The following is a 132,624-nucleotide window of genomic DNA, read 5'->3' on the forward strand; positions in this document are numbered from 1 at the left end:
TGAGTGCGTGTGGTCTCTCTCAGTGTGTGCGGTTTGGTCTCTCTCTGAGTGCGGTTTGGTCTCTCTCAGTGAGTGCGGTGTTGTCTCTCAGTGAGTGCGGTGTTGTCTCTCAGTGAGTGCGGTGTTGTCTCTCAGGGAGTGCAGTGTTGTCTCTCAGTGAGTGCAGGTTGTCTCTCAGTGAGTGCGGTGTTGTCTCTCTGTGCAGGTGGTGATGTCCATCAGTGAGTGCGGTGCTGTCTCTTAGTGAGTGCGGTGCTCTCGCCCAGTGAGTGCGGTGCTGTCTCTCAGTGAGTGCGGTGCTGTCTCTCAGTGAGTGAGGTGTTGTCTCTCAGTGAGTGCGATTCTGTCTCTCAGTGAGTGCGATGATGTCTCTTAGTGAGTGCGGTGCTTTCTCTCAGTGAGTGCCTTGATGTCCCTCAGTGAGTGCTGTGTTGCCTCTCTGTGAATGAGGTGCTATCTCTCAATGAGTGCGGTGTTGTCTATCTCAGTGAGTGCGGTGTTTTGTCTCAGTGAGTGCGTGTGGTCTCTCTCAGTGTGTGCGGTTTGGTCTCTCTCTGAGTGCGATGTTGTCTCTCAGTGAGTGCGGTGTTGTCTCTCAGTGAGTGCGGTGTTGTCTCAGTGAGTGCGGTGTTGTCTCTCAGGGAGTGCAGTGTTGTCTCTCAGTGAGTGCAGGTTGTCTCTCAGTGAGTGCGGTGTTGTCTCTCTGTGCAGGTGGTGATGTCCATCAGTGAGTGCGGTGCTGTCTCTTAGTGAGTGCGGTGCTCTCGCCCAGTGAGTGCGGTGCTGTCTCTCAGTGAGTGCGGTGCTGTCTCTCAGTGAGTGCGGTGCTGTCTCTCAGTGAGTGAGGTGTTGTCTCTCAGTGAGTGCGATTCTGTCTCTCAGTGAGTGCGATGATGTCTCTTAGTGAGTGCGGTGCTTTCTCTCAGTGAGTGCCTTGATGTCCCTCAGTGAGTGCTGTGTTGCCTCTCTGTGAATGAGGTGCTGTCTCTCAATGAGTGCGGTGTTGTCTATCTCAGTGAGTGCGGTGTTTTGTCTCAGTGATTGCGTGTGTTCTCTCTCAGTGTGTGCGGTTTGGTCTCTCTCAGTGAGTGCAGTGTCGTCTCTCAGTGAGTGCGGTGTTGTCTCTCAGTGAGTGCGGTGTTGTCTCTCAGTGAGTGTGGTGTGGTCTCACTCAGTGAGTGCGGTGTTGTCTCTCAGTGAGAGCGGTGTTGTCTCTCTCAGTGAGTGCGGTGTTGTCTCTCTGTGAGTGCGGTGTTTTCTCTCAGTGAGTGCGGTGTTGTCCCCCAGTCAGTGCAGTGTTGTTCTTCTCAGTGAGTGCAATCTTAACTATCAGTGTGCGCGTTGCTGTCTCTGAGTGAGTGCGGTGTTGTCTCTCTCAGTGAGTCCGGTGCTGTCTCTCACGGGGTGCGGAGTTGTCTTTCTCAGTGAGTGCGGTGTTGTCTCTCTCAGTGAGTGCCCTGTTGTCGCTCTCAGTGAGTGCGGTGTAGTCTTTCTCAGTGAGTGAGGTGTTGTCTCTCAGTGAGTGCGGTGTTGTCTTTCACAGTGAGTGAGGTGTTGTCTTTCACAGTGAGTGAGGTGTTGTCTCTCTCAGCGAGTGCGATGTTGTCTCTCAGTGAGTGCGCTGTTGTCTCTCTCAGTGTGTGCGGTGTTGTGTCTCAGTGAGTGCGGTGTTGTGTCTCAGTGAGTACGGTGTTGTGTCTCAGTGAGTACGGTGTTGTCTCTCAGTGACTGCGGTGTTGTCTCTCTCAGTGAGTGCGGTGTTGTGTCTCAGTGAGTACGGTGTTGTCTCTCCGTGAGTGCGGTGTTGTCTCTCAGTGAGTGCGGTGTTGACTCTCAGTGAGTGCGGTGTTGTCTCTCAGTGAGTGCGGTGTTGTCTCTCTCAGTGAGTGCGGTGTTGTCTGTCAGTGAGTGCAGTGTTGCTTCTATCAGTGAGTGCGGTGTTGTCTCTCTCAGTGAGTGTGGTTTGGTCTCTCTCAGTGAGTGCGATGTTTTCTCTCTCAGTAATTGCGGTGTTGTCTCTCAGTGAGTGCGGTGTTTTCTCTAAGTGAGTGCGGTTTTGTCTCTCAGTGAGTGCGCTGTTGTCTCTCACAGTGAGTGCGCTGCTGTCTCTCAGTGAGTGCGGTGTTGTCTCCCTCAGTGAACGCGGTACAGTCTCTCAGTGAGTGCAGTGTTGTCTCTCTCAGTGAGTGCGGTGTTTTCTCTCTCAGTGAGTGCAGTGTTGTTTCTCTCAGTGAGTGCAGTGTTTACTCTCAGTGAGTGCGCAGTTGTCTCTCTCAGTGTGTGCGGTGCTGTCTCTGAGTGAGTGCGGTGTTGTCTCTCTCAGTGAGTGCGGTGTTGTCTCTCCGTGAGTGCGGTGTTGTCTCTCAGTGAGTGCGCTGATGTCTCTCAGTGTGTGCAGTGATGTCCTTAAGTGAGTGCGGTGCTGCCTCTCAGTGAGTGCTGTGTTGTCTCTCAGTGAGTGTGGTCATGTCTCTCAGTGAGTTCGGTTTTGTCTCTCAGTGTGTGCAGTGTTGTCTGTCAGTGAGTGCAGTGTTCTCTCTCAGTGAGTGCAGTGTTGTCTCTCAGTGAATGCCGTGATGTCCCTCAGTGCGTGTGGTTTTGTGACTCGCCCCGAGTGCGGTGTTGTCTCTCTCACCGAGTGCGGTGTTTTCTCTCAGTGAATGCGGTTCAGTCTCGCAGTGAGTGCCGTGTTCTCTCTCATTGAGTGCGGTGCTATCTCCCAGTGAGTGCAGTGCTATCTCTCAGAGTGCAGTGTTGTCCTTAAGTGAGTGTGGTGCTGTCTCTCATTGAGTGCGATGTTGTCTCTCAGTGAATACGGTGTTGTCTCTCAGTGAGTTCGGTGATGTCTCTCAGTTTGTGCGTTGTTGACTTTCAGTGATTGCGGTGCTGTCTCTCAGAGAGTGTGGTGTTGTCTCTCAGTGAGTGCGGTGCTGTCTCTCAGTGAGTGCGGTGCTGTCTCTCAGTGAGTGCGGTGCTGTCTCTCAGTGAGTACGGTGCTGTCTCTCAGTGAGTGCGGTGTTGTCTCTCAGTGAGTGCGGTGTTGTCTCTCTCAGTGAGTGCGGTGTTGTCTCTCTCAGTGAGTGCGGTGTTTTCTCTCAGTGAGTGCGGTGTTGTCCCCCAGTGAGTGCGGTGTTGTCTCTCTCAGTGAGTGTGGAGTTGTCTCTCATTGAGGGCGTTGTTGTGTCTCAGTGAGTGCAGTGTTGTTTCTCTCAGTGAGTGCAGTCTTAACTATCAGTGTGCGCGGTGCTGTCTCTGAGTGAGTGCGGTGTTGTCTCTCTCAGTGAGTCCGGTGCTGTCTCTCATGGGGTGCGGAGTTGTCTTTCTCAGTGAGTGCGGTGTTGTCTCTCTCAGTGAGTGCCCTGTTGTCGCTCTCAGTGAGTGCGGTGTAGTCTTTCTCAGTGAGTGAGGTGTTGTCTCTCAGTGAGTGCGGTGTTGTCTTTCACAGTGAGTGAGGTGTTGTCTTTCACAGTGAGTGAGGTGTTGTCTCTCTCAGCGAGTGCGATGTTGTCTCTCAGTGAGTGCGCTGTTGTCTCTCTCAGTGAGTGCGGTGTTGTGTCTCAGTGAGTGCGGTGTTGTGTCTCAGTGAGTACGGTGTTGTCTCTCAGTGACTGCGGTGTTGTCTCTCTCAGTGAGTGCGGTGTTGTGTCTCAGTGAGTACGGTGTTGTGTCTCAGTGAGTACGGTGTTGTCTCTCAGTGAGTGCGGTGTTGTCTCTCAGTGAGTGCGGTGTTGTCTCTCAGTGAGTGCGGTGTTGTCTCTCTCAGTGAGTGCGGTGTTGTCTGTCAGTGAGTGCAGTGTTGCTTCTATCAGTGAGTGCGGTGTTGTCTCTCTCAGTGAGTGTGGTTTGGTCTCTCTCAATGAGTGCGATGTTTTCTCTCTCAGTAATTGCGGTGTTGTCTCTCAGTGAGTGCGGTGTTTTCTCTAAGTGAGTGCGGTTTTGTCTCTCAGTGAGTGCGCTGTTGTCTCTCACAGTGAGTGCGCTGCTGTCTCTCAGTGAGTGCGGTGTTGTCTCCCTCAGTGAACGCGGTACTGTCTCTCAGTGAGTGCAGTGTTGTCTCTCAGTGAGGGCGTTGTTGTCTCTCAGTGAGTGCAGTGTTGTTTCTCTCAGTGAGTGCAGTGTTAACTCTCAGTGAGTGCGCAGTTGTCTCTCTCAGTGTGTGCGGTGCTGTCTCTGAGTGAGTGCGGTGTTGTCTCTCCGTGAGTGCGGTGTTGTCTCTCAGTGAGTGCGCTGATGTCTCTCAGTGTGTGCAGTGATGTCCTTAAGTGAGTGCGGTGCTGCCTCTCAGTGAGTGCTGTGTTGTCTCTCAGTGAGTGTGGTCATGTCTCTCAGTGAGTTCGGTTTTGTCTCTCAGTGTGTGCAGTGTTGTCTGTCAGTGAGTGCAGTGTTCTCTCTCAGTGAGTGCAGTGTTGTCTCTCAGTGAATGCCGTGATGTCCCTCAGTGCGTGTGGTTTTGTGACTCGCCCCGAGTGCGGTGTTGTCTCTCTCACCGAGTGCGGTGTTTTCTCTCAGTGAATGCGGTTCAGTCTCGCAGTGAGTGCCGTGTTCTCTCTCATTGAGTGCGGTGCTATCTCCCAGTGAGTGCAGTGCTATCTCTCAGAGTGCAGTGTTGTCCTTAAGTGAGTGTGGTGCTGTCTCTCATTGAGTGCGATGTTGTCTCTCAGTGAATACGGTGTTGTCTCTCAGTGAGTTCGGTGATGTCTCTCAGTTTGTGCGTTGTTGACTTTCAGTGATTGCGGTGCTGTCTCTCAGAGAGTGTGGTGTTGTCTCTCAGTGAGTGCGGTGCTGTCTCTCAGTGAGTGCGGTGCTGTCTCTCAGTGAGTGCGGTGCTGTCTCTCAGTGAGTACGGTGCTGTCTCTCAGTGAGTGCGGTGTTGTCTCTCAGTGAGTGCGGTGTTGTCTCTCTCAGTGAGTGCGGTGTTGTCTCTCTCAGTGAGTGCGGTGTTTTCTCTCAGTGAGTGCGGTGTTGTCCCCCAGTGAGTGCGGTGTTGTCTCTCTCAGTGAGTGTGGAGTTGTCTCTCATTGAGGGCGTTGTTGTGTCTCAGTGAGTGCAGTGTTGTTTCTCTCAGTGAGTGCAGTCTTAACTATCAGTGTGCGCGGTGCTGTCTCTGAGTGAGTGCGGTGTTGTCTCTCTCAGTGAGTCCGGTGCTGTCTCTCATGGGGTGCGGAGTTGTCTTTCTCAGTGAGTGCGGTGTTGTCTCTCTCAGTGAGTGCCCTGTTGTCGCTCTCAGTGAGTGCGGTGTAGTCTTTCTCAGTGAGTGAGGTGTTGTCTCTCAGTGAGTGCGGTGTTGTCTTTCACAGTGAGTGAGGTGTTGTCTTTCACAGTGAGTGAGGTGTTGTCTCTCTCAGCGAGTGCGATGTTGTCTCTCAGTGAGTGCGCTGTTGTCTCTCTCAGTGAGTGCGGTGTTGTGTCTCAGTGAGTGCGGTGTTGTGTCTCAGTGAGTACGGTGTTGTCTCTCAGTGACTGCGGTGTTGTCTCTCTCAGTGAGTGCGGTGTTGTGTCTCAGTGAGTACGGTGTTGTGTCTCAGTGAGTACGGTGTTGTCTCTCAGTGAGTGCGGTGTTGTCTCTCAGTGAGTGCGGTGTTGTCTCTCAGTGAGTGCGGTGTTGTCTCTCTCAGTGAGTGCGGTGTTGTCTGTCAGTGAGTGCAGTGTTGCTTCTATCAGTGAGTGCGGTGTTGTCTCTCTCAGTGAGTGTGGTTTGGTCTCTCTCAATGAGTGCGATGTTTTCTCTCTCAGTAATTGCGGTGTTGTCTCTCAGTGAGTGCGGTGTTTTCTCTAAGTGAGTGCGGTTTTGTCTCTCAGTGAGTGCGCTGTTGTCTCTCACAGTGAGTGCGCTGCTGTCTCTCAGTGAGTGCGGTGTTGTCTCCCTCAGTGAACGCGGTACTGTCTCTCAGTGAGTGCAGTGTTGTCTCTCAGTGAGGGCGTTGTTGTCTCTCAGTGAGTGCAGTGTTGTTTCTCTCAGTGAGTGCAGTGTTAACTCTCAGTGAGTGCGCAGTTGTCTCTCTCAGTGTGTGCGGTGCTGTCTCTGAGTGAGTGCGGTGTTGTCTCTCCGTGAGTGCGGTGTTGTCTCTCAGTGAGTGCGCTGATGTCTCTCAGTGTGTGCAGTGATGTCCTTAAGTGAGTGCGGTGCTGCCTCTCACTGAGTGCTGTGTTGTCTCTCAGTGAGTGTGGTCATGTCTCTCAGTGAGTTCGGTTTTGTCTCTCAGTGTGTGCAGTGTTGTCTGTCAGTGAGTGCAGTGTTCTCTCTCAGTGAGTGCAGTGTTGTCTCTCAGTGAATGCCGTGATGTCCCTCAGTGCGTGTGGTTTTGTGACTCGCCCCGAGTGCGGTGTTGTCTCTCTCACCGAGTGCGGTGTTTTCTCTCAGTGAATGCGGTTCAGTCTCGCAGTGAGTGCCGTGTTCTCTCTCATTGAGTGCGATGTTGTCTCTCAGTGAATACGGTGTTGTCTCTCAGTGAGTTCGGTGATGTCTCTCAGTTTGTGCGTTGTTGACTTTCAGTGATTGCGGTGCTGTCTCTCAGTGAGTGTGGTGTTGTCTCTCAGTGATTGCGGTGCTGTCTCTCAGTGAGTGCGGTGTTGTCTCTCAGTGAGTGCGGTGCTGTCTCTCAGTGAGTGCGGTGCTGTCTCTCAGTGAGTGCGGTGCTGTCTCTCAGTGATTGCGGTGCTGTCTCTCAGTGAGTGCTATGATGTCTCTCAGTTTGTGCTGTGTTGAATCTCAGTGAGTGCGTTGTTGTCTCTCTCAGTGAGTGCGGTGTTGTCTCTCTCAGTGAGTGAGGTGTTGTCTCTCAGTGAGAGCGGTTCTGTCTCTCAGTGAGTGCGATGATGTCTCTTAGTTTGTGCGGTGTTGTCTCTCTCAGTGAGTGAGGTGTTGTCTCTCTCAGTGAGTGAGGTGTTGTCTCTCAGTGAGTGCGGTTCTGTCTCTCAGTGAGTGCGATGATGTCTCTTAGTGTGTCCGGTGCTTTCTCTCAGTGAATGCCTTGATGTCCCTCAGTGAGTGCTGTGTTGTCTCTCTCAGTGAGTGCTGTGTTGTCTCTTAGTTAATGAGGTGCTGTCTCTCAATCAGTGCGGTGTTGTCTATCTCAGTGAGTGCGGTGCTTTCTCTCAGTGAGTGCCTTGACGTCCCTCTGTGAGTGCTGTGTTGTCTCTCCCAGTGAGTGTGTTGCTATCTCCCAGTGAGTGCGTTGCTATCTCCCAGTGAGTGCGGTGCTATCCTTCAGTGAGTGCTGTGTTGTCTCTCTGTTAATGAGGTGCTGTCTCTCAATGAGTGCGGTGTTGTCTATCTCAGTGAGTGCGGTGTTTTGTCTCAGTGAGTGCGTGTGGTCTCTCTCAGTGTGTGCGGTTTGGTCTCTCTCAGTGAGTGCGGTATTGTCTCTCAGTGAGTGCGGTGTTGTCTCTCAGTGAGTCCGGTGTTGTCTCTCAGTGAGTGTGGTGTGGTCTCTCTCAGTGAGTGCGGTGTTGTCTCTCAGTGAGTGCGGTGTTTTTGTCTCTCAGTGAGTTCGGTGTTGTCTCGCAGTGAGTGCGGTGTTTTCTCTCAGTGAGTGCGGTGTTGTCTCCCAGTGAGTGCAGTGTTGTCTCTCTCAGTGAGTGTGGTGTTGTCTCTCAGTGAGGGCGTTGTTGTGCCTCAGTGAGTGCAGTGTTGTTTCTCTCAGTGAGTAGAGTCTTAACTATCAGTGTGCGCGGTGCTGTCTCTGAGTGATTGCGGTGTTGTCTCTCTCTCTGAGTGCGGTGCTGTCTCTCACGGAATGCGGAATTGTCTTTCTCAGTGAGTGCGGTGTTGTCGCTCTCAGTGAGTGCGGTGCAGTTTTTCTTAGTGAGTGAGGTGTTGTCTCTCAGTGAGTGCGGTGTTGTCTCTCTCAGTGAGTGCGGTGTTGTCTGTCAGTGTGTGCAGTGTTGCTTCTATCAGTGAGTGCGTTGTTGTCTCTCTCAGTTTTTGTGGTTTGGTCTCTCTCAATGAGTGCGATGCTTTCTCTCTCAGTAATTGCGGTGTTGTCTCTCAGTGAGTGCGGTGTTTTCTCTAAGTGAGTGCGGTTTTGTCTCTCAGTGAGTGCGCTGTTGTCTCTCACAGTGAGTGCGCTGCTGTCTCTCAGTGAGTGCGGTGTTGTCTCCCTCAGTGAATGCGGTACTGTCTCTCAGTGAGTGAAGTGTTGACTCTCTCAGTGAGTGCGGTGTTGTCTCGCTCAGTGAGTGCAGTGTTTTCTCTCTCAGTGAGTGCGGTGTTGTCTCTCAGTGAGGGCGTTGTTGTCTCTCAGTGAGTGCAGTGTTGTTTCTCTCAGTGAGTGCAGTGTTAACTCTCAGTGAGTGCGCAGTTGTCTCTCTCAGTGTGTGCGGTGCTGTCTCTGAGTGAGTGCGGTGTTGTCTCTCTCAGTGAGTGCGGTGCTGTCTCTCACGGAGTGCGGTGTTGTCTCTCAGTGATTGCGGTGTGGTCTCTCAGTGAGTGTGGTGTGGTCTCTCTCAGTGAGTGTGGTGTGGTCTCTCTCAGTGAGTGCGGTGTTGTCTCTCAGTGAGTGCTGTGTTTTCTCTCTCAGTGAGTGCGGTGTTGTCTCTCAGTGAGTGCGGTGTTTTCTCTCAGTGAATGCAGTGTTGTCTCCCAGTGAGTGCAGTGTTGTCTCTCTCAGTGAGTGTGGTGTTGTCTCTCAGTGAGGGCGTTGTTGTGTCTCAGTGAGTGCAGTGTTGTTTCTCTCAGTGAGTGCATTCTTAACTATCAGTGTGCGCGGTGCTGTCTCTGAGTGAGTGCCCTGCTGTCTCTCTCAGTGAGTGCGGTGCTGTCTCTCATGGAGGTGCGGAGTTGTCTTTCTCAGTGAGTGCGGTGTTGTCTCTCTCAGTGAGTGCCCTGTTGTCGCTCTCAGTGAGTGCGGTGTAGTCTTTCTCAGTGAGTGAGTTGTTGTCGCTCAGTGAGTGCGGTGTAGTCTTTCACAGTGAGTGCGGAGTTGTTTCTCACAGTGAGTGAGTTGTTGTCTCTCTCAGCGAGTGCGAAGTTGTCTCTCAGTGAGTGCGTTGCTATCTCCCAGTGAGTGCGGTGCTATCCCTCAGTGAGTGCTGTGTTGTCTCTCTGTTAATGAGGTGCTGTCTCTCAATGAGTGCGGTGTTGTCTATCTCAGTGAGTGCGGTGTTTTGTCTCAGTGAGTGCGTGTGGTCTCTCTCAGTGTGTGCGGTTTTGTCTCTCTCAGTGAGTGCGGTATTGTCTCTCAGTGAGTGCGGTGTTGTCTCTCAGTGAGTCCGGTGTTGTCTCTCAGTGAGTGTGGTGTGGTCTCTCTCAGTGAGTGCGGTGTTGTCTCTCAGTGAGTGCGGTGTTTTTGTCTCTCAGTGAGTGCGGTGTTGTCTCGCAGTGAGTGCGGTGTTTTCTCTCAGTGAGTGCGGTGTTGTCTCCCAGTGAGTGCAGTGTTGTCTCTCTCAGTGAGTGTGGTGTTGTCTCTCAGTGAGGGCGTTGTTGTGCCTCAGTGAGTGCAGTGTTGTTTCTCTCAGTGAGTAGACTCTTAACTATCAGTGTGCGCGGTGCTGTCTCTGAGTGATTGCGGTGTTGTCTCTCTCTCTGAGTGCGGTGCTGTCTCTCACGGAATGCGGAATTGTCTTTCTCAGTGAGTGCGGTGTTGTCGCTCTCAGTGAGTGCGGTGTAGTTTTTCTTAGTGAGTGAGGTGTTGTCTCTCAGTGAGTGCGGTGTTGTCTCACTCAGTGAGTGCGGTGTTGTCTGTCAGTGTGTGCAATGTTGCTTCTATCAGTGAGTGCGTTGTTGTCTCTCTCAGTTTTTGTGGTTTGGTCTCTCTCAATGAGTGCGATGCTTTCTCTCTCAGTAATTGCGGTGTTGTCTCTCAGTGAGTGCGCTGTTGTCTCTCACAGTGAGTGCGCTGCTGTCTCTCAGTGAGTGCGGTGTTGTCTCCCTCAGTGAATGCGGTACTGTCTCTCAGTGAGTGAAGTGTTGACTCTCTCAGTGAGTGCGGTGTTGTCTCTCTCAGTGAGTGCGGTGTTGTCTCGCTCAGTGAGTGCGGTGTTTTCTCTCTCAGTGAGTGCGGTGTTGTCTCTCAGTGAGGGCGTTGTTGTCTCTCAGTGAGTGCTGTGTTGTTTCTCTCAGTGAGTGCAGTGTTAACTCTCAGTGAGTGCGCAGTTGTCTCTCTCAGTGTGTGCGGTGCTGTCTCTGAGTGAGTGCGGTGTTGTCTCTCTCAGTGAGTGCGGTGCTGTCTCTCACGGAGTGCGGTGTTGTCTCTCAGTGATTGCGGTGTGGTCTCTCAGTGAGTGTGGTGTGGTCTCTCTCAGTGAGTGTGGTGTGGTCTCTCTCAGTGAGTGCGGTGTTGTCTCTCAGTGAGTGCTGTGTTTTCTCTCTCAGTGAGTGCGGTGTTGTCTCTCAGTGAGTGCGGTGTTTTCTCTCAGTGAATGCAGTGTTGTCTCCCAGTGAGTGCAGTGTTGTCTCTCTCAGTGAGTGTGGTGTTGTCTCTCAGTGAGGGCGTTGTTGTGTCTCAGTGAGTGCAGTGTTGTTTCTCTCAGTGAGTGCATTCTTAACTATCAGTGTGCGCGGTGCTGTCTCTGAGTGAGTGCCCTGCTGTCTCTCTCAGTGAGTGCGGTGCTGTCTCTCATGGAGGTGCGGAGTTGTCTTTCTCAGTGAGTGCGGTGTTGTCTCTCTCAGTGAGTGCCCTGTTGTCGCTCTCAGTGAGTGCGGTGTAGTCTTTCTCAGTGAGTGAGGTGTTTTTGCTCAGTGAGTGCGGTGTAGTCTTTCACAGTGAGTGCGGAGTTGTTTCTCACAGTGAGTGAGTTGTTGTCTCTCTCAGCGAGTGCGAAGTTGTCTCTCAGTGAGTGCGCTGTTGTCTCTCTCAGTGAGTGCGGTGTTGTGTCTCAGTGAGTACGGTGTTGGCTCTCAGTGACTGCGGTGTTGTCTCTGTCAGTGAGTGCGGTGTTGTGTCTCAGTGAGTACGGTGTTGTCTCTCAGTGACTGCGGTGTTGTCTCTCAGTGAGTGCGGTGTTGTCTCTCAGTGAGTGCGGTGTTGTCTCTCTCAGTGAGTGCGGTTTTGTCTGTCAGTGTGTGCAGTGTTGCTTCTATCAGTGAGTGCGGTGTTGTCTCTCTCAGTGAGTGTGGTTTGGTCTCTCTCAGTGAGTGCGATGTTTTCTCTCTCAGTAATTGCGGTGTTGTCTCTCAGTGAGTGCGGTGTTTTCTCTAAGTGAGTGCGGTTTTGTCTCTCAGTGAGTGCGCTGTTGTCTCTCAAAGTGAGTGCGCTGCTGTCTCTCAGTGAGTGCGATGTTGTCTCCCTCAGTGAATGCGGTACTGTCTCTCAGTGAGTGAAGTGTTGACTCTCTCAGTGAGTGCGGTGTTGTCTCTCTCAGTGAGTGCGGTGTTGTCTCGCTCAGTGAGTGCGGTGTTTTCTCTCTCAGTGAGTGCGGTGTTGTCTCTCAGTGAGGGCGTTGTTGTCTCTCAGTGAGTGCAGTGTTGTTTCTCTCAGTGAGTGCAGTGTTAACTCTCAGTGAGTGCGCAGTTGTCTCTCTCAGTGTGTGCGGTGCTGTCTCTGAGTGAGTGCGGTGTTGTCTCTCTCAGTGAGTGCGGTGCTGTCTCTCACGGAGTGCGGTGTTGTCTCTCAGTGATTGCGGTGTGGTCTCTCAGTGAGTGTGGTGTGGTCTCTCTCAGTGAGTGTGGTGTGGTCTCTCTCAGTGAGTGTGGTGTGGTCTCTCTCAGTGAGTGTGGTGTTGTCTCTCAGTGAGTGCTGTGTTGTCTCTCTCAGTGAGTGCGGTGTTGTCTCTCAGTGAGTGCGGTGTTTTCTCTCAGTGAATGCAGTGTTGTCTCCCAGTGAGTGCAGTGTTGTCTCTCTCAGTGAGTGTGGTGTTGTCTCTCAGTGAGGGCGTTGTTGTGTCTCAGTGAGTGCAGTGTTGTTTCTCTCAGTGAGTGCATTCTTAACTATCAGTGTGCGCGGTGCTGTCTCTGAGTGAGTGCCCTGCTGTCTCTCTCAGTGAGTGCGGTGCTGTCTCTCATGGAGGTGCGGAGTTGTCTTTCTCAGTGAGTGCGGTGTTGTCTCTCTCAGTGAGTGCCCTGTTGTCGCTCTCAGTGAGTGCGGTGTAGTCTTTCTCAGTGAGTGAGGTGTTGTCGCTCAGTGAGTGCGGTGTAGTCTTTCACAGTGAGTGCGGAGTTGTTTCTCACAGTGAGTGAGTTGTTGTCTCTCTCAGCGAGTGCGAAGTTGTCTCTCAGTGAGTGCGCTGTTGTCTCTCTCAGTGAGTGCGGTGTTGTGTCTCAGTGAGTACGGTGTTGGCTCTCAGTGACTGCGGTGTTGTCTCTGTCAGTGAGTGCGGTGTTGTGTCTCAGTGAGTACGGTGTTGTCTCTCAGTTACTGCGGTGTTGTCTCTCAGTGAGTGCGGTGTTGTCTCTCAGTGAGTGCGGTGTTGTCTCTCTCAGTGAGTGCGGTTTTGTCTGTCAGTGTGTGCAGTGTTGCTTCTATCAGTGAGTGCGGTGTTGTCTCTCTCAGTGAGTGTGGTTTGGTCTCTCTCAGTGAGTGCGATGTTTTCTCTCTCAGTAATTGCGGTGTTGTCTCTCAGTGAGTGCGGTGTTTTCTCTAAGTGAGTGCGGTTTTGTCTCTCAGTGAGTGCGCTGTTGTCTCTCACAGTGAGTGCGCTGCTGTCTCTCAGTGAGTGCGGTGTTGTCTCCCTCAGTGAATGCGGTACTGTCTCTCAGTGAGTGCAGTGTTGACTCTCTCAGTGAGTGCGGTGTTGTCTCTCTCAGTGAGTGCGGTGTTTTCTCTTTCAGTGAGTGCGGTGTTGTCTCGCTCAGTGAGTGCGGTGTGTTCTCTCTCAGTGAGTGCGGTGTTGTCTCTCAGTGAGTGCGGTGTTGTCCCTCAGTGAGGGCGTTGTTGTCTCTCAGTGAGTGCAGTGTTGTTTCTCTCAGTGAGTGCAGTGTTAACTCTCAGTGAGTGCGCAGTTGTCTCAGTGTGTGCGGTGCTGTCTCTGAGTGAGTGCGGTGTTGTCTCTCTCAGTGAGTGCGGTGCTGTCTCTCACGGAGTGCGGTGTTGTCTCTCAGTGATTGCGGTGTGGTCTCTCTCAGTGAGTGCGGTGTTGTCTCTCTCAGTGAGTGCGGTTTGTTCTCTCTCAGTGAGTGCGGTGTTGTCTCTCTCTGTAAGTGCGGTGTTGTCTCTATTAGTGAGTGCGGTGTTGTCTCTCAGTTAGTGCGGTGTTGTCTCTCTCAGTGAGTGCGGTGTTGTCTCTCAGTGAGTGCGGTGTTTTCACTCAGAGAGTGCAGTGTTGTCTCTCATTGAGTTCGGTGTTGTCTCCCTCATTGAATGCGGTACTGTCTCTCAGTGAGTGCAATGTTGTCTCTCTCAGTGAGTGCTTGTTGTCTCTCTCAGTGAGTGCGGTGTTGTCTCTCAGTGAGGGCGGTGATGTCTCTCAGTGAGTGCAGTGTTGTTTCTCTCAGTGAGTGCAGTGTTAACTGTCAGTGTGTGCGATGCTGTCTCTGAGTGAGTGCATTGTTGTCTCTCTGAGTGAGTGCGGTGCTGTCTCTCACGGAGTGCGGTGTTGTCTCTCATTGAGTGCATTGTTGTCTTCCAGTGAGTGCAGTGCTGTCTCTCAGTGAGTGCGGTGCTGTCTCTCAGTTAGTGCGGTGTTGTCTCTCAGTGAGTGCGGTGATGTCTCTCTGTGAGTGCGGTGTTGTCTCTCTGTGAGTGCGGTGTTGTCTCTCTCACTGATTGCGGTGTTGTCTCTCTCACTGAGTGCGGTGCTGTCTCTCAGTGAGTGCGGTGCTGTCTCTCAGTGAGTGCGGTGCTGTCTCTCAGTGAGTGCAGTGCTGTCTCTCAGTGAGTGCGGTTTTGTCACTCAGTGAGGGCAGTGTTCTCTCTCAGTGAGTGAGGTGTCTCTCTCAGTGAATGCGTTGCTGAATCTCAGTGAGGGCGGTGTTGTCTCTCAGTGAGTGTGGTGTGGTCTCTCTCAGTGAGTGCATTGTTGTCTCTCCCAGTGAGTGCGGTGCTGTCTCTCAGTGAGTGCGGTGCTGTCTCTCAGTGAGTGCATTGTTGTCTCCCAGTGAGTGCGGTGCTGTCTCTCAGTGAGTGCGGTGCTGTCTCTCTGTGAGTGCGGTGTTGTCTCTCTCACTGAGTGCGGTGTTGTCTCTCAGTGAGTGCGGTGCTGTCTCTCAGTGAGTGCGGTGCTGTCTCTCAGTGAGTGAGGTGCTGTCTCTCAGTGAGTGCGGTGCTGTCTCTCAGTGAGTGCGGTTTTGTTACTCTGTGAGGGCTGTGTTCTCTCTCAGTGAGTGAGGTGTCTCTCTCAGTGAGTGCGTTGCTGAATCTCAGTGACTGCGGTGTTGTCTCTCAGTGAGTGCGGTGTTGTCTCTCAGTGAGTGCGGTGTTGTCTCTCAGTGAGTGCGGTGTTGTCTCTCTCAGTGAGTGCGGTGTTGTCTGTCAGTGAGTGCAGTGTTGCTTCTATCAGTGAGTGCGGTGTTGTCTCTCTCAGTGAGTGCGGTGTTTTCTCTAAGTGAGTGCGGTTTTGTCTCTCAGTGAGTGCGGTGTTTTCTATAAGTGAGTGCGGTTTTGTCTCTCAGTGAGTGCACTGTTGTCTCTCACAGTGAGTGTGCTTCTGTCTCTCAGTGAGTGCGGTGTTGTCTCCCTCAGTGAATGCGGTACTGTCTCTCAGTGAGTGCAGTGTTGACTCTCTCAGTGAGTGCAGTGTTGTCTCTCTCAGTGAGTGCGGTGTTGTCTCTCTCAGTGAGTGCGGTGTTTTCTCTCTCAGTGAGTGCGGTGTTGTCTTTCTCAGTGAGTGCGGTGTTGTCTCACTCAGTGTGTGCGGTTTTGTCTCTCATTGAGTGCGGTGTTGTCTCTCAGTGAGTGCGGTGACGTCTCTCAGTGAGTGCGGTGTTGTCTCAGTGAGTGCGGTTTTGCCTTTCTCAGTGAGTGCGGTGTTGTCTCACTCAGTGTGTGCGGTTTTGTCTCTCATTGAGTACGGTGTTGTCTCTCAGTGACTGCGGTGTTGTCTCTCTCAGTGAATGCGGTGTTGTGTCTCAGTGAGTGCGTGTGGTCTCGCTCAGTGTGTGCGGCTTGTTCTCTCTCAGTGAGTGCGTTGTTTTCTCTCAGTGAGTGTGGTGTGGTGTCTCTCAGTGAGTGCGGTGTTGTCTCTCATTGAGTGCGGTGTTTTCTCTCAGTGAGTGCGGTGTTGTCTCCCAGTGAGTGCAGTGTTGTCTCTCTCAGTGAGTGTGATGTTGTCTCTCAGTGAGGGCGTTGTTGTGTCTCAGTGAGTGCAGTGTTGTTTCTCTCAGTGAGTGCAGTCTTAACTATCAGGGTGTGCGGTGCTGTCTCTGTGTGAGTGCGGTGTTGTCTCTCTCAGTGAGTGCGGTGCTGTCTCTCACGGAGTGCGGTGTTGTCTCTCTCAGTGAGTGCCCTGTTGTCCCTCTCAGTGAGTGCGGTGTAGTCTTTCTCAGTGAGTGAGGTGTTGTCTCTCAGTGAGTGCGGTGTAGTCTTTCTCAGTGAGTGCGGTGTTGTCTCTCACAGTGAGTGAGGTGTTGTCTCTCTCAGCGAGTGCGATGTTGTCTCCTAGTGAGTGCGCTGTTGTCTCTCTCAGTGAGTGCGGTGTTGTGTCTCAGTGACTGCGGTGTTGTCTCTCAGTGAGTGCGGTGTTGTCTCTCAGTGAGTGCGGTGTTGTCTCTCAGTGAGTGCAGTGTTGTGTCTCAGTGAGTGCAGTGTTGTGTCTCTCAGTGAGTGCGGTGTTTTCTCTCTCAGTGAGTGCGGTGTTGTCTTTCTCAATGAGTGCAGTGTTGTGTCTCTCAGTGAGTGCGGTGTTTTCTCTCTCAGTGAGTGCGGTGTTGTCTTTCTCAGTGAGTGCGGTGTTGTCTCACTCAGTGTGTGCGGTTTTGTCTCTCATTGAGTGCGGTGTTGTCTCTCAGTGAGTGCGGTGACGTCTCTCAGTGAGTGCGGTGTTGTCTCAGTGAGTGCGGTTTTGCCTTTCTCAGTGAGTGCGGTGTTGTCTCACTCAGTGTGTGCGGTTTTGTCTCTCATTGAGTACGGTGTTGTCTCTCAGTGACTGCGGTGTTGTCTCTCTCAGTGAATGCGGTGTTGTGTCTCAGTGAGTGCGTGTGGTCTCGCTCAGTGTGTGCGGCTTGGTCTCTCTCAGTGAGTGCGGTGTTTTCTCTCAGTGAGTGCAGTGTTGTCTCTCTCAATGAGTGCGGTGTTGTCTCTCTCATTGAGTGTGGTGTTGTCTCTCAGTGAGGGCGTTGTTGTGCCTCAGTGAGTGCAGTGTTGTTTCTCTCAGTGAGTAGAGTCTTAACTATCAGTGTGCGCGGTGCTGTGTCTGAGTGATTGCGGTGTTGTCTCTCTCTCTGAGTGCGGTGCTGTCTCTCACGGAATGCGGAATTGTCTTTCTCAGTGAGTGCGGTGTTGCCGCTCTCAGTGAGTGCGGTGTAGTTTTTCTTAGTGAGTGAGGTGTTGTCTCTCAGTGAGTGCGGTGTTGTCTCTCTCAGTGAGTGCGGTGTTGTCTGTCAGTGTGTGCAGTGTTGCTTCTATCAGTGAGTGCGTTGTTGTCTCTCTCAGTTTTTGTGGTTTGGTCTCTCTCAATGAGTGCGATGCTTTCTCTCTCAGTAATTGCGGTGTTGTCTCTCAGTGAGTGCGTTGTTTTCTCTAAGTGAGTGCGGTTTTGTCTCTCAGTGAGTGCGCTGTTGTCTCTCACAGTGAGTGCGCTGCTGTCTCTCAGTGAGTGCGGTGTTGTCTCCCTCAGTGAATGCGGTACTGTCTCTCAGTGAGTGAAGTGTTGACTCTCTCAGTGAGTGCGGTGTTGTCTCTCTCAGTGAGTGCGGTGTTGTCTCGCTCAGTGAGTGCGGTGTTTTCTCTCTCAGTGAGTGCGGTGTTGTCTCTCAGTGAGGGCGTTGTTGTCTCTCAGTGAGTGCAGTGTTGTTTCTCTCAGTGAGTGCAGTGTTAACTCTCAGTGAGTGCGCAGTTGTCTCTCTCAGTGTGTGCGGTGCTGTCTCTGAGTGAGTGCGGTGTTGTCTCTCTCAGTGAGTGCGGTGCTGTCTCTCACGGAGTGCGGTGTTGTCTCTCAGTGATTGCGGTGTGGTCTCTCAGTGAGTGTGGTGTGGTCTCTCTCAGTGAGTGTGGTGTGGTCTCTCTCAGTGAGTGTGGTGTGGTCTCTCTCAGTGAGTGTGGTGTTGTCTCTCAGTGAGTGCTGTGTTGTCTCTCTCAGTGAGTGCGGTGTTGTCTCTCAGTGAGTGCGGTGTTTTCTCTCAGTGAATGCAGTGTTGTCTCCCAGTGAGTGCAGTGTTGTCTCTCTCAGTGAGTGTGGTGTTGTCTCTCAGTGAGGGCGTTGTTGTGTCTCAGTGAGTGCAGTGTTGTTTCTCTCAGTGAGTGCATTCTTAACTATCAGTGTGCGCGGTGCTGTCTCTGAGTGAGTGCCCTGCTGTCTCTCTCAGTGAGTGCGGTGCTGTCTCTCATGGAGGTGCGGAGTTGTCTTTCTCAGTGAGTGCGGTGTTGTCTCTCTCAGTGAGTGCCCTGTTGTCGCTCTCAGTGAGTGCGGTGTAGTCTTTCTCAGTGAGTGAGGTGTTGTCGCTCAGTGAGTGCGGTGTAGTCTTTCACAGTGAGTGCGGAGTTGTTTCTCACAGTGAGTGAGTTGTTGTCTCTCTCAGCGAGTGCGAAGTTGTCTCTCAGTGAGTGCGCTGTTGTCTCTCTCAGTGAGTGCGGTGTTGTGTCTCAGTGAGTACGGTGTTGGCTCTCAGTGACTGCGGTGTTGTCTCTGTCAGTGAGTGCGGTGTTGTGTCTCAGTGAGTACGGTGTTGTCTCTCAGTTACTGCGGTGTTGTCTCTCAGTGAGTGCGGTGTTGTCTCTCAGTGAGTGCGGTGTTGTCTCTCTCAGTGAGTGCGGTTTTGTCTGTCAGTGTGTGCAGTGTTGCTTCTATCAGTGAGTGCGGTGTTGTCTCTCTCAGTGAGTGTGGTTTGGTCTCTCTCAGTGAGTGCGATGTTTTCTCTCTCAGTAATTGCGGTGTTGTCTCTCAGTGAGTGCGGTGTTTTCTCTAAGTGAGTGCGGTTTTGTCTCTCAGTGAGTGCGCTGTTGTCTCTCAAAGTGAGTGCGCTGCTGTCTCTCAGTGGGTGCGGTGTTGTCTCCCTCAGTGAATGCGGTACTGTCTCTCAGTGAGTGCAGTGTTGACTCTCTCAGTGAGTGCGGTGTTGTCTCTCTCAGTGAGTGCGGTGTTTTCTCTTTCAGTGAGTGCGGTGTTGTCTCGCTCAGTGAGTGCGGTGTGTTCTCTCTCAGTGAGTGCGGTGTTGTCTCTCAGTGAGTGCGGTGTTGTCCCTCAGTGAGGGCGTTGTTGTCTCTCAGTGAGTGCAGTGTTAACTCTCAGTGAGTGCGCAGTTGTCTCAGTGTGTGCGGTGCTGTCTCTGAGTGAGTGCGGTGTTGTCTCTCTCAGTGAGTGCGGTGCTGTCTCTCACGGAGTGCGGTGTTGTCTCTCAGTGATTGCGGTGTGGTCTCTCTCAGTGAGTGCGGTGTTGTCTCTCTCAGTGAGTGCGGTTTGTTCTCTCTCAGTGAGTGCGGTGTTGTCTCTCTCTGTAAGTGCGGTGTTGTCTCTATTAGTGAGTGCGGTGTTGTCTCTCAGTTAGTGCGGTGTTGTCTCTCTCAGTGAGTGCGGTGTTGTCTCTCAGTGAGTGCGGTGTTTTCACTCAGAGAGTGCAGTGTTGTCTCTCATTGAGTTCGGTGTTGTCTCCCTCATTGAATGCGGTACTGTCTCTCAGTGAGTGCAATGTTGTCTCTCTCAGTGAGTGCTTGTTGTCTCTCTCAGTGAGTGCGGTGTTGTCTCTCAGTGAGGGCGTTGATGTCTCTCAGTGAGTGCAGTGTTGTTTCTCTCAGTGAGTGCAGTGTTAACTGTCAGTGTGTGCGATGCTGTCTCTGAGTGAGTGCATTGTTGTCTCTCTGAGTGAGTGCGGTGCTGTCTCTCACGGAGTGCGGTGTTGTCTCTCATTGAGTGCATTGTTGTCTTCCAGTGAGTGCAGTGCTGTCTCTCAGTGAGTGCGGTGCTGTCTCTCAGTTAGTGCGGTGTTGTCTCTCAGTGAGTGCGGTGATGTCTCTCTGTGAGTGCGGTGTTGTCTCTCTGTGAGTGCGGTGTTGTCTCTCTCACTGAGTGCGGTGTTGTCTCTCTCACTGAGTGCGGTGCTGTCTCTCAGTGAGTGCGGTGCTGTCTCTCAGTGAGTGCGGTGCTGTCTCTCAGTGAGTGCAGTGCTGTCTCTCAGTGAGTGCGGTTTTGTCACTCAGTGAGGGCAGTGTTCTCTCTCAGTGAGTGAGGTGTCTCTCTCAGTGAATGCGTTGCTGAATCTCAGTGAGGGCGGTGTTGTCTCTCAGTGAGTGTGGTGTGGTCTCTCTCAGTGAGTGCATTGTTGTCTCTCCCAGTGAGTGCGGTGCTGTCTCTCAGTGAGTGCGGTGCTGTCTCTCAGTGAGTGCGGTGCTGTCTCTCAGTGAGTGCATTGTTGTCTCCCAGTGAGTGCGGTGCTGTCTCTCAGTGAGTGCGGTGCTGTCTCTCAGTGAGTGCGGTGCTGTCTCTCTGTGAGTGCGGTGTTGTCTCTCTCACTGAGTGCGGTGTTGTCTCTCAGTGAGTGCGGTGCTGTCTCTCAGTGAGTGCGGTGCTGTCTCTCAGTGAGTGAGGTGCTGTCTCTCAGTGAGTGCGGTGCTGTCTCTCAGTGAGTGCGGTTTTGTTACTCTGTGAGGGCTGTGTTCTCTCTCAGTGAGTGAGGTGTCTCTCTCAGTGAGTGCGTTGCTGAATCTCAGTGACTGCGGTGTTGTCTCTCAGTGAGTGCGGTGTTGTCTCTCAGTGAGTGCGGTGTTGTCTCTCAGTGAGTGCGGTGTTGTCTCTCAGTGAGTGCGGTGTTGTCTCTCTCAGTGAGTGCGGTGTTGTCTGTCAGTGAGTGCAGTGTTGCTTCTATCAGTGAGTGCGGTGTTGTCTCTCTCAGTGAGTGCGGTGTTTTCTCTAAGTGAGTGCGGTTTTGTCTCTCAGTGAGTGCGGTGTTTTCTATAAGTGAGTGCGGTTTTGTCTCTCAGTGAGTGCACTGTTGTCTCTCACAGTGAGTGTGCTTCTGTCTCTCAGTGAGTGCGGTGTTGTCTCCCTCAGTGAATGCGGTACTGTCTCTCAGTGAGTGCAGTGTTGACTCTCTCAGTGAGTGCAGTGTTGTCTCTCTCAGTGAGTGCGGTGTTGTCTCTCTCAGTGAGTGCGGTGTTTTCTCTCTCAGTGAGTGCGGTGTTGTCTTTCTCAGTGAGTGCGGTGTTGTCTCACTCAGTGTGTGCGGTTTTGTCTCTCATTGAGTGCGGTGTTGTCTCTCAGTGAGTGCGGTGACGTCTCTCAGTGAGTGCGGTGTTGTCTCAGTGAGTGCGGTTTTGCCTTTCTCAGTGAGTGCGGTGTTGTCTCACTCAGTGTGTGCGGTTTTGTCTCTCATTGAGTACGGTGTTGTCTCTCAGTGACTGCGGTGTTGTCTCTCTCAGTGAATGCGGTGTTGTGTCTCAGTGAGTGCGTGTGGTCTCGCTCAGTGTGTGCGGCTTGTTCTCTCTCAGTGAGTGCGTTGTTTTCTCTCAGTGAGTGTGGTGTGGTGTCTCTCAGTGAGTGCGGTGTTGTCTCTCATTGAGTGCGGTGTTTTCTCTCAGTGAGTGCGGTGTTGTCTCCCAGTGAGTGCAGTGTTGTCTCTCTCAGTGAGTGTGATGTTGTCTCTCAGTGAGGGCGTTGTTGTGTCTCAGTGAGTGCAGTGTTGTTTCTCTCAGTGAGTGCAGTCTTAACTATCAGGGTGTGCGGTGCTGTCTCTGTGTGAGTGCGGTGTTGTCTCTCTCAGTGAGTGCGGTGCTGTCTCTCACGGAGTGCGGTGTTGTCTCTCTCAGTGAGTGCCCTGTTGTCCCTCTCAGTGAGTGCGGTGTAGTCTTTCTCAGTGAGTGAGGTGTTGTCTCTCAGTGAGTGCGGTGTAGTCTTTCTCAGTGAGTGCGGTGTTGTCTCTCACAGTGAGTGAGGTGTTGTCTCTCTCAGCGAGTGCGATGTTGTCTCCTAGTGAGTGCGCTGTTGTCTCTCTCAGTGAGTGCGGTGTTGTGTCTCAGTGACTGCGGTGTTGTCTCTCAGTGAGTGCGGTGTTGTCTCTCAGTGAGTGCGGTGTTGTCTCTCAGTGAGTGCAGTGTTGTGTCTCAGTGAGTGCAGTGTTGTGTCTCTCAGTGAGTGCGGTGTTTTCTCTCACAGTGAGTGCGGTGTTGTCTTTCTCAATGAGTGCAGTGTTGTGTCTCTCAGTGAGTGCGGTGTTTTCTCTCTCAGTGAGTGCGGTGTTGTCTTTCTCAGTGAGTGCGGTGTTGTCTCACTCAGTGTGTGCGGTTTTGTCTCTCATTGAGTGCGGTGTTGTCTCTCAGTGAGTGCGGTGACGTCTCTCAGTGAGTGCGGTGTTGTCTCAGTGAGTGCGGTTTTGCCTTTCTCAGTGAGTGCGGTGTTGTCTCACTCAGTGTGTGCGGTTTTGTCTCTCATTGAGTACGGTGTTGTCTCTCAGTGACTGCGGTGTTGTCTCTCTCAGTGAATGCGGTGTTGTGTCTCAGTGAGTGCGTGTGGTCTCGCTCAGTGTGTGCGGCTTGGTCTCTCTCAGTGAGTGCGGTGTTTTCTCTCAGTGAGTGCAGTGTTGTCTCTCTCAATGAGTGCGGTGTTGTCTCTCTCATTGAGTGTGGTGTTGTCTCTCAGTGAGGGCGTTGTTGTGCCTCAGTGAGTGCAGTGTTGTTTCTCTCAGTGAGTAGAGTCTTAACTATCAGTGTGCGCGGTGCTGTGTCTGAGTGATTGCGGTGTTGTCTCTCTCTCTGAGTGCGGTGCTGTCTCTCACGGAATGCGGAATTGTCTTTCTCAGTGAGTGCGGTGTTGCCGCTCTCAGTGAGTGCGGTGTAGTTTTTCTTAGTGAGTGAGGTGTTGTCTCTCAGTGAGTGCGGTGTTGTCTCTCTCAGTGAGTGCGGTGTTGTCTGTCAGTGTGTGCAGTGTTGCTTCTATCAGTGAGTGCGTTGTTGTCTCTCTCAGTTTTTGTGGTTTGGTCTCTCTCAATGAGTGCGATGCTTTCTCTCTCAGTAATTGCGGTGTTGTCTCTCAGTGAGTGCGTTGTTTTCTCTAAGTGAGTGCGGTTTTGTCTCTCAGTGAGTGCGCTGTTGTCTCTCACAGTGAGTGCGCTGCTGTCTCTCAGTGAGTGCGGTGTTGTCTCCCTCAGTGAATGCGGTACTGTCTCTCAGTGAGTGAAGTGTTGACTCTCTCAGTGAGTGCGGTGTTGTCTCTCTCAGTGAGTGCGGTGTTGTCTCGCTCAGTGAGTGCGGTGTTTTCTCTCTCAGTGAGTGCGGTGTTGTCTCTCAGTGAGGGCGTTGTTGTCTCTCAGTGAGTGCAGTGTTGTTTCTCTCAGTGAGTGCAGTGTTAACTCTCAGTGAGTGCGCAGTTGTCTCTCTCAGTGTGTGCGGTGCTGTCTCTGAGTGAGTGCGGTGTTGTCTCTCTCAGTGAGTGCGGTGCTGTCTCTCACGGAGTGCGGTGTTGTCTCTCAGTGATTGCGGTGTGGTCTCTCAGTGAGTGTGGTGTGGTCTCTCTCAGTGAGTGTGGTGTGGTCTCTCTCAGTGAGTGTGGTGTTGTCTCTCAGTGAGTGCTGTGTTGTCTCTCTCAGTGAGTGCGGTGTTGTCTCTCAGTGAGTGCGGTGTTTTCTCTCAGTGAATGCAGTGTTGTCTCCCAGTGAGTGCAGTGTTGTCTCTCTCAGTGAGTGTGGTGTTGTCTCTCAGTGAGGGCGTTGTTGTGTCTCAGTGAGTGCAGTGTTGTTTCTCTCAGTGAGTGCATTCTTAACTATCAGTGTGCGCGGTGCTGTCTCTGAGTGAGTGCCCTGCTGTCTCTCTCAGTGAGTGCGGTGCTGTCTCTCATGGAGGTGCGGAGTTGTCTTTCTCAGTGAGTGCGGTGTTGTCTCTCTCAGTGAGTGCCCTGTTGTCGCTCTCAGTGAGTGCGGTGTAGTCTTTCTCAGTGAGTGAGGTGTTGTCGCTCAGTGAGTGCGGTGTAGTCTGTCACAGTGAGTGCGGAGTTGTTTCTCACAGTGAGTGAGTTGTTGTCTCTCTCAGCGAGTGCGAAGTTGTCTCTCAGTGAGTGCGCTGTTGTCTCTCTCAGTGAGTGCGGTGTTGTGTCTCAGTGAGTACGGTGTTGGCTCTCAGTGACTGCGGTGTTGTCTCTGTCAGTGAGTGCGGTGTTGTGTCTCAGTGAGTACGGTGTTGTCTCTCAGTGACTGCGGTGTTGTCTCTCAGTGAGTGCGGTGTTGTCTCTCAGTGAGTGCGGTGTTGTCTCTCTCAGTGAGTGCGGTTTTGTCTGTCAGTGTGTGCAGTGTTGCTTCTATCAGTGAGTGCGGTGTTGTCTCTCTCAGTGAGTGTGGTTTGGTCTCTCTCAGTGAGTGCGATGTTTTCTCTCTCAGTAATTGTGGTGTTGTCTCTCAGTGAGAGCGGTGTTTTCTCTAAGTGAGTGCGGTTTTGTCTCTCAGTGAGTGCGCTGTTGTCTCTCACAGTGAGTGCGCTGCTGTCTCTCAGTGAGTGCGGTGTTGTCTCCCTCAGTGAATGCGGTACTGTCTCTCAGTGAGTGCAGTGTTGACTCTCTCAGTGAGTGCGGTGTTGTCTCTCTCAGTGAGTGCGGTGTTTTCTCTCTCAGTGAGTGCGGTGTTGTCTCGCTCAGTGAGTGCGGTGTGTTCTCTCTCAGTGAGTGCGGTGTTGTCTCTCAGTGAGTGCGGTGTTGTCCCTCAGTGAGGGCGTTGTTGTCTCTCAGTGAGTGCAGTGTTGTTTCTCTCAGTGAGTGCAGTGTTAACTCTCAGTGAGTGCGCAGTTGTCTCAGTGTGTGCGGTGCTGTCTCTGAGTGAGTGCGGTGTTGTCTCTCTCAGTGAGTGCGGTGCTGTCTCTCACGGAGTGCGGTGTTGTCTCTCAGTGATTGCGGTGTGGTCTCTCTCAGTGAGTGCGGTGTTGTCTCTCTCAGTGAGTGCGGTTTGTTCTCTCTCAGTGAGTGCGGTGTTGTCTCTCTCTGTAAGTGCGGTGTTGTCTCTATTAGTGAGTGCGGTGTTGTCTCTCAGTTAGTGCGGTGTTGTCTCTCTCAGTGAGTGCGGTGTTGTCTCTCAGTGAGTGCGGTGTTTTCACTCAGAGAGTGCAGTGTTGTCTCTCATTGAGTTCGGTGTTGTCTCCCTCATTGAATGCGGTACTGTCTCTCAGTGAGTGCAATGTTGTCTCTCTCAGTGAGTGCTTGTTGTCTCTCTCAGTGAGTGCGGTGTTGTCTCTCAGTGAGGGCGTTGATGTCTCTCAGTGAGTGCAGTGTTGTTTCTCTCAGTGAGTGCAGTGTTAACTGTCAGTGTGTGCGATGCTGTCTCTGAGTGAGTGCATTGTTGTCTCTCTGAGTGAGTGCGGTGCTGTCTCTCACGGAGTGCGGTGTTGTCTCTCATTGAGTGCGGTGTTGTCTTCCAGTGAGTGCAGTGCTGTCTCTCAGTGAGTGCGGTGCTGTCTCTCAGTTAGTGCGGTGTTGTCTCTCAGTGAGTGCGGTGATGTCTCTCTGTGAGTGCGGTGTTGTCTCTCTGTGAGTGCGGTGTTGTCTCTCTCACTGAGTGCGGTGTTGTCTCTCTCACTGAGTGCGGTGTTGTCTCTCTCACTGAGTGCGGTGCTGTCTCTCAGTGAGTGCGGTGCTGTCTCTCAGTGAGTGCGGTGCTGTCTCTCAGTGAGTGCAGTGCTGTCTCTCAGTGAGTGCGGTTTTGTCACTCAGTGAGGGCAGTGTTCTCTCTCAGTGAGTGAGGTGTCTCTCTCAGTGAATGCGTTGCTGAATCTCAGTGAGGGCGGTGTTGTCTCTCAGTGAGTGTGGTGTGGTCTCTCTCAGTGAGTGCATTGTTGTCTCTCCCAGTGAGTGCGGTGCTGTCTCTCAGTGAGTGCGGTGCTGTCTCTCAGTGAGTGCGGTGCTGTCTCTCAGTGAGTGCATTGTTGTCTCCCAGTGAGTGCAGTTTAGTCTCTCTCAGTGAGTGCAGTGTTGTCTCTCAGTGAGTGCGGTGTTGTTTCTCAGTGAGTGCGGTGTTGTCTCTCAGGGAGTGCGGTGTTGTTTCTCAGTGAGTGCGGTGTTGTCTCTCAGGGAGTGCGGTGTTGTCTCTCAGTGAGTGCAGGTTGTCTCTCAGTGAGTACGGTGTTGTCTCTCTCAGTGAGTGCGGTGTTGTCTCTCAATGAGTGCGGTGCTGTCTCTCAGTGAGTATGGTGCTGTCTGTCAGTGAGTGCGGTGATGTCCCACATTGAGTGCGATGTTTTCTCTCTCAGTGAGTGCGATGTTGTCTCTCAGTGAGTCGGGTGCCGTCTCTCAGTGAGTGCGTTTTTGTCTCTCAGTGAGTGCGGTGTTGTCTCTCAGTGAGTGCGGTGTTGTCTCTCAGGGAGTGCAGAGTTGTCTCTCAGTTAGTGCGGTGTTGTCTCTCTGTGCAGGTGGTGATGTCCATCAGTGAGTGCGGTGCTGTCTCTTAGTGAGTGCGGTGTTGTCGCCCAGTGAGTGCGGTGCTGTCTCTCAGTGAGTGCGGTGATGTCTCTCAGTGAGTGCGGTGCTGTCTCTCAGTGAGTGCGGTGCTGTCTCTCAGTGAGTGCGGTGCTGTCTCTCAGTGAGTGTGGTGTTGTCTCTCTCAGTGATTGTGGTGCTGTTTCTCACTGTGTGCGGTGTTGTCTCTCAGTGAGTGCAGGTTGTCCCTCAGTAAGTGCGGTGTTCTCACCCAGTGAGTGCGATGCAGTCTCTCAGTGAGTGCGGTGCTGTCTCTCAGTGAGTGCGGTGCTGTCTCTCAGTGAGTGCGGTGTTTTCTCTCAGTGAGTGTGGTGTTGTCTCTCTCAAAGATTGTGGTGCTGTTTCTCACTGTGTGTGGTGTTGTCTGTCTCAGTGAGTGCGGTACTGTCTCTCAGTGAGTACGGTGTTCTCTCTCTCAGTGAGTGCGGTGTTGTCTCTCTCAGTGAGTGCTGTGTTGTCTCTCAGTGAGAGCGTGTTGTCTTACAGTGAGTGCGGTGTTGTCGTTCTCAATGAGTGCGATATTTGTCTCACTGAGTGCGGTGTTGTCTCTCAGTGAGTGCGATGTTGTCTCTCAGTGAGTGCGATGTTGTCTCTCTCAGTGAGCGCGGTGTTTCTCTCTCAGTGAGTGCGGTGTTGTCTCTCAGTGAGTGCTGTGTTGTCTCTCAGTGAGTGCTGTGTTGTCTCTCAGTGAGTGCTGTGTTGTCTCTCAGTGAGTGCTTTGTTATGTCTCAGAGAATGCGGTGTTGTCCTTCAGTAAATGCGATGCTGTCTCTCAGTGAGTGCGGTGCTGTCTCTCAGTGTGTGCGGTGATTTCTCTCAGTGAGTGCGGTGTTTTCTCTCAGTGAGTGCGGTGCTGTCTCTCAGTGAGTGCGGTGTTGTCTCTCAGTGAGTGCGGTGCTGTCTCTCAGTGAGTGCGGTGCTGTCTCTCAGTGAGTGCGGTGCTGTCTCTCAGTGAGTGCGGTGCTGTCTCTCAGTGAGTGCGGTGCTGTCTCTCAGTGAGTGCGGTGCTGTCTCTCAGTGAGTGCGGTGCTGTCTCTCAGTGAGTGTGGTGTTGTCTCTCTCAGTGATTGTGGTGTTGTTTCTCACTGTGTGCGGTGTTGTCTCTCAGTGAGTGCAGGTTGTCCCTCAGTAAGTGCGGTGTTCTCGCCCAGTGAGTGCGATGCAGTCTCTCAGTGAGTGCGGTGCTGTCTCTCAGTGAGTGCGGTGTTTTCTCTCAGTGAGTGTGGTGTTGTCTCTCTCACTGAGTGCGGTGTTGTCTTTCAGTGAGTCGTGTGCGGTCTCTCAGTGAGTGCGGTTTTGTCTCTCAGTGAGTGCGGTGTTGTCTTTCAGTGAGTGCGGTGTTGTCTCTCAGTGAGTGCAGTGTTGCCTCTCAGTGAGTACAGATTGCCTCTCAGTGATTGCGGAGTTGTCTCTCATTGCAGGCAGTTATGTCCCTCAGTGAGTGCGGTGCTGTCTCTCAGTGAGTGCGGTGTTGTCTCTCTCAGTGAGTGCAGTGCTGTCTCTCAGTGAGTATGGTGCCATCTGTCAGTGAGTGCGTTTTTGTCTCTCAGTGAGTGCGGTGTTGTCTCTCAGTTAGTGCAGTGTTGTCTCTCAGTGAGTGCAGGTTGTCTCTCAGTGAGTGCAGCGCTGTCTCTCAGTGAGTGCAGTGTTGTCCCTCACTGAGTGCGGTGCTGTCTCTCAGTGAGTACGGTGTTGTCTCTCAGTGAGTGTGGTGATGTCTCTCAGTGAATGCCGTGTTGTCCTTCAGTGAGTGTGGTGCTATCTCTCAGTGAGTGCGGTGCTGTCTCTCAGTGAGTGCGTTGTTCTTTCTCAGTGAATGCCGTGTTGTACTTCAGTGAGTGCGGTGCTGTCTCTCAGTGAAGGCGGTGTTGTCTCTCAGTGAATGCGGTGTCATCTCTCTCAGTGAGTGCGGTGTGGTCTCTCAAAGAGTGGAGTGTGGTCTCTCAGTGAGTGCGGTGTTGTCTCTCAGTGAGAGCGGTTTTATCTCTCAGTGAGTGCGGTGTTGTCTCTCAGTGAGTGCGGTGCTGTCTGTCACTGATTGCGCTGTTTTCTTTCTCAGAGAGTGCGATGTTGTCTCTCTCAGTGAGTGCGGTGTTGTCTCTCAGTGAGTGCGGTGTTGTCTTTCTCAGCGCGTGCGGAGTTGTCTCTCTCGGTGAGTGCTGTGCTGTCTCTCAGTGAGTACGGTGTTTTCTCTCTCAGTGAGTGCGGTGCTGTCTCTCACTGAGTGTGGAGTTGTCTCTCTCAGTGAGTGCGGTGCTGTGTCTCACTGAGTGCGCTGTTGCCTCTCTCAGTGAGTGCGCTGTTGTCTCTCAATGAGTGCGGTGCTGTCTCTCAGTGAGTATGGTTCTGTCTGTCAGTGAGTGCGGTGAAGTCCCACATTGAGTGCGATGTTGTCTCTCTCAGTGAGTGCAGTTTAGTCTCTCTCAGTGAGTGCGGTGTTGTCCCTCAGTGAGTGCGGTACTGTCTCTCAGTGAGTACGGTGTTTTCTCTCTCAGTGAGTGTGGTGCTGTCTCTCACTGAGTGCGGAGTTGTCTCTCTCAGTGAGTGCGGTGCTGTCTCTCACTGAGTGCGCTGTTGCCTCTCTCAGTGAGTGCGCTGTTGTCTCTCAGTGAGTGCGGTTTTGTCTCTCAGTGAGTGCAGTGTTGTCTCTCTCAGTGAGTGCGGTGTTGTCTCTCAATGAGTGCGCTGCTGTCTCTCAGTGAGTATGGTGCTGTCTGTCAGTGAGTGCGGTGATGTCACACATTGAGTGCGGTGTTTTCTCTCTCAGTGAGTGCGATGTTGTCTCTCAGTGAGTCGGGTGCCGTCTCTCAGTGAGTGCGTTTTTGTCTCTCAGTGAGTGCGGTGTTGTCTCTCATTGAGTGCGGTGTTGTCTCTCAGGGAGTGCAGAGTTGTCTCTCAGTGAGTGCAGGTTGTCTCTCAGTGAGTGTGCTGTTGTCTCTCTCAGTGAGTGTGCTGTTGTCTCTCTCAGTGAGTGTGGTGTTGTCTCTCAGTGAGTGCGGCGTTGTCTTACAGTTAGAGCGGTTTTTGTCTTTCTCAGTGAGTGCGATGTTGTCTCTCTCAGTGAGCGCGATGTTTCTCTCTCAGTGAGTGGGGTGTTGTCTCTCAGTGAGTGGGGTGTTGTCTCTCAGTGAGTGCGGTGTTGTCTCTCAGTGAGTGCTGTGTTGTCTCTCAGTGAGTGCTGTGTTGTCTCTCAGTGAGTGCGTTGTTATGTCTCAGTGAATGCGGTGTTGTCCTTCAGTGAATGCGGTGCTGTCTCTCAGTGAGTGCGGTGTTGTCTCTCAGTGAGTGCGGTGTTGTCTCTCAGTGAGTGCGGAGTTGTCTCTCAGTGAGTGCAGGTTGTCTCTCAGTGAGTGCGGTGTTGTCTCTCTGTGCAGGCGGTGTTGTCCCTCAGTGAGTGCGGTGTTGTCGCCCAGTGAGTGCGATGTTGTCTCTCAGTGAGTCGGGTGCCGTCTCTCAGTGAGTGCGTTTTTGTCTCTCAGTGAGTGCAGGTTGTCTCTCAGTGAGTGCGGTGTTGTCTCTCTGTGCAGGTGGTCATGTCCATCAGTGAGTGCGGTGCTGTCTCTTAGTGAGTGCGGTGTTGTCACCCAGTGAGTGCGGTGCTGTCTCTCAGTGAGTGCGGTGATGTCTCTCAGTGAGTGCGGTGCTATCTCTCAGTGAGTGCGGTGCTGTCTCTCAGTGAGTGCGGTGCTGTCTCTCATTGAGTGCGGTGCTGTCTCTCAGTGAGTGCGGTGCTGTCTCTCAGTGAGTGCGGTGCTTTCTCTCAGTGAGTGCGGTGCTGTCTCTCAGTGAGTGCGGTGCTGTCTCTCAGTGAGTGCGGTGTTTTCTCTCAGTGAGTGTGGTGTTGTCTCTCTCAAAGATTGTGGTCCTGTTTCTCACTGTGTGCGGTGTTGTCTCTCTCAGTGAGTTCGGAACTGTTTCTCAGTGAGTGCGATGATGTCTCTCAGTGAGTGCGATGATGTCTCTCAGTTTGTGCGGTGTTGTCTCTCAGTGAGTGCAGTTTAGTCTCTCTCAGTGAGTGCGGTGTTGTCCCTCAGTGAGTGCGGTACTGTCTCTCAGTGAGTGCGGTGTTCTCACTCTCAGTGAGTGCGGTGTTGTCTCTCTCAGTGAGCGCGGTGTTGTCTCTCAGTGAGAGCGTGTTGTCTTACAGTAAGTGCGGTGTTGTCGTTCTCAGTGAGTGCGATATTTGTCTCACTGAGTGCGGTGTTGTCTCTCAGTGAGTGTGCTGTTGTCTCTCTCAGTGCGTGTGGTGTTGTCTCTCAGTGAGTGCGGTGTTGTCTTACAGTTAGAGCGGTTTTTGTCTTTCTCAGTGAGTGCGATGTTGTCTCTCTCAGTGAGCGCGGTGTTTCTCTCTCAGTGAGTGCGGTGTTGTCTCTCAGTGAGTGCGGTGTTGTCTCTCAGTGAGTGCTGTGTTGTCTCTCAGTGAGTGCTGTGTTGTCTCTCAGTGAGTGCTTTGTTATGTCTCAGAGAATGCGGTGTTGTCCTTCAGTGAATGCGATGCTGTCTCTCAGTGATTGCGGTGCTGTCTCTCAGTGTGTGCGGTGTTTTCTCTCAGTGAGTGCGGTGTTTTCTCTCAGTGAGTGCGGTGTTTTCTCTCAGTGAGTGCGGTGCTGTCTCTCAGTGAGTGCGGTGCTGTCTCTCAGTGAGTGCGGTGATGTCTCTCAGTGAGTGCGGTGCTGTCTCTCAGTGAGTGCGGTGCTGTCTCTCAGTGAGTGCGGTGCTGTCTCTCAGTGAGTGTGGTGTTGTCTCTCTCAGTGATTGTGGTGCTGTTTCTCACTGTGTGCGGTGTTGTCTCTCAGTGAGTGCAGGTTGTCCCTCAGTAAGTGCGGTGTTCTCGCCCAGTGAGTGCGATGCAGTCTCTCAGTGAGTGCGGTGCTGTCTCTCAGTGAGTGCGGTGTTTTCTCTCAGTGAGTGTGGTGTTGTCTCTCTCACTGAGTGCGGTGTTGTCTTTCAGTGAGTCGTGTGCGGTCTCTCAGTGAGTGCGGTTTTGTCTCTCAGTGAGTGCGGTGTTGTCTTTCAGTGAGTGCGGTGTTGTCTCTCAGTGAGTGCAGTGTTGCCTCTCAGTGAGTACAGATTGCCTCTCAGTGATTGCGGAGTTGTCTCTCATTGCAGGCAGTTATGTCCCTCAGTGAGTGCGGTGCTGTCTCTCAGTGAGTGCGGTGTTGTCTCTCTCAGTGAGTGCAGTGCTGTCTCTCAGTGAGTATGGTGCCATCTGTCAGTGAGTGCGTTTTTGTCTCTCAGTGAGTGCGGTGTTGTCTCTCTAGTGAGTGCAGTGTTGTCTCTCAGTGAGTGCAGGTTGTCTCTCAGTGAGTGCAGCGCTGTCTCTCAGTGAGTGCAGTGTTGTCCCTCACTGAGTGCGGTGCTGTCTCTCAGTGAGTACGGTGTTGTCTCTCAGTGAGTGTGGTGATGTCTCTCAGTGAATGCCGTGTTGTCCTTCAGTGAGTGTGGTGCTATCTCTCAGTGAGTGCGGTGCTGTCTCTCAGTGAGTGCGGTGTTCTTTCTCAGTGAATGCCGTGTTGTCCATCAGTGAGTGCGGTGCTGTCTCTCAGTGAAGGCGGTGTTGTCTTTCAGTGAATGCGGTGTCATCTCTCTCAGTGAGTGCGGTGTGGTCTCTCAAAGAGTGGAATGTGGTCTCTCAGTGAGTGCGGTGTTGTCTCTCAGTGAGAGCGGTTTTATCTCTCAGTGAGTGCGGTGTTGTCTCTCAGTGAGTGCGGTGCTGTCTGTCACTGATTGCGCTGTTTTCTTTCTCAGAGAGTGCGATGTTGTCTCTCTCAGTGAGTGCGGTGTTGTCTCTCAGTGAGTGCGGTGTTGTCTTACATTGAGTGCGGTGTTGTCTTTCTCAGTGCGTGCGGAGTTGTCTCTCTCGGTGAGTGCTGTGCTGTCTCTCAGTGAGTACGGTGTTTTCTCTCTCAGTGAGTGCGGTGCTGTCTCTCACTGAGTGTGGAGTTGTCTCTCTCAGTGAGTGCGGTGCTGTGTCTCACTGAGTGCGCTGTTGCCTCTCTCAGTGAGTGCGCTGTTGTCTCTCAATGAGTGTGGTGCTGTCTCTCAGTGAGTATGGTTCTGTCTGTCAGTGAGTGCGGTGAAGTCCCACAATGAGTGCGATGTTGTCTCTCTCAGTGAATGCGGTGTTGTCTCTCAGTGAGTGCAGTGTTGTCTCTCTCAGTGAGTGCGGTGCTGTCTCTCACTGAGTGCGCTGTTGCCTCTCTCAGTGAGTGCGCTGTTGTCTCTCAATGAGTGCGGTGCTGTCTCTCAGTGAGTGCGGTGTTGTCTCTCTCAGTGAGTGCGGTGTTGTCTCTCAATGAGTGCGGTGCTGTCTCTCAGTGAGTATGGTGCTGTCTGTCAGTGAGTGCGGTGATGTCCCACATTGAGTGCGGTGTTGTCTCTCTTAGTGAGTGCGGTGTTGTCTCTCAGTGAGTGCAGTGTTGTCTCTCTCACTGAGTGCGGTGTTGTCTCTCAGTGAGTCGGGTGCCGTCTCTCAGTGAGTGCTTTTTTGTCTCTCAGTGAGTGCGGTGTTGTCTCTTAGTGAGTGCAGGTTGTCTCTCAGTGAGTGCGGTGTTGTCTCTCTGTGCAGGCGGTGATGTCCCTCAGTGAGTGCGGTGCTGTCTCTCAGTGAGTGCGGTGCTGTCTCTCAGTGAGTGCGGTGTTGTCACCCAGTGAGTGCTGTTCTGTCTCTCAGTGAGTGCGGTGCTGTCTCTCAGTGAGTGCGGTGCTGTCTCTCAGTGAGTGCGGTGCTGTCTCTCAGTGAGTGCAGTGCTGTCTCTCAGTGAGTGCGGTGCTGTCTCTCAGTGAGTATGGTGTTGTCTCTCTCAGTTTGTGTGGTGCTGTTTCTCACTGTGTGCGGTGTTGTCTCTCTCAGTGAGTGCCGTACTGTCTCTCAGTGAGTGCGATGATGTCTCTCAGTGAGTGCGATGATGTCTCTCAGTTTGTGCGGTGTTGTCTCTCAGTGAGTGCAGTTTAGTCTCTCTCAGTGAGTGCGGTGTTGTCCCTCAGTGAGTGCGGTACTGTCTCTCAGTGAGTACGGTGTTTTCTCTCTCAGTGAGTGTGGTGCTGTCTCTCACTGAGTGCGGAGTTGTCTCTCTCAGTGAGTGCGGTGCTGTCTCTCACTGAGTGCGCTGTTGCCTCTCTCAGTGAGTGCGCTGTTGTCTCTCAGTGAGTGCGGTGTTGTCTCTCAGTGAGTGCAGTGTTGTCTCTCTCAGTGAGTGCGGTGTTGTCTCTCAATGAGTGCGCTGCTGTCACTCAGTGAGTATGGTGCTGTCTGTCAGTGAGTGCGGTGATGTCCCACATTGAGTGCGGTGTTTTCTCTCTCAGTGAGTGCGATGTTGTCTCTCAGTGAGTCGGGTGCCGTCTCTAAGTGAGTGCGTTTTTGTCTCTCAGTGAGTGCGGTGTTGTCTCTCATTGAGTGCGGTGTTGTCTCTCAGGGAGTGCAGAGTTGTCTCTCAGTGAGTGCAGGTTGTCTCTCAGTGAGTGTGCTGTTGTCTCTCTCAGTGAGTGTGCTGTTGTCTCTCTCAGTGAGTGTGGTGTTGTCTCTCAGTGAGTGCGGCGTTGTCTTACAGTTAGAGCGGTTTTTGTCTTTCTCAGTGAGTGCGATGTTGTCTCTCTCAGTGAGCGCGATGTTTCTCTCTCAGTGAGTGGGGTGTTGTCTCTCAGTGAGTGGGGTGTTGTCTCTCAGTGAGTGCGGTGCTGTCTCTCAGTGAGTGCGGTGATGTCTCTCAGTGAGTGCGGTGCTGTCTCTCAGTGAGTGCGGTGCTGTCTCTCAGTGAGTGCGGTGCTGTCTCTCAGTGAGTGTGGTGTTGTCTCTCTCAGTGATTGTGGTGCTGTTTCTCACTGTGTGCGGTGTTGTCTCTCAGTGAGTGCAGGTTGTCCCTCAGTAAGTGCGGTGTTCTCGCCCAGTGAGTGCGATGCAGTCTCTCAGTGAGTGCGGTGCTGTCTCTCAGTGAGTGCGGTGTTTTCTCTCAGTGAGTGTGGTGTTGTCTCTCTCACTGAGTGCGGTGTTGTCTTTCAGTGAGTCGTGTGCGGTCTCTCAGTGAGTGCGGTTTTGTCTCTCAGTGAGTGCGGTTTTGTCTCTCAGTGAGTGCGGTGTTGTCTTTCAGTGAGTGCGGTGTTGTCTCTCAGTGAGTGCAGTGTTGCCTCTCAGTGAGTACAGATTGCCTCTCAGTGATTGCGGAGTTGTCTCTCATTGCAGGCAGTTATGTCCCTCAGTGAGTGCGGTGCTGTCTCTCAGTGAGTGCGGTGTTGTCTCTCTCAGTGAGTGCAGTGCTGTCTCTCAGTGAGTATGGTGCCATCTGTCAGTGAGTGCGTTTTTGTCTCTCAGTGAGTGCGGTGTTGTCTCTCTAGTGAGTGCAGTGTTGTCTCTCAGTGAGTGCAGGTTGTCTCTCAGTGAGTGCAGCGCTGTCTCTCAGTGAGTGCAGTGTTGTCCCTCACTGAGTGCGGTGCTGTCTCTCAGTGAGTACGGTGTTGTCTCTCAGTGAGTGTGGTGATGTCTCTCAGTGAATGCCGTGTTGTCCTTCAGTGAGTGTGGTGCTATCTCTCAGTGAGTGCGGTGCTGTCTCTCAGTGAGTGCGGTGTTCTTTCTCAGTGAATGCCGTGTTGTCCATCAGTGAGTGCGGTGCTGTCTCTCAGTGAAGGCGGTGTTGTCTTTCAGTGAATGCGGTGTCATCTCTCTCAGTGAGTGCGGTGTGGTCTCTCAAAGAGTGGAATGTGGTCTCTCAGTGAGTGCGGTGTTGTCTCTCAGTGAGAGCGGTTTTATCTCTCAGTGAGTGCGGTGTTGTCTCTCAGTGAGTGCGGTGCTGTCTGTCACTGATTGCGCTGTTTTCTTTCTCAGAGAGTGCGATGTTGTCTCTCTCAGTGAGTGCGGTGTTGTCTCTCAGTGAGTGCGGTGTTGTCTTACATTGAGTGCGGTGTTGTCTTTCTCAGTGCGTGCGGAGTTGTCTCTCTCGGTGAGTGCTGTGCTGTCTCTCAGTGAGTACGGTGTTTTCTCTCTCAGTGAGTGCGGTGCTGTCTCTCACTGAGTGTGGAGTTGTCTCTCTCAGTGAGTGCGGTGCTGTGTCTCACTGAGTGCGCTGTTGCCTCTCTCAGTGAGTGCGCTGTTGTCTCTCAATGAGTGTGGTGCTGTCTCTCAGTGAGTATGGTTCTGTCTGTCAGTGAGTGCGGTGAAGTCCCACATTGAGTGCGATGTTGTCTCTCTCAGTGAATGCGGTGTTGTCTCTCAGTGAGTGCAGTGTTGTCTCTCTCAGTGAGTGCGGTGCTGTCTCTCACTGAGTGCGCTGTTGCCTCTCTCAGTGAGTGCGCTGTTGTCTCTCAATGAGTGCGGTGCTGTCTCTCAGTGAGTGCGGTGTTGTCTCTCTCAGTGAGTGCGGTGTTGTCTCTCAATGAGTGCGGTGCTGTCTCTCAGTGAGTATGGTGCTGTCTGTCAGTGAGTGCGGTGATGTCCCACATTGAGTGCGGTGTTGTCTCTCTTAGTGAGTGCGGTGTTGTCTCTCAGTGAGTGCAGTGTTGTCTCTCTCACTGAGTGCGGTGTTGTCTCTCAGTGAGTCGGGTGCCGTCTCTCAGTGAGTGCTTTTTTGTCTCTCAGTGAGTGCGGTGTTGTCTCTTAGTGAGTGCAGGTTGTCTCTCAGTGAGTGCGGTGTTGTCTCTCTGTGCAGGCGGTGATGTCCCTCAGTGAGTGCGGTGCTGTCTCTCAGTGAGTGCGGTGCTGTCTCTCAGTGAGTGCGGTGTTGTCACCCAGTGAGTGCTGTTCTGTCTCTCAGTGAGTGCGGTGCTGTCTCTCAGTGAGTGCAGTGCTGTCTCTCAGTGAGTGCGGTGCTGTCTCTCAGTGAGTATGGTGTTGTCTCTCTCAGTTTGTGTGGTGCTGTTTCTCACTGTGTGCGGTGTTGTCTCTCTCAGTGAGTGCCGTACTGTCTCTCAGTGAGTGCGATGATGTCTCTCAGTGAGTGCGATGATGTCTCTCAGTTTGTGCGGTGTTGTCTCTCAGTGAGTGCAGTTTAGTCTCTCTCAGTGAGTGCGGTGTTGTCCCTCAGTGAGTGCGGTACTGTCTCTCAGTGAGTACGGTGTTTTCTCTCTCAGTGAGTGTGGTGCTGTCTCTCACTGAGTGCGCTGTTTTCTCTCTCAGTGAGTGCGATGTTGTCTCTCAGTGAGTCGGGTGCCGTCTCTAAGTGAGTGCGTTTTTGTCTCTCAGTGAGTGCGGTGTTGTCTCTCATTGAGTGCGGTGTTGTCTCTCAGGGAGTGCAGAGTTGTCTCTCAGTGAGTGCAGGTTGTCTCTCAGTGAGTGTGCTGTTGTCTCTCTCAGTGAGTGTGCTGTTGTCTCTCTCAGTGAGTGTGGTGTTGTCTCTCAGTGAGTGCGGCGTTGTCTTACAGTTAGAGCGGTTTTTGTCTTTCTCAGTGAGTGCGATGTTGTCTCTCTCAGTGAGCGCGATGTTTCTCTCTCAGTGAGTGGGGTGTTGTCTCTCAGTGAGTGGGGTGTTGTCTCTCAGTGAGTGCGGTGTTGTCTCTCAGTGAGTGCTGTGTTGTCTCTCAGTGAGTGCTGTGTTGTCTCTCAGTGAGTGCGTTGTTATGTCTCAGTGAATGCGGTGTTGTCCTTCAGTGAATGCGGTGCTGTCTCTCAGTGAGTGCGGTGTTGTCTCTCAGTGAGTGCGGTGTTGTCTCTCAGTGAGTGCGGAGTTGTCTCTCAGTGAGTGCAGGTTGTCTCTCAGTGAGTGCGGTGTTGTCTCTCAGTGAGTGCAGGTTGTCTCTCAGTGAGTGCGGTGCTGTCTCTCACTGAGTGCGGAGTTGTCTCTCTCAGTGAGTGCGGTGCTGTCTCTCACTGAGTTCGCTGTTGCCTCTCTCAGTGAGTGCGCTGTTGTCTCTCAGTGAGTGCGGTGTTGTCTCTCAGTGAGTGCGGTGTTGTCTTTCTCAGTGAGTGCTATGTTTGTCTCATTGAGTGCGGTGTTTTCTCTCAGTGAGTGTGCTGTTGTCTCTCTCAGTGAGTGTGCTGTTGTCTGTCTCAGTGAGTGCGGTGCTGTCTCTCAGAGAGTGCGGTGCTGTCTCTCAGAGAGTGCGGTGTTGTCTCTCAGTGAGTGCGGTGTTGTCTCTCAGTGAGTGCAGGTTGTCTCTCAGTGAGTGCGGTGCTGTCTCTCACTGAGTGCGGAGTTGTCTCTCTCAGTGAGTGCGGTGCTGTCTCTCACTGAGTTCGCTGTTGCCTCTCTCAGTGAGTGCGCTGTTGTCTCTCAGTGAGTGCGGTGTTGTCTCTCAGTGAGTGCGGTGTTGTCTCTCTCAGTGAGTGCGGTTTTGTCTCTCAATGAGTGCGCTGCTGTCTCTTAGTGAGTATGGTGCTGTCTGTCAGTGAGTGTGGTGATGTCCCACATTGAGTGCGGTGTTTTCTCTCTCAGTGAGTGCGATGTTGTATCTCAGTGAGTCGGGTGCCGTCTCTCAGTGAGTGCGTTTTTGTCTCTCAGTGAGTGCGGTGTTGTCTCTCAGTGAGTGCGGTGTTGTCCCTCACTGAGTGCGGTGCTGTCTCTCAGTGAGTACGGTGTTGTCTCTCAGTGAGTGTGGTGATGTCTCTCAGTGAATGCCGTGTTGTCCTTCAGTGAGTGTGGTGCTATCTCTCAGTGAGTGCGGTGCTGTCTCTCAGTGAGAGCGTTGTTCTTTCTCAGTGAATGCCGTGTTGTCCTTCAGTGAGTGCGGTGCTGTCTCTCAGTGAAGGCGGTGTTGTCTTTCAGTGAATGCGGTGTCATCTCTCTCAGTGAGTGCGGTGTGGTCTCTCAAAGAGTGGAGTGTGGTCTCTCAGTGAGTGCGGTGTTGTCTCTCAGTGAGAGCGGTTTTATCTCTCAGTGAGTGCGGTGTTGTCTCTCAGTGAGTGCGGTGCTGTCTGTCACTGATTGCGCTGTTTTCTTTCTCAGAGAGTGCGATGTTGTCTCTCTCAGTGAGTGCGGTGTTGACTCTCAGTGAGTGCGGTGTTGTCTTACATTGAGTGCGGTGTTGTCTTTCTCAGTGCGTGCGGAGTTGTCTCTCTCGGTGAGTGCTGTGCTGTCTCTCAGTGAGTACGGTGTTTTCTCTCTCAGTGAGTGCGGTGCTGTCTCTCACTGAGTGTGGAGTTGTCTCTCTCAGTGAGTGCGGTGCTGTGTCTCACTGAGTGCGCTGTTGCCTCTCTCAGTGAGTGCGGTGTTGTCTCTCAGTGAGTATGGTTCTGTCTGTCAGTGAGTGCGGTGAAGTCCCACATTGAGTGCGATGTTGTCTCTCTCAGTGAATGCGGTGTTGTCTCTCAGTGAGTGCAGTGTTGTCTCTCTCAGTGAGTGCGGTGCTGTCTCTCACTGAGTGCGCTGTTGCCTCTCTCAGTGAGTGCGCTGTTGTCTCTCAATGAGTGCGGTGCTGTCTCTCAGTGAGTGCGGTGTTGTCTCTCTCAGTGAGTGCGGTGTTGTCTCTCAATGAGTGCGGTGCTGTCTCTCAGTGAGTATGGTGCTGTCTGTCAGTGAGTGCGGTGATGTCCCACATTGAGTGCGGTGTTGTCTCTCTTAGTGAGTGCGGTGTTGTCTCTCAGTGAGTGCAGTGTTGTCTCTCTCACTGAGTGCGGTGTTGTCTCTCAGTGAGTCGGGTGCCGTCTCTCAGTGAGTGCGTTTTTGTCTCTCAGTGAGTGCGGTGTTGTCTCTTAGTGAGTGCAGGTTGTCTCTCAGTGAGTGCGGTGTTGTCTCTCTGTGCAGGCGGTGATGTCCCTCAGTGAGTGCGGTGCTGTCTCTCAGTGAGTGCGGTGCTGTCTCTCAGTGAGTGCGGTGTTGTCACCCAGTGAGTGCTGTGCTGTCTCTCAGTGAGTGCGGTGCTGTCTCTCAGTGAGTGCGGTGCTGTCTCTCAGTGAGTGCGGTGCTGTCTCTCAGTGAGTGCAGTGCTGTCTCTCAGTGAGTGCGGTGCTGTCTCTCAGTGAGTATGGTGTTGTCTCTCTCAGTTTGTGTGGTGCTGTTTCTCACTGTGTGCGGTGTTGTCTCTCTCAGTGAGTGCCGTACTGTCTCTCAGTGAGTGCGATGATGTCTCTCAGTGAGTGCGATGATGTCTCTCAGTTTGTGCGGTGTTGTCTCTCAGTGAGTGCAGTTTAGTCTCTCTCAGTGAGTGCGGTGTTGTCCCTCAGTGAGTGCGGTACTATCTCTCAGTGAGTACGGTGTTTTCTCTCTCAGTGAGTGTGGTGCTGTCTCTCACTGAGTGCGGAGTTGTCTCTCTCAGTGAGTGCGGTGCTGTCTCTCACTGAGTGCGCTGTTGCCTCTCTCAGTGAGTGCGCTGTTGTCTCTCAGTGAGTGCGGTGTTGTCTCTCAGTGAGTGCAGTGTTGTCTCTCTCAGTGAGTGCGGTGTTGTCTCTCAATGAGTGCGCTGCTGTCTCTCAGTGAGTATGGTGCTGTCTGTCAGTGAGTGCGGTGATGTCCCACATTGAGTGCGGTGTTTTCTCTCTCAGTGAGTGCGATGTTGTCTCTCAGTGAGTCGGGTGCCGTCTCTCATTGAGTGCGTTTTTGTCTCTCAGTGAGTGCGGTGTTGTCTCTCAGGGAGTGCAGAGTTGTCTCTCAGTGAGTGCAGTTTGTCTCTCAGTGAGTGTGCTGTTGTCTCTCTCAGTGAGTGTGCTGTTGTCTCTCTCAGTGAGTGTGGTGTTGTCTCTCAGTGAGTGCGGCGTTGTCTTACAGTTAGAGCGGTTTTTGTCTTTCTCAGTGAGTGCGATGTTGTCTCTCTCAGTGAGCGCGATGTTTCTCTCTCAGTGAGTGGGGTGTTGTCTCTCAGTGAGTGGGGTGTTGTCTCTCAGTGAGTGCGGTGTTGTCTCTCAGTGAGTGCTGTGTTGTCTCTCAGTGAGTGCTGTGTTGTCTCTCAGTGAGTGCGTTGTTATGTCTCAGTGAATGCGGTGTTGTCCTTCAGTGAATGCGGTGCTGTCTCTCAGTGAGTGCGGTGTTGTCTCTCAGTGAGTGCGGTGTTGTCTCTCAGTGAGTGCGGAGTTGTCTCTCAGTGAGTGCAGGTTGTCTCTCAGTGAGTGCGGTGTTGTCTCTCTGTGCAGGCGGTGTTGTCCCTCAGTGAGTGCGGTGTTGTCGCCCAGTGAGTGCGATGCTGTCTCTCAGTGAGTGCGGTGCTGTCTCTCAGTGGGTGCGGTGCTGTCTCCCAGTGAGTGCGGTGTTGTCCCTCAGTGAGTGCGGTACTGTCTCTCAGTGAGTACGGTGTTTTCTCTCTCAGTGAGTGCGTTGTTGTCTCTCTCATTGAGTGCGGTGTTGTCTCTCAGTGAGTGCGGTGTTGTCTTTCTCAGTGAGTGCTATGTTTGTCTCATTGAGTGCGGTGTTGTCTCTCAGTGAGGGTGCTGTTGTCTCTCTCAGTGAGTGTGCTGTTGTCTCTCTCAGTGAGTGCGGTGCTGTCTCTCAGTGAGTGCGGAGTTGTCTCTCTCAGTGAGTGCGGTGCAGTCTCTCTCAGTGAGTGCGGTGTCTCTCAGTGAGTGCGGTGTTGTCTCTCAGTGAGTGCGGAGTTGTCTCTCAGTGAGTGCAGGTTGTCTCTCAGTGAGTGCGGTGTTGTCTCTCTGTGCAGGCGGTGATGTCCCTCAGTGAGTGCGGTGCTGTCTCTCAGTGAGTGCAGTGCTGTCTCTCCGTGAGTGCGGTGCTGTCTCTCAGTGAGTATGGTGTTGTCTCTCTCAGTTTGTGTGGTGCTGTTTCTCACTGTGTGCGGTGTTGTCTCTCTCAGTGAGTGCCGTACTGTCTCTCAGTGAGTGCGATGATGTCTCTCAGTGAGTGCGATGATGTCTCTCAGTTTGTGCGGTGTTGTCTCTCAGTGAGTGCAGTTTAGTCTCTCTCAGTGAGTGCGGTGTTGTCCCTCAGTGACTGCGGTACTATCTCTCAGTGAGTACGGTGTTTTCTCTCTCAGTGAGTGTGGTGCTGTCTCTCACTGAGTGCGGAGTTGTCTCTCTCAGTGAGTGCGGTGCTGTCTCTCACTGAGTGCGCTGTTGCCTCTCTCAGTGAGTGCGCTGTTGTCTCTCAGTGAGTGCGGTGTTGTCTCTCAGTGAGTGCAGTGTTGTCTCTCTCAGTGAGTGCGGTGTTGTCTCTCAATGAGTGCGCTGCTGTCTCTCAGTGAGTATGGTGCTGTCTGTCAGTGAGTGCGGTGATGTCCCACATTGAGTGCGGTGTTTTCTCTCTCAGTGAGTGCGATGTTGTCTCTCAGTGAGTCGGGTGCCGTCTCTCATTGAGTGCGTTTTTGTCTCTCAGTGAGTGCGGTGTTGTCTCTCAGGGAGTGCAGAGTTGTCTCTCAGTGAGTGCAGTTTGTCTCTCAGTGAGTGTGCTGTTGTCTCTCTCAGTGAGTGTGCTGTTGTCTCTCTCAGTGAGTGTGGTGTTGTCTCTCAGTGAGTGCGGCGTTGTCTTACAGTTAGAGCGGTTTTTGTCTTTCTCAGTGAGTGCGATGTTGTCTCTCTCAGTGAGCGCGATGTTTCTCTCTCAGTGAGTGGGGTGTTGTCTCTCAGTGAGTGGGGTGTTGTCTCTCAGTGAGTGCGGTGTTGTCTCTCAGTGAGTGCTGTGTTGTCTCTCAGTGAGTGCTGTGTTGTCTCTCAGTGAGTGCGTTGTTATGTCTCAGTGAATGCGGTGTTGTCCTTCAGTGAATGCGGTGCTGTCTCTCAGTGAGTGCGGTGTTGTCTCTCAGTGAGTGCGGTGTTGTCTCTCAGTGAGTGCGGAGTTGTCTCTCAGTGAGTGCAGGTTGTCTCTCAGTGAGTGCGGTGTTGTCTCTCTGTGCAGGCAGTGTTGTCCCTCAGTGAGTGCGGTGTTGTCGCCCAGTGAGTGCGATGCTGTCTCTCAGTGAGTGCGGTGCTGTCTCTCAGTGGGTGCGGTGCTGTCTCCCAGTGAGTGCGGTGTTGTCCCTCAGTGAGTGCGGTACTGTCTCTCAGTGAGTACGGTGTTTTCTCTCTCAGTGAGTGCGTTGTTGTCTCTCTCATTGAGTGCGGTGTTGTCTCTCAGTGAGTGCGGTGTTGTCTTTCTCAGTGAGTGCTATGTTTGTCTCATTGAGTGCGGTGTTGTCTCTCAGTGAGGGTGCTGTTGTCTCTCTCAGTGAGTGTGCTGTTGTCTCTCTCAGTGAGTGCGGTGCTGTCTCTCAGTGAGTGCGGAGTTGTCTCTCTCAGTGAGTGCGGTGCAGTCTCTCTCAGTGAGTGCGGTGTCTCTCAGTGAGTGCGGTGTTGTCTCTCAGTGAGTGCGGAGTTGTCTCTCAGTGAGTGCAGGTTGTCTCTCAGTGAGTGCGGTGTTGTCTCTCTGTGCAGGCGGTGATGTCCCTCAGTGAGTGCGGTGTTGTCGCCCAGTGAGTGCGATGCTGTCTCTCAGTGAGTGCTGTGCTGTCTCTCAGTGAGTGCGGTGTTTTCTCTCAGTGAGTGCGGTTTTTTCTCTCAGTGAGTGTGGTGTTGTCTCTCTCAGTGATTGTGGTGCTGTTTCTCACTGCGTGCGGTGTTGTCTCTCTCAGTGAGTGCGGAACTGTCTTTCAGTGAGAGCGATGATGTCTCTCAGTGAGTGCGATGATGTCTCTCAGTGAGTGCGATGATGTCTCTCAGTGAGTGCGATGATGTCTCTCAGTTTGTGCGGTGTTGTCTCTCATTGAGTGCTTTTTAGACTCTCTCAGTGAGTGCGGTGTTGTCCCTCAGTGAGTGCGGTACTGTCTCTCAGTGAGTACGGTGTTTTCTCTCTCAGTGAGTGCGGTGTTGTCTCTCTCATTGAGTGCGGTGTTGTCTCTCAGTGAGTGCGGTGTTGTCTTTCTCAGTGAGTGCTATGTTTGTCTCATTGAGTGCGGTGTTGTCTCTCAGTGAGTGTGCTGTTGTCTCTCTCAGTGAGTGTGCTGTTGTCTGTCTCAGTGAGTGCGGTGCTGTCTCTCAGAGAGTGCGGAGTTGTCTCTCAGTGAGTGCGGTGTTGTCTCTCAGTGAGTGCGGTGTTGCCTCTCAGTGAGTGCAGGTTGTCTCTCAGTGAGTGCGGTGCTGTCTCTCACTGAGTGCGGAGTTGTCTCTCTCAGTGAGTGCGGTGCTGTCTCTCACTGAGTTCGCTGTTGCCTCTCTCAGTGAGTGCGCTGTTGTCTCTCAGTGAGTGCGGTGTTGTCTCTCAGTGAGTGCGGTGTTGTCTCTCTCAGTGAGTGCGGTTTTGTCTCTCAATGAGTGCGCTGCTGTCTCTTAGTGAGTATGGTGCTGTCTGTCAGTGAGTGTGGTGATGTCCCACATTGAGTGCGGTGTTTTCTCTCTCAGTGAGTGCGATGTTGTATCTCAGTGAGTCGGGAGCCGTCTCTCAGTGAGTGCGTTTTTGTCTCTCAGTGAGTGCGGTGTTGTCTCTCAGTGAGTGCGGTGTTGTCTCTCAGGGTGTGCAGTGTTGTCTCTCAGTGAGTGCAGGTTGTCTCTCAGTGAGTGCGGTGTTGTCTCTCTGTGCAGGTGGTAATGTCCATCAGTGAGTGCGGTGCTGTCTCTTAGTGAGTGCGGTGTTGTCGCCCAGTGAGTGCGGTGCTGTCTCTCAGTGAGTGCGGTGCTGTCTCTCAGTGAGTGCGGTGCTGTCTCTCAGTGAGTGCGGTGCTGTCTCTCAGTGAGTGCGGAGCTGTCTCTCACTGAGTGCGGTGCTGTCTCTCAGTGAGTGCGGTGCTGTCTCTCAGTGAGTGCGGTGCTGTCTCTCAGTGAGTGCGGTGCTGTCTCTCAGTGAGTGCGGTGTTTTCTCTCAGTGAGTGTGGTGTTGTCTCTCTCAGTGATTGTGGTGCTATTTCTCACTGTGTGCGGTGTTGTCTCTCAGTAAGTGCAGGTTGTCCCTCAGTGAGTGCGGTGTTCTCGCCCAGTGAGTGCGATGCAATCTCTCAGTGAGTGCGGTGCTGTCTCTCAGTGAGTGCGGTGTTTTCTCTCAGTGAATGTGGTGTTGTCTTTCTCAGCGCGTGCGGAGTTGTCTCTCTCGGTGAGTGCTGTGCTGTCTCTCAGTGAGTACGGTGTTTTCTCTCTCAGTGAGTGCGGTGCTGTCTCTCACTGAGTGTGGAGTTGTCTCTCTCAGTGAGTGCGGTGCTGTGTCTCACTGAGTGCGCTGTTGCCTCTCTCAGTGAGTGCGCTGTTGTCTCTCAATGAGTGCGGTGCTGTCTCTCAGTGAGTATGGTTCTGTCTGTCAGTGAGTGCGGTGAAGTCCCACATTGAGTGCGATGTTGTCTCTCTCAGTGAATGCGGTGTTGTCTCTCAGTGAGTGCAGTGTTGTCTCTCTCAGTGAGTGCGGTGCTGTCTCTCACTGAGTGCGCTGTTGCCTCTCTCAGTGAGTGCGCTGTTGTCTCTCAATGAGTGCGGTGCTGTCTCTCAGTGAGTGCGGTGTTGTCTCTCTCAGTGAGTGCGGTGTTGTCTCTCTTAGTGAGTGCGGTGTTGTCTCTCAGTGAGTGCAGTGTTGTCTCTCTCACTGAGTGCGGTGTTGTCTCTCAGTGAGTCGGGTGCCGTCTCTCAGTGAGTGCGTCTTTGTCTCTCAGTGAGTGCGGTGTTGTCTCTTAGTGAGTGCAGGTTGTCTCTCAGTGAGTGCGGTGTTGTCTCTCTGTGCAGGCGGTGATGTCCCTCAGTGAGTGCGGTGCTGTCTCTCAGTGAGTGCGGTGCTGTCTCTCAGTGAGTGCGGTGTTGTCACCCAGTGAGTGCTGTGCTGTCTCTCAGTGAGTGCGGTGCTGTCTCTCAGTGAGTGCGGTGCTGTCTCTCAGTGAGTGCGGTGCTGTCTCTCAGTGAGTGCAGTGCTGTCTCTCAGTGAGTGCGGTGCTGTCTCTCAGTGAGTATGGTGTTGTCTCTCTCAGTTTGTGTGGTGCTGTTTCTCACTGTGTGCGGTGTTGTCTCTCTCAGTGAGTGCCGTACTGTCTCTCAGTGAGTGCGATGATGTCTCTCAGTGAGTGCGATGATGTCTCTCAGTTTGTGCGGTGTTGTCTCTCAGTGAGTGCAGTTTAGTCTCTCTCAGTGAGTGCGGTGTTGTCCCTCAGTGAGTGCGGTACTGTCTCTCAGTGAGTACGGTGTTTTCTCTCTCAGTGAGTGTGGTGCTGTCTCTCACTGAGTGCGGAGTTGTCTCTCTCAGTGAGTGCGGTGCTGTCTCTCACTGAGTGCGCTGTTGCCTCTCTCAGTGAGTGCGCTGTTGTCTCTCAGTGAGTGCGGTGTTGTCTCTCAGTGAGTGCGATGATGTCTCTCAGTTTGTGCGGTGTTGTCTCTCAGTGAGTGCAGTTTAGTCTCTCTCAGTGAGTGCAGTGTTGTCCCTCAGTGAGTGCGGTACTGTCTCTCAGTGAGTGCGGTGTTGTCTCTCTCAGTGAGTGCGGTGTTGTCTCTCAGTGAGAGCGTGTTGTCTTACAGTGAGTGCGGTGTTGTCGTTCTCAGTGAGTGCGATATTTGTCTCACTGAGAGCGGTGTTGTCTCTCAGTGAGTGTGCTGTTGTCTCTCTCAGTGAGTGTGGTGTTGTCTCTCAGTGAGTGCGGTGTTGTCTTACAGTTAGAGCGGTTTTTGTCTTTCTCAGTGAGTGCGATGTTGTCTCTCTCAGTGAGCGCGATGTTTCTCTCTCAGTGAGTGGGGTGTTGTCTCTCAGTGAGTGGGGTGTTGTCTCTCAGTGAGTGGGGTGTTGTCTCTCAGTGAGTGCGGTGTTGTCTCTCAGTGAGTGCTGTGTTGTCTCTCAGTGAGTGCTGTGTTGTCTCTCAGTGAGTGCGTTGTTATGTCTCAGTGAATGCGGTGTTGTCCTTCAGTGAATGCGGTGCTGTCTCTCAGTGAGTGCGGTGTTGTCTCTCAGTGAGTGCGGTGTTGTCTCTCAGTGAGTGCGGAGTTGTCTCTCAGTGAGTGCAGGTTGTCTCTCAGTGAGTGCGGTGTTGTCTCTCTGTGCAGGCGGTGATGTCCCTCAGTGAGTGCGGTGTTGTCGCCCAGTGAGTGCGATGCTGTCTCTCAGTGAGTGCGGTGCTGTCTCTCAGTGAGTGCGGTGCTGTCTCTCAGTGAGTGCGGTGTTGTCTCTCAGTGAGTGCGGAACTGTCTCTCAGTGAGTGCGGAACTGTCTCTCAGTGACTGCGATGACGTCTCTCAGTGAGTGCGATGATGTCTCTCAGTGAGTGCGATGATGTCTCTCAGTTTGTGCGGTGTTGTCTCTCAGTGAGTGCAGTTTAGACTCTCTCAGTGAGTGCGGTGTTGTCCCTCAGTGAGTGCGGTACTGTCTCTCAGTGAGTACGGTGTTTTCTCTCTCAGTGAGTACGGTGTTTTCTCTCTCAGTGAGTGCGGTGTTGTCTCTCTCATTGAGTGCTGTGTTGTCTCTCAGTGAGTGCGGTGTTGTCTTTCTCAGTGAGTGCTATGTTTGTCTCATTGAGTGCGGTGTTGTCTCTCAGTGAGTGTGCTGTTGTCTCTCTCAGTGAGTGTGCTGTTGTCTGTCTCAGTGAGTGCGGTGCTGTCTCTCAGAGAGTGCGGAGTTGTCTCTCAGTGAGTGCGGTGTTGTCTCTCAGTGAGTGCGGTGTTGTCTCTCAGTGAGTGCAGGTTGTCTCTCAGTGAGTGCGGTGCTGTCTCTCACTGAGTGCGGAGTTGTCTCTCTCAGTGAGTGCGGTGCTGTCTCTCACTGAGTTCGCTGTTGCCTCTCTCAGTGAGTGCGCTGTTGTCTCTCAGTGAGTGCGGTGTTGTCTCTCAGTGAGTGCGGTGTTGTCTCTCTCAGTGAGTGCGGTTTTGTCTCTCAATGAGTGCGCTGCTGTCTCTTAGTGAGTATGGTGCTGTCTGTCAGTGAGTGTGGTGATGTCCCACATTGAGTGCGGTGTTTTCTCTCTCAGTGAGTGCGATGTTGTATCTCAGTGAGTCGGGTGCCGTCTCTCAGTGAGTGCGTTTTTGTCTCTCAGTGAGTGCGGTGTTGTCTCTCAGTGAGTGCGGTGTTGTCTCTCAGGGTGTGCAGTGTTGTCTCTCAGTGAGTGCAGGTTGTCTCTCAGTGAGTGCGGTGTTGTCTCTCTGTGCAGGTGGTAATGTCCATCAGTGAGTGCGGTGCTGTCTCTTAGTGAGTGCGGTGTTTTCGCCCAGTGAGTGCGGTGCTGTCTCTCAGTGAGTGCGGTGCTGTCTCTCAGTGAGTGCGGTGCTGTCTCTCAGTGAGTGCGGTGCTGTCTCTCAGTGAGTGCGGTGCTGTCTCTCAGTGAGTGCGGAGCTGTCTCTCACTGAGTGCGGTGCTGTCTCTCAGTGAGTGCGGTGCTGTCTCTCAGTGAGTGCGGTGCTGTCTCTCAGTGAGTGCGGTGTTTTCTCTCAGTGAGTGTGGTGTTGTCTCTCTCAGTGATTGTGGTGCTGTTTCTCACTGTGTGCGGTGTTGTCTCTCAGTGAGTGCAGGTTTTCCCTCAGTGAGTGCGGTGTTCTCGCCCAGTGAGTGCGTGCAATCTCTCAGTGAGTGCGGTGCTGTCTCTCAGTGAGTGCGGTGTTTTCTCTCAGTGAGTGTGGTGTTGTCTCTCTCAGTGATTGTGGTGCTGTTTCTCACTGTGTGCGGTGTTGTCTCTCTCAGTGAGTTCGGAACTGTCTCTCTCAGTGAGTGCGATGATGTCTCTCAGTGAGTGCGATGATGTCTCTCAGTTTGTGCGGTGTTGTCTCTCAGTGAGTGCAGTTTAGTCTCTCTCAGTGAGTGCAGTGTTGTCCCTCAGTGAGTGCGGTACTGTCTCTCAGTGAGTGCGGTGTTGTCTCTCTCAGTGAGTGCGGTGTTGTCTCTCAGTGAGAGCGTGTTGTCTTACAGTGAGTGCGGTGTTGTCGTTCTCAGTGAGTGCGATATTTGTCTCACTGAGAGTGGTGTTGTCTCTCAGTGAGTGTGCTGTTGTCTCTCTCAGTGAGTGTGGTGTTGTCTCTCAGTGAGTGCGGTGTTGTCTTACAGTTAGAGCAGTTTTTGTCTTTCTCAGTGAGTGCGATGTTGTCTCTCTCAGTGAGCGCGATGTTTCTCTCTCAGTGAGTGGGGTGTTGTCTCTCAGTGAGTGGGGTGTTGTCTCTCAGTGAGTGGGGTGTTGTCTCTCAGTGAGTGCGGTGTTGTCTCTCAGTGAGTGCTGTGTTGTCTCTCAGTGAGTGCGTTGTTATGTCTCAGTGAATGCGGTGTTGTCCTTCAGTGAATGCGGTGCTGTCTCTCAGTGAGTGCGGTGTTGTCTCTCAGTGAGTGCGGTGTTGTCTCTCAGTGAGTGCGGTGTTGTCTCTCAGTGAGTGCGGAGTTGTCTCTCAGTGAGTGCAGGTTGTCTCTCAGTGAGTGCGGTGTTGTCTCTCTGTGCAGGCGGTGATGTCCCACAGTGAGTGCGGTGTTGTCGCCCAGTGAGTGCGATGCTGTCTCCCAGTGTGCGGTGCTGTCTCTCAGTGAGTGCGGTGCTGTCTCCCAGTGAGTGCGGTGTTGTCTCTCAGTGAGTGCTTTTTAGACTCTCTCAGTGAGTGCGGTGTTGTCCCTCAGTGAGTGCGGTACTGTCTCTCAGTGAGTACGGTGTTTTCTCTCTCAGTGAGTGCGTTGTTGTCTCTCTCATTGAGTGCGGTGTTGTCTCTCAGTGAGTGCGGTGTTGTCTTTCTCAGTGAGTGCTATGTTTGTCTCATTGAGTGCGGTGTTGTCTCTCAGTGAGTGTGCTGTTGTCTCTCTCAGTGAGTGTGCTGTTGTCTCTCTCATTGAGTGCGGTGCTGTCTCTCAGTTTGTTCGGTGTTGTCTCTCAGTGAGTGCAGTTTAGTCTCTTTCAGTGAGTGCGGTGTTGTCCCTCAGTGAGTGCGGTACTGTCTCTCAGTGAGTACGGTGTTTTCTCTCTCAGTGAGTGCGGTGTTGTCTCTCTCTTTGAGTGCGGTGTTGTCTCTCAGTGAGTGCGGTGTTGTCTTACAGTGAGTGCGGTGTTGTGTTTCTCAGTGTGTGCTATGTTTGTCTCATTGAGTGCGGTGTTGTCTCTCAGTGAGTGTGCTGTTGTCTCTCTCAGTTAGTGCGGTGTTGTCTCTCAGTGAGTGCGGTTTTGTCTCTCAGTGAATACGGTGTCATCTTTCTCAGTGAATGTGGTGCTTTCTCTCAGTGAGTGCGGAGTTGTCCTCTCAGTGAGTGCGGTTCAGTCTCTCTCAGTGAGCGTGGTGTCTCTCAGTGAGTGCGGTACTTTCTCTCAGTGAGTACGATGATTTCTCTCTCAGAGAGAGCGGTGTTGTCTCTCTCAGTGAGTGCGGTGTTGTCTCTCAGTGAGTGCGGTGTTGTCTTACATTGAGTGCGGTGTTGTCTTTCTCAGTGCGTGCAGAGTTGTCTCTCTCAGTGAGTGCTGTGCTGTCTCTCAGTGAGTACGGTGTTTTCTCTCTCAGTGAGTGTGGTGCTGTCTCTCACTGAGTGCGCTGTTGCCTCTCTCAGCGAGTGCGCTGTTGTCTCTCAGTGAGTGCGGAGCTGTCTCTCAGTGAGTGCGGTGTTGTCGCCCAGTGAGTGCTGTGCTGTGTCTCAGTGAGTGCGGTGCTGTCTCTCAGTGAGTGCGGTGCTGTCTCTCAGTGAGTGCGGTGCTGTCTCTCAGTGAGTGCGGTGTTTTCTCTTAGTGAGTATGGTGTTGTCTCTCCCAGTTTGTGTGGTGCTGTTCCTCGCTGTGTGCGGTGTTGTCTCTCTCAGTGAGTGCCGTACTGTCTCTCAGTGAGTGCGATGATGTCTCTCAGTGAGTGCGATGATGTCTCTCAGTTTGTGCGGTGTTGTCTGTCAGTGAGTGCAGTTTAGTCTCTCTCAGTGAGTGCGGTGTTGTCCCTCAGTGAGTGCGGTACTGTCTCTCAGTGAGTACGGTGTTTTCTCTCTCAGTGAGTGTGGTGCTGTCTCTCACTGAGTGCGGAGTTGTCTGTATCAGTGAGTGCGGTGCTGTCTCTCACTGAGTGCGCTGTTGCCTCTCTCAGTGAGTGCGTTGTTGTCTCTCAGTGAGTGCGGTGATGTCCCACATTGAGTGCGGTGTTTTCTCTCTCAGTGAGTGCGATGTTGTCTCTCAGTGAGTCGGGTGCCGTCTCTCAGTGAGTGCGTTTATGTCTCTCAGTGAGTGCGGTGTTGTCTCTCAGTGAGTGCGGTGTTGTCTCTCAGGGAGTGCAGAGTTGTCTCTCAGTGAGTGCAGGTTGTCTCTCAGTGAATGCGGTGTTGTCCTTCAGTGAATGCGGTGCTGTCTCTCAGTGAGTGCGGTGTTGTCTCTCAGTGAGTGCGGTGTTGTCTCTCAGTGAGTGCGGTGTTGTCTCTCAGTGAGTGCGGAGTTGTCTCTCAGTGAGTGCAGGTTGTCTCTCAGTGAGTGCGGTGTTGTCTCTCTGTGCAGGCGGTGATGTCCCACAGTGAGTGCGGTGTTGTCGCCCAGTGAGTGCGATGCTGTCTCCCAGTGTGCGGTGCTGTCTCTCAGTGAGTGCGGTGCTGTCTCCCAGTGAGTGCGGTGTTGTCTCTCAGTGAGTGCTTTTTAGACTCTCTCAGTGAGTGCGGTGTTGTCCCTCAGTGAGTGCGGTACTGTCTCTCAGTGAGTACGGTGTTTTCTCTCTCAGTGAGTGCGTTGTTGTCTCTCTCATTGAGTGCGGTGTTGTCTCTCAGTGAGTGCGGTGTTGTCTTTCTCAGTGAGTGCTATGTTTGTCTCATTGAGTGCGGTGTTGTCTCTCAGTGAGTGTGCTGTTGTCTCTCTCAGTGAGTGTGCTGTTGTCTCTCTCATTGAGTGCGGTGCTGTCTCTCAGTTTGTTCGGTGTTGTCTCTCAGTGAGTGCAGTTTAGTCTCTTTCAGTGAGTGCGGTGTTGTCCCTCAGTGAGTGCGGTACTGTCTCTCAGTGAGTACGGTGTTTTCTCTCTCAGTGAGTGCGGTGTTGTCTCTCTCTTTGAGTGCGGTGTTGTCTCTCAGTGAGTGCGGTGTTGTCTTACAGTGAGTGCGGTGTTGTGTTTCTCAGTGTGTGCTATGTTTGTCTCATTGAGTGCGGTGTTGTCTCTCAGTGAGTGTGCTGTTGTCTCTCTCAGTTAGTGCGGTGTTGTCTCTCAGTGAGTGCGGTTTTGTCTCTCAGTGAATACGGTGTCATCTTTCTCAGTGAATGTGGTGCTTTCTCTCAGTGAGTGCGGAGTTGTCCTCTCAGTGAGTGCGGTTCAGTCTCTCTCAGTGAGCGTGGTGTCTCTCAGTGAGTGCGGTACTTTCTCTCAGTGAGTACGATGATTTCTCTCTCAGAGAGAGCGGTGTTGTCTCTCTCAGTGAGTGCGGTGTTGTCTCTCAGTGAGTGCGGTGTTGTCTTACATTGAGTGCGGTGTTGTCTTTCTCAGTGCGTGCAGAGTTGTCTCTCTCAGTGAGTGCTGTGCTGTCTCTCAGTGAGTACGGTGTTTTCTCTCTCAGTGAGTGTGGTGCTGTCTCTCACTGAGTGCGCTGTTGCCTCTCTCAGCGAGTGCGCTGTTGTCTCTCAGTGAGTGCGGAGCTGTCTCTCAGTGAGTGCGGTGTTGTCGCCCAGTGAGTGCTGTGCTGTGTCTCAGTGAGTGCGGTGCTGTCTCTCAGTGAGTGCGGTGCTGTCTCTCAGTGAGTGCGGTGCTGTCTCTCAGTGAGTGCGGTGTTTTCTCTTAGTGAGTATGGTGTTGTCTCTCCCAGTTTGTGTGGTGCTGTTCCTCGCTGTGTGCGGTGTTGTCTCTCTCAGTGAGTGCCGTACTGTCTCTCAGTGAGTGCGATGATGTCTCTCAGTGAGTGCGATGATGTCTCTCAGTTTGTGCGGTGTTGTCTGTCAGTGAGTGCAGTTTAGTCTCTCTCAGTGAGTGCGGTGTTGTCCCTCAGTGAGTGCGGTACTGTCTCTCAGTGAGTACGGTGTTTTCTCTCTCAGTGAGTGTGGTGCTGTCTCTCACTGAGTGCGGAGTTGTCTGTATCAGTGAGTGCGGTGCTGTCTCTCACTGAGTGCGCTGTTGCCTCTCTCAGTGAGTGCGTTGTTGTCTCTCAGTGAGTGCGGTGTTGTCTCTCAGTGAGTGCAGTGTTGTCTCTCTCAGTGAGTGCGGTGTTGTCTCTCAATGATTTCGCTGCTGTCTCTCAGTGAGTATGGTGCTGTCTGTCAGTGAGTGCGGTGATGTCCCACATTGAGTGCGGTGTTTTCTCTCTCAGTGAGTGCGATGTTGTCTCTCAGTGAGTCGGGTGCCGTCTCTCAGTGAGTGCGTTTATGTCTCTCAGTGAGTGCGGTGTTGTCTCTCAGTGAGTGCGGTGTTGTCTCTCAGGGAGTGCAGAGTTGTCTCTCAGTGAGTGCAGGTTGTCTCTCAGTGAGTGCGGTGTTGTCTCCTGTGCAGGTGGCGATGTCCATCAGTGAGTGCGGTGCTGTCTCTTAGTGAGTGCGGTGTTGTTGCCCAGTGAGTGCGGTGCTGTCTCTCAGTGAGTGCGGTGATGTCTCTCAGTGAGTGCGGTGCTGTCTCTCAGTGAGTGCGGTGCTGTCTCTCAGTGAGTGCACGTTGTCCCTCAGTAAGTGCGGTGTTCTCGCCCAGTGAGTGCGATGCAGTCTCTCAGTGAGTGCGGTGCTGTCTCTCAGTGAGTGCGGTGTTTTCTCTCAGTGAGTGTGGTGTTGTCTCTCTCAAAGATTGTAGTGCTGTTTCTCACTGTGTGCGGTGTTGTCTCTCTCAGTGAGTTCGGAACTGTTTCTCAGTGAGTGCGATGATGTCTCTCAGTGAGTGCGATGATCTCTCTCAGTTTGTGCGGTGTTGTTTCTCAGTGAGTGCAGTTTAGTCTCTCTCAGTGAGTGCGGTGTTGTCCCTCAGTGAGTGCGGTACTGTCTCTCAGTGAGTGCGGTGTTCTCTCTCTCAGTGAGTGCGGTGTTGTCTCTCTCAGTGAGCGCGGTGTTGCCTCTCAGTGAGAGCGTGTTGTCTTACAGTGAGTGCGGTGTTGTCGTTCTCAGTGAGTGCGATATTTGTCTCACTGAGTGCGGTGTTGTCTCTCAGTGAGTGTGCTGTTGTCTCTCTCAGTGAGTGGGGTGTTGTCTCTCAGTGAGTGCGGTGTTGTCTCTCAGGGAGTGCAGAGTTGTCTCTCAGTGAGTGCAGGTTGTCTCTCAGTGAGTGCGGTGTTGTCTCCTGTGCAGGTGGTGATGTCCATCAGTGAGTGCGGTGCTGTCTCTTAGTGAGTGCGGTGTTGTTGCCCAGTGAGTGCGGTGCTGTCTCTCAGTGAGTGCGGTGATGTCTCTCAGTGAGTGCGGTGCTGTCTCTCAGTGAGTGCGGTGCTGTCTCTCAGTGAGTGCACGTTGTCCCTCAGTAAGTGCGGTGTTCTCGCCCAGTGAGTGCGATGCAGTCTCTCAGTGAGTGCGGTGCTGTCTCTCAGTGAGTGCGGTGTTTTCTCTCAGTGAGTGTGGTGTTGTCTCTCTCAAAGATTGTAGTGCTGTTTCTCACTGTGTGCGGTGTTGTCTCTCTCAGTGAGTTCGGAACTGTTTCTCAGTGAGTGCGATGATGTCTCTCAGTGAGTGCGATGATCTCTCTCAGTTTGTGCGGTGTTGTTTCTCAGTGAGTGCAGTTTAGTCTCTCTCAGTGAGTGCGGTGTTGTCCCTCAGTGAGTGCGGTACTGTCTCTCAGTGAGTGCGGTGTTCTCTCTCTCAGTGAGTGCGGTGTTGTCTCTCTCCGTGAGCGCGGTGTTGCCTCTCAGTGAGAGCGTGTTGTCTTACAGTGAGTGCGGTGTTGTCGTTCTCAGTGAGTGCGATATTTGTCTCACTGAGTGCGGTGTTGTCTCTCAGTGAGTGTGCTGTTGTCTCTCTCAGTGAGTGGGGTGTTGTCTCTCAGTGAGTGCGGTGTTGTCTCTCTCACTGAGTGCGGTGTTGTCTTTCAGTGAGTCGTGTGCGGTCTCTCAGTGAGTGCGGTTTTGTCTCTCAGTGAGTGCGGTGTTGTCTTTCAGTGAGTGCGGTGTTGTCTCTCAGTGAGTGCAGTGTTGCCTCTCAGTGAGTACAGATTGCCTCTCAGTGATTGCGGAGCTGTCTCTCATTGCAGGCAGTTATGTCCCTCAGTGAGTGCGGTGCTGTCTCTCAGTGAGTGCGGTGTTGTCTCTCTCAATGAGTGCGGTGTTGTCTCACAGTGAGTCGGGTGCCATCTGTCAGTGAGTGCGTTTTTGTCTCTCAGTGAGTGCGGTGTTGTCTCTCAGTGAGTGCAGTGTTGTCTCTCAGTGAGTGCAGGTTGTCTCTCAGTGAGTGCAGCGCTGTCTCTCAGTGACTGCAGTGTTGTCCCTCACTGAGTGCGGTGCTGTCTCTCAGTGAGTACGGTGTTGTCTCTCAGTGAGTGTGGTGATGTCTCTCAGTGAATGCCGTGTTGTCCTTCATTGAGTGTGGTGCTATCTCTCAGTGAGTGCGGTGCTGTCTCTCAGTGAGTGCGTTGTTCTTTCTCAGTGAATGCAGTGTTGTCCTTCAGTGAGTGCGGTGCTGTCTCTCAGTGAAGGCGGTGTTGTCTCTCAGTGAATGCGGTGTCATCACTCTCAATGAGTGGAGTTTGGTCTCTCAATGAGTGGAATGTGGTCTCTCAGTGAGTGCGGTGTTGTCTCTCAGTGAGAGCGGTTTTATCTCTCAGTGAGTGCGGTGTTGTCTCTCAGTGAGTGCGGTGCTGTCTGTCACTGATTGCGCTGTTTTCTTTCTCAGAGAGTGCGATGTTGTCTCTCTCAGTGAGTGCGATGTTGTCTCTCTCAGTGAGTGCGGTGTTGTCTCTCAGTGAGTGCGGTGTTGTCTTACATTGAGTGCGGTGTTGTCTTTCTCAGTGCGTGCGGAGTTGTCTCTCTCGGTGAGTGCTGTGCTGTCTCTCAGTGAGTACGGTGTTTTCTCTCTCAGTGAGTGCGGTGCTGTCTCTCACTGAGTGTGGAGTTGTCTCTCTCAGTGAGTGCGGTGCTGTGTCTCACTGAGTGCGCCGTTGCCTCTCTCAGTGAGTGCGCTGTTGTCTCTCAATGAGTGCGGTGCTGTCTCTCAGTGATTATGGTTCGGTCTGTCAGTGAGTGCGGTGAAGTCCCACGTTGAGTGCGATGTTGTATCTCTCAGTGAATGCGGTGTTGTCTCTCAGTGAGTGCAGTGTTGTCTCTCTCAGTGAGTGCGGTGCTGTCTCTCACTGAGTGCGCTGTTGCCTCTCTCAGTGAGTGCGCTGTTGCCTCTCTCAGTGAGTGCGCTGTTGTCTCTCAATGAGTGCGGTGCTGTCTCTCAGTGAGTGCGGTGTTGTCTCTCTCAGTGAGTGCGGTGTTGTCTCTCAGTGAGTATGGTGCTGTCTGTCAGTGAGTGCGGTGATGTCCCACATTGAGTGCGGTGTTGTCTCTCTTAGTGAGTGCGGTGTTGTCTCTCAGTGAGTGCAGTGTTGTCTCTCTCACTGAGTGCGGTGTTGTCTCTCAGTGAGTCGGGTGCCGTCTCTCAGTGAGTGCGTTTTTGTCTCTCAGTGAGTGCGGTGTTGTCTCTCAGTGAGTGCAGGTTGTCTCTCAGTGAGTGCGGTGTTGTCTCTCTGTGCAGGCGGTGATGTCCCTCAGTGAGTGCGGTGCTGTCTCTCAGTGAGTGCGGTGTTGTCACCCAGTGAGAGCTGTGCTGTCTCTCAGTGAGTGCGGTGCTGTCTCTCAGTGAGTGCGGTGCTGTCTCTCAGTGAGTGCGGTGCTGTCTCTCAGTGAGTGCGTTGCTGTCTCTCAGTGAGTGCGGTGCTGTCTCTCAGTGAGTGCGGTGCTGTCTCTCAGTGAGTATGGTGTTGTCTCTCTCAGTTTGTGTGGTGCTGTTTCTCACTGTGTGCGGTGTTGTCTCTCTCAGTGAGTGCCGTACTGTCTCTCAGTGAGTGCGATGATGTCTCTCAGTGAGTGCGATGATGTCTCTCAGTTTGTGCGGTGTTGTCTGTCAGTGAGTGCAGTTTAGTCTCTCTCAGTGAGTGCGGTGTTGTCCCTCAGTGAGTGCGGTACTGTCACTCAGTGAGTACGGTGTTTTCTCTCTCAGTGAGTGTGGTGCTGTCTCTCACTGAGTGCGGAGTTGTCTCTCTCAGTGAGTGCGGTGCTGTCTCTCACTGAGTGCGCTGTTGCCTCTCTCAGTGAGTGCGCTGTTGTCTCTCAGTGAGTGCGGTGTTGTCTCTCAGTGAATGCAGTGTTGTCTCTCTCAGTGAGTGCGGTGATGTCCCACATTGAGTGCGGTGTTTTCTCTCTCAGTGAGTGCGATGTTGTCTCTCAGTGAGTCGGGTGCCGTCTCTCAGTGAGTGCGTTTTTGTCTCTCAGTGAGTGCGGAGTTGTCTCTCAGTGAGTGCGGTGTTGTCTCTCAGGGAGTGCAGTGTTGTCTCTCAGTGAGTGCAGGTTGTCTCTCAGTGAGTGCGGTGTTGTCTCTCTGTGCAGGTGGTGATGTCCATCAGTGAGTGCGGTGCTGTCTCTTAGTGAGTGCGGTGTTGTCGCCCAGTGAGTGCCGTGCTGTCTCTCAGTGAGTGCGGTGCTGTCTCTCAGTGAGTGCGGTGCTGTCTCTCAGTGAGTGCGGTGCTGTCTCTCAGTGAGTGCGGTGCTATCTCTAAGTGAGTGCGGTGCTGTCTCTCAGTGAGTGCGGTGCTGTCTCTCACTGAGTGCGGTGCTGTCTCTCAGTGAGTGCGGTGTTTTCTCTCAGTGAGTGTGGTGTTGTCTCTCTCAGTGATTGTGGTGCTGTTTCTCACTGTGTGCGGTGTTGTCTCTCAGTGAGTGCAGGTTGTCCCCTAGTAAGTGCGGTGTTCTCGCCCAGTGAGTGCGATGCAGTCTCTCAGTGAGTGCGATGCAGTCTCTCAGTGAGTGCGGTGCTGTCTCTCAGTGAGTGCGGTGCTGTCTCTCAGTGAGTGCGGTGTTTTCTCTCAGTGAGTGTGGTGTTGTCTCTCTCAAAGATTGTGGTGCTGTTTCTCACTGTGTGCGGTGTTGTCTCTCTCAGTGAGTTCGGAACTGTTTCTCAGTGAGTGCGATGATGTCTCTCAGTGAGTGCGATGATGTCTCTCAGTTTGTGCGGTGTTGTCTCTCAGTGAGTGCAGTTTAGTCTCTCTCAGTGAGTGCGGTGTTGTCCCTCAGTGAGTGCGGTACTGTCTCTCAGTGAGTGCGGTGTTGTCTCTCTCAGTGAGTGCGGTGTTGTCTCTCAGTGAGAGCGTGTTGTCTTACAGTGAGTGCGGTGTTGTCGTTCTCAGTGAGTGCGATATTTGTCTCACTGAGTGCGGTGTTGTCTCTCAGTGAGTGTGCTGTTGTCTCTCTCAGTGCGTGTGGTGTTGTCTCTCAGTGAGTGCGGTGTTGTCTTACAGTTAGAGCGGTTTTTGTCTTTCTCAGTGAGTGCGATGTTGTCTCTCTCAGTGAGCACGGTGTTTCTCTCTCAGTGAGTGGGGTGTTGTCTCTCAGTGAGTGCGGTGTTGTCTCTCAGTGAGTGCTGTGTTGTCTCTCAGTGAGTGCTGTGTTGTCTCTCAGTGAGTGCGTTGTTATGTCTCAGAGAATGCGGTGTTGTCCTTCAGTGAATGCGATGCTGTCTCTCAGTGAGTGCGGTGCTGTCTCTCAGTGAGTATGGTGTTTTCTCTATCAGTGAGTGCGGTGTTGTCTCTCTCATTGAGTGCGGTGTTGTCTCAAAGTGAGTGCGGTGTTGTCTTTCTCAATGAGTGCTATGTTTGTCTCATTGAGTGCGGTGTTGTCTCTCAGTGAGTGTGCTGTTGTCTCTCTCAGTGAGTGCGGTGCTGTCTCTCAGTGAGTGCGGTGTTGTCTCTCAGTGAGTGCGGTGTTGTCTCTCAGTGAGTGCGGTGTTGTCTCTCAGTGAGTGCAGGTTGTCTCTCAGTGAGTGCGGTGTTGTCTCTCTGTGCAGGCGGTGATGTCCCTCAGTGAGTGCGGTGTTCTCGCCCAGTGAGTGCGATGCAGTCTCTCAGTGAGTGCGGTGCTGTCTCTCAGTGAGTGCGGTGTTTTCTCTCAGTGAGTGTGGTGTTGTCTCTCTCAAAGATTGTGGTGCTGTTTCTCACTGTGTGCGGTGTTGTCTCTCTCAGTGAGTTCGGAACTGTTTCTCAGTGAGTGCGATGATGTCTCTCAGTGAGTGCGATGATGTCTATCATTTTGTGCGGTGTTGTCTCTCAGTGAGTGCAGTTTAGTCTCTCTCAGTGAGTGCGGTGTTGTCCCTCAGTGAGTGCGGTACTGTCTCTCAGTGAGTGCGGTGTTCTCTCTCTCAGTGAGTGCGGTGTTGTCTCTCTCAGTGAGCGCGGTGTTGTCTCTCAGTGAGAGCGTGTTGTCTTACAGTGAGTGCGGTGTTGTCATTCTCAGTGAGTGCGATATTTGTCTCACTGAGTGCGGTGTTGTCTTTCAGTGAGTGTGCTGTTGTCTCTCTCAGTGCGTGTGGTGTTGTCTCTCAGTGAGTGCGGTGTTGTCTTACAGTTAGAGCGGATTTGTCTTTCTCAGTGAGTGCGATGTTGTCTCTCTCAGTGAGCACGGTGTTTCTCTCTCAGTGAGTGGGGTGTTGTCTCTCAGTGAGTGCGGTGTTGTCTCTCAGTGAGTGCGGTGTTGTCTCTCAGTGAGTGCGGTGTTGTCTCTCAGTGAGTGCTGTGTTGTCTCACAGTGAGTGCTGTGTTGTCTCTCAGTGAGTGCGTTGTTATGTCTCAGAGAATGCGGTGTTGTCCTTCAGTGAATGCGATGCTGTCTGTCAGTGAGTGCGGTGCCGTCTCTCAGTGAGTGCGGTGTTTTCTCTCAGTGAGTGTGGTGTTGTCTCTCTCATTGATTGTGGTGCTGTTTCTCACTGTGTGCGGTGTTGTCTGTCTCAGTGAGTGCGGAACTGTCTCTCAGTGAGTGCGATGATGTCTCTCAGTGAGTGCGATGATGTCTCTCAGTGAGTGCGATGATGTCTCTCAGTTTGTGCGGTGTTGTCTCTCAGTGAGTGCAGTTTAGACTCTCTCAGTGAGTGCGGTACTGTCTCTCAGTGAGTACGGTGTTTTCTCTATCAGTGAGTGCGGTGTTGTCTCTCTCATTGAGTGCGGTGTTGTCTCAAAGTGAGTGCGGTGCTGTCTTTCTCAATGAGTGCTATGTTTGTCTCTTTGAGTGCGGTGTTGTCTCTCAGTGAGTGTGCTGTTGTCTCTCTCAGTGAGTGCGGTGCTGTCTCTCAGTGAGTGCGGTGTTGTCTCTCAGTGAGTGCGGTGTTGTCTCTCAGTGAGTGCGGTGTTGTCTCTCAGTGAGTGCGGTGTTGTCTCTCAGTGAGTGCAGGTTGTCTCTCAGTGAGTGCGGTGCTGTCTCTCAGTGAGTGCGGTGCTATCTCTAAGTGAGTGCGGTGCTGTCTCTCAGTGAGTGCGGTGCTGTCTCTCAGTGAGTGCGGTGCTGTCTCTCAGTGAGTGCGGTGCTGTCTCTCAGTGAGTGCGGTGTTTTCTCTCAGTGAGTGTGGTGTTGTCTCTCTCAGTGATTGTGGTGCTGTTTCTCACTGTGTGCGGGGTTGTCTCTCAGTGAGTGCAGGTTGTCCCCCAGTAAGTGCGGTGTTCTCGCCCAGTGAGTGCGATGCAGTCTCTCAGTGAGTGCGGTGCTGTCTCTCAGTGAGTGCGGTGTTTTCTCTCAGTGAGTGTGGTGTTGTCTCTCTCAAAGATTGTGGTGCTGTTTCTCACTGTGTGCGGTGTTGTCTCTCTCAGTGAGTTCGGAACTGTTTCTCAGTGAGTGCGATGATGTCTCTCAGTGAGTGCGATGATGTCTCTCAGTTTGTGCGGTGTTGTCTCTCAGTGAGTGCAGTTTAGTCTCTCTCAGTGAGTGCGGTGTTGTCCCTCAGTGAGTGCGGTACTGTCTCTCAGTGAGTGCGGTGTTGTCTCTCTCAGTGAGTGCGGTGTTGTCTCTCTCAGTGAGCGCGGTGTTGTCTCTCAGGGAGAGCGTGTTGTCTTACAGTGAGTGCGGTGTTGTCGTTCTCAGTGAGTGCGATATTTGTCTCACTGAGTGCGGTGTTGTCTCTCAGTGAGTGTGCTGTTGTCTCTCTCAGTGCGTGTGGTGTTGTCTCTGTGAGTGCGGTGTTGTCTTACAGTTAGAGCGGTTTTTGTCTTTCTCAGTGAGTGCGATGTTGTCTCTCTCAGTGAGCACGGTGTTTCTCTCTCAGTGAGTGGGGTGTTGTCTCTCAGTGAGTGCGGTGTTGTCTCTCAGTGAGTGCTGTGTTGTCTCTCAGTGAGTGCTGTGTTGTCTCTCAGTGAGTGCGTTGTTATGTCTCAGAGAATGCGGTGTTGTCCTTCAGTGAATGCGATGCTGTCTCTCAGTGAGTGCGGTGCTGTCTCTCAGTGAGTGCGGTGTTTTCTCTCAGTGAGTGTGGTGTTGTCTCTCTCATTGATTGTGGTGATGTTTCTCACTATGTGCGGTGTTGTCTGTCTCAGTGAGTGCGGAACTGTCTCTCAGTGAGTGCGATGATGTCTCTCAGTGAGTGCGATGATGTCTCTCAGTGAGTGCGATGATGTCTCTCAGTTTGTGCGGTGTTGTCTCTCAGTGAGTGCAGTTTAGACTCTCTCAGTGAGTGCGGTGTTGTCCCTCAGTGAGTGCGGTACTGTCTCTCAGTGAGTACGGTGTTTTCTCTATCAGTGAGTGCGGTGTTGTCTCTCTCATTGAGTGCGGTGTTGTCTCAAAGTGAGTGCGGTGTTGTCTTTCTCAATGAGTGCTATGTTTGTCTCATTGAGTGCGGTGTTGTCTCTCAGTGAGTGTGCTGTTGTCTCTCTCAGTGAGTGCGGTGCTGTCTCTCAGTGAGTGCGGTGTTGTCTCTCAGTGAGTGCGGTGTTGTCTCTCAGTGAGTGCGGTGTTGTCTCTCAGTGAGTGCAGGTTGTCTCTCAGTGAGTGCGGTGTTGTCTCTCTGTGCAGGCGGTGATGTCCCTCAGTGAGTGCGGTGTTCTCGCCCAGTGAGTGCGATGCAGTCTCTCAGTGAGTGCGGTGCTGTCTCTCAGTGAGTGCGGTGTTTTCTCTCAGTGAGTGTGGTGTTGTCTCTCTCAAAGATTGTGGTGCTGTTTCTCACTGTGTGCGGTGTTGTCTCTCTCAGTGAGTTCGGAACTGTTTCTCAGTGAGTGCGATGATGTCTCTCAGTGAGTGCGATGATGTCTCTCAGTTTGTGCGGTGTTGTCTCTCAGTGAGTGCAGTTTAGACTCTCTCAGTGAGTGCGGTACTGTCTCTCAGTGAGTACGGTGTTTTCTCTATCAGTGAGTGCGGTGCTGTCTCTCTCATTGAGTGCGGTGTTGTCTCAAAGTGAGTGCGGTGTTGTCTTTCTCAATGAGTGCTATGTTTGTCTCATTGAGTGCGGTGTTGTCTCTCAGTGAGTGTGCTGTTGTCTCTCTCAGTGAGTGCGGTGCTGTCTCTCAGTGAGTGCGGTGTTGTCTCTCAGTGAGTGCGGTGTTGTCTCTCAGTGAGTGCGGTGTTGTCTCTCAGTGAGTGCGGTGTTGTCTCTCAGTGAGTGCAGGTTGTCTCTCAGTGAGTGCGGTGCTGTCTCTCAGTGAGTGCGGTGCTATCTCTAAGTGAGTGCGGTGCTGTCTCTCAGTGAGTGCGGTGCTGTCTCTCAGTGAGTGCGGTGCTGTCTCTCAGTGAGTGCGGTGTTTTCTCTCAGTGAGTGTGGTGTTGTCTCTCTCAGTGATTGTGGTGCTGTTTCTCACTGTGTGCGGTGTTGTCTCTCAGTGAGTGCAGGTTGTCCCCCAGTAAGTGCGGTGTTCTCGCCCAGTGAGTGCGATGCAGTCTCTCAGTGAGTGCGGTGCTCTCTCTCAGTGAGTGCGGTGTTTTCTCTCAGTGAGTGTGGTGTTGTCTCTCTCAAAGATTGTGGTGCTGTTTCTCACTGTGTGCGGTGTTGTCTCTCTCAGTGAGTTCGGAACTGTTTCTCAGTGAGTGCGATGATGTCTCTCAGTGAGTGCGATGATGTCTCTCAGTTTGTGCGGTGTTGTCTCTCAGTGAGTGCAGTTTAGACTCTCTCAGTGAGTGCGGTACTGTCTCTCAGTGAGTACGGTGTTTTCTCTATCAGTGAGTGCGGTGCTGTCTCTCTCATTGAGTGCGGTGTTGTCTCAAAGTGAGTGCGGTGTTGTCTTTCTCAATGAGTGCTATGTTTGTCTCATTGAGTGCGGTGTTGTCTCTCAGTGAGTGTGCTGTTGTCTCTCTCAGTGAGTGCGGTGCTGTCTCTCAGTGAGTGCGGTGTTGTCTCTCAGTGAGTGCGGTGTTGTCTCTCAGTGAGTGCGGTGTTGTCTCTCAGTGAGTGCGGTGTTGTCTCTCAGTGAGTGCAGGTTGTCTCTCAGTGAGTGCGGTGCTGTCTCTCAGTGAGTGCGGTGCTATCTCTAAGTGAGTGCGGTGCTGTCTCTCAGTGAGTGCGGTGCTGTCTCTCAGTGAGTGCGGTGCTGTCTCTCAGTGAGTGCGGTGCTGTCTCTCAGTGAGTGCGGTGTTTTCTCTCAGTGAGTGTGGTGTTGTCTCTCTCAGTGATTGTGGTGCTGTTTCTCACTGTGTGCGGTGTTGTCTCTCAGTGAGTGCAGGTTGTCCCCCAGTAAGTGCGGTGTTCTCGCCCAGTGAGTGCGATGCAGTCTCTCAGTGAGTGCGGTGCTGTCTCTCAGTGAGTGCGGTGTTTTCTCTCAGTGAGTGTGGTGTTGTCTCTCTCAAAGATTGTGGTGCTGTTTCTCACTGTGTGCGGAGTTGTCTCTCTCAGTGAGTTCGGAACTGTTTCTCAGTGAGTGCGATGATGTCTCTCAGTGAGTGCGATGATGTCTCTCAGTTTGTGCGGTGTTGTCTCTCAGTGAGTGCAGTTTAGTCTCTCTCAGTGAGTGCGGTGTTGTCCCTCAGTGAGAGCGGTACTGTCTCTCAGTGAGTGCGGTGTTGTCTCTCTCAGTGAGCGCGGTGTTGTCTCTCAGTGAGAGCGTGTTGTCTTACAGTGAGTGCGGTGTTGTCGTTCTCAGTGAGTGCGATATTTGTCTCACTGAGTGCGGTGTTGTCTCTCAGTGAGTGTGCTGTTGTCTCTCTCAGTGCGTGTGGTGTTGTCTCTCAGTGAGTGCGGTGTTGTCTTACAGTTAGAGCGGTTTTTGTCTTTCTCAGTGAGTGCGATGTTGTCTCTCTCAGTGAGCACGGTGTTTCTCTCTCAGTGAGTGGGGTGTTGTCTCTCAGTGAGTGCGGTGTTGTCTCTCAGTGAGTGCTGTGTTGTCTCTCAGTGAGTGCTGTGTTGTCTCTCAGTGAGTGCGTTGTTATGTCTCAGAGAATGCGGTGTTGTCCTTTAGTGAATGCGATGCTGTCTCTCAGTGAGTGCGGTGCTGTCTCTCAGTGAGTGCGGTGTTTTCTCTCAGTGAGTGTGGTGTTGTCTCTCTCATTGATTGTGGTGCTGTTTCTCACTGTGTGCGGTGTTGTCTGTCTCAGTGAGTGCGGAACTGTCTCTCAGTGAGTGCGATGATGTCTCTCAGTGAGTGCGATGATGTCTCTCAGTGAGTGCGATGATGTCTCTCAGTGAGTGCGATGATGTCTCTCAGTTTGTGCGGTGTTGTCTCTCAGTGAGTGCAGTTTAGACTCTCTCAGTGAGTGCGGTGTTGTCCCTCAGTGAGTGCGGTACTGTCTCTCAGTGAGTACGGTGTTTTCTCTATCAGTGAGTGCGGTGTTGTCTCTCTCATTGAGTGCGGTGTTGTCTCAAAGTGAGTGCGGTGTTGTCTTTCTCAATGAGTGCTATGTTTGTCTCATTGAGTGCGGTGTTGTCTCTCAGTGAGTGTGCTGTTGTCTCTCTCAGTGAGTGCGGTGCTGTCTCTCAGTGAGTGCGGTGTTGTCTCTCAGTGAGTGCGGTGTTGTCTCTCAGTGAGTGCGGTGTTGTCTCTCAGTGAGTGCAGGTTGTCTCTCAGTGAGTGCGGTGTTGTCTCTCTGTGCAGGCGGTGATGTCCCTCAGTGAGTGCGGTGTTCTCGCCCAGTGAGTGCGATGCAGTCTCTCAGTGAGTGCGGTGCTGTCTCTCAGTGAGTGCGGTGTTTTCTCTCAGTGAGTGTGGTGTTGTCTCTCTCAAAGATTGTGGTGCTGTTTCTCACTGTGTGCGGTGTTGTCTCTCTCAGTGAGTTCGGAACTGTTTCTCAGTGAGTGCGATGATGTCTCTCAGTGAGTGCGATGATGTCTCTCAGTTTGTGCGGTGTTGTCTCTCAGTGAGTGCAGTTTAGACTCTCTCAGTGAGTGCGGTACTGTCTCTCAGTGAGTACGGTGTTTTCTCTATCAGTGAGTGCGGTGCTGTCTCTCTCATTGAGTGCGGTGTTGTCTCAAAGTGAGTGCGGTGTTGTCTTTCTCAATGAGTGCTATGTTTGTCTCATTGAGTGCGGTGTTGTCTCTCAGTGAGTGTGCTGTTGTCTCTCTCAGTGAGTGCGGTGCTGTCTCTCAGTGAGTGCGGTGTTGTCTCTCAGTGAGTGCGGTGTTGTCTCTCAGTGAGTGCGGTGTTGTCTCTCAGTGAGTGCGGTGTTGTCTCTCAGTGAGTGCAGGTTGTCTCTCAGTGAGTGCGGTGCTGTCTCTCAGTGAGTGCGGTGCTATCTCTAAGTGAGTGCGGTGCTGTCTCTCAGTGTGTGCAGTGCTGTCTCTCAGTGAGTGCGGTGCTGTCTCTCAGTGAGTGCGGTGTTTTCTCTCAGTGAGTGTGGTGTTGTCTCTCTCAGTGATTGTGGTGCTGTTTCTCACTGTGTGCGGTGTTGTCTCTCAGTGAGTGCAGGTTGTCCCCCAGTAAGTGCGGTGTTCTCGCCCAGTGAGTGCGATGCAGTCTCTCAGTGAGTGCCTTGCTGTCTCTCAGTGAGTGCGGTGTTTTCTCTCAGTGAGTGTGGTGTTGTCTCTCTCAAAGATTGTGGTGCTGTTTCTCACTGTGTGCGGTGTTGTCTCTCTCAGTGAGTTCGGAACTGTTTCTCAGTGAGTGCGATGATGTCTCTCAGTGAGTGCGATGATGTCTCTCAGTTTGTGCGGTGTTGTCTCTCAGTGAGTGCAGTTTAGTCTCTCTCAGTGAGTGCGGTGTTGTCCCTCAGTGAGAGCGGTACTGTCTCTCAGTGAGTGCGGTGTTGTCTCTCTCAGTGAGTGCGGTGTTGTCTCTCTCAGTGAGCGCGGTGTTGTCTCTCAGTGAGAGCGTGTTGTCTTACAGTGAGTGCGGTGTTGTCGTTCTCAGTGAGTGCGATATTTGTCTCACTGAGTGCGGTGTTGTCTCTCAGTGAGTGTGCTGTTGTCTCTCTCAGTGCGTGTGGTGTTGTCTCTCAGTGAGTGCGGTGTTGTCTTACAGTTAGAGCGGTTTTTGTCTTTCTCAGTGAGTGCGATGTTGTCTCTCTCAGTGAGCACGGTGTTTCTCTCTCAGTGAGTGGGGTGTTGTCTCTCAGTGAGTGCGGTGTTGTCTCTCAGTGAGTGCTGTGTTGTCTCTCAGTGAGTGCTGTGTTGTCTCTCAGTGAGTGCGTTGTTATGTCTCAGAGAATGCGGTGTTGTCCTTTAGTGAATGCGATGCTGTCTCTCAGTGAGTGCGGTGCTGTCTCTCAGTGAGTGCGGTGTTGTCTCTCAGTGAGTGTGGTGTTGTCTCTCTCATTGATTGTGGTGCTGTTTCTCACTGTGTGCGGTGTTGTCTGTCTCAGTGAGTGCGGAACTGTCTCTCAGTGAGTGCGATGATGTCTCTCAGTGAGTGCGATGATGTCTCTCAGTGAGTGCGATGATGTCTCTCAGTGAGTGCGATGATGTCTCTCAGTGAGTGCGATGATGTCTCTCAGTTTGTGCGGTGTTGTCTCTCAGTGAGTGCAGTTTAGACTCTCTCAGTGAGTGCGGTGTTGTCCCTCAGTGAGTGCGGTACTGTCTCTCAGTGAGTACGGTGTTTTCTCTATCAGTGAGTGCGGTGTTGTCTCTCTCATTGAGTGCGGTGTTGTCTCAAAGTGAGTGCGGTGTTGTCTTTCTCAATGAGTGCTATGTTTGTCTCATTGAGTGCGGTGTTGTCTCTCAGTGAGTGTGCTGTTGTCTCTCTCAGTGAGTGCGGTGCTGTCTCTCAGTGAGTGCGGTGTTGTCTCTCAGTGAGTGCGGTGTTGTCTCTCAGTGAGTGCGGTGTTGTCTCTCAGTGAGTGCAGGTTGTCTCTCAGTGAGTGCGGTGTTGTCTCTCTGTGCAGGCGGTGATGTCCCTCAGTGAGTGCGGTGTTCTCGCCCAGTGAGTGCGATGCAGTCTCTCAGTGAGTGCGGTGCTGTCTCTCAGTGAGTGCGGTGTTTTCTCTCAGTGAGTGTGGTGTTGTCTCTCTCAAAGATTGTGGTGCTGTTTCTCACTGTGTGCGGTGTTGTCTCTCTCAGTGAGTTCGGAACTGTTTCTCAGTGAGTGCGATGATGTCTCTCAGTGAGTGCGATGATGTCTCTCAGTTTGTGCGGTGTTGTCTCTCAGTGAGTGCAGTTTAGTCTCTCTCAGTGAGTGCGGTGTTGTCCCTCAGTGAGTGCGGTACTGTCTCTCAGTGAGTGCGGTGATCTCTCTCTCAGTGAGTGCGGTGTTGTCTCTCTCAGTGAGCGCGGTGTTGTCTCTCAGTGAGAGCGTGTTGTCTCACAGTGAGTGCTGTGTTGTCTCTCAGTGAGTGCGTTGTTATGTCTCAGAGAATGCGGTGTTGTCCTTCAGTGAATGCGATGCTGTCTGTCAGTGAGTGCGGTGCTGTCTCTCAGTGAGTGCGGTGTTTTCTCTCAGTGAGTGTGGTGTTGTCTCTCTCATTGATTGTGGTGCTGTTTCTCACTGTGTGCGGTGTTGTCTGTCTCAGTGAGTGCGGAACTGTCTCTCAGTGAGTGCGATGATGTCTCTCAGTGAGTGCGATGATGTCTCTCAGTGAGTGCGATGATGTCTCTCAGTTTGTGCGGTGTTGTCTCTCAGTGAGTGCAGTTTAGACTCTCTCAGTGAGTGCGGTACTGTCTCTCAGTGAGTACGGTGTTTTCTCTATCAGTGAGTGCGGTGTTGTCTCTCTCATTGAGTGCGGTGTTGTCTCAAAGTGAGTGCGGTGTTGTCTTTCTCAATGAGTGCTATGTTTGTCTCATTGAGTGCGGTGTTGTCTCTCAGTGAGTGTGCTGTTGTCTCTCTCAGTGAGTGCGGTGGTGTCTCTCAGTGAGTGCGGTGCTGTCTCTCAGTGAGTGCGGTGTTGTCTCTCAGTGAGTGCGGTGTTGTCTCTCAGTGAGTGCGGTGTTGTCTCTCAGTGAGTGCGGTGTTGTCTCTCAGTGAGTGCAGGTTGTCTCTCAGTGAGTGCGGTGCTGTCTCTCAGTGAGTGCGGTGCTATCTCTAAGTGAGTGCGGTGCTGTCTCTCAGTGAGTGCGGTGCTGTCTCTCAGTGAGTGCGGTGCTGTCTCTCAGTGAGTGCGGTGTTTTCTCTCAGTGAGTGTGGTGTTGTCTCTCTCAGTGATTGTGGTGCTGTTTCTCACTGTGTGCGGTGTTGTCTCTCAGTGAGTGCAGGTTGTCCCCCAGTAAGTGCGGTGTTCTCGCCCAGTGAGTGCGATGCAGTCTCTCAGTGAGTGCGGTGCTGTCTCTCAGTGAGTGCGGTGCTGTCTCTCAGTGAGTGCGGTGTTTTCTCTCAGTGAGTGTGGTGTTGTCTCTCTCAAAGATTGTGGTGCTGTTTCTCACTGTGTGCGGTGTTGTCTCTCTCAGTGAGTTCGGAACTGTTTCTCAGTGAGTGCGATGATGTCTCTCAGTGAGGGCGATGATGTCTCTCAGTTTGTGCGGTGTTGTCTCTCAGTGAGTGCAGTTTAGTCTCTCTCAGTGAGTGCGGTGTTGTCCCTCAGTGAGTGCGGTACTGTCTCTCAGTGAGTGCGGTGTTGTCTCTCTCAGTGAGTGCGGTGTTGTCTCTCTCAGTGAGCGCGGTGTTGTCTCTCAGTGAGAGCGTGTTGTCTTACAGTGAGTGCGGTGTTGTCGTTCTCAGTGAGTGCGATATTTGTCTCACTGAGTGCGGTGCTGTCTCTCAGTGAGTGTGCTGTTGTCTCTCTCAGTGCGTGTGGTGTTGTCTCTCAGTGAGTGCGGTGTTGTCTTACAGTTAGAGCGGTTTTTGTCTTTCTCAGTGAGTGCGATGTTGTCTCTCTCAGTGAGCACGGTGTTTCTCTCTCAGTGAGTGGGGTGTTGTCTCTCAGTGAGTGCGGTGTTGTCTCTCAGTGAGTGCTGTGTTGTCTCTCAGTGAGTGCTGTGTTGTCTCTCAGTGAGTGCGTTGTTATGTCTCAGAGAATGCGGTGTTGTCCTTCAGTGAATGCGATGCTGTCTCTCAGTTAGTGCGGTGCTGTCTCTCAGTGAGTGCGGTGTTGTCTCTCTCAGTGAGTGTGGTGTTGTCTCTCTCATTGATTGTGGTGCTGTTTCTCACTGTGTGCGGTGCTGTCTCTCAGTGAGTGCGGTGTTGTCTCTCTCAGTGAGTGTGGTGTTGTCTCTCTCATTGATTGTGGTGCTGTTTCTCACTGTGTGCGGTGTTGTCTGTCTCAGTGAGTGCGGAACTGTCTCTCAGTGAGTGCGATGATGTCTCTCAGTGAGTGCGATGATGTCTCTCAGTGAGTGCGATGATGTCTCTCAGTGAGTGCGATGATGTCTCTCAGTTTGTGCGGTGTTGTCTCTCAGTGAGTGCAGTTTAGACTCTCTCAGTGAGTGCGGTGTTGTCCCTCAGTGAGTGCGGTACTGTCTCTCAGTGAGTACGGTGTTTTCTCTCTCATTGAGTGCGGTGTTGTCTCAAAGTGAGTGCGGTGTTGTCTTTCTCAATGAGTGCTATGTTTGTCTCATTGAGTGCGGTGTTGTCTCTCAGTGAGTGTGCTGTAGTCTCTCTCAGTGAGTGCGGTGCTGTCTCTCAGTGAGTGCGGTGTTGTCTCTCAGTGAGTGCGGTGTTGTCTCTCAGTGAGTGCGGTGTTGTCTCTCAGTGAGTGCGGTGTTGTCTCTCAGTGAGTGCGGTGTTGTCTCTCAGTGAGTGCGGTGTTGTCTCTCAGTGAGTGCAGGTTGTCTCTCAGTGAGTGCTGTGTTGTCTCTCTGTGCAGGCGGTGATGTCCCTCAGTGAGTGCGGTGTTCTCGCCCAGTGAGTGCGATGCAGTCTCTCAGTGAGTGCGGTGCTGTCTCTCAGTGAGTGCGGTGTTGTCTCTCAGTGAGTGCGGTGTTGTCTCTCAGTGTGTGCGGTGTTGTCTCTCTCTGTGAGTGCTGTGTTGTCTCTCAGTGAGTGCTGTGTTGTCTCTCAGTGAGTGCGTTGTTATGTCTCAGAGAATGCGGTGTTGTCCTTCAGTGAATGCGATGCTGTCTCTCAGTGAGTGCGGTGCTGTCTCTCAGTGAGTGCGGTGTTTTCTCTCAGTGAGTGTGGTGTTGTCTCTCTCATTGATTGTGGTGCTGTTTCTCACTGTGTGCGGTCTTGTCTGTCTCAGTGAGTGCGGAACTGTCTCTCAGTGAGTGCGATGATGTCTCTCAGTGAGTGCGATGATGTCTCTCAGTGAGTGCGATGATGTCTCTCAGTTTGTGCGGTGTTGTCTCTCAGTGAGTGCAGTTTAGACTCTCTCAGTGAGTGCGGTGTTGTCCCTCAGTGAGTGCGGTACTGTCTCTCAGTGAGTACGGTGTTTTCTCTATCAGTGAGTGCGGTGTTGTCTCTCTCACTGAGTGCGGTGTTGTCTCAAAGTGAGTGCGGTGTTGTCTTTCTCAATGAGTGCTATGTTTGTCTCATTGAGTGCGGTGTTGTCTCTCAGTGAGTGTGCTGTTGTCTCTCTCAGTGAGTGCGGTGCTGTCTCTCAGTGAGTGCGGTGTTGTCTCTCAGTGAGTGTGCTGTTGTCTCTCTCAGTGAGTGCGGTGCTGTCTCTCAGTGAGTGCGGTGTTGTCTCTCAGTGAGTGCGGTGTTGTCTCTCAGTGAGTGCGGTGTTGTCTCTCAGTGAGTGCGGTGTTGTCTCTCAGTGAATGCAGGTTGTCTCTCAGTGAGTGCGGTTTTGTCTCTCTGTGCAGGCGGTGATGTCCCTCAGTGAGTGCGGTGTTCTCGCCCAGTGAGTGCGATGCTGTCTCTCAGTGAGTGCGATGCTGTCTCTCAGTGAGTGCGATGCTGTCTCTCAGTGAGTGCGGTGCTGTCTCTCAGTGAGTGCGGTTTTTTCTCTCAGTGAGTGTGGTGTTGTCTCTCTCAGTGATTGTGGTGCTGTTTCTCACTGTGTGCGGTGTTGTCTGTCTCAGTGAGTGCGGAACTGTCTCTCAGTGAGTGCGATGATGTCTCTCAGTGAGTGCGATGATGTCTCTCAGTGAGTGCGATGATGTCTCTCAGTTTGTGCGGTGTTGTCTCTCAGTGAGTGCAGTTTAGTCTTTTTCAGTGAGTGCGGTGTTGTCCCTCAGTGAGTGCTGTACTGTCTCTCAGTGATTACGGTGTTTTCTCTCTCAGTCTGTGCGGTGTTGTCTCTCTCATTGAGTGCGGTGTTGTCTCTCAGTGAGTGCGGTGTTGTCTTACAGTGAGTGCGGTGTTGTGTTTCTCAGTGTGTGCTATGTTTGTCTCATTGAGTGCGGTGTTGTCTCTCAGTGAGTGTGCTGTTGTCTCTCTCAGTTAGTGCGGTGTTGTCTCTCAGTGAGTGCGGTTTTGTCTCTCAGTGAATACGGTGTCATCTCTCTCAGTGAATGTGGTGCTTTCTCTCAGTGAGTGCGGAGTTGTCTCTCTCAGTGAGTGCGGTTCAGTCTCTCTCAGTGAGTGCGGTGTCTCTCAGTGAGTGCGGTACTGTCTCTCAGTGAGTACGATGATTTCTCTCTCAGAGAGAGCGGTGTTGTCTCTCTCAGTGAGTGCGGTGTTGTCTCTCAGTGAGTGCGGTGTTGTCTTACATTGAGTGCGGTGTTGTCTTTCTCAGTGCGTGCAGAGTTGTCTCTCTCAGTGAGTGCTGTGCTGTCTCTCAGTGAGTACGGTGTTTTCTCTCTCAGTGAGTGTGGTGCTGTCTCTCACTGAGTGCGCTGTTGCCTCTCTCAGTGAGTGCGCTGTTGTCTCTCAGTGAGTGCGGAGCTGTCTCTCAGTGAGTGCGGTGTTGTCTCTCTCAGTGAGTGCGCTGTTGTCTCTCAATGAGTGCGGTGCTGTCTCTCAGTGAGTATGGTGCTGTCTGTCAGTGAGTGCGGTGATGTCCCACATTGAGTGCGGTGTTTTCTCTCTCAGTGAGCGCGGTGTTGTCTCTCAGTGAGTCGGGTGCCGTCTCTCAGTGAGTGCGTTTTTGTCTCTCAGTGAGTGCGGTATTGTCTCTCAGTGAGTGCAGTGTTGTCTCTCAGGGAGTGCAGTGTTGTCTCTCAGTGAGTGCAGTGTTGTCTCTCAGTGAGTGCAGGTTGTCTCTCAGTGAGTGCGGTGTTGTCGCCCAGTGAGTGTGGCGTTGTCTCTCAGTGACAGCGGTGCTGTCTCTCTGTGAGTGCGGTGTTATCTCTCAGTGAATGCGGTGTCATCTCTCTCACTGAGTGCGGTGTGGTCTCTCAATGAGTGGAGTGCTGTCTCTCAGTGAGTGCGGTGTTGTCTCTCAGTGAGTGCGGTGTTGTCTCTCAGTGAGTGCGGTGTTGTCTCTCAGTGAGTGCGGTGTTGTCTTACAGTGAGTGCGGTGTTGTCGTTCTCAGTGAGTGCGATATTTGTCTCACTGAGTGCGGTGCTGTCTCTCAGTGAGTGTGCTGTTGTCTCTCTCAGTGCGTGTGGTGTTGTCTCTCAGTGAGTGCGGTGTTGTCTTACAGTTAGAGCGGTTTTTGTCTTTCTCAGTGAGTGCGATGTTGTCTCTCTCAGTGAGCACGGTGTTTCTCTCTCAGTGAGTGGGGTGTTGTCTCTCAGTGAGTGCGGTGTTGTCTCTCAGTGAGTGCTGTGTTGTCTCTCAGTGAGTGCTGTGTTGTCTCTCAGTGAGTGCGTTGTTATGTCTCAGAGAATGCGGTGTTGTCCTTCAGTGAATGCGATGCTGTCTCTCAGTTAGTGCGGTGCTGTCTCTCAGTGAGTGCGGTGTTGTCTCTCTCAGTGAGTGTGGTGTTGTCTCTCTCATTGATTGTGGTGCTGTTTCTCACTGTGTGCGGTGCTGTCTCTCAGTGAGTGCGGTGTTGTCTCTCTCAGTGAGTGTGGTGTTGTCTCTCTCATTGATTGTGGTGCTGTTTCTCACTGTGTGCGGTGTTGTCTGTCTCAGTGAGTGCGGAACTGTCTCTCAGTGAGTGCGATGATGTCTCTCAGTGAGTGCGATGATGTCTCTCAGTGAGTGCGATGATGTCTCTCAGTGAGTGCGATGATGTCTCTCAGTTTGTGCGGTGTTGTCTCTCAGTGAGTGCAGTTTAGACTCTCTCAGTGAGTGCGGTGTTGTCCCTCAGTGAGTGCGGTACTGTCTCTCAGTGAGTACGGTGTTTTCTCTCTCATTGAGTGCGATGTTGTCTCAAAGTGAGTGCGGTGTTGTCTTTCTCAATGAGTGCTATGTTTGTCTCATTGAGTGCGGTGTTGTCTCTCAGTGAGTGTGCTGTAGTCTCTCTCAGTGAGTGCGGTGCTGTCTCTCAGTGAGTGCGGTGTTGTCTCTCAGTGAGTGCGGTGTTGTCTCTCAGTGAGTGCGGTGTTGTCTCTCAGTGAGTGCGGTGTTGTCTCTCAGTGAGTGCGGTGTTGTCTCTCAGTGAGTGCGGTGTTGTCTCTCAGTGAGTGCAGGTTGTCTCTCAGTGAGTGCTGTGTTGTCTCTCTGTGCAGGCGGTGATGTCCCTCAGTGAGTGCGGTGTTCTCGCCCAGTGAGTGCGATGCAGTCTCTCAGTGAGTGCGGTGCTGTCTCTCAGTGAGTGCGGTGTTGTCTCTCAGTGAGTGCGGTGTTGTCTCTCAGTGTGTGCGGTGTTGTCTCTCTCTGTGAGTGCTGTGTTGTCTCTCAGTGAGTGCTGTGTTGTCTCTCAGTGAGTGCGTTGTTATGTCTCAGAGAATGCGGTGTTGTCCTTCAGTGAATGCGATGCTGTCTCTCAGTGAGTGCGGTGCTGTCTCTCAGTGAGTGCGGTGTTTTCTCTCAGTGAGTGTGGTGTTGTCTCTCTCATTGATTGTGGTGCTGTTTCTCACTGTGTGCGGTCTTGTCTGTCTCAGTGAGTGCGGAACTGTCTCTCAGTGAGTGCGATGATGTCTCTCAGTGAGTGCGATGATGTCTCTCAGTGAGTGCGATGATGTCTCTCAGTTTGTGCGGTGTTGTCTCTCAGTGAGTGCAGTTTAGACTCTCTCAGTGAGTGCGGTGTTGTCCCTCAGTGAGTGCGGTACTGTCTCTCAGTGAGTACGGTGTTTTCTCTATCAGTGAGTGCGGTGTTGTCTCTCTCACTGAGTGCGGTGTTGTCTCAAAGTGAGTGCGGTGTTGTCTTTCTCAATGAGTGCTATGTTTGTCTCATTGAGTGCGGTGTTGTCTCTCAGTGAGTGTGCTGTTGTCTCTCTCAGTGAGTGCGGTGCTGTCTCTCAGTGAGTGCGGTGTTGTCTCTCAGTGAGTGTGCTGTTGTCTCTCTCAGTGAGTGCGGTGCTGTCTCTCAGTGAGTGCGGTGTTGTCTCTCAGTGAGTGCGGTGTTGTCTCTCAGTGAGTGCGGTGTTGTCTCTCAGTGAGTGCGGTGTTGTCTCTCAGTGAGTGCGGTGTTGTCTCTCAGTGAATGCAGGTTGTCTCTCAGTGAGTGCGGTTTTGTCTCTCTGTGCAGGCGGTGATGTCCCTCAGTGAGTGCGGTGTTCTCGCCCAGTGAGTGCGATGCTGTCTCTCAGTGAGTGCGATGCTGTCTCTCAGTGAGTGCGATGCTGTCTCTCAGTGAGTGCGGTGCTGTCTCTCAGTGAGTGCGGTTTTTTCTCTCAGTGAGTGTGGTGTTGTCTCTCTCAGTGATTGTGGTGCTGTTTCTCACTGTGTGCGGTGTTGTCTGTCTCAGTGAGTGCGGAACTGTCTCTCAGTGAGTGCGATGATGTCTCTCAGTGAGTGCGATGATGTCTCTCAGTGAGTGCGATGATGTCTCTCAGTTTGTGCGGTGTTGTCTCTCAGTGAGTGCAGTTTAGTCTTTTTCAGTGAGTGCGGTGTTGTCCCTCAGTGAGTGCTGTACTGTCTCTCAGTGATTACGGTGTTTTCTCTCTCAGTCTGTGCGGTGTTGTCTCTCTCATTGAGTGCGGTGTTGTCTCTCAGTGAGTGCGGTGTTGTCTTACAGTGAGTGCGGTGTTGTGTTTCTCAGTGTGTGCTATGTTTGTCTCATTGAGTGCGGTGTTGTCTCTCAGTGAGTGTGCTGTTGTCTCTCTCAGTTAGTGCGGTGTTGTCTCTCAGTGAGTGCGGTTTTGTCTCTCAGTGAATACGGTGTCATCTCTCTCAGTGAATGTGGTGCTTTCTCTCAGTGAGTGCGGAGTTGTCTCTCTCAGTGAGTGCGGTTCAGTCTCTCTCAGTGAGTGCGGTGTCTCTCAGTGAGTGCGGTACTGTCTCTCAGTGAGTACGATGATTTCTCTCTCAGAGAGAGCGGTGTTGTCTCTCTCAGTGAGTGCGGTGTTGTCTCTCAGTGAGTGCGGTGTTGTCTTACATTGAGTGCGGTGTTGTCTTTCTCAGTGCGTGCAGAGTTGTCTCTCTCAGTGAGTGCTGTGCTGTCTCTCAGTGAGTACGGTGTTTTCTCTCTCAGTGAGTGTGGTGCTGTCTCTCACTGAGTGCGCTGTTGCCTCTCTCAGTGAGTGCGCTGTTGTCTCTCAGTGAGTGCGGAGCTGTCTCTCAGTGAGTGCGGTGTTGTCTCTCTCAGTGAGTGCGCTGTTGTCTCTCAATGAGTGCGGTGCTGTCTCTCAGTGAGTATGGTGCTGTCTGTCAGTGAGTGCGGTGATGTCCCACATTGAGTGCGGTGTTTTCTCTCTCAGTGAGCGCGGTGTTGTCTCTCAGTGAGTCGGGTGCCGTCTCTCAGTGAGTGCGTTTTTGTCTCTCAGTGAGTGCGGTATTGTCTCTCAGTGAGTGCAGTGTTGTCTCTCAGGGAGTGCAGTGTTGTCTCTCAGTGAGTGCAGTGTTGTCTCTCAGTGAGTGCAGGTTGTCTCTCAGTGAGTGCGGTGTTGTCGCCCAGTGAGTGTGGCGTTGTCTCTCAGTGACAGCGGTGCTGTCTCTCTGTGAGTGCGGTGTTATCTCTCAGTGAATGCGGTGTCATCTCTCTCACTGAGTGCGGTGTGGTCTCTCAATGAGTGGAGTGCTGTCTCTCAGTGAGTGCGGTGTTGTCTCTCAGTGAGTGCGGTGTTGTCTCTCAGTGAGTGCGGTGTTGTCTCTCAGTGAGTGCGGTGTTGTCTTACATTGAGTGCGGTGTTGTCTTTCTCAGTGCGTGCGGAGTTGTCTCTCTCAGTAAGTGCTGTGCTGTCTCTCAGTGAGTACGGTGTTTTCTCTCTCATTGAGTGCGGTGCTGTCTCTCACTGAGTGTGGAGTTGTCTCTCTCAGTGAGTGCGGTGCTGTGTCTAACTGAGTGCGCTGTTGCCTCTCTCAGTGAGTGCGCTGTTGTCTCTCAATGAGTGCGGTGCTGTCTCTCAGTGAGTATGGTTCTGTCTGTCAGTGGGTGCGGTGAAGTCCCACATTGAGTGCGATGTTGTCTCTCTCAGTGAATGCGGTGTTGTCTCTCAGTGAGTGCAGTGTTTTCTCTCTCAGTGAGTGCGGTGATGTCTCTCAATGAGTGCGCTGTTGCCTCTCTCAGTGAGTGCGCTGTTGTCTCTCAATGAGTGCGGTGCTGTCTCTCAGTGAGTGCGGTGTTGTCTCTCTCAGTGAGTGCGGTGTTGTCTCTCAATGAGTGCGGTGCTGTCTCTCAGTGAGTATGGTGCTGTCTGTCAGTGAGTGCGGTGATGTCCCACATTGAGTGCGGTGTTGTCTCTCTTAGTGAGTGCGGTGTTGTCTCTCATGAGTCGGGTGCCGTCTCTCAGTGAGTGCGTTTTTGTCTCTCAGTGAGTGCGGTGTTGTCTCTCAGTGAGTGCAGGTTGTCTCTCAGTGAGTGCGGTGTTGTCTCTCTGTGCAGGCGGTGATGTCCCTCAGTGAGTGCGGTGCTGTCTCTCAGTGAGTGCGGTGTTGTCGCCCAGTGAGTGCTGTGCTGTCTCTCAGTGAGTGCGGTGCTGTCTCTCAGTGAGTGCGGTGTTTTCTCTTAGTGAGTATGGTGTTGTCTCTCTCAGTTTGTGTGGAGCTGTTCCTCACTGTGTGTGGTGTTGTCTCTCTCAGTGAGTGCCGTACTGTCTCTCAGTGAGTGCGATGATGTCTCTCAGTGAGTGCGATGATGTCTCTCAGATTTTGCGGTATTGTCTCTCAGTGAGCGCAGTTTAGTCTCTCTCAGTGAGTGCGGTGTTGTCCCTCAGTGAGTGCGGTACTGTCTCTCAGTGAGTACGGTGTTTTCTCTCTCAGTGAGTGTGGTGCTGTCTCTCACTGAGTGCGGAGTTGTCTCTCTCCGTGAGTGCGGTGCTGTCTCTCACTGAGTTCGCTGTTGCCTCTCTCAGTGAGTGCGCTGTTGTCTCTCAGTGAGTGCGGTGTTGTCTCTCAGTGAGTGCGGTGTTGTCTCTCTCAGTGAGTGCGGTTTTGTCTCTCAATGAGTGCGCTGCTGTCTCTTAGTGAGTATGGTGCTGTCTGTCAGTGAGTGTGGTGATGTCCCACATTGAGTGCGGTGTTTTCTCTCTCAGTGAGTGCGATGTTGTCTCTCAGTGAGTCGGGTGCCGTCTCTCAGTGAGTGCGTTTTTGTCACTCAGTGAGTGCGGTGTTGTCTCTCAGTGAGTGCGGTGTTGTCTCTCAGGGTGTGCAGTGTTGTCTCTCACTGAGTGCAGGTTGTCTCTCAGTGAGTGCGGTGTTGTCTCTCTGTGCAGGTGGTAATGTCCATCAGTGAGTGCGGTGCTGTCTCTTAGTGAGTGCGGTGTTGTCGCCCAGTGAGTGCGGTGCTGTCTCTCAGTGAGTGCGGTGCTGTCTCTCAGTGAGTGCGGTGCTGTCTCTCAGTGAGTGCGGTGCTGTCTCTCACTGAGTGCGGTGCTGTCTCTCAGTGAGTGCGGTGCGGTCTCTCAGTGAGTGCGGTGTTTTCTCTCAGTGAGTGTAATGTTGTCTCTCTCAGTGATTGTGGTGCTGTTTCTCACTGTGTGCGGTGTTGTCTCTCAGTGAGTGCAGGTTGTCCCTCAGTGAGTGCGGTGTTCTCGCCCAGTGAGTGCGCTGCAGTCTCTCAGTGAGTGCGGTGCTGTCTCTCAGTGAGTGCGGTGTTTTCTCTCAGTGAGTGTGGTGTTGTCTCTCTCAGTGATTGTGGTGCTGTTTCTCACTGTGTGCGGTGTTGTCTCTCTCAGTGAGTTCGGAACTGTCTCTCTCAGTGAGTGCGATGATGTCTCTCAGTGAGTGCGATGATGTCTCTCAGTTTGTGCGGTGTTGTCTCTCAGTGAGTGCAATTTAGTCTCTCTCAGTGAGTGCAGTGTTGTCCCTCAGTGAGTGCGGTACTGTCTCTCAGTGAGTGCGGTGTTGTCTCTCTCAGTGAGTGCGGTGTTGTCTCTCAGTGAGAGCGTGTTGTCTTACAGTGAGTGCGGTGTTGTCGTTCTCAGTGAGTGCGATATTTGTCTCACTGAGAGCGGTGTTGTCTCTCAGTGAGTGTGCTGTTGTCTCTCTCAGTGAGTGTGGTGTTGTCTCTCAGTGAGTGCGGTGTTGTCTTACAGTTAGAGCGGTTTTTGTCTTTCTCAGTGAGTGCGATGTTGTCTCTCTCAGTGAGCGCGATGTTTCTCTCTCAGTGAGTGGGGTGTTGTCTCTCAGTGAGTGGGGTGTTGTCTCTCAGTGAGTGGGGTGTTGTCTCTCAGTGAGTGCGGTGTTGTCTCTCAGTGAGTGCTGTGTTGTCTCTCAGTGAGTGCTGTGTTGTCTCTCAGTGAGTGCGTTGTTATGTCTCAGTGAATGCGGTGTTGTCCTTCAGTGAATGCGGTGCTGTCTCTCAGTGAGTGCGGTGTTGTCTCGCAGTGAGTGCGGTGCTGTCTCTCAGTGAGTGCGGAGTTGTCTCTCAGTGAGTGCAGGTTGTCTCTCAGTGAGTGCGGTGTTGTCTCTCTGTGCAGGCGGTGATGTCCCTCAGTGAGTGCGGTGTTGTCGACCAGTGAGTTCGATGCTGTCTCTCAGTGAGTGCGGTGCTGTCTCTCAGTGAGTGCGGTGTTTTCTCTCAGTGAGTGCGGTGTTTTCTCTCAGTGAGTGTGGTGTTGTCTCTCTCAGTGATTGTGGTGCTGTTTCTCACTGCGTGCGGTGTTGTCTCTCTCAGTGAGTGCGGGACTGTCTCTCAGTGAGTGCGGAACTGTCTCTCAGTGAGTGCGGAACTGTCTCTCAGTGAGTGCGGAACTGTCTCTCAGTGAGTGCGATGATGTCTCTCAGTGAGTGCGATGATGTCTCTCAGTGAGTGCGATGATGTCTCTCAGTTTGTGCGGTGTTGTCTCTCAGTGAGTGCAGTTTAGACTCTCTCAGTGAGTGCGGTGTTGTCCCTCAGTGAGTGCGGTACTGTCTCTCAGTGAGTACGGTGTTTTCTCTCTCAGTGAGTGCGGTGTTGTCTCTCTCATTGAGTGCGGTGTTGTCTGTCAGTGAGTGCGGTGTTGTCTTACAGTGAGTGCGGTGTTGTCTTTCTCAGTGAGTGCTATGTTTGTCTCATTGAGTGCGGTGTTGTCTCTCAGTGAGTGTGCTGTTGTCTCTCTCAGTGAGAGCGGTGCTGTCTCTCAGTGAGTGCGGTGTTGTCTCTCAGTGAGTGCGGTGTTGTCTCTCAGTGAGTGCAGTTTAGACTCTCTCAGTGAGTGCAGTGTTGTCCCTCAGTGAGTGCGGTACTGTCTCTCAGTGAGTACGGTGTTTTCTCTCTCATTGAGTGCGGTGTTGTCTCTCTCATTGAGTGCGGTGTTGTCTCTCAGTGAGTATGCTGTTGTCTCTCTCAGTGAGTGCGGTGCTGTCATTCAGTGAGTGCGGTGTTGTCTCTCAGTGAGTGCGGTGTTGTCTCTCAGTGAGTGCGGTGATGTCTCTCAGTGAGTGCAGGTTGTCTCTCATTGAGTGCGGTGTTGTCTCTCTGTGCAGGCGGTGATGTCCCTCAGTGAGTGCGGTGTTCTCGCCCAGTGAGTGCAATGCTGTCTCTCAGTGAGTGCGGTGCTGTCTCTCAGTGAGTGCGGTGTTTTCTCTCAGTGAGTGTGGTGTTGTCTCTCTCATTGATTGTGGTGCTGTTTCTCACTGTGTGCGGTGTTGTCTGTCTCAGTGAGTGCGGAACTGTCTCTCAGTGAGTGCGATGATGTCTCTCAGTGAGTGCGACGATGTCTCTCAGTTTGTGCGGTGTTGTATCTCAGTGAGTGCAGTTTAGTCTCTTTCAGTGAGTGCGGTGTTGTCCCTCAGTGAGTGCGGTACTGTCTCTCAGTGAGTACGGTGTTTTCTCTCTCAGTGAGTGCGTTGTTGTCTCTCTCATTGAGTGGGGTGTTGTCTCTCAGTGAGTGCGGTGTTGTCTTACAGTGAGTGCGGTGTTGTGTTTCTCAGTGTGTGCTATGTTTGTCTCATTGAGTGCGGTGGTGCCTCTCAGTGAGTGTGCTGTTGTCTCTCTCAGTTAGTGCGGTGTTGTCTCTCAGTGAGTGCGGTTTTGTCTCTCAGTGAATACGGTGTCATCTCTCTCAGTGAATGTGGTGCTGTCTCTCAGTGAGTGCGGAGTTGTCTCTCTCAGTGAGTGCGGTTCAGTCTCTCTTAGTGAGTGCGGTGTCCCTCAGTGAGTGCGGTGTTGTAGCCCAGTGAGTGCGATGCTATCTCTCAGTGAGTGCGGTGCTGTCTCTCAGTGAGTGCGGTGTTTTCTCTCAGTGAGTGCGGTGTTTTCTCTCAGTGAGTGTGGTGTTGTCTCTCTCAGTGATTGTGGTGCTGTTTCTCACTGCGTGCGGTGTTGTCTCTCTCAGTGAGTGCGGAACTGTCTCTCAGTGAGAGCGATGATGTCTCTCAGTGAGTGCGATGATGTCTCTCAGTGAGTGCGATGATGTCTCTCAGTTTGTGCGGTGTTGTCTCTCAGTGAGTGCAGTTTAGACTCACTTAGTGAGTGCGGTGTTGTCCCTCAGTGAGTGCGGTGTTGTCTCTCTCATTGAGTGCGGTGTTGTCTCTCATTGAGTGCGGTGTTGTCTTGCAGTGAGTGCGGTGTTGTCTTTCTCTGTGAGTGCTATGTTTGTCTCATTGAGTGCGGTTTTGTCTCTCAGTGAGTGTGATGTTGTCTCTCTGAGTGAGTGCGATGATGTCTCTCAGTTTGTGCGGTGTTGTCTCTCAGTGAGTGCAGTTTAGTCTCTCTCAGTGAGTGCGGTGTTGTCCCTCAGTAAGTGCGGTACTGTCTCTCAGTGAGTGCGGTGTTGTCTCTCTCAGTGAGTGCGGTGTTGTCTCTCAGTGAGAGCGTGTTGTCTTACAGTGAGTGCGGTGTTGTCGTTCTCAGTGAGTGCGATATTTGTCTCACTGAGAGCGGTGTTGTCTCTCAGTGAGTGTGCTGTTGTCTCTCTCAGTGAGTGTGGTGTTGTCTCTCAGTGAGTGCGGTGTTGTCTTACAGTTAGAGCGGTTTTTGTCTTTCTCAGTGAGTGCGATGTTGTCTCTCTCAGTGAGCGCGATGTTTCTCTCTCAGTGAGTGGGGTGTTGTCTCTCAGTGAGTGGGGTGTTGTCTCTCAGTGAGTGCTGTGTTGTCTCTCAGTGAGTGCTGTGTTGTCTCTCAGTGAGTGCTGTGTTGTCTTTCAGTGAGTGCGTTGTTATGTCTCAGTGAATGCGGTGTTGTCCTTCAGTGAATGCGGTGCTGTCTCTCAGTGAGTGCGGTGTTGTCTCTCAGTGAGTGCGGTGTTGTCTCTCAGTGAGTGCGGAGTTGTCTCTCAGTGAGTGCAGGTTGTCTCTCAGTGAGTGCGGTGTTGTCTCTCTGTGCAGGCGGTGATGTCCCTCAGTGAGTGCGGTGTTATCGCCCAGTGAGTGCGATGCTGTCTCTCAGTCAGTGCGGTGCTGTCTCTCAGTCAGTGCGGTGCTGTCTCTAAGTGAGTGCAGTGTTTTCTCTCTGTGAGTGTGGTGTTGTCTCTCTCAGTGATTGTGGTGCTGTTTCTCACTGCGTGCGGTGTTGTCTCTCTCAGTGAGTGCGGAACTGTCTCTCAGTGAGTGCGGAACTGTGTCTCAGTGAGTGCAGAACTGTCTCTCAGTGAGTGCGGAACTGTCTCTCAGTGAGTGCGATGATGTCTCTCAGTGAGTGCGATGATGTCTCTCAGTGAGTGCGATGATGTCTCTCAGTTTGTGCGGTGTTTTCTCACAGTGAGTGCAGTTTAGACTCTCTCAGTGAGTGCGGTGTTGTCCCTCAGTGACTGCGGTACTGTCTCTCAGTGAGTACGGTGTTTTCTCTCTCAGTGAGTGCGGTGTTGTCTCTCTCATTGAGTGCGGTGTTGTCTGTCAGTGAGTGCGATGTTGTCTTACAGTGAGTGCGGTGTTGTCTTTCTCAGTGAGTGCTATGTTTGTCTCATTGAGTGCGGTGTTGTCTCTCAGTGAGTGTGCTGTTGTCTCTCTCAGTGAGTGCGGTGCTGTCTCTCAGTGAGTGCGGTGTTGTCTCTCAGTGAGTGCAGTTTAGACTCTCTCAGTGAGTGCAGTGTTGTCCCTCAGTGAGTGCGGTGCTGTCTCTCAGTGAGTACGGTGTTTTCTCTCTCATTGAGTGCTTTGTTGTCTCTCTCATTGAGTGCGGTGTTGTCTGTCAGTGAGTGCGGTGTTGTCTTACAGTTAGTGCGGTGTTGTCTTTCTCAGTGAGTGCTATGTTTGTCTCATTGAGTGTGGTGTTGTCTCTCAGTGAGTGTGCTGTTGTCTCTCTCAGTGAGTGCGGTGCTGTCTCTCAGTGAGTGCGGTGTTGTCTCTCAGTGAGTGCGGTGATGTCTCTCAGTGAGTGCAGGTTGTCTCTCAGTGAGTGCGGTGTTGTCTCTCTGTGCAGGCGGTGATGTCCCTCAGTGAGTGCGGTGTTCTCGCCCAGTGAGTGCAATGCTGTCTCTCAGTGAGTGCGGTGCTGTCTCTCAGTGAGTGCGGTGTTTTCTCTCAGTGAGTGTGGTGTTGTCTCTCTCATTGATTGTGGTGCTGTATCTCACTGTGTGCGGTGTTGTCTGTCTCAGTGAGTGCGGAACTGTCTCTCAGTGAGTGCGGAACTGTCTCTCAGTGAGTGCGATGATGTCTCTCAGTGAGTGCGATGATGTCTCTCAGTGAGTGCGATGATGTCTCTCAGTGAGTGCGACGATGTCTCTCAGTTTGTGCGGTGTTGTATCTCAGTGAGTGCAGTTTAGTCTCTCTCAGTGAGTGCGGTGTTGTCCCTCAGTAAGTGCGGTACTGTCTCTCAGTGAGTGCGGTGTTGTCTCTCTCAGTGAGTGCGGTGTTGTCCGTCAGTGAGAGCGTGTTATCTTACAGTGAGTGCGGTGTTGTCGTTCTCAGTGAGTGCGATATTTGTCTCACTGAGAGCGGTGTTGTCTCTCAGTGAGTGTGCTGTTGTCTCTCTCAGTGAGTGTGGTGTTGTCTCTCAGTGAGTGCGGTGTTGTCTTACAGTTAGAGCGGTTTTTGTCTTTCTCAGTGAGTGCGATGTTGTCTCTCTCAGTGAGCGCGATGTTTCTCTCTCAGTGAGTGGGGTGTTGTCTCTCAGTGAGTGGGGTGTTGTCTCTCAGTGAGTGCGGTGTTGTCTCTCAGTGAGTGCTGTGTTGTCTCTCAGTGAGTGCTGTGTTGTCTCTCAGTGAGTGCGTTGTTATGTCTCAGTGAATGCGGTGTTGTCCTTCAGTGAATGCGGTGCTGTCTCTCAGTGAGTGCGGTGTTGTCTCTCAGTGAGTGCGGAGTTGTCTCTCAGTGAGTGCAGGTTGTCTCTCAGTGAGTGCGGTGTTGTCTCTCTGTGCAGGCGGTGATGTCCCTCAGTGAGTGCGGTGTTATCGCCCAGTGAGTGCGATGCTGTCTCTCAGTTAGTGCGGTGCTGTCTCTCAGTGAGTGCGGTGTTTTCTCTAAGTGAGTGCAGTGTTTTCTCTCAGTGAGTGTGGTGTTGTCTCTCTCAGTGATTGTGGTGCTGTTTCTCACTGCGTGCGGTGTTGTCTCTCTCAGTGAGTGCGGAACTGTCTCTCAGTGAGTGCGGAACTGTGTCTCAGTGAGTGCAGAACTGTCTCTCAGTGAGTGCGGAACTGTCTCTCAGTGAGTGCGGAACTGTCTCTCAGTGAGTGCGATGATGTCTCTCAGTGAGTGCGATGATGTCTCTCAGTGAGTGCGATGATGTCTCTCAGTTTGTGCGGTGTTTTCTCACAGTGAGTGCAGTTTAGACTCTCTCAGTGAGTGCGGTGTTGTCCCTCAGTGACTGCGGTACTGTCTCTCAGTGAGTACGGTGTTTTCTCTCTCAGTGAGTGCGTTGTTGTCTCTCTCATTGAGTGCGGTGTTGTCTGTCAGTGAGTGCGATGTTGTCTTACAGTGAGTGCGGTGTTGTCTTTCTCAGTGAGTGCTATGTTTGTCTCATTGAGTGCGGTGTTGTCTCTCAGTGAGTGTGCTGTTGTCTCTCTCAGTGAGTGCGGTGCTGTCTCTCAGTGAGTGCGGTGCTGTCTCTCAGTGAGTGCGGTGTTGTCTCTCAGTGAGTGCAGTTTAGACTCTCTCAGTGAGTGCAGTGTTGTCCCTCAGTGAGTGCGGTGTTGTCTCTCAGTGAGTACGTTGTTTTCTCTCTCATTGAGTGCTTTGTTGTCTCTCTCATTGAGTGCGGTGTTGTCTGTCAGTGAGTGCGGTGTTGTCTTACAGTTAGTGCGGTGTTGTCTTTCTCAGTGAGTGCTATGTTTGTCTCATTGAGTGCGGTGTTGTCCTTCAGTGAATGCGGTGCTGTCTCTCAGTGAGTGCGGTGTTGTCTCTCAGTGAGTGCGGTGTTGTCTCTCAGTGAGTGCGGAGTTGTCTCTCAGTGAGTGCAGGTTGTCTCTCAGTGAGTGCGGTGTTGTCTCTCTGTGCAGGCGGTGATGTCCCTCAGTGAGTGCGGTGTTATCGCCCAGTGAGTGCGATGCTGTCTCTCAGTCAGTGCGGTGCTGTCTCTCAGTCAGTGCGGTGCTGTCTCTAAGTGAGTGCAGTGTTTTCTCTCTGTGAGTGTGGTGTTGTCTCTCTCAGTGATTGTGGTGCTGTTTCTCACTGCGTGCGGTGTTGTCTCTCTCAGTGAGTGCGGAACTGTCTCTCAGTGAGTGCGGAACTGTGTCTCAGTGAGTGCAGAACTGTCTCTCAGTGAGTGCGGAACTGTCTCTCAGTGAGTGCGATGATGTCTCTCAGTGAGTGCGATGATGTCTCTCAGTGAGTGCGATGATGTCTCTCAGTTTGTGCGGTGTTTTCTCACAGTGAGTGCAGTTTAGACTCTCTCAGTGAGTGCGGTGTTGTCCCTCAGTGACTGCGGTACTGTCTCTCAGTGAGTACGGTGTTTTCTCTCTCAGTGAGTGCGGTGTTGTCTCTCTCATTGAGTGCGGTGTTGTCTGTCAGTGAGTGCGATGTTGTCTTACAGTGAGTGCGGTGTTGTCTTTCTCAGTGAGTGCTATGTTTGTCTCATTGAGTGCGGTGTTGTCTCTCAGTGAGTGTGCTGTTGTCTCTCTCAGTGAGTGCGGTGCTGTCTCTCAGTGAGTGCGGTGTTGTCTCTCAGTGAGTGCAGTTTAGACTCTCTCAGTGAGTGCAGTGTTGTCCCTCAGTGAGTGCGGTGCTGTCTCTCAGTGAGTACGGTGTTTTCTCTCTCATTGAGTGCTTTGTTGTCTCTCTCATTGAGTGCGGTGTTGTCTGTCAGTGAGTGCGGTGTTGTCTTACAGTTAGTGCGGTGTTGTCTTTCTCAGTGAGTGCTATGTTTGTCTCATTGAGTGTGGTGTTGTCTCTCAGTGAGTGTGCTGTTGTCTCTCTCAGTGAGTGCGGTGCTGTCTCTCAGTGAGTGCGGTGTTGTCTCTCAGTGAGTGCGGTGATGTCTCTCAGTGAGTGCAGGTTGTCTCTCAGTGAGTGCGGTGTTGTCTCTCTGTGCAGGCGGTGATGTCCCTCAGTGAGTGCGGTGTTCTCGCCCAGTGAGTGCAATGCTGTCTCTCAGTGAGTGCGGTGCTGTCTCTCAGTGAGTGCGGTGTTTTCTCTCAGTGAGTGTGGTGTTGTCTCTCTCATTGATTGTGGTGCTGTTTCTCACTGTGTGCGGTGTTGTCTGTCTCAGTGAGTGCGGAACTGTCTCTCAGTGAGTGCGGAACTGTCTCTCAGTGAGTGCGATGATGTCTCTCAGTGAGTGCGATGATGTCTCTCAGTGAGTGCGATGATGTCTCTCAGTGAGTGCGACGATGTCTCTCAGTTTGTGCGGTGTTGTATCTCAGTGAGTGCAGTTTAGTCTCTCTCAGTGAGTGCGGTGTTGTCCCTCAGTAAGTGCGGTACTGTCTCTCAGTGAGTGCGGTGTTGTCTCTCTCAGTGAGTGCGGTGTTGTCCGTCAGTGAGAGCGTGTTATCTTACAGTGAGTGCGGTGTTGTCGTTCTCAGTGAGTGCGATATTTGTCTCACTGAGAGCGGTGTTGTCTCTCAGTGAGTGTGCTGTTGTCTCTCTCAGTGAGTGTGGTGTTGTCTCTCAGTGAGTGCGGTGTTGTCTTACAGTTAGAGCGGTTTTTGTCTTTCTCAGTGAGTGCGATGTTGTCTCTCTCAGTGAGCGCGATGTTTCTCTCTCAGTGAGTGGGGTGTTGTCTCTCAGTGAGTGGGGTGTTGTCTCTCAGTGAGTGCGGTGTTGTCTCTCAGTGAGTGCTGTGTTGTCTCTCAGTGAGTGCTGTGTTGTCTCTCAGTGAGTGCGTTGTTATGTCTCAGTGAATGCGGTGTTGTCCTTCAGTGAATGCGGTGCTGTCTCTCAGTGAGTGCGGTGTTGTCTCTCAGTGAGTGCGGAGTTGTCTCTCAGTGAGTGCAGGTTGTCTCTCAGTGAGTGCGGTGTTGTCTCTCTGTGCAGGCGGTGATGTCCCTCAGTGAGTGCGGTGTTATCGCCCAGTGAGTGCGATGCTGTCTCTCAGTTAGTGCGGTGCTGTCTCTCAGTGAGTGCGGTGTTTTCTCTAAGTGAGTGCAGTGTTTTCTCTCAGTGAGTGTGGTGTTGTCTCTCTCAGTGATTGTGGTGCTGTTTCTCACTGCGTGCGGTGTTGTCTCTCTCAGTGAGTGCGGAACTGTCTCTCAGTGAGTGCGGAACTGTGTCTCAGTGAGTGCAGAACTGTCTCTCAGTGAGTGCGGAACTGTCTCTCAGTGAGTGCGGAACTGTCTCTCAGTGAGTGCGATGATGTCTCTCAGTGAGTGCGATGATGTCTCTCAGTGAGTGCGATGATGTCTCTCAGTTTGTGCGGTGTTTTCTCACAGTGAGTGCAGTTTAGACTCTCTCAGTGAGTGCGGTGTTGTCCCTCAGTGACTGCGGTACTGTCTCTCAGTGAGTACGGTGTTTTCTCTCTCAGTGAGTGCGTTGTTGTCTCTCTCATTGAGTGCGGTGTTGTCTGTCAGTGAGTGCGATGTTGTCTTACAGTGAGTGCGGTGTTGTCTTTCTCAGTGAGTGCTATGTTTGTCTCATTGAGTGCGGTGTTGTCTCTCAGTGAGTGTGCTGTTGTCTCTCTCAGTGAGTGCGGTGCTGTCTCTCAGTGAGTGCGGTGCTGTCTCTCAGTGAGTGCGGTGTTGTCTCTCAGTGAGTGCAGTTTAGACTCTCTCAGTGAGTGCAGTGTTGTCCCTCAGTGAGTGCGGTGTTGTCTCTCAGTGAGTACGTTGTTTTCTCTCTCATTGAGTGCTTTGTTGTCTCTCTCATTGAGTGCGGTGTTGTCTGTCAGTGAGTGCGGTGTTGTCTTACAGTTAGTGCGGTGTTGTCTTTCTCAGTGAGTGCTATGTTTGTCTCATTGAGTGCGGTGTTGTCTCTCAGTGAGTGTGCTGTTGTCTCTCTCAGTGAGTGCGGTGCTGTCTCTCAGTGAGTGCGGTGCTGTCTCTCAGTGAGTGCGGTGTTGTCTCTCAGTGAGTGCGGTGATGTCTCTCAGTGAGTGCAGGTTGTCTCTCAGTGAGTGCGGTGTTGTCTCTCTCATTGATTGTGGTGCTGTTTCTCACTGTGTGCGGTGTTGTCTGTCTCAGTGAGTGCGGAACTGTCTCTCAGTTTGTGCGGTGTTGTATCTCAGTGAGTGCAGTTTAGTCTCTTTCAGTGAGTGCGGTGTTGTCCCTCAGTGAGTGCGGTACTGTCTCTCAGTGAGTACGGTGTTTTCTCTCTCAGTGAGTGCGTTGTTGTCTCTCTCATTGAGTGCGGTGTTGTCTCTCAGTGAGTGCGGTGTTGTCTTACAGTGAGTGCGGTGTTGTGTTTCTCAGTGTGTGCTATGTTTGTCTCATTGAGTGCGGTGTTGCCTCTCAGTGAGTGTGCTGTTGTCTCTCTCAGTTAGTGCGGTGTTGTCTCTCAGTGAGTGCGGTTTTGTCTCTCAGTGAATACGGTGTCATCTCTCTCAGTGAATGTGGTGCTGTCTCTCAGTGAGTGCGGAGTTGTCTCTCTCAGTGAGTGCGGTTCAGTCTCTCTCAGTGAGTGCGGTGTCTCTCAGTGAGTGCGGTGTTGTCTCTCAGTGAGTGCGGAGTTGTCTCTCAGTGAGTGCAGGTTGTCTCTCAGTGAGTACGGTGTTGTCTCTCTGTGCAGGCGGTGATGTCCCTCAGTGAGTGCGGTGTTGTCGCCCAGTGAGTGCGATGCTGTCTCTCAGTGAGTGCGGTGCTGTCTGTCAGTGAGTGCGGTGTTTTCTCTCAGTGAGTGCGGTGTTTTCTCTCAGTGAGTGTGGTGTTGTCTCTCTGTGATTGTGGTGCTGTTTCTCACTGCGTGCGGTGTTGTCTCTCTCAGTGAGTGCGGAACTGTCTCTCAGTGAGAGCGATGATGTCTCTCAGTGAGTGCGATGATGTCTCTCAGTGAGTGCGATGATGTCTCTCAGTTTGTTCGTTGTTGTCTCTCAGTGAGTGCAGTTTAGACTCACTCAGTGAGTGCGGTGTTGTCCCTCAGTGAGTGCGGTACTGTCTCTCAGTGAGTACGGTGTTTTCTCTCTCAGTGAGTGCGGTGTTGTCTCTCTCATTGAGTGCGGTGTTGTCTCTCAGTGAGTGCGGTGTTGTCTTACAGTGAGTGCGGTGTTGTCTTTCTCAGTGAGTGCTATGTTTGTCTCATTGAGTGCGGTGTTGTCTCTCAGTGAGTGTGATGTTGTCTCTCTCAGTGAGTGCGGTGCTGTCTCTCAGTGAGTGCGGTGTTGTCTCTCAGTGAGTGCGGTGTTTTCTCTCAGTGAGTGCGGTGTTGTCTCTCAGTGAGTGCGGTGTTGTCTCTCAGTGAGTGCGGTGCTGTCTCTCAGTGAGTGCGGTGTTTTCTCTCAGTGAGTGTGGTGTTGTCCCTCTCAGTGATTGTGGGGCTGTTTCTCACTGTGTGCGGTGTTGTCTGTCTCAGTGAGTGCGGAACTGTCTCTCAGTGAGTGCGATGATGTCTCTCAGTGAGTGCGATGATGTCTCTCAGTGAGTGCGATGATGTCTCTCTGTTTGTGCGGTGTTGTCTCTCAGTGAGTGCAGTTTAGTATCTTTCAGTGAGTGCGGTGTTGTCCCTCAGTGAGTGCGGTACTGTCTCTCAGTGAGTACGGTGTTTTCTCTCTCAGTGAGTGCGGTGTTGTCTCTCTCATTGAGTGCGGTGTTGTCTCTCAGTGAGTGCGGTGTTGTCTCTCAGTGAGTGCGGTGTTGTCGTACAGTGAGTGCGGTGTTGTGTTTCTCAGTGTGTGCTATGTTTGTCTCATTGAGTGCAGTGTTGTCTCTCAGTGAGTGTGCTGTTGTCTCTCTCAGTTAGTGCGGTGTTGTCTCTCAGTGAGGGCGGTGTTTTCTCTCAGTGAGTGTGGTGTTGTCCCTCTCAGTGATTGTGGTGCTGTTTCTCACTTTCTGTGGTGTTGTCTGTCTCAGTGAGTGCGGAAATGTCTCTCAGTGAGTGCGGAACTGTCTCTCAGTGAGTGCGATGATGTCTCTCAGTGAGTGCGATGATGTCTCTCAGTGAGTGCGATGATGTCTCTCAGTTTGTGCGGTGTTGTCTCTCAGAGAGTGCAGTTTAGACTCTCTCAGTGAGTGCGGTGTTGTCCCTCAGTGAGTGCGGTACTGTCTCTCAGTGAGTACGGTGTTTTCTCTCTCAGTGAGTGCGGTGTTGTCTCTCTCATTGAGTGCGGTGTTGTCTGTCAGTGAGTGCGGTGTTGTCTTACAGTTAGTGCGGTGTTGTCTTTCTCAGTGAGTGCTATGTTTGTCTCATTGAGTGCGGTGTTGTCTCTCAGTGAGTGTGCTGTTGTCTCTCTCAGTGAGTGCGGTGCTGTCTCTCAGTGAGTGCGGTGCTGTCTCTCAGTGAGTGCGGTGTTGTCTCTCAGTGAGTGCGGTGATGTCTCTCAGTGAGTGCAGGTTGTCTCTCACTGAGTGCGGTGTTGTCTCTCTCATTGATTGTGGTGCTGTTTCTCACTGTGTGCGGTGTTGTCTGTCTCAGTGAGTGCGGAACTGTCTCTCAGTGAGTGCGATGATGTCTCTCAGTGAGTGCGATGATGTCTCTCAGTGAGTGCGACGATGTCTCTCAGTTTGTGCGGTGTTGTATCTCAGTGAGTGCAGTTTAGTCTCTTTCAGTGAGTGCGGTGTTGTCCCTCAGTGAGTGCGGTACTGTCTCTCAGTGAGTACGGTGTTTTCTCTCTCAGTGAGTGCGTTGTTGTCTCTCTCATTGAGTGCGGTGTTGTCTCTCAGTGAGTGCGGTGTTGTCTTACAGTGAGTGCGGTGTTGTGTTTCTCAGTGTGTGCTATGTTTGTCTCATTGAGTGCGGTGTTGCCTCTCAGTGAGTGTGCTGTTGTCTCTCTCAGTTAGTGCGGTGTTGTCTCTCAGTGAGTGCGGTTTTGTCTCTCAGTGAATACGGTGTCATCTCTCTCAGTGAATGTGTTGCTGTCTCTCAGTGAGTGCGGAGTTGTCTCTCTCAGTGAGTGCGGTTCAGTCTCTCTCAGTGAGTGCGGTGTCTCTCAGTGAGTGCGGTGTTGTCTCTCAGTGAGTGCGGAGTTGTCTCTCAGTGAGTGCAGGTTGTCTCTCAGTGAGTACGGTGTTGTCTCTCTGTGCAGGCGGTGATGTCCCTCAGTGAGTGCGGTGTTGTCGCCCAGTGAGTGCGATGCTGTCTCTCAGTGAGTGCGGTGCTGTCTGTCAGTGAGTGCGGTGTTTTCTCTCAGTGAGTGCGGTGTTTTCTCTCAGTGAGTGTGGTGTTGTCTCTCTCAGTGATTGTGGTGCTGTTTCTCACTGCGTGCGGTGTTGTCTCTCTCAGTGAGTGCGGAACTGTCTCTCAGTGAGAGCGATGATGTCTCTCAGTGAGTGCGATGATGTCTCTCAGTGAGTGCGCTGATGTCTCTCAGTTTGTTCGTTGTTGTCTCTCAGTGAGTGCAGTTTAGACTCACTCAGTGAGTGCGGTGTTGTCCCTCAGTGAGTGCGGTACTGTCTCTCAGTGAGTACGGTGTTTTCTCTCTCAGTGAGTGCGGTGTTGTCTCTCTCATTGAGTGCGGTGTTGTCTCTCAGTGAGTGCGGTGTTGTCTTACAGTGAGTGCGGTGTTGTCTTTCTCAGTGAGTGCTATGTTTGTCTCATTGAGTGCGGTGTTGTCTCTCAGTGAGTGTGATGTTGTCTCTCTCAGTGAGTGCGGTGCTGTCTCTCAGTGAGTGCGGTGTTGTCTCTCAGTGAGTGCGGTGTTTTCTCTCAGTGAGTGCGGTGTTGTCTCTCAGTGAGTGCGGTGTTGTCTCTCAGTGAGTGCGGTGCTGTCTCTCAGTGAGTGCGGTGTTTTCTCTCAGTGAGTGTGGTGTTGTCCCTCTCAGTGATTGTGGGGCTGTTTCTCACTGTGTGCGGTGTTGTCTGTCTCAGTGAGTGCGGAACTGTCTCTCAGTGAGTGCGATGATGTCTCTCAGTGAGTGCGATGATGTCTCTCAGTGAGTGCGATGATGTCTCTCTGTTTGTGCGGTGTTGTCTCTCAGTGAGTGCAGTTTAGTATCTTTCAGTGAGTGCGGTGTTGTCCCTCAGTGAGTGCGGTACTGTCTCTCAGTGAGTACGGTGTTTTCTCTCTCAGTGAGTGCGGTGTTGTCTCTCTCATTGAGTGCGGTGTTGTCTCTCAGTGAGTGCGGTGTTGTCGTACAGTGAGTGCGGTGTTGTGTTTCTCAGTGTGTGCTATGTTTGTCTCATTGAGTGCAGTGTTGTCTCTCAGTGAGTGTGCTGTTGTCTCTCTCAGTTAGTGCGGTGTTGTCTCTCAGTGAGGGCGGTGTTTTCTCTCAGTGAGTGTGGTGTTGTCCCTCTCAGTGATTGTGGTGCTGTTTCTCACTTTCTGTGGTGTTGTCTGTCTCAGTGAGTGCGGAAATGTCTCTCAGTGAGTGCGGAACTGTCTCTCAGTGAGTGCGATGATGTCTCTCAGTGAGTGCGATGATGTCTCTCAGTGAGTGCGATGATGTCTCTCAGTTTGTGCGGTGTTGTCTCTCAGAGAGTGCAGTTTAGACTCTCTCAGTGAGTGCGGTGTTGTCCCTCAGTGAGTGTGGTACTGTCTCTCAGTGAGTACGGTGTTTTCTCTCTCAGTGAGTGCGGTGTTGTCTCTCTCATTGAGTGCGGTGTTGTCTGTCAGTGAGTGCGGTGTTGTCTTACAGTGAGTGCGGTGTTGTCTTTCTCAGTGAGTGCTATGTTTGTCTCATTGAGTGCGGTGTTGTCTCTCAGTGAGTGTGCTGTTGTCTCTCTCAGTGAGTGCGGTGCTGTCTCTCAGTGAGTGCGGTGTTGTCTCTCAGTGAGTGCAGTTTAGACTCTCAGTGAGTGCTGTGTTGTCCCTCAGTGAGTGCGGTACTGTCTCTCAGTGAGTACGGTGTTTTCTGTCTCAGTGAGTGCGGTGTTGTCTCTCTCATTGAGTGCGGTGTTGTCTGTCAGTGAGTGCGGTGTTGTCTTACAGTGAGTGCGGTGTTGTCTTTCTCAGTGTGTGCTATGTTTGTCTCATTGAGTGCGGTGTTGTCTCTCAGTGAGTGTGCTGTTGTCTCTCTCAGTGAGTGCGGTGCTGTCTCTCAGTGAGTGCGGTGTTGTCTCTCAGTGAGTGCGGTGTTGTCTCTCAGTGAGTGCGGTGATGTCTCTCAGTGAGTGCAGGTTGTCTCTCAGTGAGTGCGGTGTTGTCTCTCTGTGCAGGCGGTGATGTCCCTCAGTGAGTGCGGTGTTCTCGCCCAGTGAGTGCAATGCTGTCTCTCAGTGAGTGCGGTGCTGTCTCTCAGTGAGTGCGGTGTTTTCTCTCAGTGAGTGTGGTGTTGTCTCTCTCATTGATTGTGGTGCTGTTTCTCACTGTGTGCGGTGTTGTCTGTCTCAGTGAGTGCTGAACTCTCTCTCAGTGAGTGCGATGATGTCTCTCAGTGAGTGCGATGATGTCTCTCAGTGAGTGCGATGATGTCTCTCAGTGAGTGCGGAGTTGTCTCTCAGTGAGTGCAGGTTGTCTCTCAGTGAGTACGGTGTTGTCTCTCTGTGCAGGCGGTGATGTCCCTCAGTGAGTGCGGTGTTGTCGCCCAGTGAGTGCGATGCTGTCTCTCAGTGATTGCGGTGCTGTCTCTCAGTGAGTGCGGTGTTTTCTCTCAGTGAGTGCGGTGTTTTCTCTCAGTGAGTGTGGTGTTGTCTCTCTCAGTGATTGTGGTGCTGTTTCTCACTGCGTGCGGTGTTGTCTCTCTCAGTGAGTGCGGAACTGTCTCTCAGTGAGAGCGATGATGTCTCTCAGTGAGTGCGATGATGTCTCTCAGTGAGTGCGATGATGTCTCTCAGTTTGTTCGTTGTTGTCTCTCAGTGAGTGCAGTTTAGACTCACTCAGTGAGTGCGGTGTTGTCCCTCAGTGAGTGCGGTACTGTCTCTCAGTGAGTACGGTGTTTTCTCTCTCAGTGAGTGCGGTGTTGTCTCTCTCATTGAGTGCGGTGTTGTCTCTCAGTGAGTGCGGTGTTGTCTTACAGTGAGTGCGGTGTTGTCTTTCTCAGTGAGTGCTATGTTTGTCTCATTGAGTGCGGTGTTGTCTCTCAGTGAGTGTGATGTTGTCTCTCTCAGTGAGTGCGGTGCTGTCTCTCAGTGAGTGCGGTGTTGTCTCTCAGTGAGTGCGGTGTTTTCTCTCAGTGAGTGCGGTGTTGTCTCTCAGTGAGTGCGGTGTTGTCTCTCAGTGAGTGCGGTGCTGTCTCTCAGTGAGTGCGGTGTTTTCTCTCAGTGAGTGTGGTGTTGTCCCTCTCAGTGATTGTGGGGCTGTTTCTCACTGTGTGCGGTGTTGTCTGTCTCAGTGAGTGCGGAACTGTCTCTCAGTGAGTGCGATGATGTCTCTCAGTGAGTGCGATGATGTCTCTCAGTGAGTGCGATGATGTCTCTCTGTTTGTGCGGTGTTGTCTCTCAGTGAGTGCAGTTTAGTATCTTTCAGTGAGTGCGGTGTTGTCCCTCAGTGAGTGCGGTACTGTCTCTCAGTGAGTACGGTGTTTTCTCTCTCAGTGAGTGCGGTGTTGTCTCTCTCATTGAGTGCGGTGTTGTCTCTCAGTGAGTGCGGTGTTGTCGTACAGTGAGTGCGGTGTTGTGTTTCTCAGTGTGTGCTATGTTTGTCTCATTGAGTGCAGTGTTGTCTCTCAGTGAGTGTGCTGTTGTCTCTCTCAGTTAGTGCGGTGTTGTCTCTCATTGAGGGCGGTGTTTTCTCTCAGTGAGTGTGGTGTTGTCCCTCTCAGTGATTGTGGTGCTGTTTCTCACTTTCTGTGGTGTTGTCTGTCTCAGTGAGTGCGGAAATGTCTCTCAGTGAGTGCGGGACTGTCTCTCAGTGAGTGCGATGATGTCTCTCAGTGAGTGCGATGATGTCTCTCAGTGAGTGCGATGATGTCTCTCAGTTTGTGCGGTGTTGTCTCTCAGAGAGTGCAGTTTAGACTCTCTCAGTGAGTGCGGTGTTGTCCCTCAGTGAGTGCGGTACTGTCTCTCAGTGAGTACGGTGTTTTCTCTCTCAGTGAGTGCGGTGTTGTCTCTCTCATTGAGTGCGGTGTTGTCTGTCAGTGAGTGCGGTGTTGTCTTACAGTGAGTGCGGTGTTGTCTTTCTCAGTGAGTGCTATGTTTTTCTCATTGAGTGCGGTGTTGTCTCTCAGTGAGTGTGCTGTTGTCTCTCTCAGTGAGTGCGGTGCTGTCTCTCAGTGAGTGCGGTGTTGTCTCTCAGTGAGTGCAGTTTAGACTCTCTCAGTGAGTGCTGTGTTGTCCCTCAGTGAGTGCGGTACTGTCTCTCAGTGAGTACGGTGTTTTCTGTCTCAGTGAGTGCGGTGTTGTCTGTCAGTGAGTGCGGTGTTGTCTTACAGTGAGTGCGGTGTTGTCTTTCTCAGTGTGTGCTATGTTTGTCTCATTGAGTGCGGTGTTGTCTCTCAGTGAGTGTGCTGTTGTCTCTCTCAGTGAGTGCGGTGCTGTCTCTCAGTGAGTGCGGTGTTGTCTCTCAGTGAGTGCGGTGTTGTCTCTCAGTGAGTGCGGTGATGTCTCTCAGTGAGTGCAGGTTGTCTCTCAGTGAGTGCGGTGTTGTCTCTCTGTGCAGGCGGTGATGTCCCTCAGTGAGTGCGGTGTTCTCGCCCAGTGAGTGCAATGCTGTCTCTCAGTGAGTGCGGTGCTGTCTCTCAGTGAGTGCGGTGTTTTCTCTCAGTGAGTGTGATGTTGTCTCTCTCATTGATTGTGGTGCTGTTTCTCACTGTGTGCGGTGTTGTCTGTCTCAGTGAGTGCTGAACTCTCTCTCAGTGAGTGCGATGATGTCTCTCAGTGAGTGCGATGATGTCTCTCACTGAGTGCGACGATGTCTCTCAGTTTGTGCGGTGTTGTATCTCAGTGAGTGCAGTTTAGTCTCTTTCAGTGAGTGCGGTGTTGTCCCTCAGTGGGTGCGGTACTGTCTCTCAGTGAGTACGGTGTTTTCTCTCTCAGTGAGTGCGTTGTTGTCTCTCATTGAGTGCGGTGTTGTCTCTCAGTGAGTGCGGTGTTGTCTTACAGTGAGTGCGGTGTTGTGTTTCTCAGTGTGTGCTATGTTTGTCTCATTGAGTGCGGTGTTGCCTCTCAGTGAGTGTGCTGTTGTCTCTCTCAGTTAGTGCGGTGTTGTCTCTCAGTGAGTGCGGTTTTGTCTCTCAGTGAATACGGTGTCATCTCTCTCAGTGAATGTGGTGCTGTCTCTCAGTGAGTGCGGAGTTGTCTCTCTCAGTGAGTGCGGTTCAGTCTCTCTCAGTGAGTGCGGTGTCTCTCAGTGAGTGCGGTGTTGTCTCTCAGTGAGTGCGGAGTTGTCTCTCAGTGAGTGCAGGTTGTCTCTCAGTGAGTACGGTGTTGTCTCTCTGTGCAGGCGGTGATGTCCCTCAGTGAGTGCGGTGTTGTCGCCCAGTGAGTGCGATGCTGTCTCTCAGTGAGTGCGGTGCTGTCTCTCAGTGAGTGTGGTGTTTTCTCTCAGTGAGTGCGGTGTTTTCTCTCAGTGAGTGTGGTGTTGTCTCTCTCAGTGATTGTGGTGCTGTTTCTTTCTGCGTGCGGTATTGTCTCTCTCAGTGAGTGCGGAACAGTCTCTCAGTGAGAGCGATGATGTCTCTCAATGAGTGCGATGATGTCTCTCAGTTTGTGCGGTGTTGTCTCTCAGTGAGTGCAGTTTAGACTCACTCAGTGAGTGCGGTGTTGTCCCTCAGTGAGTGCGGTACTGTCTCTCAGTGAGTACGGTGTTTTCTCTCTCAGTGAGTGCGGTGTTGTCTCTCTCATTGAGTGCGGTGTTGTCTCTCAGTGAGTGCGGTGTTGTCTTACAGTGAGTGCGGTGTTGTGTTTCTCAGTGTGTGCTATGTTTGTCTCATTGAGTGCGGTGTTGTCTCTCAGTGAGTGTGCTGTTGTCTCTCTCAGTTAGTGCGGTGTTGTCTCTCAGTGAGTGCGGTGTTTTCTCTCAGTGAGTGTGGTGTTGTCCCTCTCAGTGATTGTGGTGCTGTTTCTCACTGTGTGTGGTGTTGTCTGTCTCAGTGAGTGCGGAACTGTCTCTCAGTGAGTGCGATGATGTCTCAGTGAGTGCGATGATGTCTCTCAGTGAGTGCGATGATGTCTCTCAGTGAGTGCGATGATGTCTCTCTGTTTGTGCGGTGTTGTCTCTCAGTAAGTGCAGTTTAGTCTCTTTCAGTGAGTGCGGTGTTGTCCCTCAGTGAGTGCGGTACTGTCTCTCAGTGAGTACGGTGTTTTCTCTCTCACTGAGTTCGCTGTTGCCTCTCTCAGTGAGTGCGCTGTTATCTCTCAGTGAGTGCGGTGTTGTCTCTCAATGAGTGCGCTGCTGTCTGTCAGTGAGTGTGGTGATGTCCCACATTGAGTGCGGTGTTTTCTCTCTCAGTGAGTGCGATGTTGTCTCTCAGTGAGTCGGGTGCCGTCTCTCAGTGAGTGCGTTTTTGTCTCTCAGTGAGTGCGGTGTTGTCTCTCAGTGAGTGCGGTGTTGTCTCTCAGGGTGTGCAGTGTTGTCTCTCAGTGAGTGCGGTTTTGTCTCTCAGTGAATACGGTGTAATCTCTCTCAGTGAATGTGGTGCTTTCTCTCAGTGAGTGCGGAGTTGTCTCTCTCAGTGAGTGAGGAGTTGTCTCTCTCAGTGAGTGCGGTTCAGTCTCTCTCAGTGAGTGCGGTGTCTCTCAGTGAGTGCGGTACTGTCTCTCAGTGAGTACGATGATTTCTCTCTCAGAGAGTGCGTAGTTGTCTCTCTCAGTGAGTGCGGTGTTGTGTCTCAGTGAGTGCGGTGTTGTCTTACATTGAGTGCGGTGTTGTCTTTCTCAGTGCGTGCAAAGTTGTCTCTCTCAGTGAGTACTGTGCTGTCTCTCAGTGAATACGGTGCTTCCTCTCTCAGTGAGTGTGGTGCTGTCTCTCACTGAGTGCGCTGTTGCCTCTCTCAGTGAGTGCGCTGTTGTCTCTCAGTGAGTGCGGAGCTGTCTCTCAGTGAGTGCGGTGATGTCTCTCAGTGAGTGCGGTGTTGTCTCTCAGTGAGTGCGGTGTTGTCTCTCAGTGAGTGCGGTGATGTCTCACAGTGAGTGCGGTGTTGTCTCTCTCAGTGAGTGCGGTGTTGTCTCTCAATGAGTGCGGTGCTGTCTCTCAGTGAGTATGGTGCTGTCTGTCAGTTAGTGCGGTGATGTCCCACATTGAGTGCGGTGTTTTCTCTCTCAGTGAGTGCGGTGTTGTCCCTCAGTGAGTGCGGTACTGTCTCTCAGTGAGTACGGTGTGTTCTCTCTCAGTGAGTGCGGTGTTGTCTCTCTCATTGAGTGCGGTGTTGTCTGTCAGTGAGTGCGGTGTTGTCTTACAGTGAGTGCGGTGTTGTCTTTCTCAGTGAGTGCTATGTTTTTCTCATTGAGTGCGGTGTTGTCTCTCAGTGAGTGTGCTGTTGTCTCTCTCAGTGAGTGCGGTGCTGTCTCTCAGTGATTGCGGTGTTGTCTCTCAGTGAGTGCAGTTTAGACTCTCTCAGTGAGTGCAGTGTTGTCCCTCAGTGAGTGCGGTACTGTCTCTCAGTGAGTACGGTGTTTTCTCTACCAGTGAGTGCGGTGTTGTCTCTCTCATTGAGTGCGGTGTTGTCTGTCAGTGAGTGCGGTGTTGTCTTACAGTGAGTGCGGTTTTGTCTTTCTCAGTGAGTGCTATGTTTGTCTCATTGAGTGCGGTGTTGTCTCTCAGTGAGTGTGCTGTTGTCTCTCTCAGTGAGTGCGGTGATGTCTCTCAGTGAGTGCGGTGTTGTCTCTCAGTGAGTGCGGTGTTGTCTCTCAGTGAGTGCGGTGATGTCTCACAGTGAGTGCAGGTTGTCTCTCAGTGAGTGCGGTGTTGTCTCTCTGTGCAGGCGGTGATGTCCCTCAGTGGGTGCGGTGTTCTCGCCCAGTGAGTGCAATGCTGTCTCTCAGTGAGTGCGGTGCTGTCTCTCAGTGAGTGCGGTGCTGTCTCTCAGTGAGTGCGGTGTTTTCTCTCAGTGAGTGTGGTGTTGTCTTTCTCATTGATTGTGGTGCTGTTTCTCACTGTGTGCGGTGTTGTCTGTCTCAGTGAGTGCGGAACTGTCTCTCAGTGAGTGCGATGATGTCTCTCAGTGAGTGCGATGATGTCTCTCAGTGAGTGCGACGATGTCTCTCAGTGAGTGCGACGATGTCTCTCAGTTTGTGCGGTGTTGTATCTCAGTGAGTGCAGTTTAGTTTCTTTCAGTGAGTGCGGTGTTGTCCCTCAGTGAGTGCGGTGTTTTCTCTCTCAGTGAGTACGGTGTTTTCTATCTCAGTGAGTGCGTTGTTGTCTCTCTCATTGAGTGCGGTGTTGTCTCTCAGTGAGTGCGGTGTTGTCTTACAGTGAGTGCGGTGTTGTGTTTCTCAGTGTGTGCTATGATTGTCTCATTGAGTGCGGTGTTGCCTCTCAGTGAGTGTGCTGTTGTCTCTCTCAGTTAGTGCGGTGTTGTCTCTCAGTGAGTGCGGTGTTGTCTCTCAGTGAGTGCGGTGATGTCTCTCAGTGAGTGCAGGTTGTCTCTCAGTGAGTGCGGTGTTGTCTCTCTGTGCAGGCGGTGATGTCCCTCAGTGAGTGCGGTGTTCTCGCCCAGTGAGTGCAATGCTGTCTCTCAGTGAGTGCGGTGCTGTCACTCAGTGAGTGCGGTGTTTTCTCTCAGTGAGTGTGGTGTTGTCTCTCTCATTGATTGTGGTGCTGTTTCTCACTGTGTGCGGTGTTGTCTGTCTCAGTGAGTGCGGAACTGTCTCTCAGTGAGTGCGATGATGTCTCTCAGTGAGTGCGATGATGTCTCTCAGTGAGTGCGACGATGTCTCTCAGTTTGTGCGGTGTTGTATCTCAGTGAGTGCAGTTTAGTCTCTTTCAGTGAGTGCGGTGTTGTCCCTCAGTGAGTGCGGTACTGTCTCTCAGTGAGTACGGTGTTTTCTCTCTCAGTGAGTGCGTTGTTGTCTCTCTCATTGAGTGCGGTGTTGTCTCTCAGTGAGTGCGGTGTTGTCTTACAGTGAGTGCGGTGTTGTGTTTCTCAGTGTGTGCTATGTTTGTCTCATTGAGTGCGGTGTTGCATCTCAGTGAGTGTGCTGTTGTCTCTCTCAGTTAGTGCGGTGTTGTCTCTCAGTGAGTGCGGTTTTGTCTCTCAGTGAATACGGTGTCATCTCTCTCAGTGAATGTGGTGCTGTCTCTCAGTGAGTGCGGAGTTGTCTCTCTCAGTGAGTGCGGTTCAGTCTCTCTCAGTGAGTGCGGTGTCTCTCAGTGAGTGCGGTGTTGTCTCTCAGTGAGTGCGGAGTTGTCTCTCAGTGAGTGCAGGTTGTCTCTCAGTGAGTACGGTGTTGTCTCTCTGTGCAGGCGGTGATGTCCCTCAGTGAGTGCGGTGTTGTCGCCCAGTGAGTGCGATGCTGTCTCTCAGTGAGTGCGGTGCTGTCTGTCAGTGAGTGCGGTGTTTTCTCTCAGTGAGTGCGGTGTTTTCTCTCAGTGAGTGTGGTGTTGTCTCTCTCAGTGATTGTGGTGCTGTTTCTCACTGCGTGCGGTGTTGTCTCTCTCAGTGAGTGCGGAACTGTCTCTCAGTGAGAGCGATGATGTCTCTCAGTGAGTGCGATGATGTCTCTCAGTGAGTGCGATGATGTCTCTCAGTTTGTGCGGTGTTGTCTCTCAGTGAGTGCAGTTTAGACTCACTCAGTGAGTGCGGTGTTGTCCCTCAGTGAGTGCGGTACTGTCTCTCAGTGAGTACGGTGTTTTCTCTCTCAGTGAGTGCAGTGTTGTCTCTCTCATTGAGTGCGGTGTTGTCTCTCAGTGAGTGCGGTGTTGTCTTACAGTGAGTGCGGTGTTGTCTTGCTCAGTGAGTGCTATGTTTGTCTCATTGAGTGCGGTGTTGTCTCTCAGTGAGTGTGATGTTGTCTCTCTCAGTGAGTGCGATGATGTCTCTCAGTTTGTGCGGTGTTGTCTCTCAGTGAGTGCAGTTTAGTCTCTCTCAGTGAGTGTGGTGTTGTCCCTCAGTGAGTGCGGTGTTGTCTCGCAGTGAGTGCGGTGTTGTCTCTCAGTGAGTGCGGAGTTGTCTCTCAGTGAGTGCAGGTTGTCTCTCAGTGAGTACGGTGTTGTCTCTCTGTGCAGGCGGTGATGTCCCTCAGTGAGTGCGGTGTTGTCGCCCAGTGAGTGCGATGCTGTCTCTCAGTGAGTGCGGTGCTGTCTGTCAGTGAGTGCGGTGTTTTCTCTCAGTGAGTGCGGTGTTTTCTCTCAGTGAGTGTGGTGTTGTCTCTCTCAGTGATTGTGGTGCTGTTTCTCACTGCGTGCGGTGTTGTCTCTCTCAGTGAGTGCGGAACTGTCTCTCAGTGAGAGCGATGATGTCTCTCAGTGAGTGCGATGATGTCTCTCAGTGAGTGCGATGATGTCTCTCAGTTTGTGCGGTGTTGTCTCTCAGTGAGTGCAGTTTAGACTCACTCAGTGAGTGCGGTGTTGTCCCTCAGTGAGTGCGGTACTGTCTCTCAGTGAGTACGGTGTTTTCTCTCTCAGTGAGTGCAGTGTTGTCTCTCTCATTGAGTGCGGTGTTGTCTCTCAGTGAGTGCGGTGTTGTCTTACAGTGAGTGCGGTGTTGTCTTGCTCAGTGAGTGCTATGTTTGTCTCATTGAGTGCGGTGTTGTCTCTCAGTGAGTGTGATGTTGTCTCTCTCAGTGAGTGCGATGATGTCTCTCAGTTTGTGCGGTGTTGTCTCTCAGTGAGTGCAGTTTAGTCTCTCTCAGTGAGTGTGGTGTTGTCCCTCAGTGAGTGCGGTGTTGTCTCTCTCAGTGAGTGCGGTGTTGTCTCTCAGTGAGAGCGTGTTGTCTTACAGTGAGTGCGGTGTTGTCGTTCTCAGTGAGTGCGATATTTGTCTCACTGAGAGCGGTGTTGTCTCTCAGTGAGTGTGCTGTTGTCTCTCTCAGTGAGTGTGGTGTTGTCTCTCAGTGAGTGCGGTGTTGTCTTACAGTTAGAGCGGTTTTTGTCTTTCTCAGTGAGTGCGATGTTGTCTCTCTCAGTGAGCGCGATGTTTCTCTCTCAGTGAGTGGGGTGTTGTCTCTCAGTGAGTGGGGTGTTGTCTCTCAGTGAGTGCGGTGTTGTCTCTCAGTTAGTGCTGTGTTTTCTCTCAGTGAGTGCTGTGTTGTCTCTCAGTGAGTGCGTTGTTATGTCTCAGTGAATGCGGTGTTGTCCTTCAGTGAATGCGGTGCTGTCTCTCAGTGAGTGCGGTGTTGTCTCGCAGTGAGTGCGGTGTTGTCTCTCAGTGAGTGCGGAGTTGTCTCTCAGTGAGTGCAGGTTGTCTCTCAGTGAGTGCGGTGTTGTCTCTCTGTGCAGGCGGTGATGTCCCTCAGTGAGTGCGGTGTTGTCACCCAGTGAGTGCGATGCTGTCTCTCAGTGAGTGCGGTGCTGTCTCTCAGTGAGTGCGGTGTTTTCTCTCAGTGAGTGCAGTGTTTTCTCTCAGTGAGTGTGGTGTTGTCTCTCTCAGTGATTGTGGTGCTGTTTCTCACTGCGTGCGGTGTTGTCTGTCTCAGTGAGTGCGGAACAGTCTCTCAGTGAGAGCGATGATGTCTCTCAGTGAGTGCGATGATGTCTCTCAGTGAGTGCGATGATGTCTCTCAGTTTGTGCGGTGTTGTCTCTCAGTGAGTGCAGTTTAGACTCACTCAGTGATTGCGGTGTTGTCCCTCAGTGAGTGCGGTACTGTCTCTCAGTGAGTACGGTGTTTTCTCTCTCAGTGAGTGCGGTGTTGTCTCTCTCATTGAGTGCGGTGTTGTCTGTCAGTGAGTGCGGTGTTGTCTTACAGTGAGTGCATTGTTGTCTTTCTCAGTTAGTGCTATGTTTGTCTCATTGAGTGCGGTGTTGTCTCTCAGTGAGTGTGCTGTTGTCTCTCTCAGTGAGTGCGGTGCTGTCTCTCAGTGAGTGCGGTGTTGTCTCTCAGTGAGTGCGGTGTTGTCTCTCAGTGAGTGCGGTGATGTCTCTCAGTGAGTGCAGGTTGTCTCTCAGTGAGTGCGGTGTTTTCTCTCAGTGAGTGTGGTGTTGTCCCTCTCAGTGATTGTGGTGCTGTTTCTCACTGTGTGCGGTGTTGTCTGTCTCAGTGAGTGCGGAACTGTCTCTCAGTGAGTGCGATGATGTCTCTCAGTGAGTGCGATGCAGTCTCTCAGTGAGTGCGATGATGTCTCTCTGTGCGGTGTTGTCTCTCAGTGAGTGCGGTACTGTCTCTCAGTGAGTACGGTGTTTTCTCTCTCAGTGAGTGCGGTGTTGTCTCTCTCATTGAGTGCGGTGTTGTCTCTCAGTGAGTGCGGTGTTGTCTTACAGTGAGTGCGGTGTTGTCTTACAGTTAAAGCGGTTTTTGTCTTTCTCAGTGAGTGCGATGTTGTCACTCTCATTGAGCGCGATGTTTCTCTTTCAGTGAGTGGGGTGTTGTCACTCAGTGAGTGGGGTGTTGTCTCTCAGTGAGTGCGGTGTTGTCTCTCAGTGAGTGCTGTGTTGTCTCTCAGTGAGTGCTGTGTTGTCTCTCAGTGAGTGCGTTGTTATGTCTCAGTGAATGCGGTGTTGTCCTTCAGTGAATGCGGTGCTGTCTCTCAGTGAGTGCGGTGTTGTCTCTCAGTGAGTGCGGTGTTGTCTCTCAGTGAGTGCGGAGTTGTCTCTCAGTGAGTGCAGGTTGTCTCTCAGTGAGTGCGGTGTTGTCTCTATGTGCAGGCGGTGATGTCCCTCAGTGAGTGCGGTGTTGACACCCAGTGAGTGCGATGCTGTCTCTCAGTGATTGCGGTGCTGTCTCTCAGTGAGTGCGGTGTTTTCTCTCAGTGAGTGCGGTGTTTTCTCTCAGTGAGTGTGGTGTTGTCTCTCTCAGTGATTGTGGTGCTCTTTCTCAGTGCGTGCGGTGTTGTCTCTCTCAGTGAGTGCGGAACTGTCTCTCTCAGTGAGTGCGGAACTGTCTCTCAGTGAGTGCGATGATGTCTCTCAGTGAGTGCGATGATGTCTCTCAGTGAGTGCGATGATGTCTCTCAGTGAGTGCGATGATGTATCTCAGTTTGTGCGGTGTTGTCTCTCAGTGAGTGCAGTTTAGACTCTCTCAGTGATTGCAGTGTTGTCCCTCAGTGAGTGCGGTACTGTCTCTCAGTGAGTACGGTGTTTTCTCTCTCAGTGAGTGCGGTGTTGTCTCTCTCATTGAGTGCGGTGTTGTCTGTCAGTGAGTGCGGTGTTGTCTTACAGTGAGTGCGGTGTTGTCTTTCTCAGTGAGTGCTATGTTTGTCTCATTGAGTGCGGTGTTGTCTCTCAGTGAGTGTGCTGTTGTCTCTCTCAGTGAGTGCGGTGCTGTCTCTCAGTGAGTGCGGTGTTGTCTCTCAGTGAGTGCGGTGTTGTCTCTCAGTGAGTGCGGTGTTGTCTCTCAGTGAGTGCAGGTTGTCTCTCAGTGAGTGCGGTGTTGTCTCTCTGTGCAGGCGGTGATGTCCCTCAGTGAGTGCGGTGTTCTCGCCCAGTGAGTGCAATGCTGTCTCTCAGTGAGTGCGGTGCTGTCTCTCAGTGAGTGCGGTGTTTTCTCTCAGTGAGTGTGGTGTTGTCTCTCTCAGTGATTGTGGTGCTGTTTCTCACTGTGTGCGGTGTTGTCTGTCTCAGTGAGTGCGGAACTGTCTCTCAGTGAGTGCGGAACTGTGTCTCAGTGAGTGCGATGATGTCTCTCAGTGAGTGCGATGATGTCTCTCAGTGAGTGCGTTGTTGTATCTCAGTGAGTGCAGTTTAGTCTCTTTCAGTGAGTGCGGTGTTGTCCCTCAGTGAGTGCGGTACAGTCTCTCAGTGAGTGCGGTGTTTTCTCTCTCAGTGAGTGCGGTGTTGTCTCTCTCATTGAGTGCGGTGTTGTCTCTCAGTGAGTGCGGTGTTGTCTAACAGTGAGTGCGGTGTTGTGTTTCTCAGTGTGTGCTATGTTTGTCTCATTGAGTGCGGTGTTGCCTCTCAGTGAGTGTGCTGTTGTCTCTCTCAGTTAGTGCGGTGTTGTCTCTCAGTGAGTGCGTTTTTGTCTCTCAGTGAATACGGTGTCATCTCTCTCAGTGAATGTGGTGCTGTCTCTCAGTGAGTGCGGAGTTGTCTCTCAGTGAGTGCGGTGTTGTCTCTCAGTGAGTACGGAGTTGTCTCTCAGTGAGTGCAGGTTGGCTCTCAGTGAGTACGGTGTTGTCTCTCTGTGCAGGCGGTGTTTTCTCTCAGTGAGTGCGGTGTTGTCTCTCAGTGAGTGCGGTGTTGTCTCTCAGTGAGTGCGGTGTTGTCTCTCAGTGAGTGCGGTGTTGTCTCTCAGTGAGTGCGGTGTTGTCTCTCAGTGAGTGCGGTGCTGTCTCTCAGTGAGTGCGGTGTTTTCTCTCAGTGAGTGTGGTGTTGTCCCTCTCAGTGATTGTGGTGCTGTTTCTCACTGTGTGCGGTGTTGTCTGTCTCAGTGAGTGCGGAACTGTCTCTCAGTGAGTGCGATGATGTCTCTCAGTGAGTGCGATGCAGTCTCTCATTGAGTGCGATGATGTCTCTCGGTTTGTGCGGTGTTGTCTCTCAGTGAGTGCAGTTTAGTCTCTTTCAGTGAGTGCGGTGTTGTCTCTCAGTGAGTGCGGTACTGTCTCTCAGTGAGTGCGGTGTTGTCTTAAAGTGAGTGCGGTGTTGTGTTTCTCAGTGTGTGCTATGTTTGTCTCATTGAGTGCGGTGTTGTCTCTCAGTGAGTGTGCTGTTGTCTCTCTCAGTTAGTGCGGTGTTGTCTCTCAGTGAGTGCAGTTTTGTCTCTCAGTGAATACGGTGTCATCTCTCTCAGTGAATGTGGTGCTTTCTCTCAGTGAGTGCGGAGTTGTCTCTCTCAGTGAGTGCGGTTCAGTCTCTCTCAGTGAGTGCGGTGTCTCTCAGTGAGTGCGGTACTTTCTCTCAGTGAGTACGATGATTTCTCTCTCAGAGAGTGCGGTGTTGTCTCTCTCAGTGAGTGCGGTGTTGTGTCTCAGTGAGTGCGGTGTTGTCTTACATTGAGTGCGTTGTTGTCTTTCTCAGTGCGTGCAGAGTTGTCTCTCTCAGTGAGTGCTGTGCTGTCTCTCAGTGAGTACGGTGTTTTCTCTCTCAGTGAGTGTGGTGCTGTCTCTCACTGAGTGCGCTGTTGCCTCTCTCAGTGAGTGCGCTGTTGTCTCTCAGTGAGTGCGGAGCTGTCTCTCAGTGAGTGCGGTGTTGTCTCTCTCAGTGAGTGCGGTGTTGTCTCTCAATGAGTGCGGTGCTTTCTCTCAGTGAGTATGGTGCTGTCTGTCAGTGAGTGCGGTGATGTCCCACATTGAGTGCGGTGTTTTCTCTCTCAGTGACTGCGGTGTTGTCTCTCAGTGAGTCGGGTGCCGTCTCTCAGTGAGTGCGTTTTTGTCTCTCAGTGAGTGCGGTGTTGTCTCTCAGTGAGTGCAGTGTTGTCTCTCAGGGTGTGCAGTGTTGTCTCTCAGTGAGTGCAGGTTGTCTCTCAGTGAGTGCGGTGTTGTCGCCCAGTGAGTGCGGTGCTGTCTCTCTGTGAGTGCGGTGCTGTCTCTCTGTGAGTGCGGTGCTGTCTCTCTGTGAGTGCGGTGTTATCTCTCAGTGAATGCGGTGTCATCTCTCTCAGTGAGTGCGGTGTGTTCTCTCAATGAGTGGAGTGTTGTCTCTCAGTGAGTGTGGTGATGTCTCTCAGTGAATGCCGTGTTGTTCTTCAGTGAGTGCGGTGCTGTCTCTCAGTGAAGGCGGTGTTGTCTCTCAGTGAATGCGGTGTCATCTCTCTCAGTGAGTGCGGTGTGGTCTCTCAATGAGTGGAGTGGGGTCTCTCAGTGAGTGCTGTGTTGTCTCTCAATGAGTGGAGTGGGGACTCTCAGTGAGTGCTGTGCTGTCTCACAGTGATTTCGGTGTTTTCTCTCTCAGTGAGCGCGGTGCTGACTCTCACTGAGTGCGCTGTTGCCTCTCTCAGTGAGTGCGCTGTTGTTTCTCAATGAGTGCGGTGCTGTCTCTCTTTGAGTATGGTTCTGTCTGTCAGTGAGTGCGGTGAAGTCCCACATTGAGTGCGATGTTGTCTCTCTTAGTGAATGCGGTGTTGTCTCTCAGTGAGTGCAGTGTTGTCTCTCTCAGTGAGTGCGGTGCTGTCTCTCACTGAGTGCGCTGTTGCCTCTCTCAGTGAGTGCGCTGTTGTCTCTCAATGAGTGCGGTGCTGTCTCTCAGTGAGTGCGGTGTTGTCTCTCTCAGTGAGTGCGGTGTTGTCTCTCAATGAGTGCGGTGTTGTCTCTCAGTGAGTATGGTGCTGTCTGTCAGTGAGTGCGGTAATGTCCCAAATTGAGTGCGGTGTTGTCTCTCTTAGTGAGTGCGGTGTTGTCTCTCAGTGAGTGCAGTGTTGTCTCTCTCACTGAGTGCGGTGTTGTCTCTCAGTGAGTGCGTTTTTGTCTCTCAGTGAGTGCGGTGTTGTCTCTCAGTGAGTGCAGGTTGTCTCTCAGTGAGTGCGGTGTTGTCTCTCTGTGCAGGCGGTGATGTCCCTCAGTGAGTGCGGTGCTGTCTCTCAGTGAGTGCGGTGTTGTCGCTCAGTGAGTGCTGTGCTGTCTCTCAGTTTGTGCTGTGCTGTCTCTCAGTGAGTGCGGTGCTGTCTCTCAGTGAGTGCGGTGCTGTCTCTCAGTGAGTGCGGTGCTATCTCTCAGTGAGTGCGGTGTTTTCTCTCAGTGAGTATGGTGTTGTCTCTCTCAGTTTGTGTGGTGCTGTTTCTCACTGTGTGCGGTGTTGTCTCTCTCAGTGAGTGCCGTACTGTCTCTAAGTGAGTGCGATGATGTCTCTCAGTGAGTGCGATGATGTCTCTCAGTTTGTTCGGTGTTGTCTCTCAGTGAGTGCAGTTTAGTCTCTCTCAGTGAGTGTGGTGTTGTCCCTCAGTGAGTGCGGTACTGTCTCTCAGTGAGTACGGTGTTTTCTCTCTCAGTGAGTGTGGTGCTGTCTCTCACTGAGTGCGGAGTTGTCTCTCTCAGTGAGTGCGGTGCTGTCTCTCACTGAGTGCGTTGTTGCCTCTCTCAGTGAGTGCGCTGTTGTCTCTCAGTGAGTGCGGTGTTGTCTCTCAGTGAGTGCGGTGTTGTCTCTCTCAGTGAGTGCGGTTTTGTCTCTCAATGAGTGCGCTGCTGTCTCTCAGTGAGTATGGTGCTGTCTGTCAGTGAGTGCGGTGATGTCCCACATTGAGTGCGGTGTTTTCTCTCTCAGTGAGTGCGATGTTGTCTCTCAGTGAGTCGGGTGCCGTCTCTCAGTGATTGCGTTTTTGTCTCTCAGTGAGTGCTGTGTTGTCTCTCAGTGAGTGCGGTGTTGTCTCTCAGGGAGTGCAGTGCTGTCTCTCAGTGAGTGCAGGTTGTCTCTCAGTGAGTGCGGTGTTGTCTCTCTGTGCAGGTGGTGATGTCCATCAGTGAGTGCGGTGCTGTCTCTTAGTGAGTGCGGTGTTGTTGCCCAGTGAGTGCGGTGCTGTCTCTCAGTGAGTGCGGTGCTGTCTCTCAGTGAGTGCGGTGCTGTCTCTCAGTGAGTGCGGTGCTGTCTCTCAGTGAGTGCGGTGCTGTCTCTCAGTGAGTACGGTGCTGTCTCTCAGTGAGTGCGGTGCTGTCTCTCAGTGAGTGCGGTGTTTTCTCTCAGTGAGTGTGGTGTTGTCTCTCTCAGTGATTGTGGTGCTGTTTCTCACTGTGTGCGGTGTTGTCTCTCAGTGAGTGCAGGTTGTCCCTCAGTGAGTGCGGTGTTCTCGCCCAGTGAGTGCGATGCAGTCTCTCAGTGAGTGCGGTGCTGTCTCTCAGTGAGTGCGGTGTTTTCTCTCAGTGAGTGTGGTGTTGTCTCTCTCAGTGATTGTGGTGCTGTTTCTCACTGTGTGCGGTGTTGTCTCTCTCAGTGAGTTCGGAACTGTTTCTCAGTGAGTGCGATGATGTCTCTCAGTGAGTGCGATGATGTCTCTCAGTTTGTGCGGTGTTGTCTCTCAGTGAGTGCAGTTTAGTCTCTATCAGTGAGTGCGGTGTTGTCCCTCAGTGAGTGCGGTACTGTCTCTCAGTGAGTACAGTGTTCTCTCTCTCAGTGAGTGCGGTGTTGTCTCTCTCAGTGAGTGCGGTGTTGTCTCTCAGTGAGAGCGTGTTGTCTTACAGTGAGTGCGGTGTTGTCGTTCTCAGTGAGTGCGATATTTGTCTCACTGAGAGCGGTGTTGTCTCTCAGTGAGTGTGCTGTTGTCTCTCTCAGTGAGTGTGGGGTTGTCTCTCAGTGAGTGCGATGTTGTCTTACAGTTAGAGCGGTTTTTGACTTTCTCAGTGAGTGCGATGTTGTCTCTCTCAGTGAGCGCGGTGTTTCTCTCTCAGTGAGTGGGGTGTTGTCTCTCAGTGAGTGCGGTGTTGTCTCTCAGTGAGTGCTGTGTTGTCTCTCAGTGAGTGCTGTGTTGTCTCTCAGTGAGTGCGTTGTTATGTCTCAGTGAATGCGGTGTTGTCTCTCAGTGAGTGCGGTGTTGTCTCTCAGTAAGTGCGGAGTTGTCTCTCAGTGAGTGCAGGTTGTCTCTCAGTGAGTGCGGTGTTGTCTCTCTGTGCAGGCGGTGATGTCCCTCAGTGAGTGTGGTGTTGTCGCCCAGTGAGTGCGATGCTGTCTCTCAGTGAGTGCAGTGCTGTCTCTCAGTGAGTGCGGTGTTTTCTCTCAGTGAGTGCGGTGTTTTCTCTCAGTGAGTGTGGTGTTGTCTCTCTCAGTGATTGTGGTGCTGTTTCACACTGCGTGCGGTGTTGTCTCTCTCAGTGAGTGCGGAACTGTCTCTCAGTGAGTGCGATGATGTCTCTCAGTGAGTGCGATGATGTCTCTCAGTGAGTGCGATGATGTCTCTCAGTTTGTGCGGTGTTGTCTCTCAGTGAGTGCAGTTTAGACTCTCTCAGTGAGTGCGGTGTTGTCCCTCAGTTAGTGCGGTACTGTCTCTCAGTGAGTACGGTGTTTTCTCTCTCAGTGAGTGCAGTGTTGTCTCTCTCATTGAGTGCGGTGTTGTCTCTCAGTGAGTGCGGTGTTGTCTTACAGTGAGTGCGGTGTTGTCTTTCTCAGTGAGTGCTATGTTTGTCTCATTGAGTGCGGTGTTGTCTCTCAGTGAGTGTGCTGTTGTCTCTCTCAGTGAGTGCGGTGCTGTCTCTCAGTGAGTGCGGTGTTGTCTCTCAGTGAGTGCGGTGTTGTCTCTCAGTGAGTGCGGTGTTGTCTCTCAGTGAGTGCGGTGTTGTCTCTCAGTGAGTGCAGGTTGTCTCTCAGTGAGTGCGGTGTTGTCTCTCTGTGCAGGCGGTGATGTCCCTCAGTGAGTGCGGTGCTGTCTCTCAGTGAGTGCGGTGCTGTCTCTCAGTGAGTGCGGTGTTGTCTCTCTCAGTGATTGTGGTGCTGTTTCACACTGCGTGCGGTGTTGTCTCTCTCAGTGAGTGCGGAACTGTCTCTCAGTGAGTGCGATGATGTCTCTCAGTGAGTGCGATGATGTCTCTCAGTGAGTGCGATGATGTCTCTCAGTTTGTGCGGTGTTGTCTCTCAGTGAGTGCAGTTTAGACTCTCTCAGTGAGTGCGGTGTTGTCCCTCAGTTAGTGCGGTACTGTCTCTCAGTGAGTACGGTGTTTTCTCTCTCAGTGAGTGCAGTGTTGTCTCTCTCATTGAGTGCGGTGTTGTCTCTCAGTGAGTGCGGTGTTGTCTTACAGTGAGTGCGGTGTTGTCTCTCAGTGAGTGTGCTGTTGTCTCTCTCAGTGAGTGCGGTGCTGTCTCTCAGTGAGTGCGGTGTTGTCTCTCAGTGAGTGCGGTGTTGTCTCTCAGTGAGTGCGGTGTTGTCTCTCAGTGAGTGCGGTGTTGTCTCTCAGTGAGTGCAGGTTGTCTCTCAGTGAGTGCGGTGTTGTCTCTCTGTGCAGGCGGTGATGTCCCTCAGTGAGTGCGGTGCTGTCTCTCAGTGAGTGCGGTGCTGTCTCTCAGTGAGTGCGGTGTTGTCTCTCTCAGTGATTGTGGTGCTGTTTCTCACTGTGTGCGGTGTTGTCTCTCAGTGAGTGCAGGTTGTCTCTCAGTGAGTGCGGTGTTTTCTCTCTCAGTGAGTGAGGTGTTGTCTCTCTCATTGAGTGCGGTGTTGTCTCTCAGTGAGTGCGGTGTTGTCTTACAGTGAGTGCGGTGTTGTGTTTCTCAGTGTGTGCTATGTTTGTCTCATTGAGTGCGGTGTTGTCTCTCAGTGAGTGTGCTGTTGTCTCTCTCAGTTAGTGCGGTGTTGTCTCTCAGTGAGTGCGGTTTTGTCTCTCAGTGAATACGGTGTCATCTCTCTCAGTGAATGTGGTGCTGTCTCTCAGTGAGTGCGGAGTTGTCTCTCTCAGTGAGTGCGGTTCAGTCTCTCTCAGTGAGTGCGGTGTCTCTCAGTGAGTGCGATACTGTCTCTCAGTGAGTACGATGATTTCTCTCTCAGAGAGTGCGGTGTTGTCTCTCTCAGTGAGTGCGGTGTTGTGTCTCAGTGAGTGCGGTGTTGTCTTACATTGAGTGCGTTGTTGTCTTTCTCAGTGCGTGCAGAGTTGTCTCTCTCAGTGAGTGCGGTGCTGTCTCTCAGTGAGTGCGGTGTTGTCGCCCAGTGAGTGCTGTGCTGTCTCTCAGTTTGTGCTGTGCTGTCTCTCAGTGAGTGCGGTGCTGTCTCTCAGTGAGTGCGGTGCTGTCTCTCAGTGAGTGCGGTGCTGTCTCTCAGTGAGTGCGGTGTTTTCTCTCAGTGAGTATGGTGTTGTCTCTCTCAGTTTGTGTGGTGCTGTTTCTCACTGTGTGCGGTGTTGTCTCTCTCAGTGAGTGCCGTACTGTCTCTAAGTGAGTGCGATGATGTCTCTCAGTGAGTGCGATGATGTCTCTCAGTGAGTGCGATGATGTCTCTCAGTTTGTTCGGTGTTGTCTCTCAGTGAGTGCAGTTTAGTCTCTCTCAGTGAGTGCGGTGTTGTCCCTCAGTGAGTGCGGTACTGTCTCTCAGTGAGTACGGTGTTTTCTCTCTCAGTGAGTGTGGTGCTGTCTCTCACTGAGTGCGAAGTTGTCTCTCTCAGTGAGTGCGGTGCTGTCTCTCACTGAGTGCGTTGTTGCCTCTCTCAGTGAGTGCGCTGTTGTCTCTCAGTGAGTGCGGTGTTGTCTCTCAGTGAGTGCGGTGTTGTCTCTCTCAGTGAGTGCGGTTTTGTCTCTCAATGAGTGCGCTGCTGTCTCTCAGTGAGTATTGTGCTGTCTGTCAGTGAGTGCGGTGATGTCCCACATTGAGTGCGGTGTTTTCTCTCTAAGTGAGTGCGATGTTGTCTCTCAGTGAGTCGGGTGCCGTCTCTCAGTGAGTGCGTTTTTGTGTCTCAGTGAGTGCTGTGTTGTCTCTCAGTGAGTGCGGTGTTGTCTCTCAGGAAGTGCAGTGTTGTCTCTCAGTGAGTGCAGGTTGTCTCTCAGTGAGTGCGGTGTTGTCTCTCTGTGCAGGTGGTGATGTCCATCAGTGAGTGCGGTGCTGTCTCTTAGTGAGTGCGGTGTTGTCGCCCAGTGAGTGCGGTGCTGTCTCTCAGTGAGTGCGGTGCTGTCTCTCAGTGAGTGCGGTACTGCCTCTCAGTGAGTGCGGTGCTGTCTCTCAGTGAGTGCGGTGCTGTCTGTCAGTGAGTGCGGTGATGTCCCACATTGAGTGCGGTGTTTTCTCTCTCAGTGAGTGCGATGTTGTCTCTCAGTGAGTCGGGTGCCGTCTCTCAGTGATTGCGTTTTTGTCTCTCAGTGAGTGCTGTGTTGTCTCTCAGTGAGTGCGGTGTTGTCTCTCAGTGAGTGCGGTGCTGTCTCTCAGTGAGTGTGGTGCTGTCTCTCAGTGAGTGCGGTGCTGTCTCTCAGTGAGTGCGGTGCTGTCTCTCAGTGAGTGCGGTGCTGTCTCTCAGTGAGTGCAGTGCTGTCTCTCAGTGAGTGCGGTGTTTTCTCTCAGAGAGTGTGGTGTTGTCTCTCTCAGTGATTGTGGTGCTGTTTCTCACTGTGTGCGGTGTTGTCTCTCAGTGAGTGCAGGTTGTCCCTCAGTGAGTGCGGTGTTCTCGCCCAGTGAGTGCGATGCAGTCTCTCAGTGAGTGCGGTGCTGTCTCTCAGTGAGTGCGGTGTTTTCCCTCAGTGAGTGTGGTGTTGTCTCTCTCAGTGATTGTGGTGCTGTTTCTCACTGTGTGCGGTGTTGTCTCTCTCAGTGAGTTCGGAACTGTTTCTCAGTGAGTGCGATGATGTCTCTCAGTGAGTGCGATGATGTCTCTTAGTTTGTGCGGTGTTGTCTCTCAGTGAGTGCAGTTTAGTCTCTCTCAGTGAGTGCGGTGTTGTCCCTCAGTGAGTGCGGTACTGTCTCTCAGTGAGTACGGTGTTCTCTCTCTCAGTGAGTGCGGTGTTGTCTCTCTCAGTGAGTGCGGTGTTGTCTCTCAGTGAGAGCGTGTTGTCTTACAGTGAGTGCGGTGTTGTCGTTCTCAGTGAGTGCGATATTTGTCTCACTGAGAGCGGTGTTGTCTCTCAGTGAGTGTGCTGTTGTCTCTCTCAGTGAGTGTGGTGTTGTCTCTCAGTGAGTGCGGTGTTGTCTTACAGTTAGAGCGGTTTTTGTCTTTCTCAGTGAATGCGATGTTGTCTCTCTCAGTGAGCGCGATGTTTCTCTCTCAGTGAGTGGGGTGTTGTCTCTCAATGAGTGGGGTGTTGTCTCTCAGTGAGTGCGGTGTTGTCTCTCAGTGAGTGCTGTGTTTTCTCTCAGTGAGTGCTGTGTTGTCTCTCAGTGAGTGCGTTGTTATGTCTCAGTGAATGTGGTGTTGTCCTTCAGTGAATGCGGTGCTGTCTCTCAGTGAGTGCGGTGTTTCTCTCTCAGTGAGTGGGGTGTTGTCTCTCAGTGAGTGCGGTGTTGTCTCTCAGTGAGTGCTGTGTTGTCTCTCAGTGAGTGCTGTGTTGTCTCTCAGTGAGTGCGTTGTTATGTCTCAGTGAATGCGGTGTTGTCCTTCAGTGAATGTGGTGCTGTCTCTCAGTGAGTGCGGTGTTTTCTCTCAGTGAGTGCGGTGTTGTCTCTCAGTAAGTGCGGAGTTGTCTCTCAGTGAGTGCAGGTTGTCTCTCAGTGAGTGCGGTGTTGTCTCTCTGTGCAGGCGGTGATGTCCCTCAGTGAGTGTGGTGTTGTCGCCCAGTGAGTGCGATGCTGTCTCTCAGTGAGTGCGATGCTGTCTCTCAGTGAGTGCGATGCTGTCTCTCAGTGAGTGCGGTGTTTTCTCTCAGTGAGTGCGGTGTTTTCTCTCAGTGAGTGTGGTGTTGTCTCTCTCAGTGATTGTGGTGCTGTTTCAAACTGCGTGCGGTGTTGTCTCTCTCAGTGAGTGCGGAACTGTCTCTCAGTGAGTGCGATGATGTCTCTCAGTGAGTGCGATGATGTCTCTCAGTGAGTGCGATGATGTCTCTCAGTTTGTGCGGTGTTGTCTCTCAGTGAGTGCAGTTTAGACTCTCTCAGTGAGTGCGGTGTTGTCCCTCAGTGAGTGCGGTACTTTCTCTCAGTGAGTACGGTGTTTTCTCTCTCAGTGAGTGCGGTGTTGTCTCTCTCATTGAGTGCGGTGTTGTCTCTCAGTGAGTGCGGTGTTGTCTTACAGTGAGTGCGGTGTTGTCTTTCTCAGTGAGTGCTATGCTTGTCTCATTGAGTGCGGTGTTGTCTCTCAGTGAGTGTGCTGTTGTCTCTCTCAGTGAGTGCGGTGCTGTCTCTCAGTGATTGCGGTGTTGTCTCTCAGTGAGTGCGGTGTTGTCTCTCAGTGAGTGCGGTGTTGTCTCTCAGTGAGTGCGGTGTTGTCTCTCAGTGAGTGCAGGTTGTCTCTCAGTGAGTGCGGTGTTGTCTCTCTGTGCAGGCGGTGATGTCCCTCAGTGAGTGCGGTGCTGTCTCTCAGTGAGTGCGGTGCTGTCTCTCAGTGAGTGCGGTGTTGTCTCTCTCAGTGATTGTGGTGCTGTTTCTCACTGTGTGCGGTGTTGTCTCTCAGTGAGTGCAGGTTGTCTCTCAGTGAGTGCGGTGTTTTCTCTCTCAGTGAGTGAGGTGTTGTCTCTCTCATTGAGTGCGGTGTTGTCTCTCAGTGAGTGCGGTGTTGTCTTACAGTGAGTGCGGTGTTGTGTTTCTCAGTGTGTGCTATGTTTGTCTCATTGAGTGCGGTGTTGTCTCTCAGTGAGTGTGCTGTTGTCTCTCTCAGTTAGTGCGGTGTTGTCTCTCAGTGAGTGCGGTGTTGTCTCTCAGTGAGTGCGGTTTTGTCTCTCAGTGAATACGGTGTCATCTCTCTCAGTGAATGTGGTGCTGTCTCTCAGTGAGTGCGGAGTTGTCTCTCTCAGTGAGTGCGGTTCAGTCTCTCTCAGTGAGTGCGGTGTCTCTCAGTGAGTGCGGTACTGTCTCTCAGTGAGTACGATGATTTCTCTCTCAGAGAGTGCGGTGTTGTCTCTCTCAGTGAGTGCGGTGTTGTGTCTCAGTGAGTGCTGTGTTGTCTTACATTGAGTGCGTTGTTGTCTTTCTCAGTGCGTGCAGAGTTGTCTCTCTCAGTGAGTGCGGTGCTGTCTCTCAGTGAGTGCGGTGTTGTCGCCCAGTGAGTGCTGTGCTGTCTCTCAGTTTGTGCTGTGCTGTCTCTCAGTGAGTGCGGTGCTGTCTCTCAGTGAGTGCGGTGCTGTCTCTCAGTGAGTGCGGTGCTGTCTCTCAGTGAGTGCGGTGCTGTCTCTCAGTGAGTGCGGTGTTTTCTCTCAGTGAGTATGGTGTTGTCTCTCTCAGTTTGTGTGGTGCTGTTTCTCACTGTGTGCGGTGTTGTCTCTCTCAGTGAGTGCCGTACTGTCTCTAAGTGAGTGCGATGATGTCTCTCAGTGAGTGCGATGATGTCTCTCAGTTTGTTCGGTGTTGTCTCTCAGTGAGTGCAGTTTAGTCTCTCTCAGTGAGTGCGGTGTTGTCCCTCAGTGAGTGCGGTACTGTCTCTTAGTGAGTACGGTGTTTTCTCTCTCAGTGAGTGTGGTGCTGTCTCTCACTGAGTGCGGAGTTGTCTCTCTCAGTGAGTGCGGTGCTTTCTCTCACTGAGTGCGTTGTTGCCTCTCTCAGTGAGTGCGCTGTTGTCTCTCAGTGAGTGCGGTGTTGTCTCTCAGTGAGTGCGGTGTTGTCTCTCTCAGTGAGTGCGGTTTTGTCTCTCAATGAGTGCGCTGCTGTCTCTCAGTGAGTATGGTGCTGTCTGTCAGTGAGTGCGGTGATGTCCCACATTGAGTGCGGTGTTTTCTCTCTAAGTGAGTGCGATGTTGTCTCTCAGTGAGTCGGGTGCCGTCTCTCAGTGAGTGCGTTTTTGTCTCTCAGTGAGTGCTGTGTTGTCTCTCAGTGAGTGCGGTGTTGTCTCTCAGGGAGTGCAGTGTTGTCTCTCAGTGAGTGCAGGTTGTCTCTCAGTGAGTGCGGTGTTGTCTCTCTGTGCAGGTGGTGATGTCCATCAGTGAGTGCGGTGCTGTCTCTTAGTGAGTGCGGTGTTGTCGCCCAGTGAGTGCGGTGCTGTCTCTCAGTGAGTGCGGTGCTGTCTCTCAGTGAGTGCGGTGCTGTCTCTCAGTGAGTGCGGTGCTGTCTCTCAGTGAGTGCGGTGCTGTCTCTCAGTGAGTGCGGTGCTGTCTCTCAGTGAGTGCGGTGCTGTCTCTCAGTGAGTGCGGTGCTGTCTCTCAGTGAGTGCGGTGCTGTCTCTCAGTGAGTGCGGTGTTTTCTCTCAGTGAGTGTGGTTTTGTCTCTCTCAGTGATTGTGGTGCTGTTTCTCACTGTTTGCGGTGTTGTCTCTCAGTGAGTGCAGGTTGTCCCTCAGTGAGTGCGGTGTTCTCGCCCAGTGGGTGCGATGCAGTCTCTCAGTGAGTGCGGTGCTGTCTCTCAGTGAGTGCGGTGTTTTCTCTCAGTGAGTGTGGTGTTGTCTCTCTCAGTGATTGTGGTGCTGTTTCTCACTGTGTGCGGTGTTGTCTCTCTCAGTGAGTTCGGAACTGTTTCTCAGTGAGTGCGATGATGTCTCTCAGTTTGTGCGGTGTTGTCTCTCAATGAGTGCAGTTTAGTCTCTCTCAGTGAGTGCGGTGTTGTCCCTCAGTGAGTGCGGTACTGTCTCTCAGTGAGTACGGTGTTCTCTCTCTCAGTGAGTGCGGTGTTGTCTCTCTCAGTGAGTGCGGTGTTGTCTCTCAGTGAGAGCGTGTTGTCTTACAGTGAGTGCGGTGTTGTCGTTCTCAGTGAGTGCGATATTTGTCTCACTGAGAGCGGTGTTGTCTCTCAGTGAGTGTGCTGTTGTCTCTCTCAGTGAGTGTGGTGTTGTCTCTCAGTGAGTGCGGTGTTGTCTTACAGTTAGAGCGGTTTTTGTCTTTCTCAGTGAGTGCGATGTTGTCTCTCTCAGTGAGCGCGATGTTTCTCTCTCAGTGAGTGGGGTGTTGTCTCTCAGTGAGTGCGGTGTTGTCTCTCAGTGAGTGCTGTGTTGTCTCTCAGTGAGTGCGGTGTTGTCTCTCAGTGAGTGCAGGTTGTCTCTCAGTGAGTGCGGTGTTGTCTCTCTGTGCAGGCGGTGATGTCCCTCAGTGAGTGTGGTGTTGTCGCCCAGTGAGTGCGATGCTGTCTCTCAGTGAGTGCGGTGCTGTCTCTCAGTGAGTGCGGTGTTTTCTCTCAGTGAGTGCGGTGTTTTCTCTCAGTGAGTGTGGTGTTGTCTCTCTCAGTGATTGTGGTGCTGTTTCACACTGCGTGCGGTGTTGTCTCTCTCAGTGAGTGCGGAACTGTCTCTCAGTGAGTGCGATGATGTCTGTCAGTGAGTGCGATGATGTCTCTCAGTGAGTGCGATGATGTCTCTCAGTTTGTGCGGTGATATCTCTCAGAGAGTGCAGTTTAGCCTCTCTCAGTGAGTGCGGTGTTGTCCCTCAGTGAGTGCGGTACTGTCTCTCAGTGAGTACGGTGTTTTCTCTCTCAGTGTGTGCGGTGTTGTCTCTCTCATTGAGTGCGGTGTTGTCTGTCAGTGAGTGCGGTGTTGTCTTACAGTGAGTGCGGTGTTGTCTTTCTCAGTGAGTGCTATGTTTGTCTCATTGAGTGCGGTGTTGTCTCTCAGTGAGTGTGCTGTTGTCTCTCTCAGTGAGTGCGGTGCTGTCTCTCAGTGAGTGCGGTGTTGTCTCTCAGTGAGTGCGGTGTTGTCTCTCAGTGAGTGCGGTGTTGTCTCTCAGTGAGTGCGGTGTTGTCTCTCAGTGAGTGCGGTGTTGTCTCTCAGTGAGTGCAGGTTGTCTCTCAGTGAGTGCGGTGTTGTCTCTCTGTGCAGGCGGTGATGTCCCTCAGTGAGTGCGGTGCTGTCTCTCAGTGAGTGCGGTGCTGTCTCTCAGTGAGTGCGGTGTTGTCTCTCTCAGTGTTTGTGGTGCTGTTTCTCACTGTTTGCGGTGTTGTCTCTCAGTGAGTGCAGGTTGTCTCTCAGTGAGTGCGGCGTTTTCTCTCTCAGTGAGTGAGGTGTTGTCTCTCTCATTGAGTGCGGTGTTGTCTCTCAGTGAGTGCGGTGTTGTCTTACAGTGAGTGCGGTGTTGTGTTTCTCAGTGTGTGCTATGTTTGTCTCATTGAGTGCGGTGTCGTCTCTCAGTGAGTGTGCTGTTGTCTCTCTCAGTTAGTGCGGTGTTGTCTCTCAGTGAGTGCGGTTTTGTCTCTCAGTGAATACGGTGTCATCTCTCTCAGTGAATGTGGTGCTGTCTCTCAGTGAGTGTGGAGTTGTCTCTCTCAGTGAGTGCGGTTCAGTCTCTCTCAGTGAGTGCGGTGTCTCTCAGTGAGTGCGGTACTGTCTCTCAGTGAGTACGATGATTTCTCTCTCAGAGAGTGCGGTGTTGTCTTTCTCAGTGCGTGCAGAGTTGTCTCTCTCAGTGAGTGCTGTGCTGTCTCTCAGTGAGTACGGTGTTTTCTCTCTCAGTGAGTGTGGTGCTGTCTCTCACTGAGTGCGCTGTTGCCTCTCTCAGTGAGTGCGCTGTTGTCTCTCAGTGAGTGCGGAGCTGTCTCTCAGTGAGTGCGGTGTTGTCTCTCTCAGTGAGTGCGGTGTTGTCTCTCTCAGTGAGTGCGGTGTTGTCTCTCAATGAGTGCGGTGCTGTCTCTCAGTGAGTATGGTGCTGTCTGTCAGTGAGTGCGGTGATGTCCCACATTGAGTGCGGTGTTTTCTCTCTCAGTGAGTGCGGTGTTGTCTCTCAGTGAGTCGGGTGCCGTCTCTCAGTGAGTGCGTTTTTGTCTCTCACTGAGTGCGGTGTTGTTTCTCAGTGAGTGCGGTGTTGTCTCTCAGGGAGTGCGGTGTTGTCTCTCAGTGAGTGCAGGTTGTCTCTCAGTGAGTACGGTGTTCTCTCTCTCAGTGAGTGCGGTGTTGTCTCTCTCAGTGAGTGCGGTGTTGTCTCTCAGTGAGAGCGTGTTGTCTAACAGTGAGTGCGGTGTTGTCTTTCTCAGTGGGTGCGAAATTTGTCTCACTGAGTGCGGTGTTGTCTCTCAGTGAGTGTGCTGTTGTCTCTCTCAGTGAGTGCGGTGTTGTTTTACAGTTAGAGCGGTATTGTCTTTCTCAGTGAGTGTAATGTTGTCTCTCTCAGTGAGCGCGGTTTTTCTCTCTCAGTGAGTTCGGTATTGTCTCTCAGTGAGTGCGGTGTTGTCTCTCAGTGAGTGCGGTGTTGTCTCTCAGTGAGTGCTGTGTTGTCCCTCAGTGAGTACTGCGTTGTCTCTCAGTGAGTGCGTTGTTATGTCTCAGTGAGTGCGGTGTTGTCCTTCAGTGAGTGCAGTGCTGTCTCTCAGTGAGTGCGGTGTTGTCTCTCAGTGAGTGCAGTGTTGTCTCTCAGTGAGTGGGTTGTTGTCTCTCAGTGAGTGCAGGTTGTCTCTCAGTGAGTGCGGTGTTTTCTCTCTGTGCAGGCGGTGATGTCCCTCAGTGAGTGCGGTGTTGTCGCCCAGTGAGTGCGGTGCTGTCTCTCAGTGAGTGCGGTACTGTCACTCAGCGAGTGCGGTTTTTTCTCTCAGTGAGTGTGGTGTTGTCTCTCTCAGTGATTGAGGTGCTGTTTGTCACTGTGTGCGGTGTTGTCTCTCTCAGTGAATTCGGAACTGTTTCTCAGTGAGTGCGATGATGTCTCTCAGTGAGTGCGATGATGTCTCTCAGTTTGTGCGGGGTCGTCTCTCAGTGAGTGCAGTTTAGTCTCTCTCAGTGAGTGCAGTGTTGTCTCTCAGTGAGTGCGGTGTTGTTTCTCAGTGAGTGCGGTGTTGTCTCTCAGGGAGTGCGGTGTTGTCTCTCAGTGAGTGCAGGTTGTCTCTCAGTGAGTACGGTGTTGTCTCTCTCAGTGAGTGCGGTGTTGTCTCTCAATGAGTGCGGTGCTGTCTCTCAGTGAGTATGGTGCTGTCTGTCAGTGAGTGCGGTGATGTCCCACATTGTGTGCGGTGTTTTCTCTCTGTGAGTGCGGTGTTGTCTCTCAGTGAGTCGGGTGCCGTCTCTCAGTGAGTGCGTTTTTGTCTCTCAGTGAGTGCGGTGTTGTTTCTCAGTGAGTGCGGTGTTGTCTCTCAGGGAGTGCGGTGTTGTCTCTCAGTGAGTGCAGGTTGTCTCTCAGTGAGTACGGTGTTCTCTCTCTCAGTGAGTGCGGTGTTGTCTCTCTCAGTGAGTGCGGTGTTGTCTCTCTCAGTGAGTGCGGTGTTGTCTCTCAGTGAGAGCGTGTTGTCTAACAGTGAGTGCGGTGTTGTCTTTCTCAGTGAGTGCGAAATTTGTCTCACTGAGTGCGGTGTTGTCTCTCAGTGAGTGTGCTGTTGTCTCTCTCAGTGTGTGCGGTGTTGTCTTACAGTTAGAGCGGTATTGTCTTTCTCAGTGAGTGTAATGTTGTCTCTCTCAGTGAGCGCGGTTTTTCTCTCTCAGTGAGTTCGGTATTGTCTCTCAGTGAGTGCGGTGTTGTCTCTCAGTGAGTGCGGTGTTGTCTCTCAGTGAGTGCTGTGTTGTCCCTCAGTGAGTACTGCGTTGTCTCTCAGTGAGTGCGTTGTTATGTCTCAGTGAGTGCGGTGTTGTCCTTCAGTGAGTGCAGTGCTGTCTCTCAGTGAGTGCGGTGTTGTCTCTCAGTGAGTGCAGTGTTGTCTCTCAGTGAGTGGGTTGTTGTCTCTCAGTGAGTGGGTTGTTGTCTCTCAGTGAGTGCAGGTTGTCTCTCAGTGAGTGCGGTGTTTTCTCTCTGTGCAGGCGGTGATGTCCCTCAGTGAGTGCGGTGTTGTCGCCCAGTGAGTGCGGTGCTGTCTCTCAGTGAGTGCGGTACTGTCACTCAGCGAGTGCGGTTTTTTCTCTCAGTGAGTGTGGTGTTGTCTCTCTCAGTGATTGAGGTGCTGTTTGTCACTGTGTGCGGTGTTGTCTCTCTCAGTGAATTCGGAACTGTTTCTCAGTGAGTGCGATGATGTCTCTCAGTGAGTGCGATGATGTCTCTCAGTTTGTGCGGGGTCGTCTCTCAGTGAGTGCAGTTTAGTCTCTCTCAGTGAGTGCAGTGTTGTCTCTCAGTGAGTGCGGTGTTGTTTCTCAGTGAGTGCGGTGTTGTCTCTCAGGGAGTGCGGTGTTGTCTCTCAGTGAGTGCAGGTTGTCTCTCAGTGAGTACGGTGTTGTCGCCCAGTGGGTGCGATGCAGTCTCTCAGTGAGTGCGGTGCTGTCTCTCAGTGAGTGCGGTGTTTTCTCTCAGTGAGTGTGGTGTTGTCTCTCTCAGTGATTGTGGTGCTGTTTCTCACTGTGTGCGGTGTTGTCTCTCTCAGTGAGTTCGGAACTGTTTCTCAGTGAGTGCGATGATGTCTCTCAGTGAGTGCGATGATGTCTCTCAGTTTGTGCGGTGTTGTCTCTCAATGAGTGCAGTTTAGTCTCTCTCAGTGAGTGCGGTGTTGTCCCTCAGTGAGTGCGGTACTGTCTCTCAGTGAGTACGGTGTTCTCTCTCTCAGTGAGTGCGGTGTTGTCTCTCTCAGTGAGTGCGGTGTTGTCTCTCAGTGAGAGCGTGTTGTCTTACAGTGAGTGCGGTGTTGTCGTTCTCAGTGAGTGCGATATTTGTCTCACTGAGAGCGGTGTTGTCTCTCAGTGAGTGTGCTGTTGTCTCTCTCAGTGAGTGTGGTGTTGTCTCTCAGTGAGTGCGGTGTTGTCTTACAGTTAGAGCGGTTTTTGTCTTTCTCAGTGAGTGCGATGTTGTCTCTCTCAGTGAGCGCGATGTTTCTCTCTCAGTGAGTGGGGTGTTGTCTCTCAGTGAGTGCGGTGTTGTCTCTCAGTGAGTGCTGTGTTGTCTCTCAGTGAGTGCGGTGTTGTCTCTCAGTGAGTGCAGGTTGTCTCTCAGTGAGTGCGGTGTTGTCTCTCTGTGCAGGCGGTGATGTCCCTCAGTGAGTGTGGTGTTGTCGCCCAGTGAGTGCGATGCTGTCTCTCAGTGAGTGCGGTGCTGTCTCTCAGTGAGTGCGGTGTTTTCTCTCAGTGAGTGCGGTGTTTTCTCTCAGTGAGTGTGGTGTTGTCTCTCTCAGTGATTGTGGTGCTGTTTCACACTGCGTGCGGTGTTGTCTCTCTCAGTGAGTGCGGAACTGTCTCTCAGTGAGTGCGATGATGTCTGTCAGTGAGTGCGATGATGTCTCTCAGTGAGTGCGATGATGTCTCTCAGTTTGTGCGGTGATATCTCTCAGAGAGTGCAGTTTAGCCTCTCTCAGTGAGTGCGGTGTTGTCCCTCAGTGAGTGCGGTACTGTCTCTCAGTGAGTACGGTGTTTTCTCTCTCAGTGTGTGCGGTGTTGTCTCTCTCATTGAGTGCGGTGTTGTCTGTCAGTGAGTGCGGTGTTGTCTTACAGTGAGTGCGGTGTTGTCTTTCTCAGTGAGTGCTATGTTTGTCTCAGTGAGTGCGGTACTGTCACTCAGCGAGTGCGGTTTTTTCTCTCAGTGAGTGTGGTGTTGTCTCTCTCAGTGATTGAGGTGCTGTTTGTCACTGTGTGCGGTGTTGTCTCTCTCAGTGAATTCGGAACTGTTTCTCAGTGAGTGCGATGATGTCTCTCAGTGAGTGCGATGATGTCTCTCAGTTTGTGCGGGGTCGTCTCTCAGTGAGTGCAGTTTAGTCTCTCTCAGTGAGTGCAGTGTTGTCTCTCAGTGAGTGCGGTGTTGTTTCTCAGTGAGTGCGGTGTTGTCGCCCAGTGGGTGCGATGCAGTCTCTCAGTGAGTGCGGTGCTGTCTCTCAGTGAGTGCGGTGTTTTCTCTCAGTGAGTGTGGTGTTGTCTCTCTCAGTGATTGTGGTGCTGTTTCTCACTGTGTGCGGTGTTGTCTCTCTCAGTGAGTTCGGAACTGTTTCTCAGTGAGTGCGATGATGTCTCTCAGTGAGTGCGATGATGTCTCAGTTTGTGCGGTGTTGTCTCTCAATGAGTGCAGTTTAGTCTCTCTCAGTGAGTGCGGTGTTGTCCCTCAGTGAGTGCGGTACTGTCTCTCAGTGAGTACGGTGTTCTCTCTCTCAGTGAGTGCGGTGTTGTCTCTCTCAGTGAGTGCGGTGTTGTCTCTCAGTGAGAGCGTGTTGTCTTACAGTGAGTGCGGTGTTGTCGTTCTCAGTGAGTGCGATATTTGTCTCACTGAGAGCGGTGTTGTCTCTCAGTGAGTGTGCTGTTGTCTCTCTCAGTGAGTGTGGTGTTGTCTCTCAGTGAGTGCGGTGTTGTCTTACAGTTAGAGCGGTTTTTGTCTTTCTCAGTGAGTGCGATGTTGTCTCTCTCAGTGAGCGCGATGTTTCTCTCTCAGTGAGTGGGGTGTTGTCTCTCAGTGAGTGCGGTGTTGTCTCTCAGTGAGTGCTGTGTTGTCTCTCAGTGAGTGCGGTGTTGTCTCTCAGTGAGTGCAGGTTGTCTCTCAGTGAGTGCGGTGTTGTCTCTCTGTGCAGGCGGTGATGTCCCTCAGTGAGTGTGGTGTTGTCGCCCAGTGAGTGCGATGCTGTCTCTCAGTGAGTGCGGTGCTGTCTCTCAGTGAGTGCGGTGTTTTCTCTCAGTGAGTGCGGTGTTTTCTCTCAGTGAGTGTGGTGTTGTCTCTCTCAGTGATTGTGGTGCTGTTTCACACTGCGTGCGGTGTTGTCTCTCTCAGTGAGTGCGGAACTGTCTCTCAGTGAGTGCGGAACTGTCTCTCAGTGAGTGCGATGATGTCTGTCAGTGAGTGCGATGATGTCTCTCAGTGAGTGCGATGATGTCTCTCAGTTTGTGCGGTGATATCTCTCAGAGAGTGCAGTTTAGCCTCTCTCAGTGAGTGCGGTGTTGTCCCTCAGTGAGTGCGGTACTGTCTCTCAGTGAGTACGGTGTTTTCTCTCTCAGTGTGTGCGGTGTTGTCTCTCTCATTGAGTGCGGTGTTGTCTGTCAGTGAGTGCGGTGTTGTCTTACAGTGAGTGCGGTGTTGTCTTTCTCAGTGAGTGCTATGTTTGTCTCATTGAGTGCGGTGTTGTCTCTCAGTGAGTGTGCTGTTGTCTCTCTCAGTGAGTGCGGTGCTGTCTCTCAGTGAGTGCGGTGTTGTCTCTCAGTGAGTGCGGTGTTGTCTCTCAGTGAGTGCGGTGTTGTCTCTCAGTGAGTGCGGTGTTGTCTCTCAGTGAGTGCGGTGTTGTCTCTCAGTGAGTGCAGGTTGTCTCTCAGTGAGTGCGGTGTTGTCTCTCTGTGCAGGCGGTGATGTCCCTCAGTGAGTGCGGTGCTGTCTCTCAGTGAGTGCGGTGCTGTCTCTCAGTGAGTGCGGTGTTGTCTCTCTCAGTGTTTGTGGTGCTGTTTCTCACTGTTTGCGGTGTTGTCTCTCAGTGAGTGCAGGTTGTCTCTCAGTGAGTGCGGCGTTTTCTCTCTCAGTGAGTGAGGTGTTGTCTCTCTCATTGAGTGCGGTGTTGTCTCTCTCATTGAGTGCGGTGTTGTCTCTCAGTGAGTGCGGTGTTGTCTTACAGTGAGTGCGGTGTTGTGTTTCTCAGTGTGTGCTAAGTTTGTCTCATTGAGTGCGGTGTTGTCTCTCAGTGAGTGTGCTGTTGTCTCTCAGTTAGTGCGGTGTTGTCTCTCAGTGAGTGCGGTTTTGTCTCTCAGTGAATACGGTGTCATCTCTCTCAGTGAATGTGGTGCTGTCTCTCAGTGAGTGTGGAGTTGTCTCTCTCAGTGAGTGCGGTTCAGTCTCTCTCAGTGAGTGCGGTGTCTCTCAGTGAGTGCGGTACTGTCTCTCAGTGAGTACGATGATTTCTCTCTCAGAGAGTGCGGTGTTGTCTTTCTCAGTGCGTGCAGAGTTGTCTCTCTCAGTGAGTGCTGTGCTGTCTCTCAGTGAGTACGGTGTTTTCTCTCTCAGTGAGTGTGGTGCTGTCTCTCACTGAGTGCGCTGTTGCCTCTCTCAGTGAGTGCGCTGTTGTCTCTCAGTGAGTGCGGAGCTGTCTCTCAGTGAGTGCGGTGTTGTCTCTCTCAGTGAGTGCGGTGTTGTCTCTCAATGAGTGCGGTGCTGTCTCTCAGTGAGTATGGTGCTGTCTGTCAGTGAGTGCGGTGATGTCCCACATTGAGTGCGGTGTTTTCTCTCTCAGTGAGTGCGGTGTTGTCTCTCAGTGAGTCGGGTGCCGTCTCTCAGTGAGTGCGTTTTTGTCTCTCAGTGAGTGCGGTGTTGTTTCTCAGTGAGTGCGGTGTTGTCTCTCAGGGAGTGCGGTGTTGTCTCTCAGTGAGTGCAGGTTGTCTCTCAGTGAGTACGGTGTTCTCTCTCTCAGTGAGTGCGGTGTTGTCTCTCTCAGTGAGTGCGGTGTTGTCTCTCAGTGAGAGCGTGTTGTCTAACAGTGAGTGCGGTGTTGTCTTTCTCAGTGAGTGCGAAATTTGTCTCACTGAGTGCGGTGTTGTCTCTCAGTGAGTGTGCTGTTGTCTCTCTCAGTGAGTGCGGTGTTGTCTTACAGTTAGAGCGGTATTGTCTTTCTCAGTGAGTGTAATGTTGTCTCTCTCAGTGAGCGCGGTTTTTCTCTCTCAGTGAGTTCGGTATTGTCTCTCAGTGAGTGCGGTGTTGTCTCTCAGTGAGTGCGGTGTTGTCTCTCAGTGAGTGCTGTGTTGTCCCTCAGTGAGTACTGCGTTGTCTCTCAGTGAGTGCGGTGTTGTCGCCCAGTGAGTGCTGTGCTGTCTCTCAGTTTGTGCTGTGCTGTCTCTCAGTGAGTGCGGTGCTGTCTCTCAGTGAGTGCGGTGCTGTCTCTCAGTGAGTGCGTTGCTGTCTCTCAGTGAGTGCGGTGTTTTCTCTCAGTGAGTATGGTGTTGTCTCTCTCAGTTTGTGTGGTGCTGTTTCTCACTGTGTGCGGTGTTTTCTCTCTCAGTGAGTGCCGTACTGTCTCTAAGTGAGTGCGATGATATCTCTCAGTGAGTGCGATGATGTCTCTCAGTTTGTTCGGTGTTGTCTCTCAGTGAGTGCAGTTTAGTCTCTCTCAGTGAGTGCGGTGTTGTCCCTCAGTGAGTGCGGTACTGTCTCTTAGTGAGTACGGTGTTTTCTCTCTCAGTGAGTGCGGTGTTGTCTCTCAGTGAGTGCGGTGTTGTCTCTCTCAGTGAGTGCGGTTTTGTCTCTCAATGAGTGCGCTGCTGTCTCTCAGTGAGTATGGTGCTGTCTGTCAGTGAGTGCGGTGATGTCCCACATTGAGTGCGGTGTTTTCTCTCTAAGTGAGTGCGATGTTGTCTCTCAGTGAGTCGGGTGCCGTCTCTCAGTGAGTGCGTTTTTGTCTCTCAGTGAGTGCTGTGTTGTCTCTCAGTGAGTGCGGTGTTGTCTCTCAGGGAGTGCAGTGTTGTCTCTCAGTGAGTGCAGGTTGTCTCTCAGTGAGTGCGGTGTTGTCTCTCTGTGCAGGTGGTGATGTCCATCAGTGAGTGCGGTGCTGTCTCTTAGTGAGTGCGGTGTTGTCGCCCAGTGAGTGCGGTGCTGTCTCTCAGTGAGTGCGGTGCTGTCTCTCAGTGAGTGCGGTGCTGTCTCTCAGTGAGTGCGGTGCTGTCTCTCAGTGAGTGCGGTGCTGTCTCTCAGTGAGTGCGGTGCTGTCTCTCAGTGAGTGCGGTGTTTTCTCTCAGTGAGTGTGGTTTTGTCTCTCTCAGTGATTGTGGTGCTGTTTCTCACTGTTTGCGGTGTTGTCTCTCAGTGAGTGCAGGTTGTCCCTCAGTGAGTGCGGTGTTCTCGCCCAGTGGGTGCGATGCAGTCTCTCAGTGAGTGCGGTGCTGTCTCTCAGTGAGTGCGGTGTTTTCTCTCAGTGAGTGTGGTGTTGTCTCTCTCAGTGATTGTGGTGCTGTTTCTCACTGTGTGCGGTGTTGTCTCTCTCAGTGAGTTCGGAACTGTTTCTCAGTGAGTGCGATGATGTCTCTCAGTGAGTGCGATGATGTCTCTCAGTTTGTGCGGTGTTGTCTCTCAATGAGTGCAGTTTAGTCTCTCTCAGTGAGTGCGGTGTTGTCCCTCAGTGAGTGCGGTACTGTCTCTCAGTGAGTACGGTGTTCTCTCTCTCAGTGAGTGCGGTGTTGTCTCTCTCAGTGAGTGCGGTGTTGTCTCTCAGTGAGAGCGTGTTGTCTTACAGTGAGTGCGGTGTTGTCGTTCTCAGTGAGTGCGATATTTGTCTCACTGAGAGCGGTGTTGTCTCTCAGTGAGTGTGCTGTTGTCTCTCTCAGTGAGTGTGGTGTTGTCTCTCAGTGAGTGCGGTGTTGTCTTACAGTTAGAGCGGTTTTTGTCTTTCTCAGTGAGTGCGATGTTGTCTCTCTCAGTGAGCGCGATGTTTCTCTCTCAGTGAGTGGGGTGTTGTCTCTCAGTGAGTGCGGTGTTGTCTCTCAGTGAGTGCTGTGTTGTCTCTCAGTGAGTGCGGTGTTGTCTCTCAGTGAGTGCAGGTTGTCTCTCAGTGAGTGCGGTGTTGTCTCTCTGTGCAGGCGGTGATGTCCCTCAGTGAGTGTGGTGTTGTCGCCCAGTGAGTGCGATGCTGTCTCTCAGTGAGTGCGGTGCTGTCTCTCAGTGAGTGCGGTGTTTTCTCTCAGTGAGTGCGGTGTTTTCTCTCAGTGAGTGTGGTGTTGTCTCTCTCAGTGATTGTGGTGCTGTTTCACACTGCGTGCGGTGTTGTCTCTCTCAGTGAGTGCGGAACTGTCTCTCAGTGAGTGCGATGATGTCTGTCAGTGAGTGCGATGATGTCTCTCAGTTTGTGCGGTGATATCTCTCAGAGAGTGCAGTTTAGCCTCTCTCAGTGAGTGCGGTGTTGTCCCTCAGTGAGTGCGGTACTGTCTCTCAGTGAGTACGGTGTTTTCTCTCTCAGTGTGTGCGGTGTTGTCTCTCTCATTGAGTGCGGTGTTGTCTGTCAGTGAGTGCGGTGTTGTCTTACAGTGAGTGCGGTGTTGTCTTTCTCAGTGAGTGCTATGTTTGTCTCATTGAGTGCGGTGTTGTCTCTCAGTGAGTGTGCTGTTGTCTCTCTCAGTGAGTGCGGTGCTGTCTCTCAGTGAGTGCGGTGTTGTCTCTCAGTGAGTGCGGTGTTGTCTCTCAGTGAGTGCGGTGTTGTCTCTCAGTGAGTGCGGTGTTGTCTCTCAGTGAGTGCGGTGTTGTCTCTCAGTGAGTGCAGGTTGTCTCTCAGTGAGTGCGGTGTTGTCTCTCTGTGCAGGCGGTGATGTCCCTCAGTGAGTGCGGTGCTGTCTCTCAGTGAGTGCGGTGCTGTCTCTCAGTGAGTGCGGTGTTGTCTCTCTCAGTGTTTGTGGTGCTGTTTCTCACTGTTTGCGGTGTTGTCTCTCAGTGAGTGCAGGTTGTCTCTCAGTGAGTGCGGCGTTTTCTCTCTCAGTGAGTGAGGTGTTATCTCTCTCATTGAGTGCGGTGTTGTCTCTCAGTGAGTGCGGTGTTGTCTTACAGTGAGTGCGGTGTTGTGTTTCTCAGTGTGTGCTATGTTTGTCTCATTGAGTGCGGTGTTGTCTCTCAGTGAGTGTGCTGTTGTCTCTCTCAGTTAGTGCGGTGTTGTCTCTCAGTGAGTGCGGTTTTGTCTCTCAGTGAATACGGTGTCATCTCTCTCAGTGAATGTGGTGCTGTCTCTCAGTGAGTGTGGAGTTGTCTCTCTCACTGAGTGCGGTTCAGTCTCTCTCAGTGAGTGCGGTGTCTCTCAGTGAGTGCGGTACTGTCTCTCAGTGAGTACGATGTTTTCTCTCTCAGAGAGTGCGGTGTTGTCTTTCTCAGTGCGTGCAGAGTTGTCTCTCTCAGTGAGTGCTGTGCTGTCTCTCAGTGAGTACGGTGTTTTCTCTCTCAGTGAGTGTGGTGCTGTCTCTCACTGAGTGCGCTGTTGCCTCTCTCAGTGAGTGCGCTGTTGTCTCTCAGTGAGTGCGGAGCTGTCTCTCAGTGAGTGCGGTGTTGTCTCTCTCAGTGAGTGCGGTGTTGTCTCTCAATGAGTGCGGTGCTGTCTCTCAGTGAGTATGGTGCTGTCTGTCAGTGAGTGCGGTGATGTCCCACATTGAGTGCGGTGTTTTCTCTCTCAGTGAGTGCGGTGTTGTCTCTCAGTGAGTCGAGTGCCGTCTCTCAGTGAGTGCGTTTTTGTCTCTCAGTGAGTGCGGTGTTGTTTCTCAGTGAGTGCGGTGTTGTCTCTCAGGGAGTGCGGTGTTGTCTCTCAGTGAGTGCAGGTTGTCTCTCAGTGAGTACGGTGTTCTCTCTCTCAGTGAGTGCGGTGTTGTCTCTCTCAGTGAGTGCGGTGTTGTCTCTCAGTGAGAGCGTGTTGTCTAACAGTGAGTGCGGTGTTGTCTTTCTCAGTGAGTGCGAAATTTGTCTCACTGAGTGCGGTGTTGTCTCTCAGTGAGTGTGCTGTTGTCTCTCTCAGTGAGTGCGGTGTTGTCTTACAGTTAGAGCGGTATTGTCTTTCTCAGTGAGTGTAATGTTGTCTCTCTCAGTGAGCGCGGTTTTTCTCTCTCAGTGAGTTCGGTATTGTCTCTCAGTGAGTGCGGTGTTGTCTCTCAGTGAGTGCGGTGTTGTCTCTCAGTGAGTGCTGTGTTGTCCCTCAGTGAGTACTGCGTTGTCTCTCAGTGAGTGCGTTGTTATGTCTCAGTGAGTGCGGTGTTGTCCTTCAGTGAGTGCAGTGCTGTCTCTCAGTGAGTGCGGTGTTGTCTCTCAGTGAGTGCAGTGATGTCTCTCAGTGAGTGGGTTGTTGTCTCTCAGTGAGTGCAGGTTGTCTCTCAGTGAGTGCGGTGTTTTCTCTCTGTGCAGGCGGTGATGTCCCTCAGTGAGTGCGGTGTTGTCGCCCAGTGAGTGCGGTGCTGTCTCTCAGTGAGTGCGGTACTGTCACTCAGCGAGTGCGGTTTTTTCTCTCAGTGAGTGTGGTGTTGTCTCTCTCAGTGATTGAGGTGCTGTTTGTCACTGTGTGCGGTGTTGTCTCTCTCAGTGAATTCGGAACTGTTTCTCAGTGAGTGCGATGATGTCTCTCAGTGAGTGCGATGATGTCTCTCAGTTTGTGCGGGGTCGTCTCTCAGTGAGTGCAGTTTAGTCTCTCTCAGTGAGTGCAGTGTTGTCTCTCAGTGAGTGCGGTGTTGTTTCTCAGTGAGTGCGGTGTTGTCTCTCAGGGAGTGCGGTGTTGTCTCTCAGTGAGTGCAGGTTGTCTCTCAGTGAGTACGGTGTTGTCTCTCTCAGTGAGTGCGGTGTTGTCTCTCAATGAGTGCGGTGCTGTCTCTCAGTGAGTATGGTGCTGTCTGTCAGTGAGTGCGGTGATGTCCCACATTGAGTGCGGTGTTTTCTCTCTCAGTGAGTGCGGTGTTGTCTCTCAGTGAGTCGGGTGCCGTCTCTCAGTGAGTGCGTTTTTGTCTCTCAGTGAGTGCGGTGTTGTTTCTCAGTGAGTGCGGTGTTGTCTCTCAGGGAGTGCGGTGTTGTCTCTCAGTGAGTGCAGGTTGTCTCTCAGTGAGTACGGTGTTCTCTCTCTCAGTGAGTGCGGTGTTGTCTCTCTCAGTGAGTGCGGTGTTGTCTCTCAGTGAGAGCGTGTTGTCTAACAGTGAGTGCGGTGTTGTCTTTCTCAGTGAGTGCGAAATTTGTCTCACTGAGTGCGGTGTTGTCTCTCAGTGAGTGTGCTGTTGTCTCTCTCAGTGAGTGCGGTGTTGTCTTACAGTTAGAGCGGTATTGTCTTTCTCAGTGAGTGTAATGTTGTCTCTCTCAGTGAGCGCAGTTTTTCTCTCTCAGTGAGTTCGGTATTGTCTCTCAGTGAGTGCGGTGTTGTCTCTCAGTGAGTGCGGTGTTGTCTCTCAGTGAGTGCTGTGTTGTCCCTCAGTGAGTACTGCGTTGTCTCTCAGTGAGTGCGTTGTTATGTCTCAGTGAGTGCGGTGTTGTCCTTCAGTGAGTGCAGTGCTGTCTCTCAGTGAGTGCGGTGTTGTCTCTCAGTGAGTGCAGTGTTGTCTCTCAGTGAGTGGGTTGTTGTCTCTCAGTGAGTGCAGGTTGTCTCTCAGTGAGTGCGGTGTTTTCTCTCTGTGCAGGCGGTGATGTCCCTCAGTGAGTGCGGTGTTGTCGCCCAGTGAGTGCGGTGCTGTCTCTCAGTGAGTGCGGTACTGTCACTCAGCGAGTGCGGTTTTTTCTCTCAGTGAGTGTGGTGTTGTCTCTCTCAGTGATTGAGGTGCTGTTTGTCACTGTGTGCGGTGTTGTCTCTCTCAGTGAATTCGGAACTGTTTCTCAGTGAGTGCGATGATGTCTCTCAGTGAGTGCGATGATGTCTCTCAGTTTGTGCGGGGTCGTCTCTCAGTGAGTGCAGTTTAGTCTCTCTCAGTGAGTGCAGTGTTGTCTCTCAGTGAGTGTGGTGTTGTTTCTCAGTGAGTGCGGTGTTGTCTCTCAGGGAGTGCGGTGTTGTCTCTCAGTGAGTGCAGGTTGTCTCTCAGTGAGTACGGTGTTCTCGCCCAGTGGGTGCGATGCAGTCTCTCAGTGAGTGCGGTGCTGTCTCTCAGTGAGTGCGGTGTTTTCTCTCAGTGAGTGTGGTGTTGTCTCTCTCAGTGATTGTGGTGCTGTTTCTCACTGTGTGCGGTGTTGTCTCTCTCAGTGAGTTCGGAACTGTTTCTCAGTGAGTGCGATGATGTCTCTCAGTGAGTGCGATGATGTCTCTCAGTTTGTGCGGTGTTGTCTCTCAATGAGTGCAGTTTAGTCTCTCTCAGTGAGTGCGGTGTTGTCCCTCAGTGAGTGCGGTACTGTCTCTCAGTGAGTTCGGTGTTCTCTCTCTCAGTGAGTGCGGTGTTGTCTCTCTCAGTGAGTGCGGTGTTGTCTCTCAGTGAGAGCGTGTTGTCTTACAGTGAGTGCGGTGTTGTCGTTCTCAGTGAGTGCGATATTTGTCTCACTGAGAGCGGTGTTGTCTCTCAGTGAGTGTGCTGTTGTCTCTCTCAGTGAGTGTGGTGTTGTCTCTCAGTGAGTGCGGTGTTGTCTTACAGTTAGAGCGGTTTTTGTCTTTCTCAGTGAGTGCGATGTTGTCTCTCTCAGTGAGCGCGATGTTTCTCTCTCAGTGAGTGGGGTGTTGTCTCTCAGTGAGTGCGGTGTTGTCTCTCAGTGAGTGCTGTGTTGTCTCTCAGTGAGTGCGGTGTTGTCTCTCAGTGAGTGCAGGTTGTCTCTCAGTGAGTGCGGTGTTGTCTCTCTGTGCAGGCGGTGATGTCCCTCAGTGAGTGTGGTGTTGTCGCCCAGTGAGTGCGATGCTGTCTCTCAGTGAGTGCGGTGCTGTCTCTCAGTGAGTGCGGTGTTTTCTCTCAGTGAGTGCGGTGTTTTCTCTCAGTGAGTGTGGTGTTGTCTCTCTCAGTGATTGTGGTGCTGTTTCACACTGCGTGCGGTGTTGTCTCTCTCAGTGAGTGCGGAACTGTCTCTCAGTGAGTGCGGTGTTGTCTCTCAGTGAGTGCGGTGTTGTCTCTCAGTGAGTGCGGTGATGTCTCACAGTGAGTGCGGTGTTGTCTCTCTCATTGAGTGCGGTGTTGTCTCTCAATGAGTGCGGTGCTGTCTCTCAGTGAGTATGGTGCTGTCTGTCAGTTAGTGCGGTGATGTCCCACATTGAGTGCGGTGTTTTCTCTCTCAGTGAGTGCGGTGTTGTCCCTCAGTGAGTGCGGTACTGTCTCTCAGTGAGTACGGTGTTTTCTCTCTCAGTGTGTGCGGTGTTGTCTCTCTCATTGAGTGCGGTGTTGTCTGTCAGTGAGTGCGGTGTTGTCTTACAGTGAGTGCGGTGTTGTCTTTCTCAGTGAGTGCTATGTTTGTCTCATTGAGTGCGGTGTTGTCTCTCAGTGAGTGTGCTGTTGTCTCTCTCAGTGAGTGCGGTGCTGTCTCTCAGTGAGTGCGGTGTTGTCTCTCAGTGAGTGCGGTGTTGTCTCTCAGTGAGTGCGGTGTTGTCTCTCAGTGAGTGCGGTGTTGTCTCTCAGTGAGTGCGGTGTTGTCTCTCAGTGAGTGCAGGTTGTCTCTCAGTGAGTGCGGTGTTGTCTCTCTGTGCAGGCGGTGATGTCCCTCAGTGAGTGCGGTGCTGTCTTTCAGTGAGTGCGGTGCTGTCTCTCAGTGAGTGCGGTGTTGTCTCTCTGTGTTTGTGGTGCTGTTTCTCACTGTTTGCGGTGTTGTCTCTCAGTGAGTGCAGGTTGTCTCTCAGTGAGTGCGGCGTTTTCTCTCTCAGTGAGTGAGGTGTTGTCTCTCTCATTGAGTGCGGTGTTGTCTCTCAGTGAGTGCGGTGTTGTCTTACAGTGAGTGCGGTGTTGTGTTTCTCAGTGTGTGCTATGTTTGTCTCATTGAGTGCAGTGTTGTCTCTCAGTGAGTGTGCTGTTGTCTCTCTCAGTTAGTGCGGTGTTGTCTCTCAGTGAGTGCGGTTTTGTCTCTCAGTGAATACGGTGTCATCTCTCTCAGTGAATGTGGTGCTGTCTCTCAGTGAGTGTGGAGTTGTCTCTCTCAGTGAGTGCGGTTCAGTCTCTCTCAGTGAGTGCGGTGTCTCTCAGTGAGTGCGGTACTGTCTCTCAGTGAGTACGATGATTTCTCTCTCAGAGAGTGCGGTGTTGTCTTTCTCAGTGCGTGCAGAGTTGTCTCTCTCAGTGAGTGCTGTGCTGTCTCTCAGTGAGTACGGTGTTTTCTCTCTCAGTGAGTGTGGTGCTGTCTCTCACTGAGTGCGCTGTTGCCTCTCTCAGTGAGTGCGCTGTTGTCTCTCAGTGAGTGCGGAGCTGTCTCTCAGTGAGTGCGGTGTTGTCTCTCTCAGTGAGTGCGGTGTTGTCTCTCAATGAGTGCGGTGCTGTCTCTCAGTGAGTATGGTGCTGTCTGTCAGTGAGTGCGGTGATGTCCCACATTGAGTGCGGTGTTTTCTCTCTCAGTGAGTGCGGTGTTGTCTCTCAGTGAGTCGGGTGCCGTCTCTCAGTGAGTGCGTTTTTGTCTCTCAGTGAGTGCGGTGTTGTTTCTCAGTGAGTGCGGTGTTGTCTCTCAGGGAGTGCGGTGTTGTCTCTCAGTGAGTGCAGGTTGTCTCTCAGTGAGTACGGTGTTCTCTCTCTCAGTGAGTGCGGTGTTGTCTCTCTCAGTGAGTGCGGTGTTGTCTCTCAGTGAGAGCGTGTTGTCTAACAGTGAGTGCGGTGTTGTCTTTCTCAGTGAGTGCGAAATTTGTCTCACTGAGTGCGGTGTTGTCTCTCAGTGAGTGTGCTGTTGTCTCTCTCAGTGAGTGCGGTGTTGTCTTACAGTTAGAGCGGTATTGTCTTTCTCAGTGAGTGTAATGTTGTCTCTCTCAGTGAGCGCGGTTTTTCTCTCTCAGTGAGTTCGGTATTGTCTCTCAGTGAGTGCGGTGTTGTCTCTCAGTGAGTGCGGTGTTGTCTCTCAGTGAGTGCTGTGTTGTCCCTCAGTGAGTACTGCGTTGTCTCTCAGTGAGTGCGTTGTTATGTCTCAGTGAGTGCGGTGTTGTCCTTCAGTGAGTGCAGTGCTGTCTCTCAGTGAGTGCGGTGTTGTCTCTCAGTGAGTGCAGTGTTGTCTCTCAGTGAGTGGGTTGTTGTCTCTCAGTGAGTGCAGGTTGTCTCTCAGTGCGTGCGGTGTTTTCTCTCTGTGCAGGCGGTGATGTCCCTCAGTGAGTGCGGTGTTGTCGCCCAGTG

This window comes from Carcharodon carcharias, chromosome 7, assembly GCF_017639515.1.
Source record: "Carcharodon carcharias isolate sCarCar2 chromosome 7, sCarCar2.pri, whole genome shotgun sequence".
In the NCBI taxonomy this organism is placed as follows: domain Eukaryota; kingdom Metazoa; phylum Chordata; class Chondrichthyes; order Lamniformes; family Lamnidae; genus Carcharodon; species Carcharodon carcharias.